This window comes from Aquila chrysaetos, chromosome Z (assembly GCF_900496995.4).
Source record: "Aquila chrysaetos chrysaetos chromosome Z, bAquChr1.4, whole genome shotgun sequence".
Lineage (NCBI taxonomy): Eukaryota > Metazoa > Chordata > Aves > Accipitriformes > Accipitridae > Aquila > Aquila chrysaetos.
Window position 1 is genome coordinate 62,918,695 of NC_044030.1, and position 144,179 is coordinate 63,062,873.

Below are 144,179 nucleotides of genomic sequence, written 5' to 3' on the forward strand. Positions count from 1 at the left end.
AAGCTCTAGTTTAGGAGAATCAGTGAGCCACCTTCTTCATGGCGGTGTTGACAAACTCTGTCAGTAATGGTGCTTGTAGGTATTTTTCATTAACTATGGTTGGAATGGGTTTGACTTACGTGTGGTGACTCTGATTTCTTTTAGCACTTCTCTGATGCCTGGCTCTGTTAATGTGCTGAAATCTGGAAGAAGGGGAAACATATTCTCTCATGTGCTGTCAGTGTGGTTGCTCCCACATGGAAAGGGCTTCTGCAGTCCCAGGGATGCCTGACACGTATCTGCCAGTCCCTGACATTGTGCAAAGCTGATTTCTGGAGAGACTGGGGAACACTGAGGGCTGACAAGTGGATGTAGAGATTGGGACAGTCTGGAGTGTGGGAAAGAATTTAGCTGCTGCAAAGGCAGAACCGAGACACCTCCCTGCCTTTGACACATCTGTGACGGAGAATTTGGGGAACATTTGGAGGATGTCTGAATCTGATATCTTTTCCATGCCTTCTGTTTCATTTTCCTTTTTCATGTTTAAACCTGATTTTTACTGCAGGAATGGTTTTGGACAGCTTGCACACCAGTGATAGCAGTCCTCGTTGCTATTTAGCTATAATTCCTTACCAGCTTTTAGGTGGTCCAAGGAGGGGGCAACAATCCCACAAGGTACACTTCAGCTGTGAAGCAATGAAGGGGTTTGTGGTAGGCTAAAGATGGAAGAGATTAACACACAGAAAAGATGCGTTACTCTGTTGAGTTTTAAGTTACAAAAGGAATAGTGCTATATCATAAAACTAATTTACATTCCTTCATTCACTCTCCCTGTAGTATAAAATGCCCTAAATGTCTCTGTGCTTGTCTTCTTGTTGGAAAGTATGTAAAGAGGAACAGCAAATGATTAAAAGAGCCCTGGTACACTAAATAAATACCCCTTCCCCCCCAAAAAAGAAAAAAATCTAATATACAATTGTTTTGTGATAAACCAAATTAATTCTTTAGTGCGATGTATTGATATGTGAGGTTCTTAGCTTATCTGCTGTTAGGAGATTTTATGCTGCCTGCCCCAACATTATGAATATGAATCCTTCCTGAGCACCCAGCGGAAGGTTGGCTACCTACTTGTTCAAGTAGTCACAGAAAAACAAGCTTTTGGGTTTGGCTGGATACTTAGGGTGCTTCAGTTTCCTATTCTTAGACTGAAAAGAGTCATACATAGACCCTGAGAGTTCAATAAAAACATAAAAGGTGTGTGGGGGACACAGACATTGTAAATGAGATTTGGATCTTCCTTAGGCTTGAGAGTATCCAAACGGAAAAGCTGAACAAGCACACTGATTGCAGTTAATGAGTTTGTGTTTCTCCTCATAAACACAGGCTTTAATACACCTTTCACTAAAGAATGGCTTTCACAGTAATGCCCCTCATCCTACTGTTCCTCTGCTTTGGTAGCAGAAGCTTCAGTCAGCTGAGGTAATGCACTAATTCATAGCTCATCTCTCTTTGGCCTGATCAAGCCTTCAGCATATGCACTAAAGCCTCCAAAACACAATTCCTCCCTTCTGCTTGGCCCAAATATAGTCCTTTCCCACATCAGCAGAAAGATTAGCTCAGTCTTCCTTTAGGAGACTTGCCTTTGGGCTGTTCATCCTGTGTCCTCTCTCCCTGCAACAGCACTTTGCTTCCTGCAATGCAGGTGAGTTAAAGGTCATGTATCTCAGTGACCCAGCGTAACCATTGCTGAATAACTTCCTCAATAATCAATATCTGCCAGTAAGGTGATGCCCCTGTTGCCTTGTGAACAATAAAAGATTTGTTCATTCAGTATCACATATTTTAGACAGAATACCTTATTTAAAATTAAGTCATTAATATGCAAGAATTCCATAATGAATTTCCATTCAGAAATAGTGTCCTTAGAAGACTTGTGGCCCCTAACCAGGGTACATGATAGCAAAGAAGAAAACCCAGACAACATCTTTGGTAGCAAAGAGGGTGACTGATCACAGATTTCAGTGGAAAGGTGGAGCAGCCTGCGTGTTATCAGGCTAAGCAATTCAAAGGTGAAATATCCATAACTGTGAGTTGGAGATTAGAGAATTACCCTGTTATTACAATGCCTCAGTAATTTTAAGAGGAGGAACAGTTTGATCAGGAGCTTCCAAGAAAAAATAAATTCACAGGCAAAACTTCTCTCTGAAGGACTACAGGTGGCTTGGACAGACAGGTGAGGGCTTGGCATACACTGTGAAGAGGAAAAGATGGCTCTTTCACACTGGATTTAGCAGAGACAGTGCTCTGTTTGAGCAGTGTTGGGGCGAGGAATGCAGTAATACAGATAACAGAGCGAATGAAGAAGTGGTCTGTAGACTGCTGTAGTCATGCGGTTTAGAAGAGCAACTTGAAAGGAATATGTAGGCAGGAGAGGCAGTTTCTGGAAGGAAATCCCAGGTTCAGGACGAGCATAGAAAGCATCAGAGAAAGAGGTAGCAAAGGCATGTTTCCCTTAGGACTGGCACAGCAAGCAGTGAGCAAGCAGAGAGGAACTGTGCAATAAGCTCTGGATAAAGGCCATTTTTGGCTCTGTCACTAGCCTCTGTGTGTGACGACAGCCAAACTATTTTACCTTTCCTGTGCTTTTTTCTCCTTCCCACTATGGAAATGTCTCTTGCTCCAGGTTTGCATGGTTCTAGCACAGAAAGCCTCAGGTTTTCTGGGTCTTTCAGGCACCATGGCAACAAAATATTACCTAATTGTAACAGAAATAATAGAAGGGAGGCAAGGTCCAAGTACAGGCCTGGAAAATGAAGGTAATAACACAGAGGGAAAAGACAAAATGTCCATAAACTTTACCAGGAAGGAGGAGCGCTCATTGGCTTTGAAATCTCTGGGTCTCCTTCCCTTTATCCATCCCTTTCCCTCTTGTCATTCCTCTTGTATTGTGCCTTCATTTTTATAGGTATCAGCCGACATCCAGCAGCTAAAATCTGCATGTGTCATTCCCAACTATAGCTTTCACATTGCTACAAACTGCCTCTCTAGCCCTGTTTCCATGGAAATGGAAGCTAGCAGCATGACAATAAAATAGGAGAAAATCATCAGAAGAGAGTAGTCTAATACCTTTATCTTACTTCTGCTTAGTAGTAGCAACAAGGCAAATGCTTTCCATCTAGAGCCATTTCCAGTGGTGGATCTCAAAGTGCTTTCGAAACATAACTGTAGTTAGCCTCAAAACATCCCCAAGATAAACAGTACTCCCATTTCATAATGAGCAAATAGACTTTTTAGACTTGAAGCTCCCTTCCCAGGTACGTACAGAGTCCTTGTTTCAGACTGGGCCTTTTAGGCACTGCATAGCAGTGTCACACAGCACGTGACATGACAGGACCATGCTAATGTGTTCAGGAATAGACCCCAGGGCTGCCCATCACATCCCTTTCCCCAAGAACAGTCTTCTTCCTAGGTGTAGAAGGAAGTAAAATGTCCTTTCCTGGCTTCCTGGGATTACAGATTCGAATTAAATACTAGCAAAAGTAACAAAAACTGAGAGTCTGGCTTTCATTCCCACTTCCATTCTCAGACAAAAATGAGATAGAGAATAGCAAAGCCTTTCAAGCACCTTTAAAAGAATTGCCTGTACCATATGTCTGACCTTCTCATTCCCATTTCCATGGAAACAGAGCAGAAAAAAAAATGCAGTAGAATGGGACAGAGGACAGTTACACAAGTGTATGTAATAGTTCTCACTAATAGACTCCAATTTCAGGTTGGGTGCATTTTAAGCAGGGAAATTTAAATCTGGAACATATATGAAGGTGGATCTCTCCCCTGTACAAATAATCTTCACCAGCTAGTCAGATCTCTCTTCATTCTTAGCATTCATATCACAATAAACTCTATTGCATTGGTTGATAGGTCTCTTCAGCTCAGTTGTTGGTTGCACCAAACTTTGCCTTGTAGTCCTATGGAACAGATGTATTAGAACAGGTACAAATGAACACTACAGTCTTAATACAAGTATCAGACAAATTGAAAATAAATCTGTCTGTCTATTTGTCTATCCATCCAGCTTTGGATTACCTGTGCACTTCTGTGTTTCCACTGGGCCAAGAACGTAGCACTGATTTCATATGCCAGCTGCCATACGGTTCTCTTCGCTTTATGGGGTGACACAAGCATTGTAATGAATGATATTATTCATTCTGGACAGTACCACAGCTTAATGGGAACACAACAGCATTTTTCCTGTGGGTATTTGTTTTACTTGCCTTCAATGAAAAGTTGTATGTGCATCAGCAAGTCCATGGGAGGCAGCAGGCTTGGGATGTAGGTTCCTGGAGCAGAAGGCTCCCAACTTCCTCCTTTCTTTGGCAGTGAGATGAGACAAAGTGGCGACAATGGGTTCACACACACTTGTTTATTTTGTGTCACTGACAGAAGCGATGACAGAAAATTTCAGAGCAATCTGTAACATACAGCTGGAATACTTTAAAGGGATCAAACAGACATTTGGAAAAAAGGAAGGAAAAGGTTTCCAGAGCTTTTTGCTGTCACCCTGGCATGGAGGTTGTCCTGCATGTGCATGAGGGGACACTTCTGCATGGATTGACTGTTGCAGAGGTCTGTCTGGGCTCAGAAGTTTGCCTGTGGGCATCATTTTGTGGGTTAAATCAGTCAGGAAACTTTCAATGACACCCTTCTAAATGAGGTGTATCCTCCAGGAAAGCATCTGGTCTTACAGAGAAGGAAGAGGGGGACACTGACTGTCAGGACTTTACCCAGTTAAACAGAGCTTGCTCTCAGGAAAGACCCTTTGAGCAAGAAGCCTGTGTGGCCTTAAACAAGAATTTTATACGATGCTGTAATTCTTCATTACAGCTGCTTCAGAGCTACTTTAGACTCTCCTCTGCCCTCACTGTGGACCATTCAGTCAGAAAATAGGCAAAAAATGCCCTGAGGCCAGTAGCAGCCAGCTACTGAAGGCTCTTGTTAAAATATCCGAAGGAGCTCAGAAAAGGAGACTGAGGGATTTCAATGTGGAAAGGGGAGTCGCTGAGGACAAGAGAGGGAGAGAGACTCTCAGGGAAAGAAGAGCCATTTAAAGGAGTCCTGCTGGCAGGAGGAGGACGAGGGAGCAAGTCATAGAGTATAATCAGTCTTGCAACATACTCATTGGGAAAATGCAAATAAAGAGTAAATGAGGGGGAATTGTGGTCTGCTTTATGGATATTCTGTAAGCAGACAAATAGGCTGACTTAATTGGATAAGTTATTAACCATGAATTATTCTTTCCACCTGGATGATTAGCAAGTATGTTTATTCTTGTAGCCCATTTTGTATTTCTTCACAGATCTTGAAGGTAAATGCAGAACTGGTTACTTAGGTAAGGCATTTTGATAAAGGAACAAGGTAAACTAGTCAACTTGCTTACAATGGCTTCCTGCCCAAGGGCACTTGACACAGATTACTTTACACAAAGAAATAATTCAGATGTGACTCTGAAACAATCACATGACTCACACTGAACCTTTATTAGAAACCTTGTTAATTGTTTACATCTACAATTAAAAAGTCTATACCTCATTTTGGCCTGAATAGAGCCAGTTCCATTCTCCTTGAACTTCACTCAGACAAGTCTGAGTTTAGACCATGTAAAGCAGATGTTCCTTTATCTGTAAAGCTAAGATGTTCTGGCAAGGTTGATCTGAACTATAGAGAGATGTTAAGTGATGGCGTCCTTCCACTCCAGCAAAGGAAAGCAGGAACTGTGTTACTGGCTAATTTATTTATCTTCAGATATTGCATGGAAAAAGAATTGCCGCCTTGGGAGAGCCCTGCCTTTCTGGTGCTAGGAAACAGTCAGGGCAAGGTTGGTCAGAAAAAAAGGTGCAGCATTAAAATTCAGCTCCTCTTTGAACTGTTTGGGAAAACCTTGCTTTCTGCCCCATCTACCTTTTCAGTAAAGTGAGATCACAGCAAATCTGACAGACTTTTTGCCTGTATGCCAGGGCACCCAGAGCAGTTTGCTTCTTTTAAGAAGCAAGTCTGCTCTTGGTCTGATTGCCATGGTCACTTGCCCCAGGCCTGCTAGACCTCCCTGTACCTCTGTGAGGGCACAGCTCACCCAGAAACACTTCTTAAGATCCAGATTGTGCTTCAGGCTCTCCACATGGCCTTGCAGCCTGCATAGCTCATGTTAGTCCTCCCTCCATTATCACACCTCTGCTCCGGTCCTGCAGGGAAGGGGTGTCCTGCAGTGGGTCCTGTGCTCCAGAGTGAGACTGCTCTTGGCTCACTAGGTCACACAGCATTTGTGCCTTGCAGACAGTTTTGGGAGCCAGGGACAGGTCCCTTTCTTAGAAGATTCTCAAACCTAAGCTCTGGCTTTCTTCTGTGACCTGAAATTAATACAACAAAATGGCAAAGAAGGCATACAGTGGAGCGAGGTATGGTAAATCTGAAGGTATTTTTGGTTTACTCTCTTTCAGAAGCCGTGTGGCTTGTTTACTGGAAATCCTTTGGGTCTTCTGAGGAAGGAGTCATCCACTTACAGAAACAGTCCTGCTCATCCCTGGGTTTCAGGAGCTGTTTTTAAACCTGTCTCTCTGTCAGCTCAAAGCAGCTCAGTTCTAGCTATCTCCTCCACACCACAGTGCCTCCAGATTGCTGTGGTGCAGTGTGGGGTGGTACTGCTGGGAGATGGCACCAGGGATGCCCTGGGTGCGCCCTGCTCATTGCTATCAGAAGCTATGAAGAATATGGGTGTGGGGCCATCCATCTCCTTAACGAGATATAACTGCAGCCTTCTTGCTTTGCCTTTACTGCTCATGAGGTTGGGAATGTAGCCTTGGAAATGCACTTCAATTTTGCAAATATTACCTTTTGCTTCCAAACATTCTTCAGGCATCTTATCAGCAATGCTGAACGGTTTTTGCATTGAGGTGAATTGCCAAAATAGCTATTCAGTTGGGTTGTAACTCAAAAGATCCGATGTCTGTTCAATGCTGTGCTATGGAGTTCATCTGCAGTAATAAGCAGATCCCTTCTTCTGGCTGTAATGTAGAGGGGTCAGCTAAGAGTGAAGTGGGGGGATTTAATTAGCTAATGTTTTGCTTGTTCAGATGCAGAAATTGTCATGGCCTCATAACATGTTAAGAAGGAAGGCAGCGAGTGAAAAACACTGATAAATTCTGCACAGTTTCAGCATAGAACTGGAGGGCAGAGAAAAGGAAGAAACAAGCTTCTAGAAAGTTCCAGCCAGTCCTGCAGCTACCTGGAGCCTCTGGAAATCTTTTAGCATTTATCAGGTCAGAGCGTTTATCAGGCTAATATATGAGTTTATACAAAAAAAAGGCAAGTGTGTGTGTATGTATTTATATATGTAGTTTTACAGTTATATAGTTGTAATTATAAATGTAGGTGTGCTGGTTTAGGCTACATATGGTTAATTTTTCTTAGTAGTAGCTAGTATGGGGCTATGTTTTGGATTTGTGCTGGAAACAGTGTTGATAATGCAGAGATGTTTTCATTATTGCTAAGCTGTGGTTACACAGAGCCGAGGCCTTTTCTGCTTCTTACCCCATCCCACCAGCGAGGAGGCTGGGGGGGGGCACGAGAAGTTGGGAGGGGACACAGCCGGGACAGCTGACCCCAACTCACCCAAAGGGATATTCCAGACCATATGACGTCAGACTCAGCATATACAGCTGGGGGAAGAAGAAGGAGGTGGGGGGGATGTTGGGAGTTATGGCATTTTTCTTCCCAAGTAACCGTTATGCATGATGGAGCCCTGCTTTCCTGGACATGGCTTTGCTTGTGCATGCAGCTTTTGCTTTACCTATTAAACTGTCTTTATCTCAACCCATGAGTTTTCTCACTTTTATCCTTCTCATTCTCTCCCCCATCCCACCAGGGGAGAGTGAGCGAGTGGCTGTGTGGTGCTTAGCTGCTGGCTGGGGTTAAACCACAACAGTAGGTTAGAGTTGCGCAGGTAGTTTAAAGTTATATAGTTTTTATATATAACTCTACACATACATAACTAAAAAATCATACACACTTACATGTATATATATTATTTTCTGGTTTAAAGAAAGAGTGAAGACCACTCCCAGTATAACAAGGCTCTCTCCTGAAAAAAAAAAAAAAAAAAAAAACACAAAATCAGCTCAAGTCTATCTCTCTGCCCTTCTAAATGTGGTAGAAATCAACCAATCTATTCAAAAGATATTGGAGACACAGCAGATCAACAACAACATAATCTTCATTGCCTTAGAAAACAAGCCCAAAAATCAAGCTTAGTATTTGGAAAGATTTCTATAGTTCTCACAATCTACCACTTGAATAAGCAGAAATAATTCTTTTGAAATGTCTTCACAGAAAGACTGTTTTATCAATTTGTTTACCTTTTTACACTCTAATTTTGCTGGATTATTTACTGTGTTTTTCAGACTTGCATCCCATTTTCTGCCCCTTTCTTTCTTCCTGTTGAAAACAACTTATAAAAGAGCCAGGCAAAAGTCTGCATAGCCTCAGACACAGGCTACTGATACCTTGGATCAGCTCCTCCGTACTTGGCAGCTTTATCTTGGTCTACAAGTAATTTTTAAATTAGGGTTGTCCACCTGGCTGGTCAGTGACTGTACCCATCCTATGAGCTGATTACGTCCAGCTCCCAACTGACTACAAGTGTTTCCTGGTGTGTTGATGCATGCCTGTGTCCTGAGTCCCTCAGCTGTTGTTGCATCTATATGTGTGTCCTCAGTCCCTGAGCCATTGTTGTGTCCAACTGACCGGACCATAGCATGTCCTCAAAATCAACATCCCAGTTTTGGAAGGACTGGCTGACACAGGATTCAGCTTTAAAAGAGCAACTCCTCAGTTGCCTTTCAGCCAATACCTCCCATTGCCCCGAAAATCCACAAAAGAGTCCTAGAGAGCTTGGGCACACAGAGGAACACTGAGAGAGGTTTGCAAACCATGAAGAAAGTGAGAAAAGGGCAAAACCACCAACTGGGTATGTTATCCACTGTTTAGTTTTGACCCAGAGTGTTTATTCCTTCTTACTAACTCTAATTACAGAAGTATTTTGCATTACTATCTATATGGGTTATGAAGCTTGCTTGTTCTGAAGAAGAATGTGGACACACTCCTTGTTGTCAGTGAGGAAGATTCTCCAAAGTCTTGCTCAGACTCTCTGCAAGAGGAATCAGAGCTGTTCCCTCAGCTTTCCTACTCCAGACTGCTAGCCAATCCTCTCCAAACATTTTCAGCAGTGGTCATAGGGCTGACAGCATTTTCTGGGAACATCCTCACTAAAGAGAATTCCAGTAATGTTACTTCTCCAATCTACAGAAGATTTTATGGGCAGGACTCTCACATGTGGCCAAAGATGCAGGACTGAACTCTTACAGACAGACTGCTTGTGATCTTCAGCTACTCTTGAGTATCATCCTGCCAGGGGCTCCAGCCTGACTCCAGTGGTATTACAGAAAATTGAAGGAATTCAGCACCATGTATATAGGGTGTGGCCCAAATAAAGTCTTCATTGCCTTTGGCAGCAGTTAATTTTGACTGCTTTCAGGGCTTGAAAGACACCCTTTAAATAGACTCTTAAAGATGATGCAACAGAGATTAGACAAACCAAGAAAGCTGGAAAACATTTTGCTTTGGAAGAATTTTATCATTTCAAATAGCCTCTCAAAAGTTTACATATTCATCAAACTGTATTTTTTCTCAGAATCCATCAGTTTTGTATAACATTTTTTGGGTGATCAGGGATTGAGAGTACTTATGGCCATTTTTGACAGGTTCCCATTTCTTGTGACATCTGAGCTGTGGGAACCAGTGCAAAAGCTTCCTTTAAGTTCCACGCAGACATGAGTTCCCTTCCTTCCTCTCTTTACTCCACTTCTGTGACCCCCATTATCAAACACAGTTTAATCTTCCAGGGCTTCATGCTCAGCAGCCACATTTCCAGGAACAGGATAAGTCTTTGCAGCCTCCTGACATGACCATTTACTAAACCTTGTGTGCTGGCACTGCTTATATTCTGGGAGATTGCGTACATGCTGTGCAGGCACTGGCTTTTGGTCACATCTATACCCTGTTGTAGCAGTCTTTGTGCTCCTTGCCCTGCCTGTTTCTCTCCCCTCTTACTCCTCCACTGGCCTGCCTCAATGCCAGTGACCATTGTCTAATGACATAAAACATAGCACTTTTAGAAATATTTACATAAAAGCACAATCTACTGTAGAACAGTATGGCCACTGGAAAGCCCAAGTACTTTACTTATTTTTCCTGTATCATATTTCTTTAGTTCTTTCTACTTTTTAAAAATTACTTTTTTAAGCTTATGGGGACTAAGGCTTTTCAATTCTGGTCTTGCATCTTGTTGATCATGGTGGACTGTGTTCAGTAATAACATAAGAAGTTATAGCAAGATGGCAATGGTTTTGGACGTGGTAGGACACAAGGAAGTTAAACTGCGCCAGCATGAAACAAGCGTCATGGTTTTTGAAGCTTACTGGTAGTCTCTTATCCAAGTCATAATTGATCAGAACCACCAGAATAAATGAATTATCAGATTTTGTGCACCTCTTAGTGCTTCAGTAGATGTCCTGTCAACTGCAGAAAATAAACTTTTGCCTGAAGGTATTCAGTTGCATAAATAACCTATTAACCCATCAGCATGTAGGCTGGTCTAAGGCAAAGTATCCATGTGACACTTCACTTCTGAGAGTATGTCTTTCTCCCATTCTTCTTGGCTGTACTACTAGTCCTGGATCTTACAACTTTTTTTTCATCCAGTCTCAAGGGGAAAAGCAAACAAGGATATTTTTGCATCTCTTCCATGCAATGCTGTGAATTACTTTGCTATAATCCTGTTTCTCCTTTGTACAAGAAACCAGCTGCTCTTATTCTGCTTGTGAGAATACATGAAGTTAGGAAAAAACCCAGTTATCTCCAGATCAGTTATGGCCTCTTCCATTATGTTCTCATGGAGTTAGAGTGTAGTTCAGCCTCCCTCTTCTTTAGCTAGGAGTCTTATGGGGAAAAAAATTCACCAAGAAAAACATTTTTTAAATTCTGCATGTCATTAGATGGATTTAGGTCCACAATGTGTCATAAAATGAAGAATATCAGATCAGGTTATATTGATAGAGAATGAGGAAGGGCAGGTAAGCATCATTTAGCTTAGTGAAACACCTTGAAAGATCTCAATCACTGGGTGGAGTAACACTCAATGGACTCAGCATGCTGCTGAAGGTTATTTTTTGCGGTGCAACCTTAGCCTAAATACACCCTCCCTGCTGCTGTAATCTGTATTGGTTGGCCACGGATTCTTCAAAGAAGATGAAACACTGTTCTCTCCTGAATTTCACATTTATTAAAAGATTTCATCTCCCCCTGTGTAATGTTTGCATCACAACACAAATCATCAGCTTGCTTTGACCCTGACACCATTTTATAGGCTTAATAATAATAAATCTATGTCCTGAAATAGTTTCTGCAGATTACAGCAATCAATCAAAATTCAGAGAGCCTTAAACCATTAATGTCATCAGCAATGATCCAGCACCCTGGGAATCCATCTAAATCAGCCATTATTACTGAAAATGCTCCTTAAGAGCCTTAAGATAAAGGTAGTATTTGGGAGCATAAATTGCAGTTCTATTTTTATAAGCCATTGAGGGATGATTTTCATAGCGATTTTTTTGTATCTGTTTTGAAGAAGACAAAGCCAGAACAATTCTTTCTTTTGCCTCATGCAGCTGTTTTCGTTATTGTGATACAAAAATAGAAGCCAATACATAGCAGATTGCTTTACTAGATTGAAACTGAAGTATTTGTTATGTAAGGTAGTCTCTGGATTCTTTGAAGGAAAAGGAAAGAGATGCCATCACAAGCCCTTAGTGCACTTCATGTTGAAACATTTCTAGCTCAAGGCAATGTTCCTACGAGAAGCCGTGCCCACCTTATTGGACTACAGATATCTACAGGTTTGGTAATTTCACACTCTGGAGTTCTGTGATGTGGAGAAACAATGCAAGAGTCCAGGACAAAGCAATTTCTTCACTGAGAGATACATCTACAACTCTTTGTCTTGGGATTTTCTGTAGCCATCCATTAGCAGAGTACCTGAAAGCCTATCAGGTAAAATCAATGGCAATAGTGAAATGTTGCAGAACTCAGATACTTTTTTCTTTTGTGGGTAAAACTCTGTTTACTTTCTGGTTTGTGTGTAGATTTTTTAAATTAGTTTTCTTTTACCTGTTTTAATTGCATTTGTATGTGATTTTTAAATTTTATTTCTTGCTTAGATGGTTGGGTTAAAGGATGTTAGTGAAACAGAAGGGCCACATGCTTTGGGGTAGGGTCTTTTGAAAGTGTCTAAACTATGTCCTGCTGATTATTGTGCCTAATGTGATCTGACAACTTGTTCCCACCCAGCTGTAAGTACATAACACATCTCAAACACATCAACGCTGAGAACAGCCATCATGTTATAAAGATCAGAGCTCCATCACTAGTGGGAATGGATTCAAGACACCATTGAAGACTAGATCTGGCTGCACAGGTTTGCTAGAAGCTAGCTGATCCCCCAACAGCCTAAAATTAAAGGACAGTGCTGAGGCAGTCCAGCAGTCCCCACCTTCAGCAATCAGTATCTCAGCAGAGATCCAGCCAGATACCTGTAAAACATGCCAGCAAACTCAAAGTCAGCGGAAAAATGTTTAAGTCATGTTGCTACAGATAGGAATGTAAATCAGGTAATCAGACTGTCCTTATCACAAGGCATCTCTGAAAAGGAAACAACCTTTTTTCCCCCCAATGGCTTAATTTATCCACAGGTGCATCTACTGTTATGTCATTCATGCCTTGTTTTTTCCCAAAAATAGAGCAAACATGAACTGCATGGATGATTTTGAATCTTAATACCTAAAAAAGAAAAGAACACAGACAAAACCCTGTCTCAGAAAGCATGTCGTGTGAGACTCATTGAAAAGCAGCTTAAATTTTGATCTAATTCAAAGGAAATCTATCTACAGACAGGTTTTCAGCCTCCCATTTCACACTGAAAAGTGGAATATGTAAGAGAACAATTTTCTGGTTCCCTACTTGTGAGAAGCACTCTAGTCTCACTTGGTGGCTCCCTGTTTTTGCAACTACTATAATTCCCTGATAAGAGGTTAGCTGCTGTTCTGCACTTGAAACATGACATTGGCATTGTTGTCTGATAAAGGTTCAAACCAAGCTTCAGGTCTCTAGGGAAAAAGATTTCCACAGCTGACTCATTCCCACTGAGAAATCTCTAAACTTTGCTCCCCATCACCACAGAGGTCTATAAAATTCTGATCCCACAAGAAGCATGCCAAGTTCCTTTACGTGAAGCTGGATTATAGCCTGCAGAGTCTATGCAGTAGAGAGAGACAGGTGTAAGGGGAAAACAAACAGGTATTGTTGTTTCTCATCTGTTCTGTGAGTTAATGGAAGAATAAACTATGAAAATCATAACCTAAGGAGCATGCAGCTAAATCACCTTCTCTTATTCTCCCCTTAACTTTGTATTTCCTAAAATGAAACACTTGACCTTTTACATCTTTTAAATTTGATAGCAGTATCTTTCAAAAAGAGACAGGCAATTGTGACCTCAACAATGTCAAATAATTTTATCTACCATTAGATGCCAGTCCTTCTCATTTAACTGATTTGCATTCGGGACTGCAGCTCTCCCTGAGATAGGTGGCTGTTAATGGTGCCTGCTGCTGTGGTTGGTGATGCAATGAGCTATAAATGCAAGCTTTTATTTTAGCTTTTACTATGCAAGTAAAACCAGTTACTGTAAAAGCTGTTTGGGAAAATGGGTGATGAAGGCCATCAATTGAATAATGTAGCCCATTCTATGTCTGAAACTTTTCTACAGAAATTACATTTAAAGACAGAGGGTGGGGACCAAAAAAGCCCCAATGCCAAGACTTTGGAGGTGGATAACTACTACTTTAATGGAGTAGAAGAAAAAGCAACAAAGTTTTTACTAGGTTATTTCTGAGGAAAGATTCCCAGATGTACTGAACAAAGCACTTGGCTAAAAAGGAAAAGCACATGAGAAGGAACCATGTAATTTCTTGGGGTTCATGAAATTCCCTAGTGTCATGATTCTGAGGCTGGTCTAGGTTCCATCTCATGGCTGCTAACCACACAGTAGGCAGGAGAAATGCAGATTTCTTTGGGTTCTTCCTCTTTTGCACCTCTGTGTGTCACACCTATCAGGGTGCATGGGTTGCTTCAGGCTCTCCTTTACAGCTCTAACAAATGGTTGTGAGATCAGTATGTAAAGTGGTATTACTGTGTAGAAATGAGCCATAACAGATCCCCAGACAATGATGAAACCCATGGACCTGGGCTGTAACAGAGCTCAGGGATGTGCCAGATAATGACCTAATCCTCAGTTGAGGATAAAACCAGATTCTGAGTTGCATTTTATCTTCAGCAGAACAAGCAAAGGTTAATGAAATACCTATATTCACCAAACAAGTTTGGAAAGGGTGAAATCCCTGGAAGCTCTTGGGAAGAACATCTGGACTCTGAACAGCAGATACTCTTGACACAGTATCCCTGCTCTCAAAGGAGTGTTATCTTATCCGAAAGATGTGCTAATTTGCACTGAGTTGTATTTCTATACAATCTAAACAGGAAGAGAGTATTTCAGAACTGGGACGTCTAGTGTGTGTGGACTCCCTGTACTTATGAACATTTAGTCTTTTGCTTAACTTTTGACCTTCCAGTTCTGACTGCCTGGTTCTGGAAATCTGAGGGTTTTGATCTGTGAACTCTCATCTTTCACCTAAACTGCAAATTGAGACATTGACATTAGCACAGCAAGGGAGAAAAAAGACCAGCAGGATCACCTGCATGCATGGTATGTTATATGGCAGACAGTCCTTCTGGTAAGTAACTCCATCCCAGAGATTTCTAATGCTCTCTTGGTTCTTTTGAGGAGCAGCCCCAATTCTGTCATATTGCACTCCAATACACTTTACACTGAAATTACACTCCAGTGAATTGTTGTATCAGCAATAGCGCATATACTACAGTACATAAATTAGGTGATAATCTCACAAATCTGCATCTGATTTTTACAAATACTTACATGTATTCAATAGAGAGTTCATTGCATTTAGTTAACTGTATGCATAAAATGTCTCGAAGAGCTGAACCTTAATTATTGAATGCATGTCATCCTGTTTTACATTCTCTTGGATTTATACCATAAAGAAGAAATCAGTGAAAAGCTCGCAATAGTGTGACCTTCCTGGAGATTAATGAAGACAAATTAGTATAGAAAGACCTGCCTTAAAAGTATATATGTTTTGCTAAATAAATCAACCATGATCTTTCTGAGTTTGGATTAGCTTAATCTTAGCAGATTTTGGTTTCCTAATTTCCAAGTTCCACATCCCAGAGGATTCAAAATCGTTCTGCTGGTCCAGGCAGCTCTGGGGGGTCGAAGTTCCACTAGTCCCAGCACCACTGAGAAGCTATGCCATAAAGTACCCCTTCCCTCCAAGTGCACAGGAGTCCTCCATCTAGTGAAGTTTAAGCAGCTCCTCAGGAACATCAAGTACCCCATGTAGGACCTATTAGAGATGTGAGGTCTTGAGGGATTTGAAATAAAGAGTAAAGTTCAGAAATGGCACTGTGGTACCCAACCATTATTCCTGCCTATGGGAGCTAGGCCCTTCAGATCTGCTACAGCCGCAAGATAAAGCAATCCAGCCCACAAGTTGGTAGGGTGTGTTGAAGGGAAAAATTAGAAAATGGGCAAAAAGACATAGAAAAATACTTCAAAACTTCTGGAGGCTTTTCTGCTCCTAATCTGAAAACCTAAATCTCTTCCTCAGTGACCTGGTTCTCCCAATACCTGGCTCAACCCTTCTCAGTATTTCCTCTGGATGAGGACCAGAGAGAAAAAGCAGTAGGTGAAGGCAGACTGGTGAAGTGGGAGAGAGCAGTACTTACACTTTTGGGTTTAGTGAGAGGATAACTTAAAAGACTTAATGCTTACTGCTTATTACTTCTGATATTTCTGAAGCTAAAGCTGGAAGGAAGGATTATTATTTTAATTACCATTCTTCTGAACATCTGAGAGGGGCATTTAACAATCTCCAAACTGTCCATGAGGAAGTGTTGGTTCTCCCTGGATTTTCAGGAGATTAGGCATGCTATCTGGTGTTTGATGTTCTATAGATCCAAGGGTGGAGGAAATTAAGTACAGCAATGAACAGTAGGATTACAGTTCTTTTCCAGAAAAAATAAATAAGGTCTTGCATTAAAAATTGTTAAAAGTATCTCTCAGTCTTTCAATCCTGTGTAGACATGTGCTGTCATTCTTATTGGGTTGAGGTGGAGTCTGGATGGGAGAAGAAAAAGCTGAGAGTACAAAACAGTGTTGTCTGCATGGTTGTAGAGTAATGGTCCATAGTTGGAAAATATTTTAAGCATTTAGACTTGATGTTGTGATGAGGATCTGTATAACCAAGGCCTAATGAGGCCTACAGAACAGATTGGTCATAACAGAGAAGCAACTTTCATCATCTCTTTTTTCAATCCACATTATTCTAGATATAATGGGAAGCAACCTCAAGGAGTTACAGCTCTGAAGTGTCTAATAAAATTTCTTAGTCATGGATTTTGAAATGTGAAGTTTTTCCTTCTTCAAGATGAAATGTCAAGTGGAAATGTTGTCTGTATTGTGGATGATGAATTCTGAGTGCAGTGAGGGAGCAGAGAGCTGACAACTATACAGTGGAGGGTTTCTGAAAACTAACTGTGGTTTTGAGTCACTAATTGTACAGCAAACCTGTGCTTGGCCTGACATTATGTGCAGCTACTAGCAGAGATGTAATAGAGATATATATCCCATTCAGTGTTTCCTCTGTTAGGGCTTGCCAACTGTTGTGTAATTCCCAGTGATGATCAATGTCTTTGAATCCCAAGAAGTCTAAAGGATCAGTAGGTGTTCAGCACCTCTCCTCTGTCAGGACTGTGCCAACAGGTTCATTGCAAATCTAGTCCCAGAGCAGTGCAGGTAGGGAAGTCCATATCTGCTGATGGGCAGAGGTTGAACGGACTATAATCCCCTGATCAGTGTCAGCCCAGGCAGGCTCAGGTGCAGTCCTGGGAAAATGCAGCAGTTTGGCTTCATGTAACAGAGAGCTGGACTTGGCTGGACAAGGAGTGCCTGACTGAAGTCCCATCCATCCACAGTGGTCCTGTGCATGTCAGCTACAGAACAGCAGTCTTTCATGCTTTCCTGCACTGCAGCACTACAAAGTGTGTTGTGCTTCTCTGGCTGTGTAAGGATATGGTTGAGTTCAGGACTAGAAACCTCACTGGGGAGAGCAAGTTGCTTTTGGACCACACCTATACCACAGCTGTGACAACATTCAGGATTTTACCTGCTTATTTTGCTGGGCAGAAAAAACAATCCACAGCATAAGTTTATCCTTTCATTTTAAACTCTTGTTCCTCCTTCCTCAGAGATCCTGTCTCAGTAAGCTAAAAAGCGTAATTTTTCACTCATGTTAGCTCAAGCAATGCAACTCATGCAGCTCAAAAACTATGTTATACTGCAGGGTAGTATGCTCAAAAACTTGTTAGCTGCCCATATTTGGCCTGGGGGGGAGTCTAGGCTACAAGGCATTGAGTAATACACCTTTGAACTTTGCTTTGCTCTTAACTTGATATAAATAAAACCAAGAAACCATATGGATATAATTGGATTCCAAAGAGGCACATCCATCACTGATAGGCATGCAGACAGTTATACATATACCTTCACTATCTAACTTCTCTAGCAGGTTTCCAGTTGCATTCACAACAGTGAAATGAAAGACCACACAAAAGCTACTGGATATCAGAGAGATACTACAATTTTTGCAAGTTGCAGCTGTGTACTGTACTGGGCTTTTCAACCACCTTGAGTTAACTTAGCTGCATGTTTTCTACTCCTAAAGAAGGATCAAAGGCACATGATCAAATATACCTTTTCTGTATCCCTGACTTGTGGTGAATGAGGTTATCTGACTGAATAGTCAAGCTAAATCAGCATGATAGTTCTGTTTTACTTGAATGAGTTTGTACAGGAAATATATCTCCCACTGTTCCTAATGCACATGGCAGCTCGATACAGGTAAATTTGTGCAGGGATTTATTTCCTGGCTGCTGATTTCAAACCCAGACTGAGAATCAAGCCTCAGATTTTCCAGGGATTCAGTTCAAGAAAGAGATGAGGGCATTGTGGATCATTACTGATTCAGACCCAGGGTATCTAAACACAGAGGTGAACTGTTGCTACTGCAAGCCCATCCCAAACATACAGCATGATACAGGTTTTCTGCCTCCCAAAGCCTTCTGGCAGATGATAATGTTTGCTGTTGCGGTGGCTCAGTTTCTGTTTAAGGTAAATGTTACTAAAACTAAGAAGAAGATTTCCTATTTCACACTGGAATAGCATCTCATGTGCACAGGGCAGTTCCTGTATCATGCCCTGCCAAGCACCCTCTCCCATGAGAGAGACTTTTCTGCACCAGCCCTTTGGGATCTATTACCCCTGCCGCACTCCTTATGCTTGTGCTTGCATGACTTCCTCCTCCATGCAGCCTCCATCACTAGCAAATCTTCTTGAATGCTTTCTTTGAAAATCTATCAAAAAAATATCCAGAGCACCCTCCTAGTCTTTCCTATTACTCATAGCTTTAAAATACCTAAGCAGGTTATTTTAAGCCACTCCTTCATCTAATTCCATGTCTCTAATCAAATTATCCTGCTGTTAGCTGTTCCCTCAGTAATCTTCAGAAAATTGTTTCTCAATTAGGTTGATTTGTAACAAAGTCTCCTCCACAAGCTCAACTCTGGGGCCAGAGGTCTTGGTCTGGTCCCTCCACCCTGACCTGGAGCTTTTAAAGTCTTGAATGTTTCCTCTTGGGGTTGCTTTGCCTGGATGTAGATAAGACAGGGTGATGCCACACTGCTGAACAGCTCCACAAGCAAAGTCTGCTTCAGGTGACTTCAAAGTCCAGTTGCAACAGTCCTTGGCTTCCTTCTATACTCCAGAAATCTCTGAAAAGGTATCAGCTGGGCCAAGGCAACCCACCAGATGGGATGCAGGTTTTTTGCCACATTAGTGGCAGGCAACAGTTTGTTTCTTTCATGAAACTAAATGAAATATAAAGATTACTGTTGTTTGGAGGGAGAAAACCCAAGGGGAAGGGAGACCAGTCTTCTGCACACTAGAATGGCTAATTGAGCTTCTGCCTCTGAGTCAGGTTAAGAATAAAAAAGCACCTTTTTCACAATGTAGTGGAGTACTCCCACCATGATGCTAATAGGTACTTGGAACAAGAATTTTTCAAGTGAGATATCTTGTTAGTGCTATTAAAGTAGATAAATAGTGTCTATTAGGATATATAAATAATTAAATGAATGTTGAAGTAGGATCTTGAACCTTGTTCTCCTATATCCCCCAGTGAGAGGTCTAGCCACTGGGACATCATTATCTGTCCTAATTGCCTATGCTTGCTCTGGGCCTGTGAATGTTTAATTATTTCTACAGAGAGGAGTAACTCCCACAAAAGAACTTGGTATTGATGGCGTCTGGTAGTGATATTGGTTTGCTGAACTTAGTGTGGGTTATAGTATCACAATGCTCTTTCAGAAGTGCAGTGTCCTTGGTCATTTCTCCCAGACGCTAAACGTGGAAACTTGGTGGTAACAGAGCCTGTGGAAATTGCTTCTGTTAACTTTCAGAGGTTTTTTCTTTTTTGTGTGTGTCTAATTTTTCACTTTTCATTTATTATGGATTGAATGTTCTCTCATGCCTTTCCTCCCCACCTTAAAGAAGCTTGTGGCAGAAAGCTAAGAGATAAGACTTTGCTGAAACAGAGAAAAAGAAGAAATGTGACCAATTGCAATGACAAGCTTGCACTGGGTAATTTAATACACACTCAAATGAATTCCTGCTTGCCTAACACACTGTATTAGTCAGTGTAGTAGTCAGATGGCCACAAGAAAAGACAAAACAAAATGAAAAAGAAAGTATCTGAGGAGGGAAGAACCCACCCATATTCCCAGGGAGGGATTAATAAATTTTTGGTACATGAATATTTTTGGCCACTTGTCTCAATTTCTCCCCAGAGCCATCTAGATCAAATAGGCAAGCTGATAGGAGTCATCATTGGGGTTCCCATGAACAGCCTGGTCTGATAGACAAAAAGCTTTTGCACAGCCTCTTGCCAATTAACTCCTATTCTCACACAAGGCCCAAAATGAAGTAAAATGGCTGCGAGGCTACTGGGCGAAACTGAGGAATCAAAGGATAGGACAAAGTTCATCAGACCTATGTTACACTGTCTCTCCTGACAGTGACAGAGCTTCATCTATTGCCTGGAATGAATTCCAGATGTTTCTTCATGTGCCACTGAAGAGAAGGAACTGGGATATTTGCCTTGAAAATTATTCAGAATGATATAGTTTGGTACCAGCATGACTCTTTATCTAAAAAGCTGGAGGGGAAAATTTGGGTTGTTACTGTCTTCATCTGAAAGAGTTTTTTTTTGTTTTCGTTTGGTTTTTGTATTTGCAGTGTTTGGAAATAGAAAGAGATTCGATTTTACTAGTAATTGTTCAAGTAATGGAGAATGACAAAAGATACAAATGGCAGGAGGGAATACAAATTTAGAAATGCATGAGATGGAAATGCGATGACTGACCTATGATAATTCAGGGATGAATGGGCTGAATCTGGCATGATCCTAAGGCTTTTGTTTTCCCTCCTTCCACTTCAAGAAAAAAACTTCCCGTTATGGCTAAACACTGGGTAATAATGCAAAAAATCCTAATTTTTCATCCTTTTGGGGGAGAGTTTTCCAGAATGGAAAGGAGGAGGAAGCCTTATTTGAGTGGCTGGAAATTAAAAAGACTAAATGATCAGGAAAATGTTTCTAACAAAGAGGATGTTATTTTCATGCTATATGAGTTCTGAATATATGGGCAGGCAATTACCCAATCTATTATAGGCCACTGCATATTGGATGGCAGCTACTGAACTCTTGGCTTCAACATGTTTGGATAGAGCAGTACCTTAATTCTTCCTCCCCTTTCTGTTAATGGGAAGAACAGCAGCTGGGAGGAACATTTGCTGTGGGCAGACTGCATTAAGGATCAAACATTTAAGCAGAACATTTCAACAGGGATGCAGAACCCATTTAGATTTCAGCTGTGAACATGTTCGATCTTGTTTAAAACTGAGCCTCTTAGAATGCCTCTGCAAAAGCTGAGAAATACTAGAAATTAAGCTTGCATTTACCTTTGAAGCAAAAGGTCATAAGAACACAGTAAGAATATCCCCTTATTTGTTTATGTTGACAAATATTTGGTGTCGTTTTAGTATGTGTAGCTATGGTACTGTACACCCCAGAGTTTGAAAGTAAGTCTCACATCCTTTTGTGGAGATGGAATTCTGACAGATTTTTCCAAAACTTTTATTAGATCAGTCATGAGCTCCTGGAGACTTTAAAAAAAAAAAAAAAAAAAGTAATATTCATGAGACACAAGTTTGAATCAAAATTCGGAAAAAAAGCCAAAGCAGAACACCACCCCACATTTCTGAATGCAGAAGTTTAAATAACTATGTAGAGCTGAACATTGCAGCTGAAGTTATAATGAGCCTAACCCTCAAATCCTTAACAAATTTGGAATCCAGGTCTGAATTATCTCAATAACTTTTTTCCAGATACTTGGTTAGTCCCCATATAATAGCTTCCTTGGTTTATCATTGCTTCAGTACTACCTGCAGTCTAAGGATTTTACTGCCTGGCAGTTGTAGCAGCATTTTTTTGTTCAGTAGTCCTGATGGATTTGACTGCCATGAATTTGTCTAATCACTCTTCAGTATTCTGTTTCCCACGTCAAAGAATTTCACAGTTCACCTATGTGTAATTTGTATTCATGTGTTTTAAATCAACCACCTGTTAAGTTCACCTGATGCCCCTGGACCTTGTGTTCTGAGAAGCAGTAACTAAATTTTCTGTTTGCCTTCTGTCTTTCAGAAGTGGTGGTACCTATCAAACCTCCTCATCAGCCTCTTCTCCAAACTAAGGCACCCTAATCTAGCTTATGTCCCCTCTCACTGAAGCTACTCCACACCTTCAACCATCTTTGTCATCCTACCTGGTACTTCTGCTAGTTTTTTTATCTGCTTTTCTAGATGAAGGAGACCACAACCATATGTGGTCTAAGACTTCTACTATCTTCGAAAGAGCTGAGTTGCTTACCTAGTTATGAACTGATCTTCTCTGGGTTGGGTATTATATAAGGGCTTTCTCAGAGATTCAGGTTTGATAAGGCAATGGACTGAGGTGTGAATTTCCACTGCCAACCTGAGAAAAAAAGGTAGGTATGGGACTTCTGACTGTGCTTATGGTGCAAGCCGGTGCTGTAACAGTGACAATTACTTACTGACTTGTCCTATATGCCTGTCTACACCCACACACAAAACCCTGAGCAGCTTTATACCTTGCACTTTTAGAAGAGGAAATGTACACCTCCCTTTGCCCTTACCACTAACGAAAAAGCCACTTCCTCCCCTCCCACTCCCAGCTATCTCCACAATAAAAGAGAGACAGAAAAAGTTGAACCTTCCTGATTCAGGTGACTGCCACAATAATATGTTTTCACCAGCCCCTGTGAATTTGCTCTCTTATCAATTGTTTGTCCCAACCTGAAAGTGACTGCTGATGACTAGGTAAGCCAAGCATCTGATCGGACTGTCAATTTGCCCTCTATCCCTCCCTCCCCCAGCTTATTTTTTAGGCAGGGAGGTGGACATGCAGAAGAATATTTAAAAAAGAAATCCCCCCTATGGGAATAATATTTAAACAAAGTTTATAGTTCATATTCAATGGACAGAGAGCTCAAGAAACTCGGGCATCTGTAAGAATATTTTCCATTGCAAATATCATTCAGGTACACTGGGTGCATGCAGTCAGGCACACAAGGGGAACAGGTTTCTATGACACTAGTACAAAAGCACTCTACAGGAACTTGTGGCACCAAAATTAAATCAGAGTGATAATTTACACTTTCTCACTTACAAATGCAGTATCATCAGTGTTAGATAAATTATTGAAAAAGTTATCAAATAAATTGCCTAGTGGATATGATCACCATTTTGCTGGTTGAACAGCATTTGAACACATGTTCCTCCAATACCCTCCAAAAGGGATTATTTGAGTGAAGTTTTAATGTGACCTTCTTCTATTGAACTTTCTTCAATGAATACCCTTGGTGTAATTCTATCACCCACTCAGGATTTTTGCAGTTTGATATTGCTCCCATGCCAAGGGTAGGAGAAAACTTTCTCCTTTACCAGACCATGCATGTCTTCAAGGCTAGGAGGCCTGACCAGTGACTTCTGTTCAGTTACATTTTAAAAAGTTGGCAAAGAAAGCAGAAACCATTTAAAAATATTTTAGCTTAGCAAGTAGGCAGGGCTAATCACTTTAATTTAACAGTAAAAATAGTAACCTAAATGGCAGCCAAATCTGCCTATAGGGAGTGAAGATAATTGTGGGGAGATTCTTGTGCTGGGATTAGATGGAGTCAGTGAACCTAAAGAGATTTTTGGCACACACCGCCCCATCATGTATATTTGTCCATTTCTAGTTCACATGAATTTGTGCTGGGATTGGAGTAGTCTTGAGTGAAGGGGTTTGAAATGAAGACCCAAGGGTCTTTTCTGAATTGGATCTTCCAATCAGTTAACAGTTCATTACGCTGTGGTACATTTTTAGAGCCATAAAAACTTCTAACACATTCATTGGCCTTTTTGTTACTGCTGTGTTCAAATGTTCATATTTCTAATCCAAAGACTAGGCAGTATTGAGCTTTTCAGTAAAAACAAGACAAACCAAAATTGAGGATCTAAAATACCTTTGATTTCTGAGTGGATAAAGTACAGCTATTAGAACACCAGTCCAGTCTGGTTTCTGTGTCATACTCAGATCTGGCTGGGTTTGGTTTCCTGTTCTGTTTTTAAGTTACATCTGTTCAAAGCAGAAAGTTTGTGATTTCTACAATTGCATGAGATGGTTTCTCATGGCAGAAAAACCTCCCAGACTTTGGTCCTTTAGAATCCAGACACAGACTCACATTGCAGACCAATTAGGCCTTGAAATGTGAGTATTGATCTAAAAGTAGTTCTGATCTAGATGTCACTTTTTGAGCTGTAATACTCAGTAAAGAACCAAGAAATCAAACTGCTTAGAGAAAAACACCACCATCTTTAGAGCTATACAACTACCTGTCTCAGCCTAAGCCTGCTTAGTCTTCAGGAAGCTTGAGGTTTCATGCATACACATGGAGCAACCACTGAAGCAGGGATGTGAATTCAGTCTTCCCTTGTCCTGGTGAGTACCATAATGACTGGGCACTAAAATCAGTTTTCTTTATCCTAATGAATATTTTTATTTATACGGAGTAAACCTACCAGTGGATTGAAGCTAACTCTTTAGTCTGGTGGGAGAAGTGTTCACCTAGGATGCCTAACCTCTGACTTCAGCCACTGCTGTCCAGAGACTCTCCTAGACCTCACATATGCTAAGTGACTGCTAGCATGGTCACTGTTGGCTAACAGGCTATATTAGATGGAAAATGGAGTCCTGCTTTTAATTTTGAACATTGAAAGATTCTTTTGAATCCATAAGCTTTGTGAGGGTTTCATATCAAACAAGTGAGTTTTTTTTAATGAGAATTGTCCTTGCAGAACTATTCTTGATCAAGTCTAGCATGCGCATGGTGAGCCTTACATTCCTAGTCTCTTCCAAGGTCCATGACTAGATTAATTTCTAGGAAAGGATGGAGAACGACAACACGTTGTCACTGAGTGGGCCATTAACCTAACACAGGAATGTAGCCTTGGATTATTAAATGAATCAGCACTAACAAATACATCAATAACTTTAAATTGATGAAGATGTTGGGCTGGAAAATTTTGCCCTTAATGATCTGCAGAGCACAATTAAACAGATAAGTTAATCTGGGGTTTTAGAAGACTATGTGAATAGAAAAGCTAGTCATTAACAGTCTTGTCATATTTCTCTGCCTTGACCCTTCCCCTTGCATTCAAGTAGGTGTCTCAGGAAATTGATCCACTGAAAATGGGTAGCTCAGGAAAATACTGGAAGAAAAGCTTTTTTACAGGCCTCATGGTCCCTCTCCCACAGTGGGAGCCAGTTCTCAAAGCTCCAGAGCCAGGTTTGCTTCAGAAGCTACAGAGGTGGAAGTGTAGAGAGACTTCAGATGTGAGGTATCTGCTGGCACTGATATCCACAGGTAGCCATTAGTTTTCTCATAGGGAGCATACAGTCAGCTATTTCAGCTTCAAGACTGTACAGAGTAGAGCTGACATTAAAAAAAAAAAGTCAGAAGAAACCAGCTGCCTAACTTGTGCTGATGCTTTTTGTGAGCTAAAAAGCTTTGATGACAGCTCAAAGTAGAAAACATATATGTTGAATTGGGCATGCATCTGTCGAGGCCTACATATGTATTACCAGATATGGAAGCACTTTCTTTGAGTTTCTGCTGTCAGGCATGTTCCTCAGGTGCATTCTGATTTCATATCAGGGCATAAGCTAGCTACCACCTTCTCTTGCAGCCCCATTGCCACAGAAAGCAACCCAGGTATGTGGGTGGGAGCAACTTTGGCCTGCTTCAGCTAGTTCCCCTGTCAGTGGCTGGAATACTAAGATTTGAGGACAGCCAAAAGGTCTTTGTTTTTTGACTGGAGGTGAATCCAGCAAATCTGATCTAGAAATCATAGATATGTACAATAAGGATGGGATGCAGTGATGGAGCTGTGGTAGACTCACTTTCGGAACTCCAGAGTGTCTTTTCTGGAAAACTCCTATAGCAGTCTGTTTCACTCATGCAGCGGGGTTACTTGTTTACTGAGTCATTGACATGGATTTCTCAGGCTTCTCAAGATGCTTTTCACCAATTTTATATCATTTTCAAGGGATAAATGAATTTTAAAAATGGGGGTAGTGTGGCATTTTGAAATGAAGACTATTCATTGACACAGCCTAGCTAAGAAGCTAAATACATTCTCAATTAGTCAGCTTGTCTTCAGACCCGAGGCCATGTTACTGGTTGTATTCAGCTAAGAAACGTCAGGTGAGCCCAGATGTGCCTGCAGGTATTGTAGTCACAGTGTCTGCAGCATAGACATGCTGAGGGAGCATGTGCATTCACATTGCTATAGATGTTCTGAAAATAAGGGAGGGAAACCTGTTCATTTAATTGCCACAGCTAACTACCTTCCCCAGTAAAAGGAGCTTTCTTGAACCATCTTAAGAGGATGTGCTCTTGTGTATGTGACACCAAAAGGAAGATTCTTGTGAAAAAAATTTCTTACGGAGACTTTAGTAGCCATCCCTTTCCCTTCCCTGCTGCTCCCATCCTCTGAAAATTGCTGTTTTGAGCCAGCATTACCCAGGAGCTGTCACACACAACTGGCCAGAAGAGTGCACACGCACCCAAGTGACTTGTGCTAACGGAAGACAACTTGGGTCCAGCCTCTGGCTGTACCGTGCTGGAAGCCCATGTGGCCCAGCCAGATAAGAGGCATTTTCTCCACTGGAGAACTATGGACGAGACCAGGCTCGTCTGCGCCTGCCAAGATTACAGTGGGAAATGGACAGACCATGACAAGATTTCAGTTTTAGTAACACTGTTATTGGTAATGAAGTTCAAGACATTTCAAAACATCAGCATCATTTAATTGTGTGTATTTTTACACTATTTGGCCTTTTTTCCTTAATCAGTTTGTCCTCTCATCCCCTCTGAAATACTCACAGCCCTGCAGAAGTGTGGTTGTGCACATTTGTTCACCTGCTAGGTCAGTCTGTCTTCACCTAGGAGCATTGTTCTTTTGTTCAGAAACCTACAGTGCCTACCACAAAGAGGTGCAATGCTGTGAATCCATTCTGAGGATCTTATTCACAATTCCTGAGGACTCCTGGTGCTCATGGGTTGTTAGACAGTACATGCCTTTCTTGTTTACATTGCCTGTTATCAGTAGAACAGCTGTTTGCATAACAGCTTCTCTTCTTTCATCTCACGTATCCTGAAGATTCTCCCCAAAATGTTGTTCCTGCCTTAGACCTGTCACTGCATCTGCTCTAGCCACTGAGGCTACGCAAGGCCAGATCTTCCATTTCACTGGACAGGGAAACTCCCCATGCAGTCTGCAGACCCTTCTCAGCAGAGTATGCTCCACTGAAAGGTTTGGTTTAACTGGGGTAGGTATGCATATACTTCTGTACCCCCAAAATATCATGGGGCCTGCCACCTTCTTGAATTTTTCATGTAGTAGATGCATGGGAATTTCATACAGCTGTCCTGCCCTGAGGTAGAGTGCAGTGGGACTGGGACGTAATTTGACTGAAGTCCTTCCTATCTCAGCTTTATTGTCACAATACCCCACCCTGTGTTCTTGGCTATGGATCAACTGGAAGGAAAGAAAGTCAAGTTCCCTAAGTTTCCTCTGGATAAGAAAGGAAATACAGATGTGGTGACTAACAAACTGATCTCACTTGGAAAAACCAGCGGCATCTTCTTCATACATGTCTTTTCAGCTGACCACATGGCTGGCAAGAGACCAAATTATCTCCCAAAAGACAGGTCCACAGCTTTCACGTAGGCAGGCCATTGGAAGGCACTGATAAGCCAGGCCTGAGACAGTGCCAGGGTTTGGCCTGGAGCAGGCAGAGAAACCGTCAGCATCCTGGCATTCCTGCTTATCTGCATTCCTCTGCTCGGAGTCCAGCATTACAGCTCCAAGGAGGATATGGCCCAGCATCTTTTTGAATGTGTCTGCCACCTTCACAATTATTATGAAAGACCCAAATTCTATAAAGCAGCTGAACTTCCAGCCCCAAATTAATTGTCCCTTATCATTATGCCTAAGAGCAGAAGATATTTCAGCTGGTACTGGAAAGATTAAAACTGAACTGCCTATCAGCAGGGAAGAGACTGAGTTCATCTGACCTTAGCCACCTTAAAGTTGCATGTCTAGCGTAAGCCATTTGCCTGGGCTCCCCCTTCAGTCCATGGAGTGATTCCAGAGCTGATTCACCACATCCTAAGAATAGTGCCTGAGGTAGGTGGGGTGAATCACCCTGGGGAATTGCCTGGCTCTCTCTCTGAAGAGAGCTTTGCCAGATGGCTTTGATGACAAGCCTTTCTTTTAGGTGCTTAAAATGAGATGAGATGAATCCCACCTCAAAATGTTCAACCTCACTATCTTTCTGAAACAGGGAAGAGCTGCAAATTGCATAAGCATATGAAGAGCCACTGTTTTTAAGTGGCAGCCTTTACCCAACAGAATAATAATCCTGCATGGGTTTCACAGGGAAGGTGGAAGGCGCCTGGAGCCCCAGCACAGTGCAGTCTGTGTCCCTGCCCAGAGAGTGTGGTGAGAGGTGCAAGGCTGTTCCCTTCACCTCTGCCCCCTGGTATGGCATGGCTGGCTCCAGCTCTGACAGCTGCTGGATTTGCATTCCTTTCGTATTTCCACTTCATGCTCTTTCAGGTCTCTACTCCCTTTCAGCCTCACAACATACAAGCTGCCAAGAGTTGCTATACCCACCTTTTAGATAGGTAAAGCTTACGCGTCATTGCCCTGAGTGCAGTGATAGGCCTGAGGGCACGTGAAAGGCAGCATCAGTATGAAGCACTGCCATGGGTGCTGGACAGGCAGGTGTGATGGATCACCTTGTCACACAAACCAGCCACATGATTCCCTGCAGGAAGGTCACCAAATGTTGACTCTTGATGTGTCTGTTTCACCTAACAACCTGTGGACAAATCTGCTGAATTACTTCCGGTAGTAGCAACACTAAAAAAAATGAAAAGGAGTAATCCAGCACCTTTCACAGAATGTTGTTTTACACCAAGCATAAACTGTGTGGAAAAATAAAGTAACCATATAGGAAACAAACATTTATAGAGGAAGAAATGCTCTCGGGTATGAATTAACTCTCGGGTATGAATTAATTTTCTTTCTTCTCGGGCTACAGTCTTCTAACAAGTTAGGAATACCGGGCACACAACAGTGAAATCATTATCTGAATTAACTACATTCATGTCCTGTTTGTTCAAAGACCTGAGGATGGCAAGCTTTAGATCCTTTTGTGTGCTACCCGTTAAGTTTTTCTCCTGTCAATATTTGCACATTTAAATCAGTGGCCTAAAAGCCTCCCTTTTCAGTATGCAAAGGTAATTTTTTCATAGAGGAAAGAATGGTACAACAACAGGTGTCCTTGCATTGCTGTTCTGGCAGGAAACATGGCCTGGTGCAGCCATGGATAAAAACCTGCTTTTTCAAAGAATTGTCAGAATGCTTCTTGTTATCTGATTGCTGTTCAGAGGTTAAAGTGCTGGTCCATGCAAAGATTATCCAAAGTTTGAATAGCGGCTGATCAACTGATGTCTGTTTACTCAGAAGGTCCCTACAGAGTTTCTATTTTTGGTAGTCTGTGTATTTGAGGACATAAGTCCTCAAAGGGATTAAAAAAACCCCCACCAGAACCATGTCCTCAGCAGCACTCCCACAGATCATGCTTTTTGTTGTTTCAGAGGCGATAGGAAAGGCCTAGTGCCTTTTGTACAGCCCACGTCTGACGGGAAGCATGTCTGACCCCGCTCCCCCACGTGCCGTCCTGCAGGGAAAGCAGAACTTTTAGAATGCTTATTTTTAGCCTTCTTTCCAGCCAGGGATGCTGGCAGGACCTCACTGTGTGCCATTTCCTCAATTTCCACCCTCTAAACGAGGGCCCCTGTGGGGTGTCAGGCCCCTGTGGGGTTTCATGACCCTGGGGCAAATGTTAGGTGTATCCTAAACATAACCATCTCAAAAGGGTCCCTGTGTGAACAAGAGGGGCTCTTCCCCGTGGCGTAAGGGAGGGCCGCCTCTGCGGGAGGCCATTACGGGCAGTGAGAGGCAGCCCAGGGCCTCAGCAGGGCTGTCCCACAGCCTGCCATTTTGTGCCTGGCTGCCCCCACCTGCAGCCATGAGAGTGCCTGTGTTTGTCCATGCAGAGCCGTCCACAGGCACCCAGTTGGGCCCTGCCTGCCCCTGCTGCGTGGCCTGTTTGCTTTATGAAGCCACCCTTCCTCCCTGGCCAGCTGATCAGTGCTGGCGTATAATTTACAGTGGGCCCAGTCTATTTGCTTAAGAAAGCCCCTCCCTGGGTGGCAGGGAAGCCCGGGTGCGCGGGGCTGGGGTGGGGTGTGATGCTGGAGGCTGGGGGGAAGAGACACCACCCGTCCCATCAGTGAAGCCCAGAAAAGGCAGCAGTGAGAAGTTTTAAAGTTTCCTCTTCCTTTTTGGCTTTGCAGCTCAGACAAAGGGATTTGTGTGAAGTTACTCGCACACGACTTTGCACAAGTCAAGCACCTTGGGGAGAAAAAACACCACGACGAGCATTCCCAAGCCTTTAAACGTATCTCACCCCCTTGTAGCTGCACAAAGACAGATTTAAGCAGTTTTTCATATTCCCTGTGAGAAATGACCATCAAGACTTAGCAAGAAAGCAGAGAGGGAATGTAGGGGTGTGTTTGTCTGCAGATAGCAAAAATAGAATGACATTTTTGCAAACGATTTTTCCAGTCTGCCAAGAGTGATTTCTATACAACATATGATACAGGCAAGAGGTCTGTAGATTTCTGCAGATTATGATCAGCCAGTCTTAATTTCTCTCAATAGCTGGTGATGGACAATGCGTGATTTATGACCTAGGTAACCTGATTTTTAGATGTTTAGCTCTATGGCTGCAGAAGCGTTTGTGTTGCTTAACGTCAGTTCAGGGAGCAGGAGTAAGATAAACTTGGTGTCTGTTGAAGAATCAGCTTACTCACTGAGAAAAACTGCAACCTATACGTTCACTGGAGATCTAGCCTCACTTTCTATTAAGCTGGCTAACAATATAATAGCCTTTAATCTAAGTTTCTTATAAGAACATCTAAGGGCCAGTGACAATGTTGTGATTATTAAAAATTATTTTAAGCCTGTGCTACCTGAGTACCCCGGTCAGGGAGTATTGTGTGACTAGTGCAAGCAAAATGTGGGCAGATTTTGGAATGGAAACCTTGGACAGAATGGGAATAGGAATCTCTTTCTGCTTCCAGAGTGGCTGGCTGACTTCTTTGGAGGACCTCTCCTGGGGCAAGATATGGATGGGCTCAAAGAAGTCAGATACCACATACCAATAACGAGGGGAAGAAAACAATGCTCAGAATTGGTCTTGCCCAATCACCTTCTTACTTAATCCCTCTTCTTCATTCTTACATTGGTTTTCACTATTAGATGCAGCCATGAAGCTGGTAGATGACTTCTAGCTACAAAGGCTGACAGGCTGGCTTCATGGAAACCAGTGACAAAACACACACTGATTTCAGAAGAACCAGAACTTCATCTGAGTGTAATAGGCAGATCACAGATCATGAATGTTGTGCTGTTTTCGCAGGAGTATGAGATGACCAGAACTGTCATTTTGGCACTGTTTGGCACAAGACTATTTTGGAGCTACTCAACTACTCCATTCAGTTCAATACATAGGATGGCTGTGAGTCAGCTGAAATTATTTTCTCCCTGGTTCCCTCTAATAATATGAGCATTTGGGTCTCATTTTCAAAGTAGGCCACATACAGATAGGAAGAGTTGGCCAAGGATGCTGGTAAATAAACATCTCGGTCCTTAGTGAAGCCTCAACAACTGAAATGCAGTTTCAAAACAACTTTTATTTTGCTTGAAGACTTATTACAATTTTTAAAGCAACTTAAAAACAAGACACAGCTCCATCAACTCTATAGCTTGAACAAAATTTCAAGGAGGCATGTTTTCACTGTTGCCTTGTAAAGGCAATTTACAACCCACTTTACCCTCCACCTCCTCAAAGACCATTTTAAAACAAAGTAATCTTAATGTTTTAAAGACATTTAACAGAACAGAGCTTTATTTTTAAAAACAAGAATAAAAAAAAATAGCAGCATCTTGGGCAGCTAATGCAATCTCATTAGGACAAGTGCAATGTAACGTTACCAACTCCCACAGTGCAGTTTAGTCTTCAACTGCAGTAAATACAACATGATTCTACATAAAAAATTGCATTTTGGAACCTTGTCCCATGGGAGGCATTGTGCTTTGAGCTGCCCATTTCTAAAGTGACCCTGAAAAAAAATAGTATCAGGATTCACTTTCCCAACTTAATACCATGCATAGCAAAAGCACTGTGTGAAAATTGGCAGAGGTTTTCCCCATTAGAAGCATCTGAATGTTTTCCCAAGCATTATTATTTCATTGCCAATTACAAGACAAAGCCATTTCTTCACTACAGAACAGTTGACACCAAATAGAAAATGTGAAGATTTGGTTTTACAGATTGCTTGACAAGATTTCTTAGATAACTGAACCATACAGACAAGCTTTTTTTTTTTTTTTTTTTTTTTTTTTTTTAAGAAAATATCCAACAACACAGAAACTCAGTTTTCTAACTGTATTTGGAAACATGCTGCACCCACAAAGGTCTAGTGTGCATGTGTGTGTGTCTTTAAACAAAGTTAATGATATCACTTACTGAATTCAGCAAAATGATCATGTTTGGTGAAAATGCACCTATACTGGGATCTATTCATACATAAACACAGCAAGTGTGCACGCATGTGCACAGATACATATCCCCAAATCTGCAAATTCAAATTTCAACTTAAGAAAATCAGAAACTCCTAATTTTGCTTGTGGGTTTTGGTTCTCTGTGTTACGTCTTGTACCTTTCAAAGGCCTTGTGAAAGTGCTGCTGCAGTGCAGCAAAACTCAAGGATTTAAAGTAAAACAAAATTTCCCCAAACCAAAGAAACGTAACAAAACAAAACCCACCCTTGAATTATATTAGATGGAAAAACTACATGTCAATAGAAATACAGAAAAGCACCGTGTTTCTTCAGTTATATCCACGTGCTTTTTTTCTGTGTATATTAGTCTGTTTGAGATCAAATCAAAACTGGAGTGAACAATATGGTACATTAAGGACAAACAACTCTGCAGTGAATAGGGCCTTTGGCAGGACTTAGCTCTGTGCATTAAGGAGGGAGGGAAATGCAGAGGCCACACAATACATAAGTACCAGTGAAAACCCACTCATGCCAATTTGAGGGCGTAAGTGATCCTTGCAGATTGCACAGACCCTGTGTAGGCAGAATATCCCCTTAAGAAGCCATAAGCACTAATCCTTACAATATAGTGCTTATTTCTCATTGTTGCTTGTGCAAGAAAAGCAAGTGTCAAATTTGCACACACACTATTTTTTTTCCTCTGCTACAGCCACAGATGAAGAGAAGTTGTACAGCATGACAGGAACAAATGATACTCCATCCTAGGCTGGGCATACTAAGGATATGGCCCACTAACATAGCAGAGGTTTTATTAATATGAGGAAAATTAGATCCAAATGCCTTAACTACGATAAAATTTCTTGACAAATGCTACGTGAAACATCAATTCAGATTACATATATTTTGCTTATAGAGAAAAAAATACAATTTTACTCTTAAAATACTTAACATTCAAAAATTAATATATGTCCAAAGAATATCTTGAATTGCTACAAGTGTTAAATTGTTGTATATTGAACTAATTTGTAACTTCAAGCACAGTAGTATAACTGGCATGCTAGAGTAGTTGTTGGTGCTTTTCATAGTAAAAACCAGTTATTAGTAAACCAAATTTACATGGTCCTACAGGCCTGAAAAGAGTGTGGAATGAGGAAGGGAAGGGATGAAGACTAAACTTCTATTCAGAAAAAGCATTCAGAGTAATTTTATAAGTGGTGACTACCTTGAAACACTAATGTTGGTTAAATCTTGTTTCCTGATATAAATTCTAGTAAGAAAATACATCTATAGGAAACCAAAGACAACCCACCAAAAAAAAAAAAAAGCACAAAATCAAAATAAAATCAAACGCCTTATAGCCTCAGAAATGAAGGAATAATGTAAAAATTAAAAGATAATATAAAAACTACTGGAGACTGGCAAATTTCTTATTATTTCTGATAGCTTAATAAGCACTGCATACTTTGAATTAAAACACATGTATCTCTAAAACAGAGCTATTATGAGAGAGCTCCATGGGTCTTACTCTTGATTGTGTGTATAGCTCTCTTCAATAGTAATGGGTCTTGCCTTTGCATCTTGGGGGAAGAATAAATTCATATGTTCACTTAGTCAAAACTTTTCCAAGATGTCTGTGAACTTCATTACTTTATCAGTTTGCAATGTATGAATTTCCTCAGTGGTAAGGACAATAAATAACCATTGCAAACCACCCACAGTGAATTGTCCCAGTATTCTTAGTAAGTTTGCTTTAATGGGATTCATGTGTTTGTTTCCTTTAACTAAACCATAATTCTGTAAGTCTCTGGTGCCTGAAATTATAGAAGTGTTCACTTTGATATTGCCTCAGCCTACAAACTCATGAAAATAAATCCAAAATGTTAAATATGATAGCCTAATCATTTTCAAAACAGACATTTTCCAGTCTTATTAGCTCTATGTTGTATCCAAACGTTCTCAGTAAAGGTGGGAGCTTTTTTTTCCCAATACTATTCCAAAAAACAAACCTAGGCAACAAATTAGAGAAACTTCCTTCATATGAAATGAAAATACTTTCACATGCTGACAAAAATTCTGCCACTGTAGGTCAAGAAGTCATTTATTTACTATGAAGAATGGATTCATTAGGAGATCCAAACTATCTACGGCAGTAGCCAAATTTCCCGGTTTTTCTGCAATCACTATCAGAGAAGGAAAAACAATTTTTCGTCTTCCAAATCCAAAGACAATCATGATAGAAGTTCAAAATGCTTCAAGAAGCAAACATTGTGTGGTACCGTATTCTAAAGATATCTCTGAAACAATATTGTTGGACTCAGTGATATTTTGTAATGTCCATATATTTTTAATTGAATAAAGCAGCTTTGAAGCTTATCAGGCACTGCCCAACAAAATATTTAGTCAAAAAAAAATTACGAACTTTTAAAATTTTGAGCTAGTAGCTCAATATTCTATAGAAAGAAAATTGTAAAATATTTCATAGTTTTAATTGTGAAGCCAACACTTGCTGGCTTCCTGTACATTTTAAAAAAACCCACAAACAACAAAATGAATAACAAAAAATAATAATCAGAAAAAATATTCTCAGGCAAAAGAAAGAAAGAAAAAAGAAGACAAGGAAACAAGAAAGAAAAACAAGCTTAACCTGTAGATATGCTTGAGAGAAGACTACAGCCTAAATAAAATTCAGTATTGCATAGCATGGTCTAAGAATTCAGCTTTCAGCAAACAGAAAAGGGAAAAGAGAAGCAGTTTGGTATTGATAAGTTTCCATCAATGATAGTTAGTCATCCAATACTATGTACATTATTATATACTGTATGCCATTGAAAGTCCTGTTTTCTTCAGTCTTAAATATATTCTTAAAACAGGATTTTTAAACGTCTAAACAAAACACTTCCTGGCACTTTGCTATTACAATTACTCTGAACAACATACTGTAACTGAAGTCCTTTTAAAGTGTCCCTTAGAAATGAAAGTGCCATTCTGCTACATATCATTCACCAGAAACCAAAAAATCCACAATGCTGTGTGTCTGGATCCACTGAGTGCAGCAACACCAAATCCAAGCCAGGTCGTGACCACGAAATTCCAATAACCAAATGACAAAGACATCTTATACCTTGTGTCTGGAGAATCCAATGTTCTAGCTGGTAAAGCTTGAGAAGTGGTCGTAAACAAGCACCATGGTTAAAGGCCTCTATGTCCCTGCAGGGAGATCAGGTTTGGATTTCTTTCTCTTGTGTTTTTCTTTTCTCAATTAAAAAAAAAAAAGCACTTCAGATTAGAAACATACGTTCACAGCTTAATACTGTGATCTCTGCCACTGCAGTTGTGAAGGAAAGCTCTAGTCCCATCTGAAGACAGATAGCTTTGATACTGCAGCTCAAATTCTTGAGTAAGGCTGAAAGGAGCCTTTTCTCTCCAGAGGCCTCAATGTTGTCAAATCCTTCCTTTAGAAAAAAACCAAACAACCCAGAGTATTAAGATCTTCATCGCCTCTGCTGTGCATATACCGGGTAGGCTAGTGTGACATTGAGAGAGTCATTGTGCTGCACAAGTGATGTGTGTTGATAATGTAGCACCAGTTCTTTGAGCGAGTTGTACAAGTTATATGGCTCTGCAAATCCATACCCAGTAGGTGTTTTGTTTATCACACAGTGCTTTACTTCTCCATCCACCCTAAAGAGGAAAAAAAACAACCAGTTTTTAGTTTGTCAGTACAGTAAAGTTAAGCTAGAAAATAAGGTATTGGCAATAAATCTTAAGATGCTAGTCACTACATAGAATTCCTGTCTTCTGTGGTGGGATAATGGTAAAAGCCTAGGTTAAACCCAAATTCCCAGATGTTGTGTTAGCTTAGGGAGGCAGAAGATAGGCAGGACGTAGCAGCTGCACAGAAAGGAGTGCATCCGTGTGAGGCTCATCTGTGGGAGTGGCAAAGGTTTGAGCTGTGTAGGAAATGGAGCAGCAATAAGGATGGCCTCAGGACTTGTTGGTCTGGTTCTAAGGTCCAGTGGGATCCATGCATATGCAAGTGTCTTGCTGCCCCTGGCTCAAGGTAGGTCCCTCAAATGTTGGTTACATCATTCACAAATTAGGGTACATACACAACAGAGCAGGCATAGCAGCCTTGTTTGCTGCTCTCTCGAACAAGGAATGTTCCATCTCGCTTTCCCCGCAGCAGATTTTCAGCTTGGCTTCTGTTGATATTTCCCACATTCCACGTTCTCTCATCATGATGGGGCAAGTCCTCATCATCTTCCACCATAGAGTATTGGCTGTTGAAATAGGACAAAATGTGTTTGTGAAACACATAGCAGAGCAAAATTCATGAATTAAGTAGTCCCCATTTCACATTACTTAAAAACAAGTAAGTCAGTGGTTAGTTAGTAGGATGCCTCCCTGGTAAAACTAGGGATTGTAAACCACGTAATACTGCACCATTCAAACCACTGAATAAAAATAAAATTAAAGTTCTGGTTCTTGTTTCTTTTAAAAACACTCATGTAAATCTGAAGAAGGATAAAAAAGGATGCTGTGCTATCTTTCAGAACCTGCTGTGAGCACTTCAGTACTGCTACCATTGCTCACTGTTTTGGTAAATGGCAAGCCCAATGAAATCAATACCCTCTGAGTCGGCTTCATTTCCAAAGATCAGAACACTTGGTCAGCAGTGAAAAATCATGCAATGTATCAACTACAGCTGCTGCTTGGGAAAGCTGTGAACAGTTGTACAGGTAGACAGGTTATTTATTTATAGGGGAGATGGCTCTGTGGAAAGGGTGGAATAGTAGAGTGCCTTCTCTCTCCCTATAACCAGATTATGAGAAGAGCATATAATATACGGCTTTCTCTATCCAAACAGCCACCAACTATAAAGCTGGTTCAGAGTTACAGAGAACCCTCTGAGCTAAAGCCCACCATGAAAGAAGATGTCTCTGGATCAGCTGTGTGGACACCACTTTGATATTCTGCAGTTCCAGAGCTCCTCACTCCCCCAGTAGCCTGCACTGGTGGGCCCTGCCTCTTCTGCTCAGCTTGCAATCAGTCTGTGTTTGGCTAATGCATTTATTCTCTCTGTAATAGGTTTTTAATCAGTTTTCCTTGGTCTAAGAAAACATGACTTCTCACTCATCCACATTCTCTTTCTGAAGATTCTCAAAGTAGTCTACAGAAGTCAGCAATCTCACACAGAACTCAATTTTTCAGAAAGAAGAAGCTTTCTTTTGTTTCAGATGACAGTCTCTCTAGTCCCTTATCCTATTGTACTCCTTTGTCCTGCATGATATTCAAATGCATTCAGCAATGGCTCTATTTTCAGTCAGAACCTAGAGAAAGCGATTCGCATTTTTCCTGCTGCTCATTATATTGGTTTTTTCTGCATTATAGCTTTAGAAAAAAAGTCATATTCTGAAAGTTTAATTTTTCAGCAGAAACCTGAGCACTTACCAGACTCACTGGCAAGGAGAATCACAGAGTGAGAGAAAAGGAAGATTTTCTTTAAACAGTTTCACTTACTATTTTGACGCTACACTAAAACCATGGTCTGGCATTATTCTTTGTCTACTGTTTAAGTGATGGGAGTACTACTGGAAACAGGTGCCTACATATTCTCCATCATACCATCTTTGAGCTGTGCTAAGGCTTAGTAAACAACATTGTTTTAAAATGTGTATGCCATTTTTATCCCCTGCTTCTACCAGTGCAGCCACAGCAGAGATGCACAATTTCCAGGATAACAGTATGAGACTCAATAAACCAAGCCACATTAAAATAGATGTGGGCAAGCCTAGAATGTAGATCCACTAAACAGTCATTGTCAGTCTGCTGCTTTTGCTGTATGTTCAGCCAGTCAGGCAGCGTAAAAGGCATGCACAAGAAACTACAAAGGCAGAAAATGTTGATATATTACTCAGACAACTTTGGTTTTCTATTTGTTCATTCTTCACTCTTACGACACTTTTGATATTATTTTGTGGCTTGCTTTTGTTTAAATTTGGTCTACATTCACACCACCCAGGTGCTTTTTGCTTTTTTCCCAGGAATGAAGTGAAATGTATTTATTAGCCAAGCCCCTCTCAGAACTTAGAGTAAACTCCATTGCTTGAAATGACAGAACACTAGCCTTCCACTTCCCAGAAAAATTAAACAGACCACAGAACCAGAGAAGGACCACTCTTCAGCATATACAATTTTATTATCTCCAATAGCAATGTGGTATACTGATGCGGGTGCCACTATACTAGATAGCACCATGGTACCAACATTTGAAATTTGGAAAAAGCCTGCCCATGCCTAAGAGACCTTATGAACAATTTATCCATCCATATGGCATCTCTATAAGATTCTAACACCTTATGATCTTCATTTTGCTGGTAAGAATAAAGACACAGGTTATATTCTGGTGCTTTGCTATAGTAACCTGATAATGCACTTAATGGAGCGTAGGGGGTGAGACAGAGTCCTTTCTAATACTTGCATTATGTAGGCTGCCATGTGTTAACAGTGTGCATTGTTACTGGAGACCTAGGCTTGGTATTTCCTCTGTGTGGTCCAGGAATTAAATATGCTTTATCTCACTTTTGTGTAAGATGATTTGAAATACCAGAAATATTTAAATCTTTTAATACTCACTCTTCTGTATTTTCATTTCCAAGCCATTCATTTAGCTTCTTTTGCCGAACACCTTTTTGAGTCAGCCACCTGAACAATAAATGCAAATAAAATTAATGTTTAGTCACAGAAGCTGGATACCAATAGAAAAAAAACCTTAAAATTTTTTTTGTTAATTCATAATGATACTCACATCAAGTACTGATCTCTTGTCTTCCTCAGCTGTATGAGGTCTGGCTTAATGCTGTTCATACGCTTGTCTATCTCTCTATACTCAGCTGCTTGCTTCTTTAAATCCTCTTCTAATCTACGCCTGCTGTCCACAATTTCACTTATTCGAGACTTCAGTTTTTCATAGTTGTGCATAATTCTGAATGGAATAATGTGGTAGGTTACACTCTGATGATGTGTTATTCATGATTTTCTAATCTGCTATTTAGCAGTGTAGATACTTAAGAGAACAGATTATTTCTCTAGATGTAGCTATACATTTTGCAAGTTCACATCTACCCCATTTGAGTCTTTTTTGCTTACAACTGAACAACTTTAAAATTGCCATCTTGCTTTAGTTTTAGGCAGATCTATACTTGGCATTTTTTCTTCTTTCAAAATAATACAATTTGAAATGCAAATACAAATACTGACCTTTGTATTTCTTTTTCATTTCCTTCCCGTTTAAATTTTTCAATGTATTCCTTACTGTATCTTTCTTGTGTCTGGCACTGCTCTTCAAATATTTTTATTGTTTCATTAAATGCTTCAATAGCTGTTCTTTTCATTTGAATTTCCTGAAAATAAAATAATTGTTATTACAGTTGTTATCAGACAGAGGGGATGACTTATTGGTTGTATCACAGAAACACTTCAGTATATTGTAAAAGAAGACTTCAATATTCCTTTACCAGAATGCATTCTGTCTGCAGAGCCTTATAACACAGAGAGAACAGCCCTGTGCAAAAGGCTACCGTGATGAGGCTTTCCATGCTGAGGTTTTCCAAGAAAGAAAAATTGCTAGAGAAAGAGCTAGCTACAATCTTTGTTTGGTGTAAGTAAGTTTTATTTGTGACCATTAGAGCCTTATGGCAACGCACTTTGCCCTTTGTATCAACTAATGTCCTTAAGAGGCACATCTGACTTTCTGAAATAAAAGTGTGAGATACTGGCCTGGACAGGTCTCAAGAGGTCATCTAGTCCATCCTCCTGCCCCTACATAGCTAGTCGATAGCCAAGTCTTTTAAGTCATTAATTGAAGTTGTCTGCACTTCTTCGCCTTTCTTCAATTATTTTCAGGCATATTTCCTGCTCATTTTAATAAGCAGTCTTGATTCTGGGTTTGTAAAACTGCACTAATTCACTGGCACTTCAAGACTTGGCTAATGACTGATTAAGTTGAAAGGACAGAGGCATCTTTTTGTTACTGCACTTTATCTACACATGCCATCTCTCTACCCTGGATAGATGAAACCAGACCCTTCAAAAACTAGCAACAAAAAACAGTGCTTCCCTGCAAACGTGCCTTGAAAGCCGTAACTCAGCTTGATGAGGTCAGTATGCAGAAGTATTGGTAAATCAAGATAGTTCTGTGCTGGCTTTGGATGCAGGTGTCAGACTTTGGCACAGGGTAGGTTGGGTTACGGGTGGTGACTGTTCAAATGTGAGTAAGCAATTCTACTATATGGAGCAAGCACATCAGGTATGTTTTCTCCTTTGGGCATCAGCAGTGGTGGCAGGGAGGAGAGGAAGATGGAGGAAGATGGCAGTATGAATTTACAATAATATTCTTCTAAATCTACAGAAGTCTTCCACTCTCCCTTTTGTTTCAAATCTAGCTCACCTGAGATGTTCTTGTGTAGTCTTCATAGAGTCTGTCATATTCTCGGCTTTTTTCTTGGAACTGGGTATTATATTCATGTAATTTCTTTCCCACTGCTTCAATGCTATCCTCTTTTACAACTTGATCCTGGAATGATGAGCAGAAGGAAAGATATTCCATAAAGAAACAAATTATATTGCACAGATTTTCAGGATAAAAGGGCTTAAAAATGCCTAGATAGTTACATAGTAAATGTGACTCCTCTTTCATCAATATGGATATATATTATAATATGCTACATGCATAATATGCAAATGAGAAGTTAATGACAAATAGCAATTTTGCATTGCAAGTGTTCAGCTTTATACTGATATATTTCATCTTTGATAAGTGGGATATTTATTAAAGTAAGTTTATTTCTTAATATGGTATCTGCAGTATTTAAAGTTTTAATTATTTATATGCAAACTGTGGAGTTGGTTTTAAACAAAAATATCCATTTTTATACCCACTTTATTTTTTCTAATATTAACAGAGCTGAAGTTCTTCATGATAAATGACTACCCAGTCTGCAGTAATTTCTCTGTATTTAAGTGAAACACAAAGAAAATAGACCAAATTACCTGCTGGTACTTAGATACTGGATACAGTAATTTTACATCCAGTTTAGGATTATACTGGGCTAGAGATTCATTCCGGTAGTGGTTTATTAGCTCGACCACAGAGTTGAAAGTTAATGGGTCAGAAAAGCCATATTTTCCATCTCGATGAAATATTTTGATTAATTTGTTATTTCCTCCTTTCCTGCAAATAAAGTTTGTTGAAAAGTTAGGCATACTTCAAGTACTATTTCCTAAAGAACACTGTATTTTAAATGCAGTATTGCATTTTACTGTCAAGTATTACAAACCTAGCATAACTAATCTTACCTTAGTGTAAGTGTGTAGTCCCCATGCATTTTGGTTGAAGCATCTCGTACCAAAAAGGTACCATCAGCAGTGTCTCGAAGCTTCTCGTTTACTTCTTCCCTAAAATGAAAGCAAAAGTAACCAATCATTTCAGCTACTTCTCACTCATTTATCCTCTTACCGTGCTCTAAATTCTTCTGTTTTAAAACAAGTGGTTTTAGAAGCCTTCTTGATCTCCATATTAATAAATACAGTTATTTAATAGCTTATTTAACATTGCTGGAGAACAACTGGAATATAAAACTGGTATATTCTATGTCCTCTCACGCTGGACAAAATTATATTTATGCAAAGGTCTTTCTGCTTGTTCATACAAGCCTGCACAATTGGAGTAGCCAGTGCTGGTCTAAAGTACCTATATATAGTACAGTTAAAAGTGTTGCTAATATATGGTACTTGTTAGTCTGGCTTCTTAACTATTGTGCCTACAGTTGAGGTTCTGGATGAAAGACAGGAAGAAAATACTTATTTCTTGGTGTTGTCCTTTCATGCTAGCATTTCATATAGCTGTCTTAAAGTAACAGAACAATTATTTCACATACTACATCCTAACTGACTGCCAGTAATATTGTAGTCATGTTTGGAATAAAAAAACGTAATACGTTTGTGTTGGAAAATATCCTAAAATGGTTCTTAGAACTGTAATTTTTCTATACTTAAGCATAATATATACACACAGAATAGCATAGCCATAAAGCCAAACATAAGAAATACATGTCTTGAGCTGATTTACCTTGAGATATCTCCCCAGTACCATTCAGCATCTTGTAATGACATGTTGTTATTCATGCCGTTGTTAGTTACAGTATTAGGTTTCGGTGGCTTAGGAGGCAGTGCTGCAGATGAAAGGGAAAAAAAAAAAGTTGATTATAACTGATTGGAAACCTGACCATATATTCCTTGAAATTACACATTATTACAGGAATGAGAAAAAAAAAAAAAAAAGAAAAGTTACAAAATAGAGTTTTCCATCACTAACAGTCTTTAAAAGACATCAGAGGAATCAAGATATTTTACTGAAAACAATATAATTCAACAAGAAAGATGTACATTTCAAAGAAGTATGTTACTCTTGCAATAATATATTTTAAGCAAAATCTAACACCATACTCATCTCCTCTCCCTGTGAAGAAAGCATTTGAGAAAAAAAAAATCTGAAGTTTGCTTTTACCTTCTTCCACTATCTTCAGGTGAATATAAATAACAAAACATAGAAAATTTCTTTTTTTTTCCTCCTATGTAATGATCTTAGAAGAACAGTGCTGCTTCCTCACCTAGAAGCTGAGTAATAAGAGATGCAAACCCACAGCAATACTGTGTATTTTAAGCAGAAGAATTGGGGTTTTGTGATCCTCAGCATTCTGTGCGATGATTTGCCAAAAAAACACTTTAAGAAACCCATCTGTGACCCAAATATCCCTTGTGTTAATCTTAGTATCCTACAGAATAAATAGTGTTCCAAATGCCAGGACTGATTAAAAACCACATCCCCCTTTTCTCAATGTCAAAGCTGTATATGTATACCAGCGGGTGCCGGAGAAGATACTGCAGCACTCCTGACTTAGTAGCAAGGGGGACTACATTGGAATCAGGATTAAAAATCAACCCAGCTCTTTTAGTTCTCCAGTAAGTACATCATTCCTTACAGACGTCCCTGTCCTATATATTATGATAGGCTACAAAATACAATGTTTTAAAGTCACAATGAATATCAAAATAGCATAATATTTTTATATGATATGAAAAAATGATGCGATATCAGGTATTCAATTACTATTGCTAGATTTTAAAATCTGTTTTTTCCTCAAACAATCCAAAACAATGATTTGCAATCACTGTTTCAGGCAAGAAAAGTGTTACTATAGCATCTCCTTTTAGTCACAGTGTGGAACAGATATAGCAAAAATAATAATAAAAGAAATACAAAATTTTTGATATAATAGCAGAACTAGAATGACATCTGACAGAATAAAATCAAAAAACAGGTAAATTCAGTAAAAATTCAGTTAAGTAAGCAGACAGGTATTTCTACAGGTTAAGATTCTAATTACTATAACCATGCACTAAACCACAATTTAATTCTAATTTATGAAAGAAAGGAAAAAGAACAACAATTTGTATCAATGTCAAAGTAAAGAAATCCTACATATCCACTAAGAATTTTTCAGCAGCTATTGTAAAGACCAAAATGAATTAAGTCTTCCATAATAAGACTGCAGTTTTACCTGGTGGATCCATTTCTATGTAAAACATCAAGTCTGTGCCACAATTTATATCTGTCTTAGGATATTCTATATCCAGTTCTTCCATATTCCAAACAGTATTGTACATTTGTATGAGTTTCACTGAGTAAGCTCAGATACAAGAAAAGAGTCAGGCTCTCTTTGTAATGGTGTCTTGGAATTCATTTTAAAACCTATAAGGGGCTGCACTGTAACCTATTACATCATAATCCTCAGCCAATCATGTCAAAATAATGTCACCAGACCACTCCTGTTTCATCATTTTGTTCTACATTAATCTTAAAACAATTTCAGTTTCAGAAAGAATCTACATTTAGCAGAACTGCAATATAAACCTGATATTGCAAACAAAAGGAGCGAGTGGGCTCTCCTCGCCGTGTTCGTGGCTCATTTTCCTGACTTTGCAGCATGGTACAGTCCAAACCTGGCAGGATGACAAAAGGCTGATATGCTGCAGCACGTAGCTCTTACACACAAGCGCACACAACACATGCACACTCACACACAGGGCAGCTCCCTTTAGAAGTAGGTCGGTCACATCTCAGTTGCATTCTCCTGTTTCGATGCCTGAAGTTTACCATTCAAAAAGCTTTAAAAGGCTTCTGGACCTACTGCACATACTAAAGATGCCGAATGGAAAAGAGCATGAGTGTGTGTGTGTGTGTGTGTGTATCCAATACACACTCATTTTACATATACATACACACACAGACTTATATATCTCCTCATAACGAAATATGGATGATAATTTTAAACTGTGCAGATTTCAATTATTTTAATGGACACACAGGTCTGATATACTTGATATTATTATATAAAATGCACTTACTGCAGAGGTGTCTTCCTTCCCTTATAATTTTATAATAAAATGCAATTCCAAACAATCTAGATTAACTCATTTTGAAATCTAAAACCCAAATATTGTAATCTTACATTCAGCAGACTTGCCTAAACCGTGGAAGAAAGTCAAAACTGAGCAAGATCTTGAAAAGTGATTTTGCTGAACATAAAAATCCAGTCTGTCAGGATACACAAAGATTTAGTCTGCCTTTTCACACTGTTTCTCTACCCTGTTCTCATTGAGATATTTATCAAGTTAATTGTTTTTAAAAGCAAGAGTCCCTTGTCAGTGTCTCATTCCTCACTTGACTTTATGTCATCAGTATCCTCCTACCATTTAGAAATATTCCTTCTTAACTCCCCCCCATCGCTGACTGTAACTCTCTCAGACCTCTTGGAAGAAACATGCACAGAATAGACTATTAATTCCAGAGCAGAATGCTATGTAAAGCAATGTGAGTGCTTTATACTTGCTATAATCTATGGGGGCAGAAAACCAGATACCAAAAATAACCACAACAAAGAGTAGCTGTAGCAACTATCTGTGCCTACATCGTAAGAAATCCTGGTGCGGCTGAAATGTGCTCTATCTCACAAACACTCATTAAAAAAATTAATACAATTTATATCCTTCCCAAATATTTCACACATACCTACCCCGGCTCTGTGCCCCTCAGCAGCTTACCCCTTTTAGACAAGTATTAACATACAAGAACATGTCTGGAGTACCAACAGCTACCAAAAAATGCATGCTAGTTTGCTTTATATGTTAACAAGCTTAAATTCATCCTGAAGTAGACTCTCCCCTCCCTGCTTAGGTAGACATGCTCCAAAGATTCCTACCATTTCCAAAATGAAATAGGATACTTAAAATTATCCCAGACACAAGTCCAAACACTGAACTTAGAGGTTTAGCCCACCTGCTACCCAAACAGTTGAGTTGCCAAGGTAATTATTTAAATTAAGTTATAAAGATTTCCTACAAAGACTACATTGCTGCATTTAGGTCTCATGTGGGTTCACTAAGATTTTTTATTCTGTTGAATAAAGGCTTTTAGGAAAAATTACTTCTCCAGGGCTTCACTAGTGGCCAAATTTTGGACTGCCTACACTTGTATAATCAGGTTAGTGCTCAGCTCAGACCAGCCTAGCTTGCAGGCAAGAAAAGACAGGAGGCAGACAGGCAATTCCCTGTTCCCTGTATAACCTGGGGAGGTACTGAGGTACTTGACTTTCATTCACGTATCTTAAGACCATGAAAGCTCTACCTGGTAATCAGTTATAGTACAATACTTCCACAAGGTGATGAAGAAAACACACACATAAATTCAAAATCACTTACTTTGTAAATTATGCATCGCAAATGCTTGCCCTTGTATTACAGCCTGAAAATACAATCCAGTAACTTGAAAAATTAATTGGTTTCCTCTTATAAAAATCTTGTTTAACCCCCCCCCAAAACTCCTTTTAGTAAGAAGCTTCTCTGAAGCAACGAAGAAAAAAAAAATTCTGAAAAAGAGATTGCTCTGCTTTCCAACCCATGTTCCATAAAAATCCCTAAAAGAGCTGTAACATGCAGTGAGAAAATCCAAGCCCCTTCTCTCTTCTTAACTGCTTAAAGCTCTGTGCTGTGCAGAAGGTATCCCCTTACTCTGGTTCATCATTAAAAAGTGAACCTGACTTTAGTACTGTGGAAAAAAAACCCAAACCACCACCCTTGGTAGCTTGCACGTCTCTCTCAGATAAAGATCTTAGTTTCATGATTAACTTGGGCAGGTTCAAATATTTGCTGAGCCAGGGATTTCAGGTGGGGGAGGGGGAACCAGATTCAAAGTAAAAGTTGTCATCAGCTAACAAGTGGCCAATGTAGGGCTAACTTTCTCATTTTAGCTAAGTAAATGAGAAGACCATTGTAAGAGGCCTTAAAATAGTCTCTGTCACTGGTTGCTGAGTGCAGTATTAAAGTCGAGAAAAGCACCATGAACAGCCAAATACAGGAAGTGGCTAACTAACTGACTGCAGAAAAAAAAAACAGAATCAAAATCTTCCTTGAAAAGAGCTGGATCTCTCAGAGAAGCCCTGTACAAGGAAAATAGCCTGCTTGCAAGCACAGCACTGCCTCCTACACACTCACACTGGATCGCAGTTACAGGTGCTGCTTCAAGACCCTTAGCATGATGCTGTGAGGCATTTTATCCATTTCCTATAAACTGAAAACAGTAGAAAAACCACCTGTCTGTATCCATGGTGTTTTCCAGTATGTCAGGATTGTTCAGTTCTTGGGCAGGCAGGCAGGAAAAGGGACTGTACAGAGAGGGAGCTGTTCAGGTCAAATGCATTTTCCTTGCCTTAGTGTTTGCTGGAGATCAGACTTGCTAAAGGAACAGAGCAGGAACTGAAGAGACTGCTCCCCTTTGCCTACAGAGGTCAACCTCTTTGCAAGCTATACTTCTACGCGGAAATAAATTCAAAGGGAAAGGAGAAGCAGACCACAAGATTTAGTTCAGAGAAAGAAGGGGATTAATATTTTCTTCCCACTTGTTGGAAACAGTGAGAACTCCTAGTAGCTCTGTTCCTTGAGATCTGCTTGTGCTCCTTACAGCAGTCAAATGGTATTGAAAAAGTTTTCATCTCCTGAACACTCCACCTACCAAAATCCTCCTATGCTATAAAACACCACTTGCACCTAATAATGAAATCCCAAATATCTGCAGTACATTTTTGATGTTTTACAGTTGATTGATTAGGTTCTACCTGTAACAATCCCTTGCTTTTCTAGTTTTAGCCTTTGCTTACTTGAATAATTGTCAGTTCTATATATAATTTAAAGCAGCACAGTCATAAAGGTACAGCCTACTTCAAATGGAGATGGTAATCTGTGTTTCTGAACTAATCCAACTTCTGGCAGTAACTGATATGCCTCCTATTTACTGTTAAAATTACAGAAGGGGTTGATAACACTTCTTGGTTTATAGGGCCACAATACAGAACCATATTCTCAAAGGAGAAAAGGCAACCCAAACCTTGTTCACTGAAGTGTTTATTATTTTAAAAAGCACAGATACCCACACAGAGGTAAAAGATAAGGCTTTGTTCCCAAGTCCAATTTTTTTTTTGCATTCCAGTGCGTTGTGCAAAAATGAGTACCTAATCATCCTGCAGAAGGGAATCAAGGGTCTTGTCAAAAAAAGATACTGGCACACACCTGCATTTGCACACAATTGCCTTATCTTAACTTTTATTTAAATTTAAATTTCAAAACCTTGAGTGGTGCCCATTGAATCTATACATTTGTATTTGCAGAAAGTCAGCAGCCTACTATCTTTTGCAGTCATACTCAGTGTTCTTCTATCTATGAAGCATTTTTTTTTCTAAAAAATGACGTATGAAGCAGGAAGAGAACTGATCAGGTTTGACAGGCTTGCATGTGTGTGTTACACATACTTACATACAAATACACACACATATCAATCTGTAAAAAATTCTAATGATGTCGTACATGTTGTTTCAGTTTTACCACATACTTTTGATTAGGTACTGAGAAACATAAAGCACAGACTACTGTCAAAACCAAAACCAAGAATACAGCATTCCTAAGTATGGTGATTAACAAAGCATTTTGCTCTCCGTTAAATCAGGTATAAAGCCTGAATTTTATTAGCTTAGAAGGGGAGCCCTCTGCCGGGTGATGCGCGGACGCGCAATATCGTTCCCGTGCAGCACCAGCTCTCCCCGGGACGGACTGCCTTCTGCATGCTCCAAACCACGCTCGGCGCTGCTGGCGGTCCAGCCATGCCCGTCACAGGATGTAGAAAAGTCCTGACAAGGGACAGCATTCCTACATGTTTGTTTGTGTCCCCAAGACACTACCGACAGGACTGTGGGCTGAGCCTGACCACTGCAGCAGTCCAGGGGAGCTTTGTGTCCAATTCCAAGAGGAACAGATGAGCCTTTACACTCCCCTGCGCTGGCTGTTAACGCTACCACACTTGCTAATATTTTGTGCAGCTAAAAGTGAAGTGTCTGCATCTTGGCAATACTGCCAGGACTCTCACCCCATCCCTAGCAAGTGGGCAGTTAAGTGTAAGGCAGTCTCACTACCTCGCTCGTTCTTCGCTATGACCCTGTGAGTACTAAGACCTACCTCTTCTTGCTTAAAACTGCACTATTTCACAGCTTGAGCCATCACTTGCAATGTTATTTACAAGCCTGGGAAACAGGAATAAACTGGGATAGGCAGTGGAGACGAAGCAGCTCAGCTTGAGCTAGTACACAGGCCATGGGAGGCTTCAGTTCATCCGTACAGGACGGCAGCTCCTTCCTGCCGCTGCAGTAGCTCTTGCTCTGCTCCTCACCAGCCCGTCTGCCAGCAATGACACCAGCTCCCCGTGTCCCCTCGCTCTCCCGCCACGTCCCCCTTCCTCTTTGCCTTCCACCAATAAGACACACCTTAATCTCACAAAGCCACTCCACGCTCTTAACACCCCCTGACCCTGAGAGGACCCCTATTTCCCTGAGCTCCCCCCAAAATCACCTCCCAACTCTCCCATTGCCCCAGCTTCCTCTGTACGACCCGCCTTCGCAGCTGCCCGCTCCAGACCAACTGTGCTGCCCCAAGCACCTGCTGGGCCCCATGGATGGCTCTGGGACCTGCATCCAGGGCAGGCCTCCTTCAGATGGGAAAGCCAGGAGCCTTTACAATCCCTGAAAATTAACTGAAAAAACCATCTGGTCTTCTATACCTAAAAATATAGCCTGTTTTTCAATATCTACCTCTAAAAGCACACACGCCTTCACACCTCTGTATGATGTATGACATTCTGTGAGACACAAGCAGCACTGTTAGCTATAAACTGTTGTAATTAAGATATTTTTTTCTAATACTACTGTTTTGAAGAGCATATTTAGAGACATGGGCTTTGTTTCTGATTGTAAAATCAGCATTACTCTTTAAATTAAAGCCTGTGTGGCTGTTCATCAAGTTGGGGTGTTAAAACAGGATGCTACATCGCCTAGCTTTCCCCCTAACACCATCTTTTGGCTCTCATACTGATAACCTCAAAGAACGAGACAGGAATCAGAAAATGGGTCTGATTACCAGTTATTCAAAACACCAACCATTTCTCCAATCTTAATTCTGCAACATTACTTTGTCTTCACCTACCACACACATAGGCACAACATGTATTTTAACTTTAGTACTTTAACTACTGTGGAGGGCTAAGCACTATTCTAATTCACAAACTAAAACGCATAGTTTGCTGTTGAACACTGTGACAGAGGAAAAAAAAATTCAGTCCAGAGTTGTTCTGTGACAAAAAAATCAAGTAACAACCTAGGAGTAACTCCTGGTTTTGAGTTACAGTGTGCAAAGCATCACACTAGCTATAAAATGACCAATTAAAGATGCCCAATTTAAGATACCAATTTTAAGATATATTAAGATATGAGGTCCAATTGCATACTTTCTATTGCTTTGAGGCAAGGATAATTAGTGGGTGATGCAATAAAAAAAACAACCCCACAGTTGTGCAAAGATCTCCTGCCTATTCAGATCTGTTATCTCCAACACTACGTTTAAGGTAGCCAGGTACTGTGTAAGATACCACTAAAACTTCATGCACAGCTCGTTTTAGACAGAATGTTTTCATCCAGGCTTAAGAATAACAGAAAGAAAAAACAAAGGAGGAAGCTATCACTCCAGCCTGTGAAAAAGAGAGGAAACCTGGCAGCATTGGCTTCCCTGTTACCGTTTAGTTGTCATTACATTATTTTCAACACTTAAGATTCTTTCTGCTTAAAACCTCTTGGCTTCTGCACTTTTAAAATTCTATTATAGACTGTAAGTCTCAGAACATTTATATGACAAGTAAGTTAACTTTTCTAGACATCTTCATTTTATTACAATGTCTCTAAACAATTTTTATGGAAACTCAAGCTACTACAAGCAATAATCTTGAAGATGATAATTCTGAAAAATACATCTTAGAGTCTTCCATGAGAACTATAAAAACAGAGCACTTCAGATGATCAGGTCACTGAATGATTTTGGTGTGGAAAACAGACTTGTGTCCTAATTCGGCAAACTTACATGACATACTGTTAGGACTCAACTTTTGAAAATTATTCAAGCGCTTTAGAGGCCTAAGAGCAGAGGCTAGCTAACCATAGACTACAAAGCTTGAAAATTTGTATCTGAGTTTTTTTCAGCATATTAATAGATGTGCAAATGTTGTACTAAAAACATTCCACTGCCCAGGATGGACTTTGAAATGCACAGGAAAGGAGTTCTATTTTTGTAACAGATCATATGAAAAATCCCAGGAGGACCCTCAAAATAAACTATTGCATTACAAAGTATTAATTAATGCAGAAGCAATATTAAAACCAAGCAGATGTTAGATTATGGTTATTAATGTAGTGTCAAACCCTATAAATGTGATGGATACAGCCACATTTTTTCAAGCACTCTAATGATACTCTCAAGATGACTAGACTCCTTGTCCTTATTAGTAGTTCTAACATCAACACCTTTCACTTTTATGCTTTCCTTACATGAAGCAACTCAGGACATTAGGCAACCAAGTGATCTCTCACTTTGAAACGTAAGAACCTCTCACTGGTGACCCTACCTTTGTAACCTCCTAGTCAGTGCCTCTAGCCATATAAATTTACATATGCCAAAGCATTAGCAAACATATAATTTAAAAAAATGCTATTAGCAAGCTCATCATTTAAAAAAATGCTATTAGCAAACTTTTTAGAATATTAAAGGATTCAATAATGTATTTTGCTTTTTAAGGCTTGTAACAGGTGGCAAAGGAAAGAATTCTTTAACAATTTAGCAATTATTTGCTGATTCTTAGTAATATAGGACAAACAGTCATAAAAGTTTGGACTCTTCTGGTTGTTACGAAGCATTAGGAAGAAAAATACACAGTGGTTCTGGAAATGCCTGCTTAACAATTTTGACAAAATGGAACAAAATCAAATAGGTATAAACTAGTTGAAAATAACATGTACATTAAATGTTATGGAATGGTTCCTAACTAACAGAGCTGACAAGGTTGGGAAAGCCTTCCAATCAAAGCAGTAGGAACAAAAATCTTAGCCATTTTAAATTAATCATCAGTAGTTCATGAAGGGGATTATACAGTAAGCCTAACTGAAATATGAGAAATAAGGCATTTTTCTGCTGCTGTTTTTCTGCTGCTGTGTTCTAACTCTTCAAATCTTAACCAGCCCTACAGAACCTACTGCCATGAACTCCACCTTGTACTTTGAATAGAGAGGTGGGAAAGCTACAGCCTGCCCAATGTTCTGTTCACCATTGCCCTATCCTTTGTTCAGATAGTCTCTGTTACTAAGCTGTAAAAGGAATTACTTTAAGCTAACAGCTAAAGTCTCCCTGCATTAATAGTTTCCTTTGCACATAGTTAGCCACTCTGCCTTGCTCCTACCAAATATTTGATTTAAAAATGGGGATTTTTGCATAAATTAGAGGTGGCTTTTACTGTTTGTTGACTAAATTAGATGCTAACTCACAGAACCAATACAAGTGTAATCTAACTTTCCTGAATGGGGTTTTAATATTTTCCGTGTTGTTTATTGATATCGATAAATAAATCTTTTGAGTCTCTGGATTAAAAAATACATATATGTAAATAAAGGGGGAAATCCTACTTTCTTCCGATGATCTCTATGGGGTATTGTAGTTCTAAGAAACTTTGCCTAGGACTAAAGTGAAAGTTAAATAAAATCTCCAGAATTTACACCGTGCCACCACCACCACTGTATGATATGCATTCTATTGGTTTACAGGTCTTAAAAATTCACGAATTCCTCTTTGCCGTTTACTGAAAAAGAAATGAAAGTCCTAAGGCTGTACAAACTATGAGTACTAAAATTATCTTAATGAAAAAGACCATTTCTTATAAAACAAATGTTGCACACCACTACAGAACATACAAACAACTTCTACTTAATTCTGTAAATCTGCACTTTTGCATGAAGTTTGATTAAAAAAGAGAAACAACGAGCATTTACTGTCTGTAAGTTGAATTTTAGTATTTAAGAAAACAATGGTATATAACCTTTAAAATTAAAAATAGTTTTTACCTGGTACAGGCTGTCTCTCATTCCATTCACTTGTGATTAAAACCTCTAGGATTTTTATGTGGTGTTCAGTATTATCAGAGCTGCAAGAGATGGATTAGGCAGTAAGAACTAAGAAAAATGCAAAAGTTTACATGAGATTTATTCAAAAAACATTGGAAAAATTTACAACAATGCCCTCCACATTAGAAGTAAGGTCAGAAAATTAATTCATTAAACTTACTTTTGTATATAACTAACCCATATTTAGAGTCCAAAATATAATAAAGCTGACCCGCATACCTTGCTATCTGGAATTTGAAAAGCAGAGGGCTGAAAATTTCAGCCAGAGACCTTGCATTCAGGAGATTTTTGCTGGAGGCTTTACAAACTCTGAGGAAATGTTTGAGCAAATACTGGAGCGTGAGCCAATACTGGGGAGGTATATTTGGAGACCTGATGAGTTTCTTCAGCAACTGACCATATTCCTCTGAGCTCTGCACTTCTGCAAGCAAACACATAAAAGGCTCTTGATATCAGCACAGGAACATTCAACAAGTAAAATGAAATTGTATATAACTCCCTTGGAAGCATCAATTTTACAGAAAAAAAAATTTCTGTCCTTCATTAGTGCTGTAAGACTTCTTTCTTCTTTTGACAAAAGTGAAATGCTCAGGGAAGAGTAAAAAACAAGTGTTTAAAAGTCAAATGGAAACAGATATGCATTTTGGTAAAAACCACAATGTGTTCAGAGTGTACTGGTAGAAGTCTGTCTTGTGTTTAGCGTCACACATGATTGGGTAATTCTGAGATGCACTAGATAAGTCTCACAGGTGCTGTTCTAACTTTGAAGGTTACCAGTAACAATATCCTGTCCTGAGATATATAACAGAATACTTGGCCCATGTGCTGAAAGCCTGTAAGCTGTACTTGTTCGAAATGACCGCTGTAGATGATGAATCTTACATTCATGTATTTCTCACTTCATAATCTGCAACTCCCAACGTACTGCAGAACACCATGACCTCTAATACATTTACTTTGTCAGCACTGATAAAAAGTTAAAAATTAGCTTTCTGCATACAGATAAGACCTTGATTCCCCCCCCCCCCCCCAGTTTTTCTATAGTCATTCTACTTACTAAAATGAAGAGAACTGTTATCCCTTATAGTTTCCATTAGGTTTACCTAAATAGGTAACTAAATAATGCATGTCTAGATATGAGTTGAAACAGCTTTCATTAAAAGTGGTGAAGGTATTATGTTTTCTGAGATGCTGCCAGGTTGTGCAGCATCTTCCCTGTTCTGTGGGTGACAGCTGGACCACCGGATATTCAGAAACATAATAAAAGCTTTTTTGTCTGACATTTGAAATAATGTGATAATCGTACCTTGAGGTACAGAAATGATGTCACTGTAAACAGCTGCTGGAATGATGGGATTTGGCAGGTCCAGGATATACCTCTTGAGAGCATCTGATAAGGTGGGCACATCATATGTCTCTAAATCCAATGAAGAGGCATCTAAAGGGAAAGAGCAACATACTTTTTAGACATTAGAAACAGGAAAAATATACAGGCTCATGATATTAGGGCTTTCTACCCAGCCAAAACTGTCAACTTCTATCTGGTTTACGGAGAACAACTTGTAAGAAAGAATGTAAGACACCAAGAAACATCTTGGAGATGTAGAACATACAGTGCTCAGCGCTATGCCCAGGCCTCTGGCATCTGATGAACCAAATGGCTTCCACACCTGTGTGTGGCTTTCCGTCATATACAGTGCAGGGCTGAATGCAGAATAATGGTAGTGACTTGCTGCATGTTGGCAATGTTATGGAACATCAGAATATTTTTAACAGGTCTCTGTTTTACCTGTAAATATTTTGTGTAAGAAGTAAGTATTAATCAAGGGTTTGTTTTCCCCAAAGGACAGCTTGCAGTATGAGCTCAATTCTTATCAGACACCAAAGGATTTGCATGAGAAAATTATGCATTATGAATGGCTCAAATGATAAAAAACTTGCAGTGTGGGTATGAATTCTACAAAAGCAGTTATGTGTCAGAGAATCCAACCACAAATTCATAAGAAATAGTTTTCATTAGTTTTGTTGCTCACAGGATGTTTTCTATTTCATAAGCCAAGTTAAATCCTGGTTCTTCCAGTGTTGACCCATTCTCTGAAGTATATCCCAAATTATTATAATGAATACATGAGTAGGAATAAGCTTGTGGTACTCTGCAACTCTTTGGGTGTAATGTCATAAACAGACCTGAACTCTTCCATCTGCCGAGCTGGCCAGATGCAAGTTAGCTTTGATTTTGGAGCTAGACAGCACCACGTTGAAGCTAACAGGCAGTTACCCAATTAATATGGAGAGCATTTTAACCATAAGCAGAACAGCACACTAATGCATTTTGCAACTTTGAGACCAAAGCCAACTTTGCTCTCTGAATTAGCACTCTGCTAATTCAAAGAGAGTAGGTGGAGGAGATGAGAGCTGTCTGCATCCATGTATCTGGACACCCACTGCACTGGCTCTGTCCTGGACAATTCTGATCCTATCTTAAAGAGAACTCAGAAAGATACACTGTTACTAAAGGGTAAAGTCCTGTTTTCTTTAATTCTTTAATTACATTTTAAATAAGAATACAGATAAACTACAAGTCCTTGATCTCAGGAGATAGATGAACCTTTCATAAAAGTAAACCTCAGTTTAGACACTTAAAAAAGGATTCAGACAAATTAAGCGATATATTAATATTGGTGCCACAGAAAATCTCGATTTATCTGAAATCTAATTACAATACCAAAAATATGACTTAGGCTGCTAGCACCACATGCATATCTCCTTTCTCTGCTTGCACTCATACTTCTTCACTCCCACCACAATCAGCAGAGGACAGGATGCTCTTTTGATTTGAAGGAACAGACAACTCACACTATCATCTCTTGTTCATTTTGTTAATATTTGCAATTACTAAAAATGAAGACAACAGCTTGAGTTTGCTTCCTTTGTCCTTTTGGCAACACAGCATGTACCCAGTTTCATTTTCTAGCCCTTGTATTTTCGTGCTGTTTTATTCAAGTGGAAGCTCACACCCCACATTGCACCCCAGCTTGCAGAAGCGTGGTCAAGCACTCCTGCTACAATAGCTCCTGATCTCTCATACTGCACTTGAGTGTTGCCATGCCAGTATATTCTCGCCTGAAGCAGAAATGAAGAATACCAAAAAGAGAAGGAAATATATTTCAGGAAACTTGAACGGATATGTGGTGTTAGTGGTGTAGCTGCTTTTTACTGTCCAAAACCTGAGAACCCAGTCTGCTGCAGCAACATTAATTCAATTCTCTCTTTCCCTTCCAGAATCATCTCTGTAGCAGGCAGGGAATGTGCAGCTATTGCCTTCCCACCTACTGGACCAAAAAAATGCACACACACAACAGTATGTAAATACATGGCCATTTGTTTACAAAATAACCTGCAGCCTTACAGGAATAGCATATCTTTATCTTGCATCTGAACATAACACCTTGTTTTTCTCTGTACAGGTAGACTATCAGTCCCTGAACAAGCAAGTGACCAAGAAATGATTAAAATAATTATTCTTGGAAAAAACCACACAGTGAAGCCATGAAAAAAAGACAACCTGTAAAAGTGAAAAATACGTTTCATATTAAGTGTAAAAGTTAGAAACCTTTTTTACTTATATTTGTCTTTTTAATATTATTCAGAACCAGCACATATATATATAAAAGGAGTAAGGGAGCAAAGAAAGGAGGAGCAGTCTGATCACAAAATCTGTCTAGTGCTTTAAGGAAGAGAACTGTACTTACCACATTCAAGAATTTGTCTTAATTCTGCTGAGCTGCTTGAGCCTTGTGTTCCATACAAAGTTGAGCACTCCAAACCTTCAAACCAAAATTGATGGGATACATTAATATTCCAGTGACTGTTGCCATGACACAACATACTTCTGTTTTCTTCAAGTAAGTACTTACAGTATAAATTAGCAACATTCTCCCACCACCACCCACCTACCAGACTACGGAGTGTGATTGCTTTTTAAGGCTGTAAAACACCTCTTTGTACATGCAAACTTCTGTGTCTGCAGAAAGAGCTGGCCAAGGAAGATCAGACACTCCAGCAGTTCCATGTATTCTGTACAGCTCTCCATGGGCTGACTGTAGAAGGCCAGGACTAGGAAACAGATTCACATACCCCAGGGAAGAAAACAGTTTGCAGGAGCAACATGGGAGCCAGATCTTCCTTTACACTCCACATGCCAGCTGGAAACACCAGGTCTTTCAGGTGGATAAGAAGTCAGCAATCTGAGTCAGGCCACCCCACAGGAATGGGACAGGGACATGACAAAAGTTCTGACACATCCTAATTAGCTTTAAAGATTTAACTGAGCCTTCTAAGTTACAAGCGTGCCTAACCTTTGGCACCCTATGCAGTCAACAGAGACAGAGAGCCCCTTCTATGGGACAAGTAACCCTTCAGTGACCTTTGACTATCCATACAGCCCATAACCTCAGAGTGTATGTAGGGTGAGTGTCACATCACTGGTGTGAGACAAAATGTCTGTATATGTCACATAACATGTCTGATAATCCACCTCAATAAAAGACACCAATACAGTGTTTTGATGAGAAAGATACTGTTTACAGCTTCCCTACTTTAGTGAAAATAGAGAAGACACAAGGAAAGAGACCACACCCACGGATGCAGAGCACCAACGATTTAATAGTATCAGCAGTGTTTCCTGGAAGCAGCAGTTGCTTATGCAAACTGTTGCTAAATACTGGTCCTTCTCATCGATATTAGTAATCTCCTACTCATTCAGGAAGGCTTATGCTCTCTTAAAGTGTCAGAGCAGTGTGTGAGAACCTATGTCCCCAAGGGCAGCAGCCTGAGTCTGATCAGAATACCACTCTTCCTTTCGCTCCCCAGCTGTAAGGCCACTGAATGAGCAGGACCCACTGAGCTGCTCCTTACCTCACCAGGACTATGAAGGTGACATCAGAGGAGGAGCCAGGAAGAGAGAAATAGGGCAAAAGAGGCCCTGGTAGAAGAAAGAGGCCCTAGTAGAAGAAAGGGGAAAGCCTCAGAAAGATGGAGCGACATCAGCACAGGAAAGCAGGAGAGAAAAAAAACCATAAAAATAACACTGGCTGGCTCAGCCAGTGAACTTTTGTCATGTCCCTGTCCCATACAGCAGCAATAAAGAATTGGCTCCTGAAGCATAAAAACAGTTCTTACAACTTTTTCATATTTTTTTTTCCCGCGCTTTGAGGCAAAACATTACTTGTTTGGCTGTGTATCCAATTCAATGTTATGATGGCGCTTCCATAGCCAACTTAAGGGGCTTATCAGTTAGAAAAAACAAAAAAATACCAAATCTTTCTCCTTTACCTTTCAGTAATACTTGTATTAGTTGAGTTATTAAATGTCATTTGAAGTAAGCTTTGGTTTTGCTCCTACAGTCCAAATGGGCTCTACTGAGCAGAAACAAATGCAACAAACCTTAAATGAGATTATTTCATATCTGTTAAGTAATGTGATGCATTAGCAGCTCTAGAATGGGGAGATGCCAGCTCTGGATCTGATTCTGCAGTCTTGGCTCATGTAAGAAACAAAAAACCTTGGTAGATCATTCTTCAGCCTACCTTTCTTTTCAATTGTCTCCACTATCTTGATAAGAATCGGTGGAGCAACATCAGGAGGTGCAAACTGTTCCGTAAGATCTGGAAGTGAAAAAGCTGCAAAAGAAAAAGAAGAAAAATAAGCCAAACTACAGGTGAATGTTTATGAAAGTCATGACACATAATGCAACCAGTTAATTTTTAAGTATGGAACAAACATCCCACTTGTCAAGCCTAAACAAGAACACTCCACAAGTAATCAGAAAGCTGAATAAAAATGATGACAATTGCATTTTTATAGCACTTTCTTTTAGGGACCTCAGTCAGCCCTAGAATCACTCTCCATATTGCCTAAGAAAAGAAAACACAATAAAAGGTTGCAGTCTGTGGATGGGCAGAAATACAATGCAAGGAAGAAGAGAAAAAAATCTTTTGGTCTGAAATATTTACATTCAGTGTGCACCAGATGAGGGAGCTAAACACATCACCATCTGGGAGCTGCTGATCCCCTGGGTAAAACAGACTTACAAAGGCCTGAAATAGCAGTAGAAACAAGTATTTCACACTCATACAAAAGTTCAATAACTTCTGTTTGCTTTCAATTTTCAAGCATAATACTATTAACATTACAGTTTTCTTGAAGCAAGAAATTTTTTTCTACAATGACTGGTTAAGAATAAACAGCAGTATAATCAGAAAGTGACATTTTGCAGATTCAAACCAACCTGCATATAGATTTTACACAAAGTCAGTTTTCACTCAATCCAGTTTCTTCACAGAGAGAACATACAGTATAAAGGAATGTTCCGGCTCTGTGATGTGAGGGATGATCTATCTCTAAACGCACTATTTTTGCCAAAAGAGCAAATCAAAAGTTTTAGAGTGGTCCTGTCTAACTCTGGGAAAGCAAGAACATTTACATAAAGATATTATTAAACTACTGCTAGAAACATCTGGCACAGTTTGATGGATTATGATTGACAAACAAAGCTTAATCACTGAAGTAAAGGTTGCCAGTTGCCTAAGCAATGGTGATCTCTACCCAATTAAACTCACCACGGACAAAAAGAGAGCAATTCTTAAACACACAAGCACATATGTGCCTGCATGCGTAAGTATACATACAGGCATGCACATGCACACACTGTATTTCTAGAAGACTGAAAATGAACAAAATTATGAGGCTAACTAAGTAGAAGAAGAGAAAGAAAAAAACCCCAAACAGCAAAATATGAATAGAGAGTTTTTAATGAAAAACCTTGAGGTAGCCAAAAAATTAAATATACCACAACTGAGAAAGAGAAAGCAGACAATTTTGGCTGAGAATTCACCCTATTTCGGAAGCAACAATAGTGTAACTATCTAAAAATTCAAACAATTTAAAAGTGGTAAGACAGCAAGGAAGGTACAGAAAAAGTTTGGAAGTGCAAAAACTGAGGAGAGAAATGAAAGACAATAAATAATAGTTGTTTATGAACTAGTAATGGAAGTGGAGCATACTGGACACTGAGACATGTCCCTTGCAAAAAGAAGCAAAGTGATGGTACAATAATGATGGAATACTTTCCAGTCCATTCATAACTGAGAAGGACATTAGAAAAACATCTGTTAGTCATAACAGTTTAACTTAGGAGGCTTAGAAAATGATAATTCAGGAGTCCCAAAAGAGTGGCCTAGGCAGATCTCTGGCCTGCTGATATTACTTTTTAATGACTTGTGGAAAATCAGAGCAACTCCTGGGGATCAAAAGAATTCTGATGCCTGATCTGCACTCTGAAAAGGCAAGTAAGATGACTACATGCTAGTTACATTATCAGTCCTGGGCAAATAAAGGAAAGCCTGATACTAGACTACTATGATAAAGCAATAAAAGACAGCACTGTAACTAAGGATTGTCTGCATAGCTTTTTAGAGGATAGGTTCTGTTAAAAACCACACTACTTCCTTGGTGGCAACTTACTTAGCTGAAAAATGCAAGTAAGTAGACGTAATAAACTCTAAAGTTTTGTCAAGTAGTTGACTTAGTCTAACACTGTGATTAAAAGCTAAACTCTAAGAAAGCATATGTTATATAGGTGTAGCTGACCAGCAGATCTCCAAGTAGCAGATGCAGAACAAGCTGCTCAGGGAAGGAATGGACTTTTCATCTCTTTACATCTTCAAACCATTTTCAGGTTCCATCTGGAACACCTCTTTTAGCTTAACATTGTATCTGCTTTATCAAACACAATTTGGGCTCAAATGGAAGATGCTGCACTCCAAGCAGCCTCTGCTGAGGCATGCTGAAATACAGACCATTTAATTTGTAATATGCAGATCAAATAGTTCCTTTTGACCCCAAACTGTGAATGTATCTTATGATGAGGGCAAAGCTATTGAAAGAATAAATGAAAGATCAGACCAGTCTCATATCAAAGGGTATGCTATGAAAATACTCAAATTATGAGATACTCATAGACTCACAGAATGCTAAGGGCAAAGAATGCATCCCTGACATGGCAGCAGAGGAAGAACAGGTTTCAAGAACAGCATTTACATATTTTTACTTATGAAAGTAACTTTTTGCTCCCTTAGGTAGCTAGTTACATTAAGTACCTTTCTTCCTCTTGCATAACAGCAATGAAATTGCATCACCTCTGAACAAAGATGCTCATCTCATAATTCCAGCTGGAGGCAGCATGCAGCAACAGTCACCAGTCTAAATTGAAGCTGAGGAAAGAAAGGAGACGAAGAAGGAGAAATAGAGACAGAGGACGGAAGTCAAACCTGACAGACATTTGAAACATTTCAGGTGACAGTTCGGCAGTTCAGGGATGGTCCATCCCGGCTACTGAGCAGCAGAGAGAACTATGCTTTCTTGCATTAACTAAACTGTGCCTTGAAATGATGACAAGGGATACACTCCAAATATCTATAAACAAGGTGTATTTAGAAAAATGATTCCACTTCCCACTAGATTTAGATTTTCTACATGATAGATCGAGTTCAAGCAAAGCAAAAAGGAGAACTAAATGTCAAGGGAAGGCTTCAGTTCATAGGGAGAAGCCCTTGCAGGGTGAAGAAAGACACTACAGAAAATGGTTTGTCTCCATGGGACATAAGGAATGGGGTGGATGTAGACCTTACTCAGATTACCTAAACACAGATTGCCTCTTCCTGCACCCTACCTGATGCTCCATGCTTTTCATCTACACTTTAAGCAGGATTAGCTCATAAACTAGTATCATACTCTGTTACTGAATCACTTTGTTGTACAGTATTCTTGGATCAATAATATTCCTAGTGAAAGTGAAAGGCTTTTGGAAGCTATGCATTTACCTTTATATTTATGCAAAATCTATAATATGTCTACAGAACATATGTATGTAAAGCAAATGTCACATTGGTTAAAATGAAAGATTTCCAACAGTCCTCTGCTACCCTAAAATAGGCAATTTGAAAAAAATATTAAAATTTTAGGAGTTCAGAGTATTTCTGATGTCTCTTCCTTCTTATATCCCATTCCTTTCCTCCAAACCTGGAAATTTCTATCTACCAAAGACATTGCTGAACTTTTAGATATGAAGAGAGCCTTTAAAATAATTACAATCTATTCCATAAATATATAAACTGTAAAATACTTGTGTATTTGACTGAAAACTCAGGATATTCACCTCTAATACTAGGCACACACTGGTGAGTAAAAGCTCTACAGCAAAAAGACACAACCACACACATACACACACACAATGGCAGGTACAAAACCTGCAGTTACCTTCAAGGCAGCAATGACAGAAGAACACATCTAAGTCACACAGTTATAGTGCTCAGCAACATTGAAAAAAACATTCACTTCATCAGCATGTAGGAGATGGTGCTAACAAATTAAAATCACTTAACCTCCCACCTGTTCTAGGATTTCCTCCTCATTCCACCATCTCCAATATAATAAACTCATAGCATTATACTGAGCTGTACTTTAAACTTCCCAACTTTTGCACAAAATAGAAAATTATGTTCATTTACAGGCGAAACGCCTCATGAAATACACATCTGTCACAAAAAAAAAGACTTAACAGTACTTATAGAACCACAGCCAGTTTTTAACATTTACACAGAAGACAGCCCAATTTAGGAACAGTCCTCTTCAATTTCAAAATGCTGAGAGGAAATGGCAGAGGCAAAGCTGAAGAAAACTACACCTAATTTTGTAAAAAACCAATCTGACTCCCAGAGCCAGAATACACGTTATCCTTAAAGAAGTCCTGATTCCAGATCAGGTGTTCCAGAAGAAAACTCAGCATGCATATTAAGATCTACAGAGGGAAAGGAAAACTTTTCAGATAGGTCAGTTTTAGTAAAAGAGAAGGGAACAAAAGCTCACATGTAACCTGCATTTAGTACCTGATTTCAAAAGTATCTTTTGCTTTGAAGCATGCTGTAGCACAGCACAGAGGTTTGGAGAACCAAATCCACTCTTAATAATTTGAGCAACTTTGTAGATCCCTTTGGTACAATCCAGTATCAGTTTTTCACTTAAAGCAATCATTTTCCCCCCAAATTCCTGTAATTTTTTAAAATTCTGCTGTCTCCAAAATATTAAGGTTCTGAAAAGCTGTCATACAGTTTTCGTGTCTTCTTTCTAGTCACAAGTCTGGCAGTGTGTCTCCAGATACTAAGGAAGCTTCTGATGACACGTGATAAAAGCTGGATTTTCCACTAGCTCTATTTTTACCTTGCACAGTGAGAACCAATGAGATGAACCACAAGCCAGGGTTTGCTCCAATTTGCAAACTCTTCCCTTTCCCTGAACAGGCAGGCCTGAACAGCTCTACGGCAATGGCAATGCGTGGGAGATGAGAGCATACCTTAGGTTCAAGAGTTGCCAACATAGCTACAAAGTGCAAGATGAAACCAGCACACAGCTGCACCTTTTGGAAGGGTTCTCAGTAAAAAGAGATACTTTAGAGTTAGTACCTGGCAATGACAAGTGGAAATTTAAAGCTGGAATTTGGCTTTAGAGGCTTCTGAGTCAAATCTTTCATTACTGCTACAAGAATGGAAATGAATATAAAAAAAAAAAAACAAACATAACTTAAAATGTAACAATACACACCATGGGAAGGAGTTTAACTTCTAAATATTTTACAGGAACTACATACTAACATTACTTGATTTAGCTCTCAGTCAAGATTACTCCATGCATGTTCCTCTTTTTTCAGAAATGGCATTTAAGTTTGTGCGTACAAACTGCATTGGATGACAACACAGCTCTATATAAAAGTCTAATATTTGAGAACTCAGGTCTTATGATCATAACTGACTTATGTGCATGCAGATACACACTTTATGAATCCAACAGTATCTACTAACATAGTGAATTATACATAGATTTACTCATATCCTTGTCTGAAAGTCATACAAGATGTCCAAACATGAATGGTGTGACCAGCACTGAAATTAACTATAATAAACATAAGCATATTAATTAATGCAGAAGAAGAAATGCAAAGGTAAGGGTCATTGTCAAGCAAGTTGTGATAAAGCCTCCAACAAGACCAGCCAGCAAACTATAAAGAAACAACGGCTGATTGAGCACCTAAAATACTTTTGCCAGTGGCACCATCAGTGGCATAATGCATGACAAGATGCGGACAATGGAGGGTTTTCCACAAAGTTCAACACCCATGCTTGCTGTTGAAAATTCTGGGACACGTGGGAGCTTGCTTTCTTGATTGAAATGCTGTTATTTCAGAAGTTAGATACTCTGCTAGGCATGGGAAGTGGAATTGAAAAAATGTTCCACTATTACAACCCATCTTGCTTGAAATAGAAGCTGAATTTCAATAAGGATCTGTAATGGCTGAATTTAATCACTTGTCAGTATACAATGTCAAATTCAAGTGAAGACGCATTGGAAATGAGAGCAGTTTGGCATTCCTGCACAGCCTTTAAGGCAGCGGTATGAACTGAGGCAGTCCTCTGTACTCCTGTGTGCTGACTGCTAGTGATGCCCAGACCAGAGACAGCAGTGCTTCAGGAGACTGCACTGAGAACACAGCAAAAGCCATGCCTGTGGAAACATGAGTTCAGATCCCATTAACACTGCAAAGCACCAGGAAGTGCCTCCGCACGGGTGATGATGGCCTGGCCCGATGCTTCTCACTCACGGCCCTGTGGTGGCAGCTGGTCCAGATGCAGAGCCTCAGCTGTCGCGGCCCCCTCAGTACCTGCTTTCATCAGCTGGGGAAGAAAGGCCATACAAGCCTCACAATCCATAAGAGAGTGAAATGACTCTTACTGACACAAACCTCCTAACTTTTAGTGAGAGGGCATTTTATGGTCCATTAAATGTTTCTTTATAGTCTTAAGAAGCAGCAAATTCCTGCAGAAACTTTCAGTACAACAGTTTGAAAGATTAAAGAAAACCCCAAACCCTAAACCCTATCGAGAGTTTCCATCAAGATTTGTGCTTTGGGTTCAATGCCAGACCAAGACAGAAAAAGATGAGTCTGGTATTACAAATAAATACCAGACAGAAATTCACTCTGAGATTTGAGGACCACAAGCTTGCCTTGGCATTTGTAATTTCAGAGAGCCTAATGGCATTTACCAAAAGAACAGGCAAATAGAGTGTTCAGAAATGCCCAACTGCTATTAGCAAAATGTTTTCACTGGGCAAGAATGAAAGGCAAGAAGGTGAGAGCAAAGACAAAGAAGATGATGTCACTGTGTGTGTCTCAGATAAATCAAGGACTGCAATAGATAGTAAATTCAGCTGCAACTGTTCAAAGAGAAAAATACCTCTTCCTAGGTCCTACTGACCTGAGATGATTTAGTTTGGCTATAGTTAAATTCTCCCAGACGCTGAAAGCATCACTGAAAATGGCAGGAGGAAGAGTTGTTCAGGGCTCAACCACCTTCTCCAGTACTGGTTTCATTAGAAAGATTTTAAAAGACAACACTATTCATGGAAAAATATGAAAGAGATTTAAGCTTCAGTGAATTTGACACAACATTACAAGTGGCTTAATAAGTCTGTCTACTATTACTTGTCTTTTATTTTTATCAGATGTCGTCAGTCAGGGAGACTGAGGACTCAGAATACCACAGAAGCCTTGGCAGCCAGAGGAGACTAGATCCGGGAGAAATGAAGAGAGGTAAAGACTATCCCAGCACTAGAAAAAGGAACGGTCTGGCCCACCAGCACTATCAGCCTTCAGGTTCACAAGAAGCCCATTTTTACGGAGGCAGAAAAATGTCTGCAAGTCAAGATTTACTGAGATATGAATGATCCCAGCACTATGAAAAGGCATAGGGAAATGATGCCTCCTGGTGACGTTACGTGACTGGAGTACAACCAAGAAGCCGGATGGAAATACTGCCAATTCCAAAATCCTTCAATACTATGCGGCCAGCACAGTCTACTTCTTTCATCAGTCAGTAGGTGTTGGGTATGAACTAGCAGACAAAGTGACAACTTCATTCAGATGTTCTCTGTTAATGGTACGCTGAAGATTTTAGCCACAGAAGGAAATACAGATCTGTACTGAAAAAATGGTTTATCGCATCAGCTGTCACTCCTCTTTTTCCTTCGTCTTTAATGGAGAAACACCTGAATAAAGCAGAACACCCTTCTAGGGCATCTCAGTGACAACATTTAACCCTCATGGATAAACAGTACTCTGTTAATATGCTTCTGGACTTCAAATAGCTTTTTAAAGCATCCATACTTCCGCTGTGATCCTACATCAGTAATACAGAGTGACAAGAACTTTTCTAGGGGAGTTATTCCAAAGGATGACGGCTGCAGGAGTTATCACCAGCGTGACCTTCTGAACTCCAGTCTGTCCCAGTGTACTGCCCAAAATACAAAGCCAGCATCTCCAGAACTCTCTGTGTGAGGTAAGTACTGACAACATCACCTGTAAGCTTGAAAAAGGGCATTTCAAACTGACTTTTGTAGAAAAATGTATACAACTTGTTATAATAGACGTGGCACTTAACAGAATAAGGCCAGGCAGTCATTTTTTCCAGGATGAATAGATGTCTATTATGATTGGGCCACTTACAGTCCAACCCACTGAATCTAGGAGGGTCGGAATAAAAACTGAATGTTACTTCATTTTATCCGGGCTACACACAATATGTCAAAAAAGACATAGTTACCTCTATAAACCAATGCTGTAACTGAGACAAGTCAAATACTTTGCCAAGACCCTTTCCAGGATTATCAGCACATATACGCAAGCAATGTCCAATTGATAAAATATCAAGTGCATGGTGATTATGCAGGAAGTTTGGGGGGCCAGGAGAACTAATTCCCCTCTTCATCCCCATTTATAAAGTTGCACCAGCTGCACTCTCAGGGCTAAGGAGAATAAGAGGCAACTATGGGAACAGAAGGGAAACAAGCCCAGGTGAATACAGATTAGCACAAGAAAATAATTTATAAACAATAGATGGCAGAACTAGACAGAACAAAGCTTTGATTCGATATAGAAAGTCATACTTTATAATGTACCAATTCTCCCAAAAGAAATCTGGAGTCTCTTTACCCTTCTCTGACACAAAAACGAATGACTGTCACAGAGCTGCTGCCTTAATTAACAAAGAATTCCTCTAAGACAAAACAAAATGAAAGTGTGGAGAGAAAGAAAGAAAAGATGACAGTGACTGGCTTGAGGAAAGTTTAGCTACACAAATAAGCAGAAAAATAAAACCACTCAGCAACATAGTGTAGAGTACTATATTCCTTTATATATAGTTTAATACTTTTAACAGTGGCTGCTAATCATCTTTCACACACATTAATTTAATGTTTCATAAAGCCCTATTTCTATCATCTGTTGAAAGGGAAGTGATACTGTCTGTACCAGGATGGAATTCTGTACATAATACTCTATCAGATTAAACCTCAGTAACTTTATGAATTATGAGCTGTCAGGCACTTTTCTGATCTGCTACAGAATATACTTCTTAGAAATAGGAGCTATAAATAAGATAACAGATGTTCTTTGTTGGCTTCAACTGAAGCACAGATAATTTTTTAAAAGCAGCCTGTAGTTAAGACTGTTGTAAAGACAGAATTCTGCTTCCCTCTGTGGGTGAGCTTTTGCAATACTCCTTTTCAAACTAGAACTGAATTTAGGATTTGAAATGGCTGCAATTATTTACAATTAATATTAACATAATTAGAGAAATGAGCAGCCCTGTTCTGAAGAAAAACTGCAAGGCTTATAAAAAAAAATACTGACTAAGTGCAACATTCTGGCACACAGTAGGCTGCGTTATAACGCCATAGATAACACATAAACTGTTTTGCAAAAGAACCCCCCCCCCCAAAACCCAAGGAAGAGATGGGAAAACCACCTGCTTATTCAACTGTTCTTTCAAAGAGCTATGACATAAGCAGAAACAATAAAATAAGAAATAAGCAAGGATGTAGTAAAAGATGCCTTTCTGCTTCTAAGTAGAGGAGGGCACTCAATAAGCTGAGGAGCACAGAGGGGACCCAGGACAGACAGTTGGAGTTGAACCCCAATTAGGCTGGCCCTGGGGCTTCAATACTGCCGGTCTCCAGGAGAGGTGCATCTCACCTCGTTCCCACAGTCTGGAGCACGGAGCATGGCTAGAGGCTTCCCACACTTTTCTTAGGGGTGGCAGACTGTTGTGTAGTTCCCTCTTACCCCTCACTCTCAGGGATCACCCCAAGCCCTGTGTGACATGCAGAAGCACAGCGGGTAGCAGCGTTCTCACAGTCCCTACGAGCATCACTTTAAATGGAAGAGCAGGTTAATGTCCCTAAATAGAACGAGCCAGGATGGTCCTCAGAGCATGATTCTGAGGACAGAGAAAGAGAGTATTTTAATAAGCCAACACCTACTTTTCATGTCTTGTTGATGTCTGCAGGTTCCCTGCCAGCAGTTCGCAGTCAGAGGGATATCAGCAGATGAGAGGTAAAATATGGTGTGGTTACCAAGTTACTGCATTGCCACAAGCAAGGAGATGATGACAGAGGTGACAGTAAGGGAGGGACAGGACACGGTCAACCAAGAAGCTGGACCAGGTGAAGTGCAAAACATTGCCTTTTTCATCAAGTAAGGGTTGTTGTACTTCCTCCTCCTCCTTCAGGATTGCTGCTCCAGGGCGGTGCAAGAATTTAAGTAATTCTACCCAATTCTCCTCAGAGATACTAACTGGCAATGAAAAACTTACTATTCCAGCTTCTGGCAGTGGTTTGACATGAAACCATACATGATATCAAAAAGGAAAATACATGACACTGAATATTCAAGCACAGTGTGGATAGCACAGGTGGAGGACAAGCAGCACATTCCACTGGTAGCTGTGTCTTGTGATCTACTTATCAGGTAGTGCAACCCAGTGCAACCCCTGCAGGGTTACTGTTGTCATTAAACATCCAGACTGCAGTAGTAGCACCTAGAAGGCCTTATCAGAATCAGAACAAACTTGTGATAGTTCTCTACAAACAAAATCTCCCTTACTGGTCTTAAGATGAACTAAGCCATCTCTTAGAATTGATGCCAGCTGTCTTCCCACAAACTCTACCTCATCTTTTCCAAGGGTATTAAAGCCATGATATTCTATTAACTTCTGCACTCTAGACTTCTTTTAAAAAAAAGCAACAGCGAAACTCTAGTAAAAGCATTATTCTAAAGAGACCATATGTTAGTTAATACATTTACATGGTGTTTTACTACAGTCACTCTACAAGGAATCAGCAGCAAAGCTCCCTCTGTCTCATGCCTGCTATACTACACAGACACATAAAACTACATTGAAAGAGCATCAAGACCACAAGGTCAAGCACTCAAAACTTAAGACAAAGAACTAAGGCTGCATGTGCAATTTCAGTTCTTCCTTTCATCTTTTTCAACATAATGACATAGCATTTTTCCAATAAAATTACCCTGCCCATTTCAGCACACGAGCATAGTGCTCTCAAGGGACAGAACCCAGCTGAAGAGCTGAGGTATTTATTACCTGGAGCAATATCCAGATTGTACAAGGACACATGGTCATCCAGTAGACTCATGTTCTCCTGTTTACTTTCCTCTTCAAACCTGAATTTTCTATCACCTCAACTCAACTTGGCTTCCCATGCAAGAGTACTTTGCTCCACAACTTGTTCTCGAGTTCTTCCTAGCAAGTGGGGAAGGAAATACATACTGGAAACCTTTGTCACATAAGAGAGAGACAGCTGCCTATCTTTTAAGGCAAGGAATACTGAGGTCCATCTCAAGAGGCACTTGAAAATTTTGGTTCTGGTAAGCCAGTGGTGAGACGATTTCAATGACCTCCATCAGGTAAAACTTCACAGACAGAGTGAGTTCCCGTGCTGGAACTGTTTTTACCTAGAAAGCAGTGACATGTATTTTCTTCTGAATAGTTTGGCACTAACCTACCAAGATTACTAACCTCAATTCCCTTTCCACATAACCATGGTGATGGTTAGTAATGGTGCTTCAGTAGTGTCTGCTCTTTGTAACCGAGATAGGACTGCTCGATGGATGTTCACTGTGAGATACTGGGGATGCTGCAACTCTATCCAGAATGACTTGACCCACCTGTAAAAGATCCCCATTCCTTACTGCAGTTTCCTTTTTTGGTACCATGAAGTTGTTTCTTATGCAAGGCCATTCCTGGTTTGTGATAATAACTCTGAGAAGCATATTTTAAAACATTCTCTTTTTATTCAATAATCATAATACATAAAAAGTCAGGACAGTATGAGTATGTTGTTTTGCTCTGAAAGAATACTTTGTTTTGCTGCCTTTTTGCTGTGGAGAAACTAATGAGGGAAAAATGCCAACAAATCCCCCTCAAACTATCTGCAGGCAAGCAGTCTAGAGGAAAAGAATAAGCTCTTCAGTACTGCAAGAAAAAAATAATGTGTATTATGGTGCTTGAGAAGTCACGTTGTTTAGATCTGGAAAATTTACATAAAAGCACTGACAGAACCTGCTGACAGATAAAAGCCAAAACAGCTCCTTTATCTTTTGGGAATTATGGGAAACATTTGTAAATACACAGAAAGTTAAAAATAATGACTGTATAGCAGTCACCCAGGAAAAAAAAGTAAACAATGGTAGCAGCAATGCAGCACCAGAAGGACTTTTTTATTCTGGAACTTAATATATTTCAAATCAAGCCTTTTTCCTCCTCTTAAAAAAAAAAAAAAAAAAAAAAAAAAAAGAGGAAAGAGCTTAGGGCTCTAGCTGTAGCAACAGAAATACAGCAATGCTGAAAGGCAATTTGATAAGAAAGTAAAACTGGGTTAATCCTTACAGCCATTAAACCATGGGCTGATCTGACATAGATACGGAAACAACAACATTATTAGGAAATTCCTGAACTGGATCTACAGAGAGTTAATCCCACCATCGTCTTTAATTTCAGATGAAGAAGAAAACTCTAAGTTTGTACGTAATAAGATTTTTTTGACCCATACCATACACCTGTCAATATTTCTCTGCATAGCAATGTCAGCGTTGATTTCTCATTCCAATATATTTCACACTATCAAGAAGCTACACAAAAAGGACATCATGGAATATGAAGTACATGTACTTAATGCATGAACTTAAAGACCTCTCTTCCATAAAGCACTGTTTGTTCACACTCCACTGCTGAAGTAACTTTAATTTAGATCTTAGCAGTTAAAGTGGTGAATGAATTTCACGGACCTTTACAAAGCAGCCACGGTCTCAACTGGCTGGCTAACTGCAACCGGACAAAGACCTTCATTTGTGTACTGTGTTGCAGAAATTCATATAGTGCAAAATCTGTTTATAGGAAGTGTAAAAAAAGAATTGAAAATAACAACAAATGTGGCACTAATGAAAAGCTAGCATGAAAAACTGGCTATGTTTTTACATCACTGTCTGCAAGCCAAAGATTAACTGAAGTCAGGGCAAGGAGGTATGGAACAGGATTTCAGTCTGCAGTGGGAGTATTCATTTACAGAGACTAAAAGCAAGAGGCAAAGCCTCTCTTTAAGAAAACCCAACCATAATTCTAAGCACTTGAACTGGGAGAAATCCTTTTGCAACCTTCATGCAACCCTACAGTGTTAAAGAGCTTCTTGGGGTCTAAAACAAAGAAAAACGTGTCCCTCTTGAAAACAAGCAGTGTGTTGTGAAGGAATGAGACTGAGCAGAAGAGGTTTAAATAACTGCAAAAAATATTTTGTAAGTGGTCTTGGAAAGCCTAAACAGCAGAGGGACTGTGCAAACTAAAAAACCATACACGTCTCGTTAAGAACTGACAACATGTTCCCTGTGATTTTTTACTCAGGCGGATCAAATGAAAGCTGCTCTTCCTGGGAAGAAGCCAGGGAGGCAGAAGCTCTTTTTATGTTCTCTACAAAGACTCAAGAGGTGAGCAAGAAGCACTCTGACCTGCTGCTTCCCCTCCTTGCCTCTGCCACCAGGCAGGTACCCTACACTGGCCTACTCCAGCACAGGGAAACATGCTGTGGACATTCTCCAACTTTCCTGTAGAAAATTCATGGGGAGCAGGATCAATGCTCACGTTGACTGCCTCTGAACTTAGGGGAGTAGAGTGTATAAATGAGCATGCCAAGAAATACTAATCTGTTGAATATTTAAGTGCTGCAAGTGTACAGAGCTTCAACAGGTCACATACACAAAACACCCCAACAGTTTTTCCACCATCCTGCTCCTGCCAAGAAAGTTAGCTAGTGTTCTAACCCATCCATATCTGAAAATATAATGGCACCATCTATCTATACATCTATCTCTATTTGCACATACGTACAAACAAAGCTTAAAGCTACAATCAATCAGCTGTTTCAGAATGTTGAATATAGGATGCAATAAAAGAGTAAAAATACAACCCTGACTTGCATAAGATGTGATCAAACATGTGAAAATGTCTTCCAGCTATGACTCACTAAGAAATGGGTGGACATTCGTGAGGCTGAAAGGCTGCTGGCTGGAAGGAATAAGACTTCTTCCACACTCGCCAGCAAGGACTGGGAATTGGCTGATATTCTGTCAAAGGGCCAGGTATATCCTGGTTGTTTTCCTGCTATCCTACTGGGAAAACAGAAAAAAAAAAGGAAGTCTTACATGTCTGTTTTTGTAATTGTGCTCCAGAGGAATCCCTTGCTCAACTTGCCAAAAGAAAGAACCATAATTACCTTTATTTGACCCTACTGGAAGGGAACACCTCTTTCTCCTTTCATTTTACCTTTTTAAAGGAATTTATTTATTTATTTATTTATTTAAATGTGGGCCATGCCAAGAAGGGAAAGGATGGCTCACTTGACTCCCAGATGGAGAACCCTTCCAAAAAACCAGTTCCCTATTGAGAAGAGAAGGAAAAGGAATGCATTAATTTTAAACTGACCTGATTTTTCTAACAGGCTTATGACTCCCTGTTTTTAAGCGTAGTTCACATGAACTGCCTGCTACATCAGAGCAAGCATCTTTCTACCTTGCTCTCCTTCTAATTTCACCCTTCCAAACTTGTGCATGAAGCTGGAAAAACTTGTATCCTAATTAGCTCAGCCATGGCATCTTCAAAGAACTTTACTGAGGCTTTTACAAGATAAAGCTCCTCAAAAATGGCAGATGCAGCAAACAGCTGGTATAACTCACCTAAGCTCTGCTATGCTACCACCAGGTACTTAATTCTTGCAGGACTCAGAATTGCTAAACAGGAGCCTGCTGCCTCCCAAAGGGTTCTAATATTTCATGGTAAATGTGCCACTAATAGCCTCTTTTAGAGAGATCAGTATGAGCAATCATCTAAATCTAGGTCTTGTTTTAAGGGAAATGCTTTTTGTTTGGTTGTGTTTGGTTTTTTTTAAATAGCATATTTATTGGTCTCTCAGGGGAGCCAGCCCTTCTGCTTCTCTTTTTCTTGTGTTTCACTGCCTCAGTCAGCTTTCCACATTTCAAACCTTGCTCTCAAACTGAGAAGTCTTAGGAAACAAAGCAAGTCAAGGTTATTCTAATGGCATTCAGCTAGGAATAAATAATGCAAAGGACCAAGTGAATATTCTAATCTGTACTGCCTGAGGTGCGAAGGGACCCAACTCAAGCAAGCAAGCAAGCAAGTGCAAGGCCACAGATGTAGACTTCTCTTGACTTCTCAAGACTCAACTTGATTGTCTGCTGCTTCCAAAACCTTACAGGATAGTTTAGTTCTAAAGTACTATGTATAAAGACTGGGTTGGTTTTTGTTTTGGTTTCTCCCCCTGCCCCGCCCCAATAGCCACAAATTACATATCACCAAATTACATCCAGAAATTTAACATATACTGGGAGTCAATACTGTAGTCTTGCATCAAGGTAATCAAGACTAAGAACAAAGTTTCAGAGCCTATTTTTTCAGAGCCTATCAGCGAGTCCACTTATGCCATGGTCTGACAGTGCTTTGTAAAGCTTCAAAGCAAGCTGCTGCTTTTTTTTTTTTTTTTAATCTGAGTCAGCAAAATAAGCATGGATTAAAGATTTCTAACAGGCTGCAAACGGGTGACCAAATCTTACTTAACATGACAGAAAACTCTATATTTTCCAGAACATTAAATTCATATTGAAATGAGAGAACTTCATGCTTTTACTTCTGCATGGCTATCAACTTAAGACCAACAGAACGAAGTGGAACCACATTTAAGTCTACTCTTTCCTGCTGGCTTTATAGCTTCCCCTTGCTTTCTGCACATTACACGTTCTCTCTCTTTCTCTCTCAGCATTTGGTCTCTTTCTCCTTCAGGCATTCTGTAATCCTGCCAGCCAAAGAGCTTTACTTTTAATAAGTAGATCTGCCACCTTAAACACCAGTCTCCTAAGGCAATCAAATAATGAAACACACATGTATGTACTTGCACGTAATCTGTCAAATGCCTCTCTAGCCCACTACAAATGATTTTTGCAATTCAGGATTTTCATAGGAGCATGCATTCATACACTCTTGGTTTTCAAAGATCAAATGCCATGGTTCTTCAGAGTCCTGTGTCTTGTTTGTACATACAAACCCAATGACCCTGCAAACTCCATATGAGTATCTAGAAGACACGAAATAGGAAAAACCTAAAAATACAAGGGTTGTCCAGACAACTTCATATAGAGTAGGCATATCCTTCAATTTCTCCGATGTGGCACAGGGGTCTGGTGCAAGACAGCACAGGTTCCTCGGTGGCAGAACACTCTTCTCATGATTCTAGTGTGTCTGGAAAGTTAATTTATAAGCATTCCAGGTGTCAGAATATTTTTCATACCTCCCCCATAACTCATCTATCATCCACACCAAAACCGCCTTGATTACCACTTTCTAAACTAGTATTTCCCAAAAGAGAAATGTAATGTATGATACTAGCAACAGAGTAATCCAGGAGAAAACTGTGACACTAGGATAAAGTTGCACTGCCACACACCTTGATTAAATAAGGTTGCAGTTTACAGCATGGCAGAATAAAGATGGTAGCAAAAGCAACTTTCAAGTAAGCAAGTTACTGATTTCTAATAGAAAACTAAAATCAAGTTTCAAGGACGGTAATTCACTATATTATGTGATCATTTGCAAAAATTCCTGCATTGTGAATCACAACTACAATACAGTGAAAAAAAGCAAAACTACTAGAGATGCACCATAAAAACCTAAAGCAAAAGGTACTTAAAACGTGCATGTCCCTGAAACGCATATTTCTATTGCAAGACATGCTTTATTTGTACAACAAAGTACTGAGAACTTGAAACGTTGAATTCTCAGAATCGGGAAACAAGTGAGACAACACTAAATTGTCACCACATCTGTTGAGTCTGTGCACTCACATTCTAATAATTCTTTTGCTTTTGATGCTTATATTTGGATTCCAGCTGGTGAAGCTGGATGACGCAGGCAGGGGTATGCCAGGAAGATTTGTTCTGCAAGGAATCATCCTGGTCACCCAGTACTCAGTAACTGAAGCCAGACATGGAGTGAGCAGATGGTACTCACCGCTTGTGACAAAGCCTTACGCTGTCAAACCTAATGCAGTTCTGGTTCCTGGTTTTGGTTCTCTCAATGAACATTTAAGTGTTAGAGTTAAGAGTTCTTTAAGAGTTCCATCCCCAGATTCAGCTTTTTGAGGTGTGTTTCCACATGAACTCCCTATTACAAAGAGATTAACCTTAAACTATCTTAAAACAGTAGTTACTTTTTAATTGTCTTTTTGATCTACCTCATTCCTCACAGGAATTATGATACCACATTTGCTCACAACAGTGTCCTGAAGACAACTTAGTATTTGTGAATATGAAGCATTATGAAGCTGTTATCAGCCACATCACTGGAAAGAGCAGAAGAGGCAATGAAGAAACCTGTTTCCAGTGAGGAGCCTGAAGGCTGTGAAGAAAAAGCTGGCCTAAGACCACAAACTAGACAACCAGAATGAAGCAGTTCTCATTCAGTGAAGACCTCAACAATGAACAAAGCAAGGATAAGCAGGAAAAGGGGTCAGGCAACTATGTAATTAAAAACTGTATCAGATGGCATATGCTAAGAGAGGGTGTAATTACATGTATAAACACAAGTTTTAGATGCATGGTTTTGCAATGTTCTCCTACTATAGTGTGTAATTCACTATATACATGCACATGCATCAACGTAATAAAACTCTATTTATTGTAAATATAATAATTTGTTACAATAACAATATACAATTAAAACTCGTCACCATATCATTTCCCCAATTATAAGAAACCCTCATTACCATCACACATGGAACATGCTTTAAATCTGTCTAGGAGTTATGAGCTCCATACAGGAATTGCCAAGTGAAACTCCATGCTGTGCATTAGCCCAGGACCTCAGAAGAGATGATTGTAACAGTATTTCCCTTCCACGTCTTCAAAATCCATGAAAGGACAGTCAGACACTGTTCTGTACATAAGTGTTTGTTGTGTAGTATTTCATATTACATGCAATCTGGTATACTGGAATCTCTTCAGAACAGAGCTAGCATTTGTGCTCCAAACCCTAAAAGCAATGGGAATTCTGCCTGAGAGAAGTGAGAATAAGAACTGTGGGATTTGTCCCAGTGCTGCTAAACCTTGACTATACATCTGATGCTGTTACTTCTGTAGTCAAAATGGGTTTTGCCACCAACTTAAGGGAAAGTAAAACAGCAGCCTGCTGCTTCTTGTATGAACAAGTCTTTTAAGTAAACAAAAAACTTCAACCATGTATAACATTTTCAAGAACATCAGTACTTTAAAATAATCTTATTTTTAGTTTGCATCCAAAGGGATTTTGAATAAAGTGTTTTAATACTCTGTTTAGAAGAGAGCAGCTCACATTAACAAGCATGGGCATGTTCCATCTAAACTACCAGACAATTTACCACAGTATTTGATTGACTGGCTATTTAGATCAAACAGACAATGAAAAGCAAAAAAACCCCCAACCATTCTCATCTTATTGGTGTGTTCTTACTGTGTCATAATAAAACCCTAGATATTTGTCTTAGAGGAAACATCTGGAGAAAAAGCATAACAGTTGGTAACCGTCTTCCCCTTTTTTGCTAAACTGTACATGCAACTCAAAGTCCCGCATCTTAAATCACTGGGGAAGGCACCCACAGCCCAAGTTTTAATATCGAAGATATAAGAGACTTTGAACTATCACTACGAGAGTAGTCCAAAGCAATGACTAGTATTACATAGATAAGTGCCAAAGGTTCCTTTAGCATTCAGAATTCTCCTAAAGGCCAGAATGCAGCTCAAAAGAAGTGAGACTTCATGCTAGTTGCTCTGTAGTAAACATTGTTAAACCAGTGATTTAATATAACCTCCAAAAAGTGTCCTGACAATAATATTGTGAAAATCTCTCATTTCACGTAGGGGGCTGCCACTTACACAGACTACCAGAAGTGTTTTGGAGTTGTCAACACTAAGTTTGACCCAAGAGGAAGTTAGAAAAACACGAAAGCAGTGGGGAATGCACGGTAATCTTTCAACCAACAGTAATAAATTATAAATACAGCAGAGCAAAGAGAATTCAAACATTCATCCCTCTGTGCCCTTGAGGACCCCTCACTGAGTGAACAGAGTTCCTTTATTTCCAGATATTTGAGACGAAGTTTTTGCTACTTGTTGTTCTGAATATGCATTCTTTAACACTTTCTCTATTGACCAGGCCAGACTGTGAGGACCACTACAAAACTCTTTATTCTCAGAACTGGCTTGCAGTGGAAGAAAAGGCCTCCCTAAATCTTTCTCTCCATAAGAAAATTGCTTATGTAGACTAATGACTAGCTACACCATTCTGGCTTAAGAACAATGGAGTAGATTTGGACTGGCAAGAATATATTCTAAATTATACTCAAACATCTGTACAATTTGACTCCAAAGTACCCAAAATAACTTGCTTCAAAATGTCAAGGGATGACATTTTCTGATGTTTCTCTCAAGGGAATGGCTATATTGTAAACAGTGCAGTAAATATCAAATGAAGAATGAAAGACGGTATTACAGTAAGAGGCACAAAGCCTGGTCAGCCAAGAGCATCCTGTTTCAGAGGAGCTCTCAAAGGGCATCGACCCATCACAGAAGACCCATGCATCAGCGGAGGTGGGAAGACCATGGGAGCAGATGACACCTTGCTGCACCCCATGGTGCCCTGGAGCCTCACAGCCTTTGCAGACCACTGCAGGGCAGATGCCCCTCAAGCACGTGCCAGTCAACTAGGAGGAAAGCAGGAAATGATGGAGGGCTTTGCTGTGGCCTCTGCGGCTCCTCACCTGTGCCAAGCAGCTGTGTCTCGGCAAGGAGACAATTCAGGGCTAAGTTCATAAACACAACAGACATTTTCACATCTCCATCCAAGCGCAGCACATGAAAAATTGCGAATTAGCAATAGAGGACTGGAATGTGTGGTCACAGGGTTGAACACCATGTGCAAGTAGGAAAAGGACTGCAAATCTTTGCCCTTAACTGCTTATTTCTGGAATGTTCCTGGATAGAAAGATAATGAAACCAGACACAGCTGTGCAGCCTTATCTGCCACTGTGCATAATTAGTGGTTTCTTTCATTAATTGCCTAATTTAAGCACTTTGGTCTACCTTCCAGCTTAGGAAGAGGGCTTTGAAATCAAAAGGTACCCTCACAAACTAAAAGCCTTCCCTTTGAGACAGACTACTGGAGAAGCTGTAACATGCTTTGAAACATGGGTCTGCAGCATTTCCATGTGAAAGTTTCTTCACCACAAATAATCCTCCATGCCTATCTGCTGCCTACTAATCTTGTCCAAGTGGGATGAGGAGATCTAGGAAGAAATTGGTGACAGGACAAAACTTTTTTCTCCTAACCCCAACAAATAAATTCTACTGTTATAACTGTAAACAAGACATACAAAACTGGTGCAGCCACGCCTCCTAGGAGGTACATTCCCTCCTCAGACTACGATCTCAGGTTGTGCTACTCTCCCTTCCTTCCCAGCTGGTGAGCAGGAGGCTACAGCACAGGACTGCTCAGATATGCCGCATCCAACAAATCTAATCCCCCACCAAAACAGGGGAGAAAGATTAAGGAGGAGACCACTTGCATTACACCAATCTGATGTGTTTTAAGTGAAATAGTTTGGCTTTTGGCCAGGATCTTTAGATTTTTAAGTGTGCATTGTTTTTTAGAAGAAAGCATCAAAACTTTAAAAGAAAGCACAGTTAACTTTGTCTGGTTTTCCAACACACAGAAACTCAATTAAAAAAAAAAGGCAAAGACACCACAGAGAAAAAACAGTCTCACCTACACCTTGCTTATTTACTGAAAAATACAATAGCTGCTCAAGAGCTTCTGGAAGCAGAGTGGACCAGAAGTAACTGCTCTTCCTGCCAACAGGTCTGCCTTCTGCAGCAGCATCCTCCCATCCCGGACATGAGTGATCTGCCAGCATGGATGGAAACTGGCATGTTCAGACCTGCCAAGGGTAGATCTCACTCCTTGCCCTTGACATCCACAATCTCTAGTGAAGAAACTATCTCAGGCATGAACATCTGGGAAATGCTCTAACACAGCAAATGATGCCAAGCGTATACAAACACATCCAGTGGATTATACAAGCAAATTTTCTGACAGCTAACTGAACTGTTAAAGACCTTTTTCACCATTCATGCCATAGTTTATATAATAGTTTTGAAATACAAGACAGTCTTTAAAGATATTTTTAAAGTGTAGCAACCATATGCAATTACACCTTTCCCTAGCTCAGGGCAGTAGTGTGTTTTTGAAACTCTGTCCTGAGGATTTTGATTATAGATTCTGATTACCTGAAAAGCTGTCAGATTAAATACTATTTTTAAATGCTGTTTTACGTGCAAACTTTTTGTAAAGGGGATCAATATGTGAAAATAAAGAATAGTGCTTGGGTGCTATTCTTGTGAACTGCTGCATGCAGCATTCATAAAAGACTGAATAAAAAGCAGTAAAGTTAGTACAGAAAGTTACACTTGCTAACCCTTTACCAAAAAACTTCAGGCAAAGTCCAAGGATGCAGGCATTTCTACAACAACATGAAGAAAATTTAATACATAACAAAAAAGCAAAAAAAAACAAAAAAATCTCTTCTATCTCTTCTAGTAATGAAATCACAAAATAGGATTGTATTTTAGACATATATTTTTCTGAAAGCATGAACAGAAGTTAGTAAGTATTAACCACAGTTATTACTTTTTTTTGTTAAAGCCAAAAATTCTCTTCAAATACTCCTAAGTACCTAAATTCTCACTAAAGTATTCTCAGGACTTAAAATCCTTCTCCAGTTAAAATAAATATTTCTTTAAAATCCTGTAATTCCCCTTGTCATTCTTAGCTATGAAAATAAAGCACTTCTTTGTATTCTAGCCTTCAGATTGATTTCATGCATGTTCATCATGGAAAGCAGCTTTGGAGCAAGACACAGATGTGAAAGAGTGCACAGCCAGCTGCAGTTACGCCACCTGTGTTCTTTCACACAAGAAAATCTGGATGCCTATATGGCATCACACAACTATTTAAGTGGGCACGGTTATTTGCTCAGGGTGCAGAATGATCCATTCTTGGCAAATACTTAGCACCATGTGTTGCTGAAACTCACAAACTGATGTTACCACATGTAAGCCTAAGTAAGAACTATTTGCTAACCAGTGGTTTTTTTCAGATGTTCCTGGATCACAGCTACAGGAACAGATCAAGATTATTCTGAGGGAGAAGAGCAGGCTACTTCACCTTTGCCTTGTTTTAAATCTGCCCCAGGAGCATTCATGTCAGCAGAAGGTATTAACAGGCTGAATCAATATTACATAATGCTAAAGAAAGGTAAGCAAAGTCACCAAACATAATGCACTGTTGTAACTATAGAAAGGCATATTAAAACCAATCTGATACAAAACAGACTAATATTTTTTATAGCATCAAAATAGGAACGTCTTATTCTTTCACTTTCTTAAAGCAAAATGTGTAACAAAAGGCAGGGTTTTTTTAGACCAATTGATACAGCTGGGGAAAAAAGATGCATTTCAGCCCCACAGGCCTTTTCAGGTCTGAAGTCATCTTCGAGGATCAAAAGGGGGTTCTGTGTGCCCCAAGTAATATATTTTTCCCAGAAATATCAATTGGTCAAATAAAATATTCTTTTCAAAAGCTCTCTCTCACTTTTATCCTGTGACGATTAAAACACAACATGGAAGATGCTAGTTTTGAAGCTCCTTCCTCCTCTACCAGCAGGTGGGGCCACGCATCAACCATGAACTTGCCCAGATCCATCCACTGTTAATGTGCAACTTGTACTAGTACTTGCAAGTGTATCCCTGGGCTTACAAACGCTTTTTTAGTTACTATTGTCCTGATTTTATCACCTTGAAAAAAATGCTCGCCTCACTTTAATGCATCTTGCAAAATCTTTGTTTTCATTAGCAATAAAGCAGGTGGCAAGAACTTTGTTTTCAGATGCATGCACTCATCTGGCAGCTAGAAATCTGCCTTGTACACCAAGAAACGTGACCACAAGTAGCTGGCGAGGCTCTCTGGCAGGAACCTGCCCCATTTCTCAGTGCAACTCAAAAGCAACTGACTTGTGAAGTTCATGACTGCAGGGCAGTTATGACAACTGCAGCAGGACCAAGGCTTATGCTCAAACCAGGCTTTTTACAATGAATTCAAGGACTCTGGCTTGGACAGCAAATACATTTACCAAATGAGATAGTGATTCATCACTTCACCCCATAATTTCCTTTTTCCATCTGCCTAAACCAGGAGAGATGATGACTGTTTTCTTCTGAATGGAGGCTTCAGGCTCACTGCATTCCAATCACTCTTATGTCCCCTAATTTACAAATGTAAATAATTTTTAGAAAAGCAATCACACTGCTGGCTTTATAGCAAAATTAAAGAAACAAATCCTACAGCATATTCAGTTCAAGCATGCACAAATGGTTTTATGCTCTCTATCAGTTTGGATATTTGTCAGACATTGCATAACTTGGTCTCTGAAAGGAAAGAGTTTCCAAATGTTCCGTGTCACTATCTTCATCTAATATGCTGATCTGTATCTGTTCTAAGAGAAAAGTGTAAAGAAAAGTGTGGGTTTTTTTTTAAAAAATAAATCTATGTTATAGTTTCATCACACAAAGGAAGAGCTTTGGATTATTTTTAGGCTCTAAACCAGCTGAAATGGTATGAAGTGTCAACATACACAACCCTTTTAAGTTACACAGGAAGCTGAAAGGAGGCTCCAAAACACCAAAACAGACAAATTATTCATAAGAAGTTCTGGTCTGCCCGTCTGCAATCTGACCTTCATTTCAAAGTGGGAATTTAACATTCCAAGTTAAATCTGAAAGTATTTCTGTCAATCAGTCAAAGCTTTATGCTCCAAAGTCTGCTTAAGATCAGCCTTCACAAACCAGGTAGAGAAACAATACTGTATGAAACAACTCTAAATGTACACAGCTGTATCAGATGAGCTAAATCAAAGTTCACAAAACTCAGCTGGAGTCTGTACATCCTATGCACTTTTCATTTTCAAAGAGTTGGGGCTAAGTGAGAGGAAACAGGCCTATGCAGCTCCAACGTAAAAAACAAAGCATTTCAAGAAAAAAAATAAAGTAAATTTTCACGTCGAATCTTTATTGCTTCACGTAAACAGATCTAGTGGAGGGCATAAAGATGACCCTGTGCTGGCTCTCCAGTGTTGCAAGTGCCTTGATCCCTCCAGCAGCAACCAGTTACCCTTGCCTGGCAGGAGAAGAAACCTGTGGAAAACGCAGGTTGCACCAGCGAGAGCCTCACAGCAGCAAGAGGAATTAAGTCTTCCTTGCCATAGCTCTGATCTGCACCAGGCCTGAAACTGAAAGGTGCTAGAGACTTCCTGGGTCTCTTGTACCCCCTTTACTTTCATACCTTTTCAGATGCAATTAAAAAAAAGCCCCACAAACTCAGACTAAATCTACTTTATTGACGAAGTTAAGGGGAACACAAGCAAAACGCAACAGTCCTAAAACTTCAGTCAAGGAGCCCCAGTTCTGGTCTTGACCAATGGTTCTAGAATTTTAAATGGGTCATGGATAAAATAAAAATCTGGGGAAAGATTTGACTTAAGTGTTGTAGTAAATAAATGAATGTTTTAATAGAACTTGAGACCACCAGCAGTTTTATTTGTTTTCAGGTTGGCTTTTAATATTTAAAAGGCTCTCCATTTATAAAGTAGGACTGTGATTGCATAAGACACAGGCCTGATGAGCAACTCTGCCCATGTTACTGGCCTCATTGACTACAAAGTCTGTTCAGATGTCTATGATTATTTGTGTATGAGTACTACAGCACTGTGAATACTGACAGCATTATGCCTAAATATTGCAAATTTGATCTAATACAAAACAATCTGGACATTGATGAGCAAGTGATCAAGCTTAACAAGGCCAGGAAAAAAAAAAACCATTCAGAATAAATAATTAAGTATTAAAGAGTACTGAAATTATTAGAAAGTCTTTTCTTAAAAAAAAAAAAAATCTATATATGTGGTAAGATTAAAAGAACTCATATGATTACATATATATATTCTTTAAAATCTCCAGTCAAGTTTCTAATATTCAACATATACACAACAGGGGTACATATAGAATTGACTCTTCACAGAATAAAAAAAAAGGTATACTGATTACAAACAACTGAGGTACATTTAAGAAGCCTCCTTCCAGTTTCCCATTAATTTGTCACTTTGATCCACAGCAGTTTCAAATCAAGTATTGAAAAATGTAAACTTGACTGTATATGGTCAACAAGTGTCATACCACGCATTAATTTGTTTGAAATACACTCTGGGGGTGTAGAGAGAAGTATCACCCTGGGAAGAATAAGAATCTTCTGGCCTGCTGCCCATTATGTTGGCTGCTGGACAATATTACTGTGCTATCCCCTGTACCAAATCTTATATACAAAAATAGCAAAGCCACCTGAAATTCAAATGTACATTGCTACATTATTCTTTATCTGAACTGTACTTCTGCCTGCACCTCTGGTTTCACCATACGTACCATTTTTGTATCATTCTGCTCATTTAAAAATTTCACCTTTTTTTTTTTTTTTTAATAATACTCTTTCAGTGCAACATTTCCCAAATTTGTTTCTAGGATTTAAAGTGCTCTCTGCCTTAGTTCTTTACAGTAAAAAGATCTGTAAAGAGACCACTTATTATTACTTTTCCCAATTTCTTTTAAGTAAACATACATTATTTTAAAATTAATTAAAGCTAACTCTTGAGCTATTTGCAGTTCAAATTTCAGTGTTTCCCCTAATTCTGTGCAGGGGGGTCTAATCCCTGATCCTATGGCATTAATGAAGGTACCTAGCCTTTTACATGAAGCTTAAAATCTTTAATTCAAAAGGAGTTATGGGAACTTAGACTACCTTTTTTTAATCAGAAAAATACAAGGCTGGATTGCAAGCTGATTCTTAAAACATTTTGAAACATGGCAGGATCATGTGTGCAGACTTTGAGATTAAGATTCCCAGTTAAATTAGCACATTTTCTTGTTTCAAATCCCCACAGTCCCAAGCTACTAAAAATAAACACATTGTATGTAAATAGTACTCTGTCTAGAGGCAATACACTTCAGTATAGGAGAGATCCAGTCACTAAGACTTGGGTCACTGTCTCATCCCAAGGAAGCAGAAAAGCCCACATTTAAGCAAAGCCCCCCAAATCTGCAGCAGAATTTCCCAGAGTAACTCCCAGCCCCTGAAACTCACATAAATGTCTGTTACAAACACAGTCCCAGGCAGGCTTCGAAACAGCAAGATTAACACCAGGACTTCCCAGCACAGTGCTGTGGCCAGCCCACAGTGTGGAGCTGTGAACAGGAGCATCAACTAAGCATGAGTCCAGAGACCAAGCAAGTTACAAAGCACTACTTCAACTTTAAAGCAATAAATGCACCAAAGCCTGCCAGGCCAGTTACTTCACTACAGCATGCACATGTAAAGAATGAGGTTCTCTTTCCACCCTCTGCCTCTCAAAATGACCCATCAGCATTGAGTTGTCTATCCAAAGAGTCATGTTTATTCTACAGTTACAGATGACAGAGACAACCACCTCTGCAGGTGGGTTAAGAAAAAAGACAATATCTGCTCAGCACATATTAATATCCAATAAAAGGAATGATCAAAGAAGTAAAAGCATTTTCTTTCAAAAGCAAATGCCTCATTTTCAGAATTAATCTAATGAGAAACCAGGAGGCTCTAATGACTAGAGGCTGAGTTTGAGGACTTAAGAAATACAGTGTAACCTAAAATGCCACTAGTAGAAGCTGATAAACTAATACCACAACTTTGCAAGTAATGATATAAACATTTATATGGAGGCAGAGGGTGATGATACTATTCAGGACTATGGTGTCATTGTGAGAATCAGGATCACATACTACAACTTGTATTTCCTACAGCTAGAAACACTGAGAATTTAAGAATTATTAGATGTTAAAGCAATATAAGCCATTCTAGACTTCTGAGAAGTGAAAGACCAATGTAAAAATCTTATCTTAAGATAGACTTGGCTTGTTGATATGCAAAACCCAAATATCTTTATATCAGCAGGTGAAGAAGACAAATCACTTGGAGGAAGGGTGTTGGGTTTTTTGTACCCTAAAGTTTTTGCAATTAAAAAAAGACTTTCTTCTGTTAACAGAAGAGTTGTGATCAAATTCTGAGTTCTGCCCAACATACTGTTGCAAATGTAGATTAGAAAGCAACTTATGTTTAAACTAGGAAATATCTTCCTTTGTTTATATAAGTGCTATTTTTTCTACAGCATGCCCTACCCCCAAAAAACGTTAAATCTGAACTTCTCTTTATCATTATTCCATTGTGCATTTTTAAATACCTGCTCTTACCTTTACTGCCACAGGTAAACCTCCATGACAAAGTACTCTTTTTTTTGGGTTTTTTTTTTTTTTCTTTGCTGTTAGCAAGAGACTTATGATAGGAACATACTGTTTATTTGGAATTCATACTGTCCGATTGACCAAGAAGTTTCTCAATAGTGAGTGTGATGAACCACAGAGGCAAATGCTTCCACCAGCTTCTTAGAAACCTAAAACAAATGCTACCCAGCTCATTCTCCATCTAAGTTTTGAGAGTTGTGAATTATAAGCATACTGTCCAACCTGTGAGATGTACCTCACAGTAAGTTATTGGTCTCTGTGGTGCCCGAGACAAAGCACATGAAATTACAAAGTGCGTGAGCTCAATATTATGAAGTAGAAAGAGTTCTTAATTGACTGAAATGAGCCATGCACTAAAAAAGCTGACCAGCAGGTGTTATAGACATAAACGTAGTAGACAACTCTATGAAACGAGAATATCTGAAAAACATGGGACACACACACGCCTTCTCAGAACAGTACTGACCTTGTTGCTCACCCTCTGCTTCAACTTTTGCAGGACTTGGTGCTACAGGAAGGGGTCGAGGAGGACGAGGCTTCGGAGTTGGGGGAGATATTTTTTTTCTTCCAATGTACTCTACGTAAGTTCCTGGGAAATCCCCCCTCTCCCCCGTGGTTTCATTAAAGCCATTTAACCAACCAATTTCCTCAGGCTTTGCTTCTTCCCCTTCACTGAATCCAAGTGCTAGTAAGGTACCTTTATTCACAGTTAATATATCTCCTAAGTGCAAGTCAATGTCTTCTTCTCGCTCTTTTTTGTAGTCATATAAAGCTCTGTACTGATATCCTTCGGCACTCATCTTGGCAAACAATTTAGCATTCAGAAGTGTTATTAAACAGTATCAAAACGCAATTGTCCAGTTATATTTTTATGTACAGAGAGATTCAAGATGTACTAAACAGGATAATAGAAATGTCAATAGCAATGTCTAAGTAATAAAATCCACCAGAGAATCAAAAAGCACCAGGATCTGTCATTTCACTGCTGATGCTTTTACTGATGTATTTATTGTGAGTCAATGATTGTTGCAGAAGTACGTGTTCCACTTCTATGTCTAGCAATATTCTTCCAATTAGTTCCTCTTCTGGGCTTGCTGGCACTTCTGGGTCTCCATACTCAAGTTCAGCTGATTCTTGTAGCCGGTCACACCTTCTTCAGATGTAATCACCACAGATAGCCCACGTACCTTAAATATTCTGCCACAGAACTCTGCACACATGCTCTTCCTGGAAAGAGAAGAGAAAACTGGTGAAATAATTTCAAATTCTCTTGGTGATTGTGAACTTGGGATTCCACTTATGATTTAAGCTTTCTGCAACCCTGGCAGAGGTTGCGTCCTACAAAAGAGCCCTAAATAACAATAAAATAAAGCAACCTCACAAAAAAATCTGCCGGGTAATGCTTGTGTTTTTATAAAGGGTGTCTGTCTAATTACTTTAAACAGATTTGTACCCCTGCAGTATGAGGCATGCTTCCCTCTCCGTGGCTTATGGCTACTGAAGTCTCAAAGTGAGAGGGCTAAGCCCTGCAGCTATCCCTGTAGTGCAATATCTAACCTGGCAGCGAGATTTTACATGTTATCTCCCTGAAGACACACGGCCACAACCCTTCCCCACAAGAGGTCTGCCAGGACACAGGAGGAGCTCACTGTAACTAGCGCTGACACTCACCACTGGGGTATTCAGTCTCCTGCTATTTATGCAGAGGGTGAGGATGGGCAACAATCCCCACCCCAAAGCCCATATTCCAAAAACCTGTTGGAGGGAGGGGTCTTTTCATAATCTGCAGGAGAACCAAAAAGTCCAAAATGCTTTTACTTGATGAGCACCATGTTTCTTTTTTCTTATAAAGAGGGGCTTCCCCACTCCCCCACCTTCCAGATGTTTTTTAATGTGTTTATGGTATAATACTAGGGAAACAATCAGCAACTGAAACAGGCACACCCAGACCACCTAAGCAGAACTAGCAGAAGGAAAGTATCAGGGTGTATGCTTCAATTATGCTAAAGGCAAGAGAATACAGGCCTGAACATCTGACTCAAGGTTGCCCAACCATAAAGTTAAAAGGAAAAATATGACTAAAAAAATCAATTTAGAAAACAGTAGCTTAAAGACATATAGAACAGTGAAAGTTTTCTAAACATTATTTCAACTGTTACTCATTTTCATCTACTTAAAACAAGCCCAATCATAATTTGAAACGCTACACTGGGAACCAAAAAGTGCTAACTACTCAAACTTGCATTGAAACTCCTAAACTACAGCTGAACAAAAGACCCAAGGGGGCCGTGTAATACCAGTAGGTAAAATATTGACTGCATACTATGTATTTAGTGTACAGAAAACTGATTTTTTTTTTTTTTTTGAGAAACAGTCCCTTTTACATTGTGAAAAAACACCAGTAGACAGGGCTGGAACAGGGAACCTCTGACAGCTCTTTTCCACACCATTTTCTTTAATGTCTCAGTCATCAAGTCCCTGGGACATGACTAACTGACAAGCTAAAAAGTATTTGTAAGAATATGTATGGGCTTCCTTTGCCAGTGAATGACCCTGATCCCTAATTTGCATGCGGCTCCTCTCCAGCCCATCAGGTCTAAATATAATTCCCTGCAGCTTATTGCACAATTTCTCTTGTAACAGAACACAGAGGAAAATCTTGTAAGTTCTCGAAGAACTTCCTTATCATCCCTTGCAACCAGTTTTTGCTGTAGAAAAGAATTATCTGAGGCTGAATTAGGCTTCTCATTTCAAAAAGCCTACACACAAGTATTTATTTTAACAACTTGCAAATCTATCCACGTGGATTAGGCATCCAGCTCCCACCAAAATTTTAATGAGAAATTTCTGCAGCCATTTCTGAAAAACAAATCATGCTGCTTAGCTCACCCTACTAAACATCACAGTTTGCAATTAATGTGAAGAGAGTTTCACTGGTATTTCATTTCGCCTCTTCTGCCAGAGGAACGCGTACAGATAAGAAAGAACTAGAGGAAAAAAAGGAAACAAGGATCTAAAGCACAAGTATCAATTAAATTGTACAGAAGCCTTTTCAAAAGCATGGGTTCCTCCCATTTCATATAGCAAGGGAACAAAATGTACTTATACACCTTAGATCTAAGTGTTGGAGCTAATCTAAATGTTTCCAATCAAAACCAACTATGCACAGCAAAACCTGCTAGAAAATTACCACTTTGACTACATTAAATATTCCGAAATATTTATTTTCTTTTTAAGAAAGGTTCAACAAGTGCTCTGCTACAACTACTCATTTCACTCCTACTGCCTACAGGCATTTTGGCAGTCAACGAAGTATGTCTTCTAAACACTGCATAATTTAACTGACTTGACCTGCTCCTCTGATCTTTTATTATCGAAGGTATCATAGCAACTTTATGGCCAGATATTTAAAATGAGCACTTGTGTCTCTTATGCTTGGTGTGACAATACAGAACTGGAAATGTTGTAATAACATAAAAACTGCTTATGACAGTTTTTTAAGTGTATTTTAAAAACGCAAAACCTGAATCAGATACGACAAAAGGTCCTATTTACTTGCATGTTAGAACAACTCAATGCAGTTACGGTTGCAAAGTTTCCCTAATCCAGTTTCCCTGGGGCTCAGAGCTGCAGTACCAGTTCATAGTCACTCCTCAGCGCTGCCCTCAGTACAGGGCCCCCAGCATCCTATCTCCTGACTGATCTACGGTTCATGTACCTGGAGACATTCCCATGGGTGAGCCATGCTGAATTTCTTGGATTTATGCCTTTTTCTATTCTCACTATCTGTCAGGTTTGGGGATGGAGAAAGACTCAGACTCCAAGAACTGTGCAGACAGCCTTAATGCAGGGACAGACACCGGTTCTCCACACCAGCCCGGTAACACTGCAGCATCTCCAAAGAGCCCTCTTGGACAGTTCTTTACTTACTTCTCTGTTAAGATCCCATATAAACAAATTCCCTTTACTCCAACTGAAGTTACATGGTTCCTACACTCAGACATTTTGACTCAAATTGGCTTAAGCTCATTAGTCTTAAAATAAATAGCTTGGAGACCATCTTAAGTAGAAGGAAAAAACCCAAACACTTTAGGCAAGAAACATTGTTACATTTGAGATGATGTATTACTGGATTTCCATTTGGCTGGTGGAATGGAAAAGGGGGAAGAAGTATTGTACAAGAATCAAACACTCATTTGTTTTTTATTTACTGTCTAAGAGCTTGATCCCAATGAAAGATTCCTGAGTTCAGGAAGAATCCTGGCCTTTCAGCAGAATGGTTTATATGCTGGGCATTTCAACAGTTACAAAATTTAAAGTTCAACAGAAAGATGTTAAGAGATTCTTGTAAATTTAAGTGGAAAAGGAAGGGGACATGAAAGCTTTCCCTCCACTGCCCTCTTCTCCCCCTACTAAAACTGATGTCTGGCTCCCACTCCACTGGTACCCAAGCATTTCCTCCCACACTGGCTAGCATTCCTTTAGTGACTGCGAATAAAAACTTCTGCTCCATGAATCCACGATACCACCAGCCCAACCAGAGGGGTGTGTGTGTGTTACTGATATGGTGCCCCTATACAAGACAGCAAAGATTCTCTTCACCTTTATATTAACACATTTAATAACTGTATCTCCTCATACTGACATCTCTCTCATATTTATTCCAAAAATCCCGAGGGAAACACAAACTTCCCTTCCACCTAACACAAACTTCCCTCGCCACTGCAATTACGAGCTTCGTCAACAGAAGAGCAGACAAACTTACTTAGGGAGGCACTGAAATAACGAGAACTGAAGTGTAAGCAGGGCATTTCCTCAGAGACTGACTCTTCTCCCCACTAGGTGTCTACACACCTGTAACTCAAACTGCAGTTATCTCTGAAGTACGATGCTGCTGCTCTCCAAATGGAGATGATGAAGGTAACCACCACATCGGACCACTATTTTCTGCAAGAAAGTGAGGTCCATGATATATCGTGAAGGACATGCATGCTTATAATACCTTTATACCACTTCTGATCTTTGAAAGAGTGATTTTGAGCCTGCGGAGATTCTACCGCCAAACAAGTTCAAATACATACACACGGAAGAAGTACATTAACTTCACTGTGGACACTGTAAAGCACGTGCCATTCCGAAACATGTCAGAGACTTTATAGGGGCTGCAAAACTATGGAAGAAGGCAGGGGAGCATCAAGACCACTTCAGAAAAAACATTAATACAGCAGTAATTTAAAAACCTAGGAAAGCAATACAAACTGAGCTTCCACCCTGTTAAGAGGCCGGCAAGTTAACCCCTCCGGGAGTCCTGCACCAACATGCACCCGGGCGGCGGTCCCCGCCGCAGAGCAGCCGCTCTCCACCGGCCGGAGCTCGGTCCCCGCGCTTCGGCCCCGCCCGGGGGGGCGCAGCGCAGCCCCTCCGCCGCCGGGTCAGGGCTGCGCGGAGACGGGGCTGCGCGGAGACGGCGCTCCCCGGCCCGCGGACGGCCGCGGAGCCGCCGGGACCGCCTTCGGCGGAGACCCGGCGACGGGCAGGCTCGACACCCCGCCGCCCGCTGCCGCCGGCGAGGGCCGCCTCGGCGCTTCCTACGGACGCCCCTTCCGCCGCCCCGGCGACGCCAGCCAGGCGGGGGCACCAGCCCGGTTCCCCACGCCGCACGGCGGGGCCGGGGCTCCCGGGCAGCCCCGCGGTCGCCGGGCCTCGCCGCCGGCACGGCGCGTCGCCCGCCCTGCCCGACGCGGAAGCGCCGGGCCGGGCCGCCCCCGGCCGAGAGGGGAGAAGCTCCGCCGCTCCCGGGGCTCGGCGCCGGCCGCAGCAGGCGGCCCGCCCGGGCCTGCCGCGCCGGAGGGCTCGGCGGCGCCACAGCCGGCCCCGGAAGGGGAAAAAAGTTGCACGGGGCGGCGGCGGTCCCGCTCGGCCTGTCACCCCGCAGGGGCGGCCGCACGGCCCCGCACCGCCCAGCCCCGCTCCCCTGCCCCAGCGGCCGCCCGCGGGGCAGCGCCAGGTGAGGCGGCCGCGCTCGCTTTACCTCAGCAGCGGCGTCGCCGCCGCCGCCGCCGTCTCCCTCCCGCCGCCTCGCAGCAGCAGCAGCCGCCGCCGCCGCCGCGTCGCCCCGCTCTCCGCCGCGAGTCCGTCCCGCCGCGCGTCCTCCCCGGCTCCAGTCCGCGCACCGCTGTCCCGGCCGCGCTCGCCGCCCCAATGCCTCAACGGCGCCGTGCCCGCCTCCGGCCCTGCCTCCGCCCCGCCCCCCGGCGCGTCCGCCAACCAGCGCCGCCACCACCCCCTCCCCGCCCCGCCCCGCCCGCTGACGGACGGCGGCCGAGGGGCGGTGCCCGCCGCCGCCCGCCGCCCGCCGCCCGCCCCCCGCCCCGGCCGCGGGCTCCCCACAGAGCGGCCCACGGGCCGGCAGCCGGCGGCGGTGTTGGGTTGCCGGCAGCTCCCGCTCGCGGCGAGGCGGGGGTCCGGGGTCGCGGCCCCCAGAGGCGGCGCCCGGCCGCGCCGGCGAGGCCCGGGCGCCCCCTCGGCCGCGGAAGGCCAGGCTAGGCCGGGGAGCGGCAGCGAGAGGAACACGTGCTTCTGCCTGGTTCCTCTTCGGGGATTTTTCTCCTCTTTTTTTTCTCCCCCCGCCCCCCCCGCCGAACCGACGTAATGTAGTACGCTGGTGGCCTGTGCCCTGAACGAAACAGCCGGCGCTGCTCCCGGTACCCGGGCCGTGGGTGTCCGGCGGCCGTCCCTCCCCAGGCTGCGTGGGGCACCAGCTCCGCGTCTGCTCGCCCAGGGGCGGCCTGGCAGCGGCCTGCCGCGGGCGACGAGCGGTGGGCCACGGTCCTCCCCTCGGCTCGGCTCTGCCCGGCCCCGCGCCGCGCCGAAAGCCCCGCAGCCCCGGCCTAGCCGGAGCTGCCTTGCAGCAGGCGCAGCCGAGTGGGCGGGGGTGGTAGGTGTCTGCAGCAGCAGAGCCCGTCGGTCGATAGCGTTAATTACCATCGCACGGTGCCCGAGTTCGCTAGGCTCCATGCAGCGCGGAATAAAGTGACATATTCCCTGCCCCAGGGAGTGCACAATCTCCAGTGGATCTGAAAACACGGGGGTGTGACAGAACACCACGGGGCTGCAGCAAGAAAGTCGTGCTGCTGAGGTACGTGCTGTGTTTGAACAGGTCTCTGTTTATCTTCACATACTAAATACGCGTACATATGTTACTGTGACTCAGTCATTGTAGGTGTCGCTGTGAAAGAGGAGAAAACGGTTTAAGCAAAGACATAACACATCCAGGCTGGCAGGGGATGAATGCAAGGGCAGCTGTGCAAGAAGCAAGGTTCATCGAGACCCGTTCTGTGAAAGCAAGTGCCAGGGGTCAACCTGATTAAAAGCAGCCAAGGAGATATCAAGTAAGAGATTATGTAGAACATAAAAAGCGTTTGTCATGGACAGAGTGCAAGGATCAGGCCTTGAAATACCCTGTGAGAAACTTTAGGACTGGTGAAGTAAGAGAGCCTGAAGTCTTATGATCGAAAGAAGAGTTATGTGTTGGTTGGAGGGGAGGGAAGAGTCCGCCTTGCTTTAATTTGGCAGTTGATCGTTCTGAAACGGGGAATTAGCTTATGGTCTGATCATGGACAATGGAGAAAAAAAGTGGAACAGTTTTACTCCAACAAGGTGTCATTAGTTTTTGCCAAGTGCAATAGGTCAGTGAGCGTGGTTTTGGAATCCTTAGACTTTTGGAGGTATTTTTCCTGAAAAATGTTCTAAACCAAGAGATCTGGTTGTACCGAGTATGGGGAAAAAGTGGATATCTCTTATCAGCTCTAATTTCTTTAAAAGATGCTCTTCCATGGCCTCTTATGCTTTGGAGAAGATTTTACTTTTTTCCCCACTGAGTCCCTAACTTTGCAAACTTCCAAGAAACACTAGAAGGATGTTTCCTGACGCCCATTAATCATTTCTGCATTTATTCATTAGGACTCCATTCTCTTCAGGACTGCAGATGAGAGAAGACAACAGCTCCTAAGGCCTCTGGAGTGACAGTGTGGATGTGACCCCACAGGGGTGTGACAGAACACTGCAAGGCTGCAGCCTTGGAGTTGCAGGATCCAGTCCCTGGAAAATGGTAAAAATGCCATCATCAGCCTGTATGGCAATCTAAACACACAGAATTACTTTTAAACTAAACACTCCTTTTGGAACAGACACTGGTGTTTGTACGTAAGCAAAACCATTGCTGCAATTGAAATACTACAACAAAGTGAAATTGTTGAGGGACATGGCAGCTCTTGTCTCATACATTTTTTTTGTGGGATTGAAAATGCAGGCAGAAGCAGAGTTAAGAAAGAATGTTCCATTTCTTCTGTCCAGACTGCTGTCTCTGGCATTTGCTGTTGCTGAGGGCAAAAACAGCATGGATTTTGAAGGGGATTAGACAGACTGGCTGGTTGGAATGCCAGTCCTGGGCACTGGCCTAACAATGGGTATTTAAGGGAAATAAAAACCTCTCAAGTAATGGGTCCCAACTGGTGAGACTAGACTTGTCCCACAGGTGAAATGCAGGACTAGAGTCAATGGCTGTGCTCCCTCCTGGCTTGCACGGTGCCCCTCACTGGAGGTGAAAGTGTCCAGGGCAGGGTCCAGGACTTCCTTCCCGCCTCCCCTCTGTAGTAGCTGACCATCTCGCTCTCTGCTTTCTTTAGCAGCTTACCTCCCTGAACTTGACATTTGAGTTCCCCTCGAGCACCTCACTTGCTGCTTTCTCTGTTGATCAAGGAGAAAAAGGGACCCAAAAGAGGGAAAGGCAGGGAGGCAATAGCAGCAGGTTGCTTTGTTGCACCGCTTGCTGGCTTTACTGTCATGCCTGTTGTGACTTCTGTCTCAAGGTCACTCCAGCTCCCTCACATCCCTTTCCCCACAGACCCCAGCATTATCCCAGTGTCTCCAGGTATAATTTCCTATGTCTAACCTTGGTAGGTGAAGGCTATGCATTAAGGTTTGCTCTAGGAATATTGAGAAGCAGTACTCTAGTGTAAAGCTTGATAAGGAGGTGGGTGCACAAGTTGAAAACCTGGGTTCCTTCTTCATTCAGCTGCTTTTCAGGAGGTGTTAAGGACTGCATAAAGCTTTCATATATAAAGCTTACAGCGGGCATAATGCATGTAGATATGTTTGATTAGGTCTAGATTTGTTGAGAAGGATATTCTTGACTAATTGAAAGGTTAAGTCATTGAGGCAACATGTAAACAGGTGGGATTTAAAGGCAACAGTCAATGGAAAGAAGAAAAGACGGAAAGGTGAAATATGGGTAGAGGGCAGGATTATCAAGGTACAAGCCAAACACCATTGTTCTTTCTAAGGAAGACAACTGTAGTCTCCACCTGTTGGGAGATCTCTTGAGCATTTCTGCCAGAGGCTGCTTAGGTGAATGCAATAAAAACGTGAGCAGGTCTTTTGTTCAGTACTAGTAGCAGTCAGGTGATTTGAGCCTTTGCATCGTACCGCTGGGTAAGCTTTCTTTGTTAAAGATCATGCAGCACTGGAGAGAATCTACCCTGGAAGTTCCATTTCCTCTGGCAGAAAAGTTCAGCTTGATCTTAGAAAGGAAATTTTAAAGTATGGAAACTGAGAGGAAGAAACGCACTCATCACAGGATCTGTAGGGAGAGCACAGTTCCCAGACCATCAAATCTCTTCCAGTACTCCGTTTTTCTTCTTTACTGGCACATTTTAAGCAGGGAGATTGCCTTCTGTTTCTTCTAAGATATCGAGGCAAATCCATTTGTACAGTAAGATAGCTGGATTAGTGGATTTTATCAGTACCAAATCTGATCTCCTGGGATAGCGTGGGCAAAGGTTGAGGAGACTGTGCAGGGGAGTTTTATTGGAATATACCTTAGGTGTGATGAATGGTAATGGCATATGTCATTTACTAAGTTCAGAACAAAGTTCTGTGATTCGTGACATAATGTCGTACAATCCTGCAGCAGTGGGATTTTCAGCCAGTAGATGTGAAGATTGAAGTTGGAAGAGAATCAATGCTTACATTCTTTCATACTCCCAAAGATGAAAATGAACTCGTACAGTGTAACTAGGGTGTTCTACTAGCACGCATTGCTAAATGACTCATGTAAAATTCTCAAAGGAGTGACCATAGTGGGGAGTCAGGAAAACAACAGGAAAAACTGTCCATAGTTATTGTAGACATGAACTAAATACAAAAGAAATAAAATGGATCACAAGAAGGACAAGCATCAAAGACTGAAGGGTGATGTTTTCCTGTCACAGCTAGGACAAAGAAAATATTGCTGTTCAAAAAAGTGGTTTTAAGTGTGTTTCAGAAGACAAAACAGTAGCATGAAAAGCAAATTCCTTCGCTGCTTAAAAGCATTTTAACATATAAAGGAAAAGAATGAGCTAAAAATAAGATATAGGAATCCAGGAAAGAAAGAAGCAAAGCTTGCTATCATATTAAGAATCAGAGAAGTAAGCCTGACAACCTTCATGTTAAAACTGGAAGGAAGCTGATTAGCAGCATGCCAGTCATGCTGGGCATCAAAGCGTGATTTGATTTTAATTTATTTCAGTTCTGTGGAAGGATAGAATGGCTTCTATCCGGCCAAAAACCTGACATCAGCAATAAATGTTGGTATCTCAGCTAATCAGACATATCTCCCTTTATAGATGTTTCCAGTCTATGATTCATTTCATGCTATGGTGGGCATCTAAGGCTTTTTTCCATTCTTTAAGATACAAGGCAACTGAGGAAGTGGTGGAATCTCCATCACTGGAGGTTTTTAGGTAGGCTAGTCAACCAGCTGCCTAGAGAGATACGGGTTGTCCTGCCTCAGCCAGAGAGATGGAATAGATGACCGCTGGAGGCCTTTTGTGGTTCTGTAAGTGCACGTATATATGAATTATCAGAAGAAGACACAAACTCTGAGAAATCATACTTTCTCTTAATTAAATTTTCCCATCAGAAGCAAAGGGGCCCAAAAATCACTCCCCTGCTCCCACCTGATATCTGAAAACCAGATGACTGTAGTTGTAAAAGCAGAGGGCCTTACCTCTGCAATATGGTCTGTTAGCAAGGAGTATCTCTAGTTTGCTTTGCAGCACATTTCTGAAACACAAAACTAGTGGAAAACAAGATTTCCGTGTGCAAATCACAGCCAGAAACTACTTTGTGTTCATAAAAGTCTTCAAAATATTACACTTAAAAAAACCCAAACTATTTTAACCATCTGAAAGTTGACTTTTTATGTAATTTTTTTCTTTAGTCTCGTAAATTTTACTAAATGTATGAAAATGTACATTTCGTCAAGAAATGTTTTAAAATCTGGAAGGATTTTTTTTTTTATCTACAGACTATTAAGACAAATAAATAGACAATATTTTTCCATGTCTGAAGCATAGTGTAATTGATAAAATAGTGCTATAAATATTGTATCTTCAAATGCAACATCTGTGTTTATCTTTCAACCATATAAAATTACATAAACATGGATTCTGCTTTTTATGAAATCTATGAGTAATTCCTCCTCTGCTCTTTCAGTGCTTGTACGCTAAGTGATAGAAAAGTCTAGGTTTGACAGCCGTGCAAGACTCATGTCTTCTGTGTAGCCAAGTGGTGCAGTGTGAACAGAAATCTTGGAAGTTTTCACGTGTGCTGTATCATTTGTGCACCGACATCTATGAGCACTGCCTGACCACCGGGAGTAATAAAACCCCCATGAGTAATAATGTATCTAAATTTCCAGGGCCTTCTGTAGATGTGTTTTCTACTGAGACTGTGTTCCTAAAGATGCCATTTGTAGGTTTTGGTATTGAGAGCTGATCACAGGGAATTCTGCATCCTGCAGTAGTGAGCTCGGTCTGAGAAGTAAATGCAGTTCCATTTAGGTTGAGACCATTTAGTCATTTCGTGTCAGTTTGCATAGAGTAAGAGTTGTCTAATTTCTTCCAATAACATCGAGGCACAATAGGTCACTTCTTACTACCAGTTGTCTGAGATATCCTGGATCCTTAAATCAATTATTCATAAGAGTCACTCATCACAGTAAGTGTCAATATGGGTACTTGATAGGTGGCACCTCCCCTTCTCTTGCAAAGTGCAAAAGATGTAAGACCAAGCCTTGGAAAGCTTGCCAATTTAGACGTGTTTTTGTAGAGCCTGTGAAATTCACTGCAATATGGGCATGAATAATCCAAATTCTGCCAGGCAGAAACATGTGCTGTTGCTCCTACATAAAATACATCTTGAGTGACATCTCTAACAATTACAGTACTAGGAAGCAAATACAAAATTAGGGCTCATCCTGTGAAGCTAGTAGGAGTTCAGGGCCAGAAGAAAAGTGTATTCAGTTTCCTTTTGCTGCCTGGCCTGGGATAGTAGTTCTTTTTTATTGCAGCAATAAATGAGTGAATCTTTGCTGTTTAATCTGATGGGCCAGAGCTATCATTTTTTAAACTTTGAGACAAATTTGCAATATGATTAATTAGCTGTATCATGGTATTCTGTTGCTAACTAACAGTGCAGCAACAGGGCTTCCACCCGTTCATTTTAAATATTATCACACATGACAGCTGTCATTCTCGCAAGCTCAAAATGATATATAGGTGCTGTGAGCTGCACCTTAGAAAGTCAGGCTTCCTTAAATCTCACTTAGCTGAGAAGGCTGAGAACATTTGCCCCTCACTTTTTCAAGGGGAAATCCATGGCAGCAAATTGCCTTTATTATTCTACTCCTCTTCCTTGGTAGGAACAGCAAGTGGAACTAACAGTGCCAGTTCCACCTTGCAGCTATAGGACAGGATGATTCATCGTGGGTCTCCTCAGTGCACATGTATACTAATACATATGCACATGTAATTGATCATTAACTGTGCCTGTCATCTGAGTAGGGTGTTTGTGTTGTTTGTGTCAACGTAGTTGCTATACTACAAGAAGATATGTCTTATCGTAAAAATGTTACAAAACTATTAAATGAATGTCAGTGTAAAACAAGCAATTATATGAGCAGTTAGTGTTTGGAACCTCTTTTTTGTTTACCTGATCTAACTTTGAAGCTAGCCCTGCTTGGAGCAAATTGGAAAGGCTGGACTAGATGGCCCTCAGAGGTCCTTTCCAACCTAAATTATTCTGTGAGTCTGTGATTCTATGAAATTTGAATTGCTTTTATTGTCATTTGGAATGTAGTAGAGTCAATATGTGACATTTCTAGAAGAATATTTATTTGGTTTGTGCTACTAGGACACCTTTTTAATAAGATGAAAAACAGGATTTGACAAAGGCATGTGAGCTAGTATATTTCAGTATAAACTGAATAGTTGTTTAGAAATTTCATCCTTTGCAAAAAATAAAAAATAGGGAAAAGAAGAATGTTATTTTGGGGAAAAAATGGAGGTAAAAATTCAAGGAGCTCATATCAAGACAAATACATTAAGAATTTGCTAAACTGAAAAACCCAACCAAAGAAGCCCTCTGTTACTAGCAGAACAAGAAAATGCTATCCTTGGTGTTCAGTTGTCATCTTCATACTATCAGCGAGCCTCAGAATAACAGAATAATTTAATGTTTTTACATGCAGCAAAAGCGGTAAAACCTCCTCCCATTCCGACTTTATCTGTTAAACCACAAAGAAAGGGGTGGTGGGGGAGAAAACCACAGTTTTAAAGTAGGGTTTTAGGGTCTGAGGAAAAGAGTGGAAATTCAACGATAAGGATGGTAGTTTCTGCCCATTAGCCACGAATTTGTGCATTATTATTGCACGTTGCATCTGAGAACAAGTATTCACTTTTGTATGACTTTGGAAATGAAATGCATTTTGGAAAAAGAGCATCTCCCAATCACCTTTACAAGAGAGGGAAATGGACTTAAAACAGAGCCATGTCGTCTCCAGCAGTATTAGTTACTGTGTAGGGGGTTGGGGTTTTTTTTGGATAGGCATAGGTTTGGAAGGCAAACAAAAATCAGGGGCTTGTGCAAAGATACCATGATACCCCTCATGAAAGTGAGCTATGCTGTCTGCAGCAAGGTTTGGTCTCTCACTGCCCTTGTTTGAGTGTGCCAGCTGTCTGAAGCAGAAACTATGTTATGAAGTGCAACTTGCTGCTGAAAAGAGGACCCTTGATGTGATGCAACTGTGGCTTATGGTAGGGTCACCAGCCTCTTAAGAGACAGGACTGCCCTCTGGCCTGTTTCCTGAAGCATCACTTTTTAAAGTAAAGGAATTTGGGGAACTTATAGTTCATCAGCTGTGTCATATCGTAAGTCAGATCTCAGAGGGATCTTGTGACAGCCTTGAAGATGTAAGAAATAGCTGAACTCAGTACAGAAATGGATTGAGACTGTAGCCAACATAAAACATCTTGAATGTGGCACAGAAAAAAATGGTCTGACTTTTGTGAGTCCTTCTAGAGACAAAGTCTTAAAAGAAGCAGAAGATGCTGATGGCTTGAGTATAGGAAAAAAACCCCGCAAAATGTATAGACTGTGGGAATAGAGTGATATGGTGAGGTGCACTGTAAGAAACACCATGGTTAATTGCAGGACAGAATTGCTGCTACAGCAAAACATTTTCTTGGAAGCTGATGAGAGGAAGTGCTATTAAAGCCGTGTGACATGTTCTGAAACTGTGGCTGTTCTTGTATGTGACTGAATTCAAAACTGCCAAGTGGCTGGACTGTGGGAAGCAAATCCCCCATCTCAGATTGCCCCACAGCACCTGAGGACTACTGTCTGTTTTTTTCTGGAAGGCCAGGAGGCAGAAAATGGTGGTCCAGGGAGGACCAGTATCCCTGCAAGGTTGGCTTCTGTCAGTGCTTGTGCAACACTCAGCACAGATGCCTTTAGATATTTAGATAATAAATCTAATTTAGATATTCATGACTAAAGTGTCACCCAGAGAAACTCCAAGTTTGATGAGCCTATGATGTGCCTTGCCCGAGTTATGTGCCTTAGTCTAGCCACAACTGATTCTCAGTTGCTTGTAGTAACAGCAAAATGGAAGAAGCTGAAGAGCAAAAATGTGGCTAATATAAGCCACGTGGAAGTTGAGTTATAGGGGCATGTGTGGTAGATTCACCTCTGAAAAAAGTTGTAAGCAGTTGTCCTTGGAGAGCATTTCTGCTTTCAGTAGACCGAGGCAGAGGCAGGTCTGGGTGAACAGTGTGTGTTGTGTTGCATGTGCTACCCCATGGTGCTACACTCAGGAGAGCTGGGGGAACACAGGGCCTGTTGAATTCACAGGCCAGTATCTCAGTTTTAAATCACTGAAAATTTTCCCTGTGTCTTTTTTTTTGTGTGTATGTGTGTGTGTGTGGTTGCTAATGGTCTACAAAATAATGCAGAGAATGCTTAAAATAGCATTTTGGTGATGGAGTAGTCAACTGAAAAAAAAAAACCTTATTCAAAAGAAAAGTCAAGGAGCTTATAATCTACAGACTTTCTTCACTGTGGACTGGGAGTCCTACCTTATTTCAACTTGGAGAGTATCATATATTCTGGGGTTTTAATAAAGCATTACAATTCTCTGTAAGGACTGTGATCATATAATAATACAAGCTTGATTTTCTTCCACTGCTTGTAGTGGGAACAGGGACAGCCTGGATGGATGCCTGATCTATGTATCTGGGTCCCATACAGTAATGTAACAGCTAAAATGGGAATTAAGTAACTCCAGTAAGACTGGTGAGCTTGTTTCCTGCACAGTGCTATATTTCACATCGTATCAGCCCTGCATGGAATCTTAGTGAGCCTTGGCAAGAAGAAGCTGAAGGGAGACAATTTTTGGAGGTACTCTGAAATAGATTTCACTTCCCATGCCAGTATTCATTCTGAAGCCCCAGTATTTCTTGAAGAATCTTCCCTCCCTCCCTGAAGACAGCAGGATATTCAGTGTGTTGCTCTGGCTGTCTCAGTCAAAGGAGACGTCCTTGATATAGCTTATGCTGGGTGATGAGGCTGGTGTGGTTATAGAAGAAGGAGAAAACTGCTCTTCTGTTACTATTTCCAAGTAAAAAGACAGATCCCTTCAGTAGTTTTGCTGCAGGGATGTCTTCACAGCAACAGATGTGATCCGTAGCTCTCAATTTTTGTTGGCTTATGCCCTGTGGATAGATGCATCAGTGGGATCCAAGCCCCAGCTGTACTTATCTTTGGAGCAGGCATTGCAACAAGAGGCCCACTCTGGGGAGCTGTGAGGTGAGAGGTAGGTAAAGGGCTTAGGTCAACCAGTGCCTCCCTCTGTGCTCAGTACTATTGCTGTGCTGTTTCTGTTGGAGACTTCATTCTCCCTGAAAACTGCTGTTGGGCTTGACTTGTGCACATGACCTTGATTCAGTGGTGCAGCGTGGTAGAGCAGGGAAGCACGGCAGCCCTCAGGGTTGTTGCTAGGAGTGGACAGTCAGGCTTAGGATCAAGCTGAGGACTTCCAGAATGAAAAGCCTGAGTCTCAGTGCTTTCCCTGCAGTTAGACTCCAGCTAGTGGCAGTAAATTCTGTTCCATAATGCATCAAGCAACACACAGATCCACTGGAGGACAGCAGTGCAAAGCTGAGACACCTGCTAGGAGTCTGCATAGCCTGGTTTGTGGCAGGTGAGATCACACTTTGCATATTAACTTTATCCTGCACCTGGTCTATAGCAGTAGAGTAAGTGTGCAACTTCTTCTTCCCATATGTGCCCATGGAACATAGGCCTGGGTTGGTAGGTCTACATCTTTGCCAATTCAACAATCCTGGCTTCTCATCAACCTTTGTTTATACTATAGTCTGAGCAGACAGTATGAAGTTCTGTGTTTGCAGTCTGTTCTGTCCAACTTACCTGGCCACAGCCTGTGTGCTGGAGCCTTCTCATCTGCAGAAGAGCTGGACAAGATTCTGGTGGGGCACTGTGATCAGTCACCAACTCTGTCCAATGGGAGCTTGATTCATGAGTAAGAAAGAAAAAAGAACATTCTCTGGGATGGCTTTGATGTTTGAATATAATTTTTAATTCATAGAACTGAAGCTTTAAGAGGCAGGTACAGCCCGCTGTCACACGCCAGAAAATTGCTGACTGATATTTTATTTGCACGTGTCCACTACCTTGCATGATAACTCTGGGTGAAATATATTCCACTGAATGTTCCTTATAATTTCAGGACCTACCCTACCCATCTGAAAAGAGATTTTACTCCTTAGAAAACCATTGTCATATCTAGTCCCACAAAGGAATCAAACCACTTTGTCCCACGTCCTTGTGTTGCGCCCTGTTGAAGCCTGCTTGTCAATCCTCACCTGAGGTGAACCAGCATGTATTTATTTATGCCACTGGGTTATTTATGTATCTGGGTTCATTGCTAGTAAAAGGGTGTAATGCAGACAGATCTGTTTAAAGGATTCCCTTTCTGGAATGTTATGAAGTTAAAGCGTTAAATATTCTTGTCATAATTATTCATCTTGTCAAAAGATAAGATTTCATTGGATTTTATCATTAGGTTACCACACAGGTTTCTTAAATAGTCACAAGTGCGTGTAACCATATTCCTGTATCTACCAATAAAAGTACTCTCCACTATAGGAGGGAACAAAATACAGTCTTAGTTATAAGTGATACATAACACAGAAATAGTGTCCTAAATACTTTGATCCATTTTTATACTACCATGTAGGAAAATTAAGTCTTCAGCAAATTTTTTTTGTATTAAGAGTTTTTCTATGAAGAATTATTCCTCAAATCTCCCTGCTAAGTGCTAATATTGTTCCTGGTAGTGTCCACTTTATACTTGAGTGCTAACATTTACAGTACATTTTCTCATTTGTTTTTAAGCCATGCTCAAACTAGCAATTAACTAAAATAGTTGCTTTTGAAAGTGGAGTATAAGAATAGTTAATAATTTATATTTTTCTGATTCCAGAGGGCAACATGTGAAAATGAATGACTAATTTGTTGTTGATATGGGAAGGAATTTTAATCTTTTATGAGAACATCTTGGCTGTGGGTATGCTTATCTCTTAGAAAGAGAGCTGGAATTCTTCAGTGGGTAGTGTATGAATATTATCTGAGGCAGCGTTGAAAGTAAAAATAATTGAGCAAGGAACTAGTAACAATTTCCTCTTCTGCATCTAAGATTTTTATCAGCCTCTTTCCAAGCAATTTGTTAGCCCATATGGAACTGAGTATTATTTCAGAACCATAACCATTCATTTATTAATTGAGCATTTATCTGCTTCTGTGATAGGATTCAAAAATCCGTTGTTACCAATAAATGAAGAGAGAAATTTGGCTCATTTTTAATAAATATTCCTAAAAAGGGGATTTCATGATCAATATAAGTGTTACTGCCACTTCAGTTAGGGTTTCAGAGGAGCCGGTTGTCTTGTTGCATTCTGGGGCCATTTCCCTTTGTCCTGCAGTTAGGTTCATGCTTCCATTAAAGATCAGCAGCATGGCTGTAAGTGCAGACCTGTTGACTGTAGGGGCAAATCAATGCTCTCTCCTCACCACTAGCACTCTCTGGTGCAATGCCCTAAGGATATTTTTATGCAGCCTCCCTTTTTATGGGTATAGCTGGTAGGCAGAAAAGAATAATGAAGCCGTGGTCAGCTCCAGCAGTCTCAGCTCTCTGTTTGCCAGGTGTGCAGCCCAGAACCACTCTCCCACATGTGTATTTCCGAGAAATAAGTAGAGCCTGTTGATACTAGATATACTACCTAACTCACCCCGTGAAACACAGCATACAGAAGGTAATTAATTTGAAGTACTGACCCTCATAGACTTTTGGTACTACTGTTGATGATATAGTGGTCAGCAAATAAATGCAGGGGACAGCAAAGAAATCTTCCTAGCAAAACCCAAGAAAGATGACATGACCTCCCCCTCACACACATGTACACACCCTCATGCAACCTGCATCACTTTAGCAGTCTGCAGTTTTCATGATCAGATTCTCCCCCTGTATGAGCCACTCTTTTGTTCAGACAAGGAGGTGAAATGACTAAATGTGCTGCTAAGCTCATGGACAGTATCAGCTGTCTAAGTGAAGTGTTCGTTATTGTCTTAGGCAGAAACAGTGACTTGAGACCTGTTGCTCAGCCCCTTTCTTTGGCACGTGCTCTAGCTGCTGCCTCCCTCTTCTTCTCTTTCACTGGTTACCACATCCTTAACACACTTATTTTACCTTATAATTCCTGCCCCAAGGAAAGGTTGCCTTTGTGCTTACGTAGCACCTAAGATTACAACACTTCAGTCCACACAAACCTTCTGAATGATATTGTAGTATAAACAAACAGTGGCTGCTACCTTAGCTAGCCACTGGACTAACTCCAGTAGCTGAGGCAGATTTCCTTTATTTTCATATTGTGCTTTCCTGGTATAGTGACAAATTCCAGACTTTGTAGATCCCCAGAGGTAGTGGTTCATGGAAAGACATTTCTTGGTCCTTCTCATTACAGTTGTATTCTTTTGTCCAGGTGGGGCAAGGGTCGGAATGGAGATGAGTGTGTTGGGAGCAAGAAAAGCAAAGGCAAAGTAAAGGAAAGGAAAAATAGGTTTAACATCGTTGTGTGACTCTAAGTTGCCTTGGAAGAACTTTTCCAGGGGTCTTGGGCTATTGCTTTTCCTAGTTTTGGCCTTCTCTTCTCATTTTATTTGAGGTAGCATGATCTCGTCAGCTTTCTATGACTGACTTCTTTGTTTTCTCTCTGGGAAACAATACAACTGGAAATTAAAACCATTGTAGAAAAACTATCAAATGTTAACGTTTGCAGTGACATAGATTTTTATTATTTCTTTGCTCATTTTTTGGAGGAAAGTCTGTTCTTCCTTTCTTCTTACAGTCTAACATCACTTCTTCCATAATTGCTTGGTTTTAGATTTAGTGCTTCTCTTAACTGATTTCATAGCATTTCCCTTCTCTTAACAGAAAAGCAGAAAAACATTCAATGCACTTTCAATTATGTTAGATTGTGGTGAAAGTGGGGATGGAAAGGGCCCATTATACTTCTAGTTCATGTTCTCCACACCAAAATTGTTCCATATAGCCTATTCTCAAATGCCTTGAGCAATAGCATTGTAAGTGGTTCTCCCAGTCTTCTATCTGGTGTAGCAATTCATGTTCCTGTAGAAATCACTAACAAAAACTTTTCTTGATATGTCACCCTAATTTAGCTCCACTTCATACAAGTCACATCCCTGTGTGCCTACATAGGCAACTTTCTCTTTTTGTTTTCAGGAGTCTTACTCCAATAACTTTCTGGAGTGAAGAGTCCAGTGCCAAATAATATGCATGAAGATCTACCAATTCAAGGAATCTAGGGTCCTAAGCAAACCTGAATTCAAATACCAGAAAATTGTGAGAGTGACAGCTTCAGCTGTGCTGGAATTATTAGGTGTTTGTAAGGTTTCACCAGAAGTATGGGAGAAGTGGTGTGCACCAACTCTTCTATGGGACAAATTCTTTTATTTTCTTGTAACAATATATGTTTTTAATTTCTGTCTCTTCTGTGTGTTTCCTTATAAGGACTCCAGAGATGGAGGATGACACTGAGACAGGGAGAGAAAAGTAGGGTACCAAAAAGTCGAGTTCTTTCATTAAATAGGCTATCTTGCCTCCTTCATTCCTCCCTATGTACACCATACTGATATTGTGCTGCTTCAAGCTGCTGAAAAGAATCTTCCTAGGAACTGGGGAGAGGAATTATTCTGCTTAATTTTCTTTCATTTCCCCCTAATAGTTTGGTGAGTGAATGGAGCAAAAAGCCCTAACTGTCCAGTTGTTTTTTTGTTTGTTTTCTTTCTTTTTGCACGCACCAGAAAAAGTGGCATCAGAGCATGTACAGTATGCAAGTTTTTTTGTGCTTGTATACTAACATAGACATACGAGTACATATACAAACATTGCTGCTGCCCTGTTGGTTTTACGCTGCAGAGTGGATGCTATTGTTGGCTACAGACTCAAAAGTCATCTGGGCTTGTAGTCTTCCAGCTTATGATTTCATCTTTGCAAATGCTGATTTTCAGAAGTCTGTTTATGTGCACTGTAAGCTGAAATGTTCAGTCTGAAATAGTTTCAGACATTAAACGCTAATCAAAACATTTTATGGCTGAATTATGCCTGCTTCCACTGTTTTAAAAATTCTGCTAGTGAAATCACATCATAGTATTTTAGATTAGATGCCTAACACTTGCTTGTTCATGCATTTCCTTTACCCAGACATGCCGCCATGTTCAGCGAGCAGGACTTAAGACTCTAAAATGCACACGTTATTTCTGGAAGAAATCAAACAAAATAACACCATTACTATTACCATTTCCATGAAAGGCGTAATGTTGGGGAATTCATTAGTTTAAGTCAGTTGCCACCTTTAATTTGGTAGCTACCTTTAAAGATCATGCAATTCCTTTAAATTATAGGATAAATGCTATTATACGATGGTACAGAATGGGGGTCAGTGATCTTTTGAATGTCTCAGTGGGCAAAATAAGTGACAGGAAACAGTTCTGCCCTCTTAGAGATTCATCCAAGTCCTGCTATAAGGACTGGAAAGACACCCATTGACTTCACTGGGAACTGGATGAGGCTCTAAACGTCAATAAAATCAAAGAAGTCTCACAGTGAATCGGCCTATCTGGCACACATTAAAAAAAACGATTGTAAATTTTGAAAATGAGTCTTCTTGCAACGTAGGCCAATTGGTCAGCTGCAAATTTGGCACAGCTATGAAGCATGTGTCCTGGGCAGTCTGCAGGAACATCATGTTCTTTTTCACTTCTGAGAGCTTTGGAGACTGAAAAAAAGGACTCAACCCAATGCTGAAGACTAAATGCTGAAATAATGGAGCTTACTACAGAAATCAACAAATACTTTAAAAAGGTAACACTTCTTTTGGAAGAAAAGAAATTAACAAATCCCCCCAAAGTTGAAACATTTTTAAAGCAAGTGTACTGCTTCATTGTGTGTCCTAGAAAAAAGAACAAAATTCAGAGAATTCTCTGGCAGAAGCTGATGGAATTTGACCTTTATATCAATGCACTGTAGAAATCAGGCAGAATTCCTGAAAAAAAAAACCAAAAAAACCCAAACACTAAGCATGTAATTTTCATCCTTTAACCATCTGCAAGGGAAGTGAAACTCATCCAAATTGAGGAGAAGCTACTGAGCCCTAGGCATCCAAACTGCTGTGCTGTTCTGTCTTCCAGTAGAAGTATGATTTTGCAGCACAGACTCTTAGTTGATGCTTTTAAAGCGTTGTGCAGTGCGTATGAACTCCAGAAAGAACATGTAGACCTTTAACTGCATACAAAGAACACAAGAGCAAAAATGGCAGTCGAATATTGTGGTTGATGTAATGTGCAAATAGAGCACAACACATGCACACTTAGGCTTGAAAGCAGCCACTGCAAAACTGGTTTTGATTGCCCTGATTTCCCACAAAGGAAGCTTCTCATGCTTAGAAAGCAGGAGTAATGTCATTAATGGCAATGAAGCTTCACCACAATAAAAGAAATGTGAGATTCAGTATCTGCACCATGCTGTTAAACCATAATCTCAAGAGACATCAAGTCCAGCGTTCTTACAGCTCAGCATTCTGCAATTACATAGCAAAAGATGCTTTGGAATTCCTTATTTTACGTCTTGGGAGGTAGACTGCACCAGTAAAACTATGTATCACGGTATATATGATTAGTAGCTAAGTATGCCCCTGACCTAGATAGCTGCTTCTCTCCTGTAATTGCACCTTTCCAAGGAAAGTGAATTCCTGAAGAGTATAGCTGCAGTTGTTAAAGGGACTTGAGAATTTGGTTTTCAAACAGAGATATTAAAAAGTCACTGTTAAAAACTGTAAAAAACAAGTCTCTGCAATTTTAAATCAGCATTTTAATTTGGGGGCTTTAGAACCCCAAAGTTTCATCTGCCTTTTGTTTTGCTTTTTACTTCCAGCCATTGCCTGTGATCTGGATTTCTCATCCTTCTCCTCTGCTTCCCTGCTGGCTCCAAGTGCCTTTGTGACTGTGTTCCACAGAGACCCAGCCTGGCAACTGCACAAAAATACATCAAAAGATTTTTTTAAGGGTAATTTTAAAACTCCCATTTTCACTAATTCAAGCTCTTTTTTCAGTGATAGAAATTGACCGCTAGTAGCTTAAACTGAGTCATGGATGCTAATGGTCCATTTCCACCTCTGTTTCTATGGAAATGGTTGTCAGCCTGGAGGGGAGGGGGGAATGATTTTAAACATAAACTTAATAAAATCTGTCACCTACCTGATGTCCTTTTTCACTAAAATCTGACTTAGAAAGGTTTCTGGTAACAAAACCAAAGCACTGCTAACTGGTTTCAGCTGCTAGTTGAGGACTGGGCACCAAAATGTGTTTTTCAAACATACACAAAAGAAAAATCCCAAGTCCACTGGCTTCTAGATCCTGCTTTGTCATTGTCTTGCATCCTGTGCTATAATTCACCATATCAGAATGTGCGCATAAAATGAGATGAAAGTAGAATGGGAGAATAAAGCATTACCAAAGTGGGATAAGATTGCTTCGTTCCTGCATTCAGTGTTCTTGTAAACAAAAATGCAAGATGTGAAGGAAAGGGTGGAGAAAAAATGGCAAATTTTAAATATCTCCTCCTAAAGGGAGCACAGAGATTTTTGGGCACCTTGGCTTTCCAGAGAGGTTTTGCAAGTAAAGTCTAATGCGACATTTCTTTCTGAAAGGTGTTGGCTTGCAGCAACATTCCCTTAGGCAGAGTAACTTTTTTTCCAATTCATGGATAAAATTCTGTTTGGCTCAACAAATAGCAGTATTTATGTAACTGAGAGCAAAATTTGTCCTAAATATATAGATAAAGTGTAAAAGGCGCTTCCCCCCCCCCCCCCCAGCAGAAGATTGAAACAATAGAAAACTGATTACGCTTTACTGAAAAAATCCCATCCATGTCTCTGATCTGTGTATACGTGTGCACACATGATCTCAGTCTCATATAAAATACTGAGGAAGGATAACATGGAATGAGTATTTACACAGATTAACACGACAAATAGAAGTCACTCTTCCACTTTTCTAATTAACTTTTCTGGCACAGTGTGCAGAGGAACACCTGTCCTGGCATGTGTGCTATTTCAACAGATTTTGGAAAATTGCCACACTGTTGTTTTCGTGACTCTTTGATGGGTTCTCCCATTGGCTATCACCTGTGTTTAGGTTATTTGATTCAGATGTAATCTAACATGCAGCATGCACATTTAATATCTGTAACTGGGCATACTGCAGAGTCTCAACAGGGTAGCCCCTGATGGATTTAGCATACTGAGCATTTTGCATAGTGCATGACCCATGGATTCCATATGTGGTTCTCATCACCTGACGTCCTGCCCTTCATGCCTCTGTCATTGCATACGTTGTCCACCCACTCCATTGATCAACTGGCAACACACTTCATTGCAAACAGAGCGCTGACCAGTTTGTACCTGGTTTGAGCAACTGATTTTATGTTGATCTTAATGCAAAGAAATGTTTTTGACAATTTGTCACAATAATTTTCTCTGAAAAAGACCTTTGCCCTGGAACAGTTCCCACCTGGAAGAATGATGCACCCTTATGTGGCAGGTTTGGATTTTCAGATTCACTGGAATGGACTGGAGAGAAAATTCTTTCCTTGATGGATTTTTTTAATGCTTTTGGAAGTGGGGTAAGAAAAAGAACCTTGATTTTTTTCCCCCCAAATGCTGCAGTGTTATCTGAGGTAATGTTTCTTTTCATAAGCTACAGTGCCCCAAGAGATCACACTTCTCTCGCTGGGCTGCTAGGATGTGTCACAAGAATCCCTGATCATAGTACCAGAGAGAAAACTGAAGTCCCAGGGCATGAACATGCTTAACATCTATCAGATCAATCAACTTTGGCAATGGTGAGAAAAAGAAGGATTCAGCTGAAAACCAACAGCATATTTAACATTATGTTGAAAAATTATATTAGTTGAAAAAACGGTTTTCTGTCGAAATGAAGTTTGGACAAAAAACCCCTCTCAACCAGTCATATCTGAAAGGCTAACACTCTGCTGATGGCAAAGTATTTGGTTGCTACTTTTGTACAGATGGCTGCATAACATTCACAGAAGGAATGATTCTAGGAGCCAGTTTTTCAAATGTCATCTTCTACATATGTAAGTGCAAATGGGTCCCTGCATATCACTTGTGCATGCAAATGATAGACCTAGCATTTGCACATCAAGCACAGATCAGCTTTGGGCATTATCATACAGATGGACAGATAAGGTGTGAATTACATTTTTTCAAAGAAAGGCAAACTACAAATCCCTTTAAAAAGGTGGTCTCTGGGTTCGTCTAGTCCCAGCAACACGGAGCTACTGAGGTAAACAGTTACTCGTTTTTGTGAAGAGAATTTTTTCATCATCTTGGTATGCTCTTATTATCCTGTTTTCCAAAGATCTGGTACCATTTGGTGAGGCCTTGCATTGCAGAAATTAAGACAGTTTTTTAAATTAATATCGGCATGGGTTGTCAATAATTACCCACTTACCTGTGCACAAAAATTGGCAGGAAGAAAATATGCTGGGTCCATATTAGGACACTGGATTATTTAAAAACATTTTGTGATATCCTTGTCTTTATTCTGTCATTATGTCATTAATGATGCATCTTTGGCTGGGAAGTTACCTTATTTGAGCTTCTGATTAAGTATAGTCACTGTGTGATATAAGGGGTTTTTTTTCAGTCTACTTACTTGTGAGAATAAATTTCTTACCAGAATAGCTAAGACTAAGAAGTCTGGGGTAGAGGCACTCAGCAAGTCTAAACTGGTTCCATTGACTTCTACACCAACTATTCAGTCATAGACTGAAAATAAATAGCTTCATTGAGACTCATAGTAATTTGGAATAGTGTTAAACTGCTAATAGGCTGCTATAAATAGATGTGCAACTACAAATGTGTTAGCTGGACATGCATCAGATAATACCACACTGAGTTTTATCACTGCTTCACTGAGTAGTAGAGAAGTAGTGAGGTTTCACTCTTACTTACTGGGAGTAGCAGCAGTTCTTCAAATAGTATCTCTTTAAATGCGTAACATGCAATAAATTCCCTTTTGCCTGACTGATTTTACTTAGTATTTATATTTCAATGGAAAATGTCACAAACCTTTTCTCTGTCTAAACACAACTCTTTCCATGCCTTCTTTCTGAATTTGATGAGAAAAGGGAGGCAGAACATACAATTTTAATTTTTATAGATATTTATTGTTAGCCTTGCTTCAATATTCTTGGTATTTTTTAAGGTACTCAGTTAATTGTGCCTTATTGGTTCACTTGCCAGCTATTTGACACCAATAATGTTAACACAGGTGAAATAAAGTTCATGGAAAGTATTGTATTTCCAAAAAACAGACTGCTTAGCAAGTTCTCTGCCAGTCCGGTCATATGACAAGGGGGCGCTTATCACGACACACTTGGTTTTCTAATTAGAGGTAAACCTTAAGTAAGAGGTGAGCTATCTGTTATAGTACTGCATTTTGGCTAGTGAGCCATAAACATGTTTGTTGGGCTTCAGATGTATAAACAATTAAGAACATACATAATCACCCATGAAGAAGAATAATTGAGTGCAACTTTTGTTTGGATTTTGTGGGAGCACAACTCAGATGAGTATTAGCTTTCTGATTAAAGGCAACACAGTTGTTTTTAGATCTTCGTGTGTGTCTAACTTAAAAAAGACAATGCCAGAGAAACGAGTTTCAGAAGTCTTGGTGCATTATTTTTTTTTTTGTATTGATGAAATTGTAGGGCTTAAACAATGTAGGGTGTGGAAGACACTGAAGGAAATCTACTTCTGAAGCCGAGGGAGAAGGATCAGAAGACCCAAAATAGTAGACAGTGAGTAAAGTTTTCCTAGAGTTAGTAACACGCCAACCAATGAAGCATGCTGCTATCAAGCTGGATGTAGCAATAGCTAACACAGCTGTTTGTCTTCTGAATGAAAGGGATTAAATGAATAAAATGAACATTTCCTTCCTGTCCTTCTCCCCACAAATAGATTCAGAAAAAAAGGCCTTGGGACTTTCTTCTTCCCCTTTGAACTTAAATCTTCAAGGCCTGCTTTTTCTGTTTTTCAATTTCTGTAGCCATCTGTATAGTAAATATCACATAATCTTTGCTCAGAAAAGCGCAAAGAAGTGGAGAAACTGAGCCTCATCTTTAGTAATGAATAATTTTGAGTGGGAAAGAAACGGACCAAAGAAGTACTGAGGGACAGTTAACGTTAAAACATGACCTTCATGTTTCACTACATAGTCATCTCCAAAGAGTGGAATTTGTAGTTGAGTGCATCTTGTAATTCAGTTTGTAGACAGCATCTGAGAAGAGCATTTCTTTCTACCATTCTCCCTAAAGTCTTATCCTACCATGCATTTTACTGAACACGGAAGACAAACATCTGCCATGAACAATGAAAGCATGTTTCTCCTGCTTCGAAGCAAAGTATTGGACTAGATAATCTCTTGAGATCCCTTTCTTATCTCATTTTCATTGATTGTATTGTTGCGGGCAACTTGCCAGTGATCATACAGTTTTCTTTGAATAATGGAAAAGCAAAATTACAATTAACTAAAATTAAAGTCCTATCTATTTTGGGTTCAGAAATTCACTAGTCAGAAAGTAAAATGCAGTTGGAAAGAAAATGGTCTCTGCTTGGATCAATATCACTCTATTGCCAACAAATTCATTCCTTGATGTGGAGATACAGTTTCTTCTTTCTCCAGTGCAAATCTTAGTTCAGGTCTCTTTTCCTCTCCGTTGCCAGTGATAGGTGATTGATGAATTGATATTTGACATATTTGCAGCTAAGTAAATTCAAGACCAGTTCATTCTATGACATGGAACTGTGCAGCAGATCTGAATTCTGTGCTGGGCATATAATTTCCAAGATAAGAGACTCATTTCAGTTTGTTTAGTCTACCTTTCACTTATGGAATATAGGCATCCTCTTGCAAAGTATCTACAAAAGATAGAACTGTATCCAAGTACTGACAGCTATTCAGAAGGGACAACAAACTAACGTGATTTCATCTTGGAAGTCGCCAAATACCAAGTTATTGTCAATCCTGCCAAATTTACTGGATGCTTAATACATGTGGTAGATACAAACCAGGCAGCATTCTGCAGGCAGACATACTCTTAGAGAGCAAAGGCTACCCCTCCTCTTTCCAGTGCTGTTGCTCCATTTGGCAGCTATAGGAACACTGAAGTCTCAGTGGCATTTCAATGTGCCTAGCCTCTCCACATACTGCTGAGTGCCAAGTTTCTTGTAGACAACTCTTGAAATGGCGGGTATCCTAGATCAATAGTTACCATCTAGATTTCTTGAATTCAAGTTCTTTGACTCACAGGTGGCTGTTAATGGCTTCAGGACAGTTTAGGAGTGAAACATTTGTGGTAAGGTATGGAAGAATGACAATCTGAGATAAATATGACATATGTCCTGAAGAAAGGTAGGTATGGGTCTATAGATTGTTATTTCAAACAGCAGTTACAACATCTTTGTCACCGCTCTTCAAATATGAAAAAGAAAATAATGCTGTAGCCTGAAAGTTTGATCTGAGCAAAATGAGCAGCAGTTATTTTTTCTTTGTTGGGTAAGGAATTCTACCATTCCACTCCTTGGACTGTGTACTGAGAAGTAAATGCAGGTATGGAAATTTTACAATTGCTCAGAGAGAAAGTCAGGCATGGAAATGTGGCAGAGGAGAGATTGTAGATAATTACTTTTTTCTTTTATATTTCCAATATGTCATGATTTGTCCTTGAATTGTTAGGTGGATTTCGGCATGGAGGTGAGAAAGGCAACTGCCAGAATGTTTAGGTTCTTACTGGGATCAGTCTCACTCCATACTAAGAGTGACCGCAAATGCCATTTCCTAAATTTTTAGCATTTATTTTTGCCACCTGACTTCTGCGATGTGTATCTCTCATATTCAGACCCTAGTTCTAACGATTGCATAGGCCTTCACCATTCTCTCATACATGTTTTGCTGCATTATGCCTCTAATTGCAAAGCAAACAGCTCTCTCCTGTACTTCACACTCTTTCCTCTTTCAAAGGATATCACCCTTCATTCCCTGGCATGACTTTATAGCCTCTATAGTCAGTCCCAAACCAGCAGTCTTCTTTATGCTTTTCTGTACTCCTGGACCTCTTTGGAACTTGTTCCTGGGAGTGGAATGCACACTAATAAAATTCCAGAGTATGTGTGGTTTTATAAATAAAATACTCTCATCTGAAATACTTAGAAGGATATTTGCAAACACTAACTGTAGGCATGCACAGATATATACCACTTACCATTGCTTTTTGACTTCTTTAAACAGTTGATCCACCCACTAGTTTACAGGAATAAGCCACTAGTGTAAAACTTTCTCTATTCACAACATGCATTGCTCTGCATTTTAGCAAACGCCATTTGGAATCCCATTGGTAGGTGCTCCTGGAGCCACATAGGTGAGAAAATTCCTACAGTAGGCTGCAACTTTTCCCAAAGAGTTTTACGAGCTTCTTTGGGGGAAAAGTCATATGTTACTTTCACTGCCCTATGTGCAGTTTTTGAAGTATTTTAGTAAAAGAGAGCTGAAGGAAATTCACATATCCAATCCCAATCAAACATCTTCACTAAAATCTACGCGGAGCTTCCGACAGTGGAGCAGAAACTGTCATTTAGGAACTCCTATATTCCTCATTTGCTAAGTGCTCTCCCACAACTACTTCAGCCATATAAGCCAGTTTATGGCTCTGGAAATGGAAAAAAATAGGTGAAACTGCAGATATAATGATCAGAGTGGTAACCAGATTTTTTTAATGCACTATAGGTTAGACAAAGAGAAAGCCTCTCTTTTTCTGATAGACGACAAGTTTTTTGTCTCAAATTTGTGCCAAGGCTGGGGTTTTTGTTTGGGTTTTTTTTGTCTGTTTGTTTTAAGTCAGCTTTTTAAAGTCAGAAATGTCAAATGATCGGTCTACTCAATTTGCTTTTCTAAACATGATCATAGATTCTACTATATCAGGTCTTTGTGATCCTGTCGCAGGGCATAGGTAAGGCAGAATGAAGCTGCTGGATGTGGGATGTACACGTGCTCCACTGCGTAGGTTGCATGCCAGGCAGGTTTCAGGGTGTACAGGAAGATGTAAATCCCATGCCTATTCACTCAGGCTTTCTGCACAGAGGGGTGGATTTTCATTAGAAGCAGATGTTTGCTCTAATCGGAATTGTTCAATGTACCTTATCACACCTTCAAAGAACATAGGGCCTTCCTTATGTCTCACCAAATCTCAGCTCCCACTACAGAGCCCTGTACAGCTCAGTCTACTGCTGACTGTATTTCTGCCTCAGATTTGCTACTGTATCTTAAGTGATACTTCACTGTTTAGATTTTTTTTCTCTGGCTTTGATCCCATCACCAGGAGTTTCCATTTTCAGTCTGTAGCAGAAGGCTGCCACAAAATACGTTCAGCTTTCAGGATACATAGAATGTGTGAATCCATTGAGCTTGTCAGGTGGAAGAATGGGGCTTAGATAGGTTTAAATAGATGCTATAAATACTACTCATAAAAAAGGCTGCTCCTATTTAAAAAGTTTGTTTGAAAAATGTCTATGCTTTACTGGCACTAAAAAATAAAATTAATGTAGAATGAGAATTTCAAAGCAAAGTGAACTATTGCCTGTTCCTTTCTGCAACAGGGCAACTGTAAGCTTATCCACTAAAGAATCATATGACAAGACAAGATGTACTAACCAACCAACTAGAAGGTGGCTTTTTATGTGCTGACTCTCTAATTGAGTTTGGAAACATCCCCAGTAAAAATATGATGGCCAGAGGCCAGAAGCACAGCTCATCAAGAGGAGTGGGAATCAGACTGTAGAAATAAGACAAAACACAAAAAATTTATTGTGGAGTGAATTCTTAAACCCCAAAGTGTTGCTTTTATCGCTGTGTTAATTTCAGTGTTATCACAATACTTCATTATAATTTGGATTTTTTTCCTAAATAGAAAATAGGATGCTTAATTCAAAATCCGGTTGTTACAGTAGAAAACTGCAGAAACACAATGAACTCCAAATGAAGTATTTTGCTTTTGTTGAATTGGCATGTTTTGGCTGAACATAAATCAGTGAGGAAGTTTCACATCTTCTGCAACAGCCACTGTACTAGTAATCATTTTTGTCTTATGTACCCTAAAAGACAGAAGGCACAAATGTGGCCTCCTCTTTAACATGTCGCCTTTTTTCTGGATCAGACTACTTGGAAGTGTTTGCATCACTGAATAGCAAGCTCCAAAAGCAGAACTTCTTTCACTTAATTTCATAAATTGATATCTACCTTAGCTGGAGTAACTTTTGAAAGTCAATCTGTCTAGACTTTTAAAAGGTCTTCCATCACTGAGCTATTACTGGTATCACTAACACAATAGCAAATTGATGCAGAAGGCAAGAAGTTCCCTCAACAATACCAAGCACTGGGCCTCCCAACTGCAATGATTTTTGTAGCAGTGTAGTTGCCCTGTGTAGCATCAACTATCAGAAGTAATTGCTTCCAGAATGGTTAAGCTGTTCTACAACAAATATCTCTTTGTAGTTCTGGGTGCTTCCAGTGTCTCAAACCCTGTTTGTAAAGGCAAGACAACTCCCATTATCTGCAAGGCGCAATACATTTATCATCCCTTTGCGAATTAATCGGAATGGTGGATAGAAAGTATATAATCTCCATTATTTGGAAAAAAGAATTGTCAATGAGAACCTGATTTGTTCATTTGTAGGTAGAGCTCATAAATGCAACCGCAGAAATTGGAGCTGGAGAATGGAGATTCAGGGTCCAGTCCCACCCACTGAAGTCATTGGCAGTTATCCCATTGCTGTGGAGAGAGTACGACTAGACACCATCTAGCAGCTTTGTGTTGTATTTAACTTTCCCAACTGATGAGTAACAATGAATGGCTTGAGTCCCTAGCTTAGTCAGTTCTGAGGTAATGTCCAAAATTAGCTTGATCTTTCTGCCTGTCCATAGGTGATTAAAGAACAGCTACATCAAATTGAGTCGCCATGAACAACTCCTTGGGGATTGAATCCACAGCACCTACATGGCTAAGTGGATGAATCTGGCTATACATCTTGACAGAAATCCCAGATTGCAGATACTTAAATAAATTACCGTCACCTCTATCATTGTGAAGTACTTACAGCTTAGGATATCTGGGCCTAAGTCATCTAAACTGGGAGTTGCAGCAAACTCCTCATATGTAAGGCACAAAGCCTATGCCAGATTTAAGTAGGTTATTTAAGCTTCTGTCCTTAGTACAGCTGACTTTAGTATTTTAACATCCTTCCCCTGCTCGAAATCAAAACAGACACCCTTTGTAACTTGCATGGAGATAATTGAATCTGTCTAGCAGCATGACTTACGAATTACTTTGTTGACACAGGGCAAATCCACATCACCTTCTTTGTCCCTGGACAGAGGCGATGCTAGTTAAGCATCAAACTACCTTTAAGGTCCAGTTATAAGGTCCCTAGCTAGTTTCCTTTTAAATACCACCTTTAGCCCAGTGCAGACATTAGCGTTTCTACATGTTTGGGGGGTTTTGTGCTGTAACTGTAAGTGGCTTGAGCTGAAGTGAGTATTTTTATTCTTTTTAATACTCAAAGCCAAAGTACTTTGAAACACTTTTAGATCTTCCACTAGAACCGTCAACCAAGGTTGCTCATTGCCTGAAAAAGAAGAGGGTCTTAAGTTTTCAAAGCATAAAGGTGTATTGACCAAAGAAGACCTAGTTTAAAGTTTCCTATTCATATTACTTTCACCTGCTTTTCTCACTATCTCGTATTAAAAAGATATTTTGGCAAATATAATTTACCCAACTTCTCTTCAAGAAACTTTCAGAAGTAGCTGATAGAAAGTATACTTGAAACTTTCAAATGCTTTGTTTTTTATGCTATGGCATTTTAAATTGATCTTAAATTATAAAATAAGACCAGCAACAAAATACATTTTGCTTATCATACTTCTAAGCCAACACAGCTCTTTCTAGTCCTACTTCCAAATAATTAACTCATTTTTATTTCTGTTGAAGAAGTTAATAAACCTTTAGTAACCCAGTACTGTCAGCTTCTCACCATTCCTTGTCTGCTCCATGTAGTTCTTAATGCAGAATTGCAGAAGCAGCATAAATGATGCATCACATCAGCCAGTCACAGCATTATAATTTTTTGGTGACTTATTAATACAATTCATCAGCAACACACATTCCTTAGCTTTGTTTTCTTTGTAGTAGCAGTAGTTAAATAGGATTTGGGGTGTTCTCTTGGTGAAAACCATTGGGATTTTTTCTGGGAAAGAAATACAACATTACTTCTTGATGTAAGTAAAAACTGGATTTTTAAAATGCTCTGAACAATGCAATGAAGTTTGTTAGCCATTAGAAATGCTTAGCATTCATTTTAGCAGGGAGCAGGATGACAATGTGAGAACTGTTCAGGCAGGAACGGATGGAATACAAAGTGTTCTTCTTCACTTCATGTTACACATAAATTATTAACATTCCTAAAAATTTCTCTCTCCCTCAGTCATCTCCTGTTAATGCAAGATGACTTATATTTTTTCTAATACTTTCCTTTTATACAGTCCACAGTAAGGGACTTTGCTGTCAAAATGGAGGGATTGTGCCAGCAGTTAATTGCAAGTACAATAAAGTTTCTTGCTTTGAAGAATGACCCACGTTCTCCAATCTATTCTATATTGCATAATGTTGATTCCAGTACACAACTCAGCACACAATTCAGGAAGTAAAAACCATGCCCTAATCCTGAACTTTCAGCTAAATCATAAGCTACCCTTTCCTGTTCCCTTCTCCTTCTCTCCAACCCCCCAAAAAACTGAAAGGGAATGGTATATTGCCATTTGTCTGTCATCAGCAGGCACTTGTGTTAAACACTGGTAGAATACGCATCATTACCCCTTGTCATCCTGTATGTGGATGAATGCTAACCTAGTATGGCTATCAGTTGCTTCAGTGACCCAAGTGACAGATCCATGTAGTTGAACAGAAGCCTGCTGTGGGGTAAGTCTTTCCAAGCTGGCAGCATACCCAGCAGTACGTGCAAAGCAGAGTGCAAAACCCATTTGATATTGCACAGTCAGTACTTTTGTCCTGAACTAGTAACTGTCTTCCTCACCTCAGGTCAGTGATTTGTTTAGTTCAGCACCTTACTTTACCTGGAATTTTCCTTACTGCTATTGAGCTGATAATGCGAATTACTTGCAGTATAGTTAAGCGGACAACTTGAGATGGGACTTAAAAACCTAGGAATCAGTCTCCATGTAATTCAAGTATATGAATTACACTAAGTTCCTTCATCAGGTATTTGGACATGTAGGATGAAAACCTCTACAGAAAGCTGGAACTCCAGCTGGCCTCAGGTGTATCCCCCAAAGCTAAGGCAATTCTGGGTTTAATCATTCCTCCTAAACTTCAGTTTGCTATTTGAGAGCATACTGCACAGAGCCTAGAGCAATACCCTCCTCCCCAAGATGTTTTGATGTTCTGCTGTGATCATGGTTCACACTGCACTGCTGCCCAGCATAGAAGGGAACTCCCTGCGTGCCAGCTATGATGATATCTAAGCAGCAACACTTCTCGTTTTGCGGGTTTCCTATCAACAGCCAGCAGTTGCCCACTGGCCTCAGAACACACCTCACTAGTACTCAGCCACATGTTTCCACGCGAATACTACTGCTTATCTCAGCTGGCAGCAACGGCAGCTGGTTTCCCAATCCAGCTGCAATCAAATGAGTTGTTGATCTGGTATTATAATCACAAATATGGCAGTTAATGGCAGATAGACCCTGCAGATGCTGCTGGTTTTTTGCTCCTTTGGTAGCTGTGCCATAGGGCAAGGTGATTTTTTTCCCCCAAACACTGTGAACCCCCTCATACAGCTCCATACTGCTTTCTGCATTTCCTGCTGCTTCCCCTGCCATCCACCTGCCCTCTGGATCATCCTTCTTCCCCTGCTTACCTTTGCTCTTGTTCCACACCAGTAAGAGTTATTCCTTGATCCTTTTCCTCAGCTGTCCTTGTTACTTGAAAGCTTCCTGTAGGATTGTATATATTTCTCTCAGTGTGTCCTCTAAGATGGAGTAATTAGTTCCCCAAACAATCTGATCTTTACATAAGAAGCCCTTAATGTCTTTGAAGTCAGACACAGAGATCAGGTTTTCTCACCTGACTAAAATTTGTCTTTCATTTTTGGTTTCACGTAAATCGTACGAGTCTTTCTCTACTACCCTGCTGTCCAGGATCACAGTATGCAGACAGACACCTATATTGTCTCTGCCATAGGCTGAGAGCTGGCAGCTGGGCCTCAGGCAATTCATGGTCCTTCCTAGTCTCCCAGAAAGATAATAAAAAATTTTTGTTCTTACTTTTCATCTTTCATCTACATCCTCCAGCTTGCTGTGTAGATAGGCTCTGATCTTGTTTCATGTGTCTGCAGAAGCACTTGCTGAGGACTCCAGGTGGCCACTGAAGCTTTTGCTGAAGTCTTTGTTTAGTGACAGTAAATTTAAAGCCAGAAGAACAGCCTAAGTTCCAAAGGGAGTGAGTAAGAAGGACCTGTATTTGTGGAGCTGGGTACAGGCTGTATATGTAAGACATTTTGTCTTTCATAAGGAGTTTGCACACTAGTTCTGCTGTAATTATTCTAGGCAGAACTGCAATAAAATCATAGTTCCAACAATACTATAATACATTTTACAGGAATAGTTGCAGAGTTTTTCTACAACTGCATCTATACTGACACAGTTGGGAACAATTTCTCATTCATGCCTCTCAGCCCTGTTTTAATCCCATGTCAAGGCAAGACACAGACTTTGATGGAGACAAATCCTTCCCTTCCCTTCCTTCTTCTGGTTCTTAGGACATACCTCAGGCAGGAGTTATGCTGTGCTCCTGGTAGATGCCAGCCTCTGGCTTTTATCAAGGTAAGTGTTCCCTTGTAATTTACTTGGTGGCATGATGTGGTTGAATGTCAAGCATGACATGCCTTTCCTCCAGCTGGATACAAAGCTAGCTGAAGCAGGCTTCCAAGATGCTGGATGTAATACAACCATCATGCTAAGGAGTTTATCAGGCTCCTGCTTGCAATGGTAGCATGATGTGACTTGCTACAGACCTGTGCTACACACTAGCTAAAAGCAAGTTGCTGCTAATTAATCAAATTCTTTCAGGGAATTACAGTCTCTGATCTTTATTTGCCTTACCTATGGTTCAGGCAGAATGCAGGTTCCTTCCTCTGCTCTTCTTAGGAAGCGTTTTCATCCATTCTCCTCTTAAGAAATCACTCCCAGAACTTAGCCTACACGCCAAGTTTAGTTAGAGTCCACGAGCACCTTCGGTCTTTGGGGAAAATAAACAGTCTGCTTCTTTGAAGAGCCACAGAATCTCCTCTGTGACAAACTAGTCTTGAATATATGATTGCCATACGCTACCTCCCGTATCTGTTTAATCATAACTATAAATATCTTAGTGTTCTCTTCCATCCAATTTGGAAAGAGTAAAATTGCAGAGTAATGATCCAAAACCTGTAACATCCCAAATATTTTCCTGTCTGTATGGATGAACAGTTCTCTGTGTTCTTTGCCACTGAGTTCTTAGAAAGCCACAGCAAGATAAGAATGCTTTTTAAACATATTTTGCATCTTGGAATCATATGAAACAAAAAAACCTGTAGAAACCCTTCATTACAATGTAAGATCAAACCCTACCCTTTGAATTTCACTAGGAGCTGCCTTCCCCTTTCTCTTCTTTGCTGCTGCAGGCTGCTTTCTAGGAGGCTAATGAGCCACAGGTGACTGTGACCTTTGCAAATTGACCTTTGCCTCTCCAGTCCATAGCCCTAAGACCTTTCACCCTGGTCACGCCCTTGCAATAGACCTTGCCACATGTAGTTAACTCATCAACCCTATGCCATATTTGAAATCCTGTTATTAGATAACAGCATTAAAAACAGCACCAACAGCAAATACTTTCAGCAAATGAACTGTAGATCACTTTTAATTAATATCTGTGCTCTTAAAGGCAAGAGTTTGATTGTTCACAGAGTAAGAACATGCAAGGGTTGCAAACACAGCTGAGAAATTAGTTAATGAGCTGTAATAATATATTGGTGGGAAGGGTTCCTGTTCCTTGTGCTGCACTAGACATTGTTGTGGAATTTTGTAATGTACTTCCTATATCACATACGGTAAACATAATGTGCTGGGAGAGAGCTGTATCTACTTTGGTCATCGTTTGTGCTTGACAGCTCTCAAGGTGACACCAAATTTTTCTTCTGATCTTATGGATTCCTGTGGAGCTGCTTCTCGGATGTTGATCTAAGACATGTGAGAAGAGTTTCTCTTGAAGTAGTATTGTCAGACAGCATATGGAGTTTAGACTAAATGTAGCTCAGCTTTACCCTATGGAATCAGATTCGTTAAGGGATTATCCAAAAACCTTAAGTATCTGAGTTGCAGGTGTTTGAGCTCTGGTGTGTACATGTTATGAATACATATGGCCAGCCAGCTTCCTTCACAGAGAGTGAAGGCTGACACATTTCTTGAGTGAAAGTACAATCTGTAGAATAACACATAGTCGTCAAAATATCTCCAGTTAATATTTTCAGAAAACAGAAGTGGTGTATGTGGTGCACCCTCTGAGGAAGCACATGTTTGAGCAAATCTTACTGCCTTTCAGAGGTCATCCATGACAAATGATAGGAGGTGTGCACATCTGGCCTTAAATATATTTCAGAGTAGGAAGGAGTTTCAACAAGAATAAGTTACATTTTCAGCTCAAAATATGTGTCACATGAAAAACTGTGTATCTGACAGCAATCTGTGTTTGGTGTTTCACAAGTATTCAGTATGAGGTGTGTTGGGAAATTTGACTCAAATGTGGTGAGATTGCTGACCTAAGGTGAGGATTACTAGGAAAGCCACATTAATGTGGGAAGATAGCACATACCATTGTCAGTCATTGACAACTTGTTGATAACCAGAAACAGTTCTTCAGGACTCCAAGAGGGCCTCAGCCTTTTTAGTAATGCTAGTCAGTTCAGAGCATGGTCCTACATAGCACAGTGCACAGTAGTCAGCTGAGAGCTATGTCTTCCCTAATTAGGTATCTCTGAATATTTTTTAGCATTGCTTGAACAAGATGTACATAAAACTAGCTGCTCTAACATACTACTGTGAGGTAAATGTTCCTTTCCGAGAATACAAAAACTTCTTCACAACAGGAAGGGAGGTTAGTACTTTCAAGAAGCGGCAGAATTAGTTTGAAAGATTAGTGAGGGAAAGAGCATTGGTTGGTAAAGACCAAGCAAACAGATGTGATATGAAGGACCCAGCTCGGAACTCAGGTTCAAATAGGAGCTGTGAGCTAAGGTGTGTGAGAGGTAACAGGATCTAATAGGCTGTCTACAATGAAAATTAATTCACCCCCAAAAAAATCAAGGGAATGTGAGATAAAAAGAAAAGGGAATAATGCCTGATTTTGTGTAACCAATTTTACTAGAACTGCACAGAAATTTCCAAATTTATCTTCTTTTTCTATTCAAAAATGTGAAATAAATAGCATGAAATCAGCTCACAGGAAAATACTGATCTGGGAATCTGGCGACAGACTAGGAACTTCTCCTACAAGGAGAGCTGCAAAAGTTGCCTACCAGACAGATTTCTATCAGAAGTTTGCCAGTTTGCTCAACTGTATGCTTGGCCCACCTATAATGCAGCCTCAGGTTCGTGACCTAAGTTTTAATAGATTGGCACCCCTGGAAGCGCCCATCCTGTGTGCTGCCCTAGAGATCATCAGCGCAGGGGTTTTCAGATTTGCTAAGTGCAGCTAAGTGGCACCTAAGAGCTATGGTTGCTTCTGTTATTCATAGAAGTTTGATTTGAAATATCTGAAATGGAATGCTTGCCATGATTTCAGAGTGAAATGTGGTGGGAATTTCCCCTTTCCAAAAAAGCTTTGACATTTCTGAAGACATTTTAGAACAACATGGAATATCTTTCTCTTCCAATTTTGCAATATCTAATGGAAAGGAAATTCTTACTTTCATCAGCTCTAGCAGTTTTATAACAGAATGGCCTATGCTCCCCCACTCACTTGCTTTAGCAACAAAGTGGAGCTGTATCAGAAGATAAACTTGTCAGGGTTAGCAATACAGGCCCTGCTCAACTTCACATAGCTTGCTTTGTGGTATTTTGTTTCCACTTTTCACTTTTTTTTTTTCTTAATATGCATTAGTCATGTCAGATTAAAAACCTTCTTCCTGAAAAGTGAATGCATAGCCACTGGCAAGCAATTAGCAAACACGAGAAAAGACAAAGGCACCAGAATGGGGAAAAGGTGAGTTATTCAGGGTGAATGTAGGCCAGGAAGAGGAGTTGATTTTGAAAGGATGCTGTGATGGTTTATCAAACTTAAACCTCCTATCCATTACGAGCTAGTACATTTTTTAAGTTCTAAGCACAACTTCCTTTCATAGCTTTGATTAAGCAAACCTAGAGGTTTGGGGTAAGGGGAGATTGAACCACTGAACTTTTCTGGATGGGAAGAGGAAAGGGGTAAATATTATTACCAAATTACTTATTAAAAAAACCCAACAAAACACAGAAGAGTCTCACAGATCTAAATACTGAACCTTTAAATAAAGAAACAAAACAAGTGAAATGCTAAGTAAACATAAATACAGCTGGAAGCGCCTCCCCTAAATACGTCATATAATCAGTCACATTATCCTATTTTGGCTAGGATAGCAGAAACCTTTGAAAACTATCGTAGTTCTCTGCGGTATAATCATACAATCCATGTCATAACATGCTGTGAGCTGATTACTCGTGAATGCATGAAGGTTCCTGCAACATTAATGCAAAGTTGTTTTTCTGTTTGTATGTCCACTGAGGATCTGAGAAGGTCCCTATAGTTTGAGCATCCTTCCGGTAGGCTGGACTTCTGACTTGACATGTCTGATACAATTATTACTCAGTGATATAAGAGAGTGCTAACAAAGATCATTCTTTGTTTCTGGGTTGCAATCTTAAGCAATTGATGTTCTGCAAGCAACAATGCGTTTTACTGCTGTAGAAAATGTAGATCACAGCAGCAGTGGCTTTTCATCCTCTCTGGCTGTAAAGAATGTTAGAACGGTGGTCTGAAGGTTGTAGGTCTAAAAGAAATCCTTCTTTTTCAAAGTAAAATGAAATCATAGGTCAACAATGAAATCAAGATCCTTTTGAGGTCAGCCTATCTTATGTCCTTTACATTCATGAGGGAAAGAGTAATCTCTTTTATTAACATTCAGGCTTTGCCAAACAGATTGTAAGAAATACAGATGTTGCAAGGGGCACTCACTCCAAAAGCTGTGCAATTACCTTCTACATCTGACTGGACCCCAATCTAGAAAAATGGTGTGGGACTAATTCATCCAATTTCCACTCATCCAAACATAAAGGGAAAGGCAGTGGAACATATATATCCTATGCATTGCTTTAGCCATGTATGTTTCTCATGAGGAATATGCAATGAAATTAAACTCATGGTCAAAAGAGAAAGCAAGGATATACTTCTGTCTCTGACCCACTCAAGGGTCTCTCTTAAAAGCTGTGAGAGTTTGTCCAAACAAGATGATTATCATTTCACAGTAAGAGGGTAATTCAGGTGTTCATCTCTTTCATATCATCATTGGTAATATTGGGAATTAAGGCATGAAGTTGTCAACAATATAAATGTTTGCAATCTTGGTTCTTTTCATGAACCTGAAACAAAATCAGTTTCACTGTCTAGGAAAATAGATTTGCTCTGTATTCCTTGTGTAAGAATTTTTATGTTCTGTGTCACTTAGTTACAACGCTGTAACAGGTCTGTGTTGCCCAGCTTTTTGATGGAGAATTGTACCAGTATTCTGTGATTCTGGGCTCTCAGTTGGAAGTAGAAGAAAAAAGTGGAGCTGTTTTCCAATCTTTTGTTGTTTTCTGCTTCAAGGAAAACAAATCCAGTGTCAGTGTACACAGGTGAAATAAGATTCACAGGCTAATAAATGCTTTTGTTTGCTGTTGTAGTCAGCCACTGAGCACTCCTGTAAGACAGTGCAAATATAGTCTCTGTGTCATATTATTGGCTTTCAAGGCACGAGTATAGGATTCCTCATAGTGTTAAAGCCTTTCACAGTAAATGTCTACACTATAAATTTTGATGTGCTTCCCAGCTGAATGGATGCTTTCAGTGGAGACAGACTGGCTGGAGCTAAAGCAGTTAGCTTTGATTTACCTCTTCTCTATTATTCAGTCCTATTGAGAATTTGGAGTAGTGATATCAAGGCATGTTGATTGGCTTCAGTTTATAGATTGAAATAAAGTGAGTGCTATTTAACCTCGGTCAATGCCATACAACCTTATAATGATATTAGTGGGATGAAGTAATGTGTAGATTTATAGGTCAGAGACAATGAAGCATGATGTTTGCAAATAAATGCATTGACAGATGAGTTTTCCCTACTAATCATTCAGTGTGTGTTTTTTGTGCAAGTCCTTGAGGGGTTTCCAGAATTAGAGAAATACTTGTGAAGAGTCTGTATCTGTGCCATTTCTTAAGCACCGTTTATATTTAGTCTGATTTGTAGTGGTTGGTTTGCATATGTTGGCCATATTCATGCAGTGCATCTCATCTGCTGCTTTTCCTAGAGCTAAAACAGTTCCTGCTCTCCAGCATTCCCAGGATATTCCTCCTTGCTACAGTTTGTTAGCTGCAGATGTACTGAGAGTGAGTTAGTTATTAGTGGGCCTAAAATGAGTAATGTAAAAGAAGTGATGCATTTTTTAAATCCTGTTCTGACACTTTAGGCTCCCTTATAGGTGTCTGGGTGCTTCTGATATTTCTTCTCAGATGAAACCGTAGATATTCACGGAGTCGAGTAATTTCTTCAATAGTTCTATCTAGCTTCCTAACTAAGAAGCAAAGTATGATTTCTCTTTCCTTCTGGAATCAACCAGTGATATCAGGGTTACTTTCCAGATAATTATTAATGAGATTGATTAACAGTTTTCAAGTCATTAATCTTGTGCAAAGCTTCTTTGTTTTGCTACAAATCATAGATGAATTTTACAGGGCTATCAATACTGACAGTTTTAAGTACTATGCAATAAATAGGGCAAGTACTGGTAGGAAAAAAAGTTGTATGTGCAACTGTCCTGAGAAAGATCAGTGGTCCTAAAATTGAGTAAGTCCTTGCCAGCAAGATTTCAGGGGGCAGTGTGTTAGCTATGTGTGAATCCTTAGGGGCCTTCTAAACGGGAATGCCTGTCAACTCTGGCAGCTATGAGTTATAGTCCTCCAAGCACATATTTGGTCCTCTGCATATTTGTCATGCAGTCTGGTGGCCCAAGGTTAAGCCAGAATTAGGATATTTATATCCTGAATATTATTGTCACCAACCCACACCAGAGTTAGACACAGTTAAGCCGTATTTGGCCATTGCATTAGACACTGTGCACTCGAGGGAAATTTCCAAAAAGAATAGGGAAGGGCTGAGCAGTATCAGCTGTTACCATGCAGCAAAGTGACAATTAAACATTCTGTGTCTATAAATCTGGTTAACGTCTATGTATGCAGAAATCTGACCAGCTCTCACTGAAGTATCTGTTCTTACTGTGCACCATGCCATGCTGTTCTTGCTCAGGCAAAACTGTCAGCAACTGAAGGTGGAGCACGATGCAGTGCTCTCAGGCCTTACTTTTTGCTCTTCATGTCCTAGAAATGAACTAATGTAAACAACGTGAAATATAGAATCCTTACGGCCTTTCATTAAAATAGAAGTCTATAAATGAATCTCAGTTTATCCTTTCTCATCTCTGTCAATATTCTCAGACCCACCCTTCCCATAGACTGACAAGAATGCTTAGCATTTCACTGCAGAGCTATATCAGTCTCCAGCTGAATTTGAAATAGTAGCAACCCTCAAGCCTCCAGGTCTTTCAGAGAGTACGAAAATCCAGAGAGTGTGCACAACACCAACCCCACAGACAGAGTGAAGCCGCAGCAGACAATTTGCCCTGTCTCACGTGTCTTGAAGGCTAACTTATTCAGATTCATACTTGTCTGTTTGTTCCAAGTGTGGAAGATAGATGTGAATAAGGACAAGTCTGCAGACAACTGGAAGTTTATGGAGAAGAACCAGATATAACTCACAGAGCTATTGGAAGGTTGAGGTTCCCATCCATTAGTTGTAATAGATGGGAATTCCCTTTTAAAAGACTAGTACTACAAGTTTTAGATGATTTGCTCTGATTGGCTGGCTCTGTATTTTGGATGCTATATGTAATGCTGGTTAGAATATTCTTAAGATGGTACCTAGGAAAAAAAAAAAAAGGTATAATTATGTCTTTTTTGTAAAGGATTCACGTGTGAAAAGCTGTGCAGCCAGGTTCCAGCATGCACCAGCCAGTCCAGGAGAGTGTTTGGAAAAGGTGAGGAGGAGAGAGAGTCCTCGCACATGCAGCTCCACAAATGTAAAACCAAGAGGTAGGCACCTGACCACATCCTTTGAAGTGGTTTCTGAACCAGATCAGCTTGAAAGAGCCTGGGAACAGCTTTCATCATCTATCTCCTTGGTGCCCTTCCTTGATTAGTGTCAATGAGCTTGAGAGTGAGAGCTGAAAAAGGCTTGCCTGTGCGCCACTCCTTGTTCTGTCCCTCAGGCAGGATTCAGAGAAATGCAGGCAGTGAATCTTCTTTATTTTTAAGTATTTTGCATGTGAGACTAATATAACCACCTGTCTGATTGGCTATATACAACACATAAAATATATGTGTGGTTGTGTTGCAACTGACATAATTTTGTATTGGCAAAGTGCCAGTACCCAGTATAATTTGAATATCCTGGACTATTAGTGCTTTGCAGTAGCTTGTCTTTGAGCAGACTAACTTTGCTGATATTTTTAAGTAGCTATTGCTACAATATTAAGTTTTAAATCTAAGATGGTCCTGTTCTACACAGTAGAGTAGATCTAAGTGATTGTAGTTTACCTAACATTTCTAGAATGAATGATAATTATTCAGGAAGGCAGTTGTTCTCATTTCTTGATGTGCCTCTGAATCACTTGAAATACATCTTGGAATTACCAAACCATGCTGCTGTAGAAAAAAAAAGCTAAACTATGACTCCCTCTTTATGGCCTTATATTGATAAAACATGCTCAGAGATTTGCATGCATTTTATCATATCACTGACCAATACAACAAAATACAACACATTCTCTCCTTGGTCAGTCTTGTCTTACGAGGGGTCTGGTTCTAAAATCCCTCCGTTACTGATTAGTCATAATTGGTTATAATTGGTCACTTACTACAGTTTCCCTCCATTTACACTAACACTGCAGTTCAGTAGCTTTAGATATAAAACCACAAATCTCACAGAAGTAGCTAGTTGGGAAATTCCCAATTCCATATTGGTCAAAGTACCCATTCATTCAAACCAAAATTGATAGAACTTCTTTTTAAAGAAATCTCCTGATTCACAAATTGGCCAAACCATCCCCTGTTGCCAGAATGAAGTTAAAAGAAAGTGGGTTTTGGTTTAGAATTGTTCTCCATTTCAAATTTTTTGTCAAATTTCAGTAAGAGGGGGGTGGGAGGATGAAACTAAACATAGCTGTCAGATGAGCAGACATAAATCAATACGAATTCAACTAAGCTAAGAAATGGGAGGAACTTCTCATATAGCAGGGATATAAACAATTTAAGGCTTCATACACCAAATTAATACTTCAAATACATGCTTAAAATCAGTGGGCTAACATGGCTCATGCTCTGTACTCTGACAGTCAGGGATAGAAAGAGCCCTTTCTGGCAGCTTCCACCACCAAGAATAATTTCCTGGAGATTCCAAGGATTTATCCTGGTGCATGTGAGCCTCTTGGAAGCCTATCATCCAGTATTTAGGATCCATCTCCATGTGATAAACTCCAACATTTTTCTTTTGCATTCCTTTGCTGCTGTTGTAGCAGTACTGTTGATTAGCTTTTCTGTTAGCAAGACTCGTAACTTTGGATTGTGTTGGACTACTCAGCTTGTTTCAGAGACTGCTTTCTTAAAGGGCATGCTTTCTAACCCCCGTAAGTAATACCTCTGTGTTAGTAGCTGAGGTCATCTATTCTAATGCCAAGTCAATTGTCCATATGCACTATAACCTTACTGGTATTAAGAGAAAAAGCCCAGCATTATATTGAGCCACTAAGTGCATAATTTCTAGCAGCCTTGCATCCACAGTAATGTCAGTGTGCTACTTAGTGGGTATATTTGCATACATGTCTTTCTAACTCTGGCACCACAAGTTTCAGGGACAGTTGTTACTGTACTTTCAAAAATCTACTCTAATTGACAGAACTCCCTCAAAATTGGTTAAAATATTCTCAAGTCAATGATAATTACACACCATCTTGACCGCTCTCACAGTTTAACACCTCTCTTAAGGAGCTAACAACTACATCAGAATCTCATCTTTCACTAAAAAAATACATACCTAAATAAATAACACTCCACAAACTGGCCATTGAGCAAAACATGAAAAAGGAACACTGCAGGTTCAAACACCTTTAGGTAAATAAACAGGCTGCAACATGTATTTTTATTTAAAATATCATTGTTTTTAAACCAACATCTTCAGCTTTTTGTGAACTAGATCTTTTTCTTTTTTCTTTTTTTTTTTTTTTTTTTTTGAACACTTGAGGCTGGCAAACATACCATGCTGTTCCATGGCAAGAAATTCTAAAGACATTCCAACTCTATAGTTTTATCACTGAAAAAATGTCATCCAGTACTAAGATTTACATGCCCATGTAATTTGCACATAAGCATGTTTCTAGAACTGTTAGCATTTTACTGCTTAAGATTCATTATCTTTGTTTTATATTTGGTGGAGAGACAGAAGCTGATGAGTACAGATGGATTTTGGTAAGCAAATGTATGGGGATACATATACTCACAACAGAAGATATCAGATGTACTTTAAAATAAGAGCAATTTTCATTTCCGAGACAAAGACAAAGAGTTTCAATACACAAATTTCAATTTCTGTTTACAAAATACATCTATGTTTGCAGCGTTCTTATATGCCTAATGCCGGGTACTGCCATTTTCTTTGGCATGGGATTTTTAGTTTAAAGTAAGATTAAAGAGCAATTCTGAAAATCAGGCCAATACTGCAGTCATTCTCCTTTGGCAAAGTGACTTCTCAGTGCTATGGTATTAAAAATACAATTGTAGAGGTTGTTCCTTGGTGTGGAAGAAGTAATACACCACATTTTCTCTGCATTACAGTTAAGAATTTTGCAAAACTTATACCCAAGGCAATTCTATGCAGTTATTATCAAGTCTCATGTCAATTATTAGAAAGAATAGGATAGGATGAATAATCAATGGTAAGGGCAAAAAATGGTTTTGTGAATTTACTTTAAGTTTTTACATTTAGAGAGCTAAACTTTAAGAGTCTTCTGAAATTCCTTAAATTCATTGTTAGTTTAAACTGGATGTTTTTCACAATATCATTTGTATTTTTCATGCTGACTCAGATGTAAAAAGATCCAAATGAATGATATGCAATTAGTAATACTGATGATGTGGTGTACAATAGACTTTTTATTGGCACAACTGTTCAGCATTTTCTGTGCATGGCAAAGCTACAGAGTACTTTTCAGAGCACTGTAACTCAGTCCAAGCTAAAACTTCTTAGCACCTCAAGCTATCGTGAGCACTGCAATGAAACGACTCCACATTTTGGGGAGAAAAATCATTTTTTGCCCAATGGAAATTCTTAGTACTTGGATTATGAAGAATTTGACCCTATAGTGGATCATAACAAAAAGATCAGCTGGAAATGACTTGTGAGGAGTAAGAGCTCAGTATGAAGTTGAGTAAAGAACAGCTATAAGCTGCCAAAGTGATGCAGTCAGAAAGAAGGGCAAACATGATACTAGCGTGTATTAGAAGTACTTCCAACAGAAATGGAGTACTGTTACAGTCAGAGTACCAAGAACGCATGAAACCTCTTTTATACAATTAAATTCAAACTTGGGTGTCATACTTGAGAAAGATTAGTTCAGACTATAATGACAGAGGAATGGAGGGAGAGAGGAGAGGAGAGGCCACAAGATAATAGAAGAACCTAATTTGCTTTATATCATAAAACACAAACTATGAAGTAAAACAATCATTTTCTAAAGCAGGGAGGAAGAAGAGTTATATATATATATATATATATAACAGCAGATTACACTGGCAGAACCACAAGTGTAGCCATGGCTCACAGCTGTTAAATTAAGGGGTCCTTTCATCCAGAACAGTGGAGCAAATCACCTAAGTAATCCTTAAACTGGTGATCACTACGGTGCATGTGGTAGTAGAAGTCTGGGCTTCAGCACTTAGGAGGTCAAATCCAGCATGTCCTGCTATGAAGACCAAACATGGAAACAAGAGCTGATTCAGATTTTTTTTCAGTGAAATCTGTTTCTTGTGGGAAATTCCAATTTATCAAACAAAAAATTTCCCAGTCTGGTTTGGCATTTCTTTTTACCCTGAAACTTTCAATTCTTTTTTTCCTTTCCCCTCAAGATTTCATTCTTCACCCTGTTTGGGGATAAGCATTTTCTTGTGAGAAAGGAAAACTCTTTCCTTTGGGCTTGGTTAGCAACCATACTTACACATTGCCTGACTGTACTGAGAGGTACTGATTTACACCTCTATTCCATTTGCTCTACAAGATCTTCATTCTACTTCCCAGTAAGTAGAGCACTTCTTTGCGTATCCTCTGTAATAGCAAATACACCTTTTCTGCTTCATTCTGACTGTAAACCAAAACATGGGGAAGAATCAGATGACACCAGATGTTACGGGGATTTGATCAGGGATGATAGGATATTTAATAATCAGCCTTCAAAAAATAACTAAAAGCAGAAGCACAGTAGCTGACAGAGCTAACAGGTTTAGAAATCTATCCAAAAAAAGAGTGAAAGAGGCAACATGCATAGAGACTTTCCTACATAAGGGAAGGCTGTCCCTCATTCAAGAAGGAATAGTACTGAAAGCACTACCACTAAAAGCCATTTTGGGGGATGCAAAAAGTGTGTTTTAGTTCAGGTGATCTGACTCTTTTTCCTTTCTCATTTGAAACCCCATTTTAATACATTTTAATCTGAAAGACTAAAGAACTCTTCCAACAGCGATAAATGGAATAGTGTACAGGATGGCTCCAATCCAGACTTTAGTAGTGCTGGACATGTGTGCTGTCCAAACATTTGGGCTGCCCTACAGCTGCTGATACTAGAAGCCCTGGATTTCTACATTTTTAACTCTAAGTCAGAGACTCTAGGTCCTGAAATTCCTGGTCCCAAGGAAGCTCCATGGCAAAGCTGTCCAACTGCCCTGCAGTGCCTGTCCCCAGGCACACGCTGGGTGATGGGCTTGGTACCCCATCCTTTTAACAGAACCCCAGGTCTTCAGAATCCAACTGGATGTGCTGGAAGGAGATTCTTTGAAAATCTGAATTATTTGAAGATCCTATCTATGAAATGTATCCGATCTATATTTCTATGAAATGTTTTGGGTTGGGACCTTTCCTGACAACAGTGTAATTCGTGAGATAGTTCTCCACCTGACTGGAGAATGGAAGGACATCAGGATGCCCTAATATACAGCCTAAAGTAATACCACATTACACAAACTATGTAACTCTGTAGTTTCCTTTGCCTTCCTTCCTTCCTTCCTTCCTTCCTTGTAGCCAGGCACCCACTGCCTCCATAAACACAGAATCCAAACAGATCTTCTTCTGCCCTCATCAGAACTCCAGCTTTTGCTTCGGTGTAAGAGCAAGATATTTTCACTTGCATTACTCAAATGAAGTTCACGGGGCAGTTCTGGTCTGAGGTTTGCAGCCCTTTCTGGCTTGTACAGATAACCTTAACATTGAAAACACGCTTAATTGTCCAGTTGAGTTCGAGCTAAAAAAACTGAAATAACAGCACCAATAGGTCTGTTATCCATCTTTCATGCTAAAACATTGTTACCTTTTAAACATCCATTAGAACAGGCAGCAACAGTTAGCTGAGCAGAAATGTGCAGTAAAATTAGACTGGGAGATGAGATACAATTGGAATTGCCTGCCCTTTTCTGTTTCCAGATTTGGATTAATTCTTGACTGTCTTCTGCAAACTGTTTCAAACCTCTGATCCAATTTTCTGTATTTTAGTTCACTGTCCCTGACTACTTGCCACCCCCTCTCCAATCCCACTTTAGCCTCCTCCTGAGCTTTCCATTTCCCTATCTGTAGCTTGGTGGCACTGTCAAAATAGGCAACAGTGAAACAGGAATGCTCCCTATGGCTCTCCCCTTGCCCATCCCTCCGTGTGCGCCGGCTGGACTTGTTACCATGTTGTGCCCACCCGGATCACAGCTGCACGCCGGTGTTTCCTCTCCCTGGCTGTCAGAAGTGTTGCAGGTGCAGCAGCAGGGCAGGCAGAGCGATGCCCAAAGGAGCAGCACAGCCGAAAGGCTTAGAACAGTTTTGAAAATAATCACCTTTTCTGTAGCCGAAATGACAGAGGTGGCAAGTGGCAGAAAAGAGGACGGGAAGAAGATATTGGTAGAGCTGGTTAAAAACTTTCTAACATTTTCTATGTCAGCTAGTCAAAATGAAGCTGCCAGGGAGAAAGGAGCTATTTCAGCAAGCCTTCTGATTTAAAAACTATCCTGAATTTTGAAATATATTGGAATTTACTAACACCATTCTCAAACATTTCAAACCCCCACAAATTTCAATTTACCCCTTAATTTTCATTTTTCCTTAACACTTTTAACTCGTTATTATAATAAATAATCACATTTAAAAGGCCACAATCAAGATGAAAGATTTCTAACATGCCTAAATGAAATGATACAGGTCATCTGGTCCAAATTATTTTTCCTCAGTGTATCAGTTTGTGATATTTTCCTACCCTTCCATTCTTTCTCCCATTTCAGCATGGGAAAAAAGCTGCAAAATCTCAAAAACTCTTATGGAATGGGAGGATAATTTTCCATTTAGATTTGGAGAGCTGATATAACATGAATAATATTGTTCTTTCCTCTTCTTTTAGTTTGCCTTTCCCTTAGTTTCTTTTCAGTCACATGAATAGGGCTAGAGCTGTCACAGCATGAAGCATGGGAGTTCACTGACTTGGACAGAAAGCATACATCTTCCTGCTATATGATGAGAATAACCTTTTAATGTTATTTCTCAACTAAATACCTGTGATTACAGCACATGAAAAGCTCTAAAAGTGTAAAAAGGAATTAAAATCTGGGAACACATCTAAATATAATGCTCTGTTCAGTTCCAGAATGGCAAATTTGAAATGGCATCTCACTACATCACTCGTGCTTTTTGTTATATCTGAGGTCTTTTCGTTAATGTAAATGGCTGCGCAGCTATTGAAACTGTTATTCACGAAACAAAAAATTAATTCACAATCTGAAAGAAGAGAAAGCCACTGCATTTTTCTCCTCTGACTAAACTGAAAGTTGTTATTGTATTTACAATATGCAGTATTCTGGAGAGAGAAGGAGGTTTGTGTGGGACTGGTCTCCCAGAAAGATCAAGCAGCAATGGCAACAACAACTTTGTTGTTTAGTGGTTTTCAGAGGCACATTCAAAGCCCTTACAGTAAGAGTACATAAAAAACTTTTAAAGAAACACAGTCAAATATTACAGTTAAAGCAGAAGTGAAAACATGGTTTAAAATAGACTAGGAAACACATCCAAAGAGACACTCTTCCAGGCTCTTGAATGATGCTAAAGAAGATACCTGCAAGTTACTGCTGAGAGTGGTCTTGACAATAAAGCAATCAAGCATTATAAGAGTAATTCTAAGAACCACTTTTAGAAACAATTTTTTTTCTAATTTTGCATAACACTAAGTACTTCTGTACAGTGCTAGAGCACAATATAATTGCTGATAAAATGTTCTTCCCAAAACTTGTAAGAATAGCCACATTGCCTACATTTACACTGCTAAATAAACAGAGTCCAGGAAGCAAACAAGACTGTTGGATTCCTGGTTGCTGAGACTGATTGATTACTAACTCTCTTCTTTGCTCTGTTTGAGCCACTCTGACTAGCCTTGTCCAAGATGAAGCTACTCTTTGTTCTAGGGACAGGTATCTTCAGGGACCATTCCCCCCAAACACGGGTGTAGGTGCTGCACCAGAGTTCACTCGCTCCACAGTACACAGTCCTCCAAAGCAATCCTGTCAGCCTTTACATCCCCTGATGTCCTTTCATACCTCCTTTCTACACCCTGAGGCATGCAGCCATTACCCCGAGTTTCAGTCTATAAAAATCCACTCTGGTATAGCACATTCTTCACTTTATTTCACACAGTCCCTGGCCCTCTTTCCAGAAACCTTGACATTGTTCCCTGAGCCTCTTGTGTTTAGTTGCACAGACATACCAGCTGGGTCAGGTGAAGGTCCACCCACACAGCCCAATATCCACCGGAACAATTGCACCCAACTTCTTTGGCTCAGAATATAGGAGCAGAAGTATAAGAACATGCAAACCGATCACAGAGCGATACTTCTCTTCTTATCAGGGATTTTCGGAGGTAGAGATTGTTTACTTCTGTTTAATAGCTTCTACAACATGAATACTTGTCTATAATTACGAGAAACTGAGCATGAACTTTGATTTGCCTAAATATGTGCAAATGATACTCCAGCCTTACTCCACAACCTTGCTGGAATGTGAAAAAAAATAAACTTTTAAAACAATAATATCTTATAATCAACTGCCTTTAATAGCTTATGAAAAATACTATAAGCTGTAAAAACTGTCATTGCTTACTTGCATGAAATGCTAACACTGGCAAGAGTACTTCAAGCAAGTTGAAGCCTGTTTATCATCTCTCTTGGCAATGCCTAAGTCAGGGCAATGTAGTAATCTGTTCTGGAGAAACGCTGTTCTTAGCATTACTTTTGGATGCAGATGAAGAAATTGAACTTATGGAAGCATTCTGTATTGATGAGTATAATCTTTGTCCAATCTAGCAATCTTAACAGGCAATGCCAATCAAAATCAATACATTTTTTATATGTAAGGGCAACAAGAATATATTACTGCAGTTCAGAAATAACAACAAAAAAATCCCTGTATTGTTTTAGTTTGTCTTTCACAATCATTTACCTGTTTCAGTCTGGGCAATGCTTTCTCTCCTTGTGGCACACCCAACCCAGGTAGCTTATGTGTATATTTCCCTATTTATAGCTCTGAAAACACACACTCTTAAGTATTCTATATGTTATTATAACTCAAACAGAAGTTGTGGGTGAACATTGAAATTATTGACTGTGACTCTACAAACTGTTATTGTGCTGAAGGTGTAACTATATGGCCATGATGGTCCCTTTTGGTTTTAAAATTCTTGACTAAGTGTGGATTACTAGCAGACTCTTCACTGGTGCATTTGAAGAAAAAAGGTGGATTCTGCACAGTTTTTGTAAGTGAAAACCAGCTAGCCTCAAAAGGTGAATTAAATCACCATTAAACCAAGATATAACCCTACAGAGTGGAGCCTTCCCACAGACCAGCTGCTGATTACAAAATCAGTTTGATGCTTTTTGGGAATGGTGCAAGAAATGGCTGAAGAGATTCCTTTGAACCACAGGAAGGGTTTTGTTTACATTATTTTCCCTTGCTGGATCCAGGTTTAGACTGGTTCTCATTTTATCTGCACCCTGTTCCCCACCTTCACATGAGTACACACAAAGCGGGGGCTTCAAAGCTGACAGCACTGGTCTAACTCTGTTCTCATTAAAAGCGTTGGCAAAACTCCCAGTGGCTTCAACAGCAACAGGATTAGGACAGCTGTGAGCGCTTTGAAAAACTCACCCAAGGCAATAAATCTAGCATTAATTCACAAAAAGGAAAGCAAACAAAAAAGGTATGAAGAGAGGGAAAAGAAGAATCATCGTTCAGTACTCAAAGTCCTTTAACAGAAAAAGGACTTTAATTATATATTGCTGTGTAGGGTCTCGGTGGCTGGACATGAGGGTTCGCATTGGATACTTACTTGTCTGCTTAAGCCTGTGCATGGGGGCCAAAAGAGTGAGGATCCTCTTCCTGGTCACCATGTGCAGAAACTGCTGGTAATGATGCTATTTACATGGTGCAAGAGCAAGGATAGCTCCAAGCTCACAGACCCGACTCACCTGCCAGCAGAGCTGGCCTGGCTGGGGCCAGCACGAGTTTCACCCTTTCCCATTGCGAAGCACAGGCTGCTCTGGCCTACAGTCTCCTGATGCACTTAGCTGTTGTGTTGTACATATCTGCATCCAGTTGTTCTCAGCTCACCTTGCACATCATCTCTTTTACCACTCTAATAATTACCTGTGCCTGTCTTTGAATTACTTCCATTATGCTGGTGATTTTCTGGCACAGAGATAAATTACATAGCCGTGAACTTTGCCCATAATGAGGAGCACAAGGAAAACCATTCAAATGGCACCTGACACTTCAGTCTCAGGTTATTTGCGTTTCATGTATGACTTGTTATCCTCCTCATTTTATTTCACGCACACCAAAGATATGGAATTATGAAGCCAAAACTGTAAAAATGTTGTTTGGTTCTTTTGTTTTTTTTTCACTAGAGACATGAAGCTTGGAGAAATGGGAAAATAATCACAATAGGAAAATAATTTGGGTTTGAAATCAGCAGGACTGGATTTTTGCCACTATTTGCATTGAATAGAACCTCCATCTGAACTTCTCTCTTTTCTTCCACCCCTCGTATCTCAGCAGCCTTTGCCAGCTTCTCCAGCTAGGCAAAGAGCAGTAGCTTCAAGTCTGCACTACCACGAAGTGAGTAATGCTCAAAGCATTATTGACAACACTCTTTCATGAAAAGGTGACTTTGGAAATTGTCCAGACCCTTCTCACCTCTCACAAATGGTCACAATTTCTCATCTTTCACAAAGTAATTTGCCTCTCACAAATGCTGACTTGGTGGCTGGCGTAGATAGGTGGTATTTCCCCCTTTGCTGTTCATGAACACTCTGCACTGCCCTGAAAAACTGAAAGGGCTTTGCATAGGCCCATGGCATGCCAGTGTCATTGTCCAAGGATTTGTCCTGATTTTCAGAGGAGAGCACTCGTATCTCCTGCTGCCATCTGACAGGAGAACAAGGATTTTATGTAACACAGATGTTAGTACATATCTTGCCTTAGGCACTTAATTGCCTGTGATTTTTATTTCAACTGATACTATTATGATAATCCCGACAAATTTTATTTAAAAATTCTTCCTTCTCCATTTATGTCATGAGGAGCTGGAGCCAGGGTTTGAAACAGTAAAATAGAAGTGGAAGATTCTGGCATTCCCTTTAAGCCACCAAGGCCTTCATATTTGCATTGCTGTAGATCAAAGCCAGATACTCCTTTTTGGCCTTGTATTAGCATCGTTCTTGCACAACTCATGACCATGAGTTCTATCTTTGTATATTTTCAACGTGAAAGCAGAACTACTGATGCATGATAAGCACAAACAAACAGAGAGAGTGTTTGGAAGAACGGTCACTTGAAAGCATACCCTTAATCTATCTGAAAATGACCTAGGAGTTTGACACACAAAAATTACAGCTGGTGTTTTTGCCAAAGAAATGCTCCTAACTAGACTTCTGTATCCAAAGCTGGGCAAATAATTGATTTGGGGGGCTCACTGGTAGATCTACAAGAATTCATTTTGCATTAACCCAGAATGAAGTGTTCAGCCAAATGAAAAGTAGGAAAAATAATAATTTTTGATTGAGAACAAGTCTGGGGTTTTGGAAGGGGTTACTTGTTTCCTTGTTCATTCTTTCATAAAACTGAAGTTGATTTCCAAATGCTTTGAACAAATTTTAAGACTTTTTTTTTTTTTTTCCCTCTTAAGCAGCTAACAAAAAATGGACATCATTGAATCATTGTTATTCTGGAAAAACATTTTGTCCAAAAGAGTTTTGCCCAGCTCTAGCTGTATATCAGATATCTTCACATGGCGCATCTCCACTTTTTTAATACACAGTGGGAATGTGCTGAAATACAAAACTTAGTGCAACTTCAGTAAAACTATGTAAAAGGGCAAGTCAGCACAGGAGACAAAAGGAACTATGATGCTCAGCTTTTAGTTAAAGCTATTAAGCTAGTGGATATCTGTGTTCACATCAACCTTATTAAACCATGCAGGACTGCATAATTTTTTTTTTCCCTTTCTTTTAGTACACCCTGGGATACTTCTGACACATCTGCTTCTCCATATGCTCAGAAGTCAATTGTGATCTGGGAGTGGGAAGAGGTAAATGTTGTTAGAATGTGAAATCACACATGATATAAAATAAATGCATTGTCATTTTTATATTTCCTTGGTATTCACAACTCATGATTTATATTAGTGACTCATTAAAAAAGTAAAAGAAAATCTTATTCCCTGAATAAGTGAGATGGCAGTTTGGATCAAATACGCATTTGAGTACCAATAAAGTTCAGTGCATACAGCAACCAACATATTCATAGATAATCTTTTCAATTGTTAATGTGTCCTTCAGCTTACTTTATACCTCTTTTCTGTCTACTTTACATTAATGTTCTAGCAGCCAAATTTGTACAGAGGAATACTCTTGAAAGTAGTGAATTTTAAATGGTTATTGAGAACATTCAGAGAGAGTAAATTTCAGATTCATAGTAATGAAAATCTGCACTGAAAATATGGTGCGTTATTTATTGTTGTTGTTGTTATTACTATTATTCCATTAATGAACACGACCTACATGTTAAACCAAAGCAGCCTGAGATTTTAATGGCAACTATCACACAAAGGTGCAAACAACAAATATCTATAGGCTATCAATGGCTATGAAAACAAAGAAGAATGGTGAAGAGAGAATGGATTTGGGGGAGTTTTTCTTTGTTCACAGACAATTCACAAGTGAAATATAAACATACAGTGGAGAAGTGCTGCGGTGTACTGGTCACTTTTATGGCAACCGATGCACATTCAATATGAGAACAGTGACAGACTAACTGGTAGTTATGAAAAGTGGTTCCTTAATTTGGAGGAATGCTAATGTCAATGAGAAGTTTTCCATTACCTTCACTGGTCTTTAGACAAGGCCTTAAGGTAGCAGCTGTAGCAGCTAGGACATTTAACTTTTACTGGCAGCCCTACTTTGAAATAGAGGCTCAAATCTAGCCATTGTCATGCTATGACTTGTTACAGGAGACATCAGAGCTGCTTTACTGCATTTCTGCTTTCTGTAGTCTTCAGTAAACCTCAGAGCATGCCAAAGAGTGGCATAAAATAGACTCTGCAAGTCTGATGCTGACAGTAGCCTGAAATAGCTGCAATACCCAGACCCTTGCTGGAAACCAACAGCACAGTGAGCTAATGAGCACAGAGGTGATATCTGAACAGTAGGATAAATGGTGTGGGCTGGAGTGGCTGTTGCAGCTGGGAGAGGGGACCGGTGAGTATCAGTAGAAAAGGCTGATGCGTCAGTACTCAGTTTGTTTAATGATCTGGGAAAAATGCACTGGTCTGAAAGGTGGGTGGAGATTATTGCGACTTCCACAGGTTTGGCTTTCCAAGGCACTGTTGATCACTTATTGGGGTATAGATGAGCATTTCTTTTGAAGAAATGGAAATTCCCGTTCAGAGATGTGAGTGAAATTAAATGTTATTTTCTGCTGTTGCATTTGGATTGTAAAAGGAAAAGGTATGAAAGCTTGGCAAAGACCGAGATGCTCTGGGCTTATTCCTCTGCCATCTCCCATGAGATCTGAAGCTGGCTTTTGGTTCTCCAGACACTCTAGAGTATGTCAATCCAGGAAAAACATATTTGAAAACTATCCTACATTCCTTTTCCAGAACTGAACTTGGTTTTCTGCTGAAGTGGTTTGAAGTAGGCTCTTAGCCAGCACATATCTCAGCCCTTTGCTGCTGAGCACGAAGCACATAATCAGAAACCCCTGAACTGAACCTAGATAGCATTCTATCGTGGGGCACTGGCAGATAAAAATGGGTGAGGTTGGAGTTTCCTGACTCCATATGAACAGCAAAAAAGTTGAAGTTTAGAGTTTTTGAGCTAAGGATGAAGTATGTGGACTAAAGAGCAAGACTGATATTGACAAATAGACCCCTGTTTTAATAATACCTTAAAAAAGCCTCAAACAATCCTAGAGGGCGGTGCCTTCCCTGCCATTGTGGAGTCCTCCCAGGAACATCCAGAAGAACAATGTGATCCCCATGTCCACACGTGTCCTGTACACTTTGATATCTTGCAGGAAACAGGAACTTTGCATAAACACCCAAAAAAGTAGTTGCAATGTACTAAGCCACTAAGTGAGCTCAGGTACCAGCAGAGCCACATCCCTTTGAGCACAGCCTATGTCCATACTTTAGGCTGTGATTCTGATTGAATGTCTGGAGAGGGTGTATGGGCTGCAGGATGTCCTAGAAATGCCCTTCACACTGTAGCATGGCTGTATCCCTTTGATCTTTCTTACATTTTTATGCACCTAGTTTGTATTTGCTAACTTCAGGCAAGATTTTGGCCTTGAAAATGCACATCATAATTTTCTCTGCAGTCAAAAGGAGTTCAGACACATATGCTGCAACTGATTTCAAAACAAAGTGTTCATTTCATAAAGTAATTGAATGACTACCTGGCACATATTTGAACTCTGGCTGAT

The 144,179-nt window shown here is 40.2% G+C and overlaps 1 protein-coding gene and 2 long non-coding RNA genes across 9 annotated transcripts; 2 read left to right on the top strand and 1 right to left on the bottom strand.

Moving 5' to 3' along the window:
* Window positions 1-31,825: 31,825 nt before the first annotated feature.
* On the bottom strand, window positions 31,826-92,518 carry PIK3R1 (phosphoinositide-3-kinase regulatory subunit 1). 6 transcript variants are annotated; one of them, XM_030005188.2, is made up of 16 exons: window positions 92,393-92,518; window positions 86,828-87,588; window positions 58,961-59,053; window positions 57,125-57,199; window positions 54,679-54,810; window positions 53,592-53,793; window positions 53,313-53,392; window positions 42,845-42,947; window positions 42,073-42,171; window positions 41,767-41,947; window positions 41,165-41,290; window positions 39,976-40,118; window positions 39,524-39,700; window positions 39,352-39,420; window positions 36,825-36,995; window positions 31,826-36,396 (listed from the first exon to the last, which is right to left on the bottom strand). In XM_030005188.2, the coding sequence occupies exons 2-16, from the start codon at window positions 87,159-87,161 to the stop codon at window positions 36,207-36,209; spliced, it is 2,175 nt and encodes a 724-aa protein (XP_029861048.1). In that variant the 5' UTR covers window positions 87,162-87,588; window positions 92,393-92,518; the 3' UTR covers window positions 31,826-36,206. The 6 variants fall into 6 exon arrangements, with proteins under 6 accessions (XP_029861048.1, XP_040977064.1, XP_029861051.1 ...); XM_041121130.1 differs by lacking the exon at window positions 92,393-92,518 and adding an exon at window positions 91,216-91,236; XM_030005191.1 differs by lacking the exons at window positions 86,828-87,588; window positions 92,393-92,518 and adding an exon at window positions 63,320-63,479.
* On the top strand, window positions 65,979-76,782 carry LOC115337136. Its single transcript, XR_003922036.2, has 4 exons — window positions 65,979-66,820; window positions 68,828-68,984; window positions 72,236-72,318; window positions 76,145-76,782. It is a non-coding gene; the product is annotated as an uncharacterized LOC115337136 (long non-coding RNA).
* A 261-nt stretch (window positions 92,519-92,779) lies between the features above and the next one.
* LOC115337135 lies at window positions 92,780-109,864 on the top strand. Of its 2 annotated transcripts, XR_003922035.1 has the most exons (4): window positions 92,780-93,499; window positions 94,324-94,471; window positions 106,562-106,724; window positions 109,271-109,864. It is a non-coding gene; the product is annotated as an uncharacterized LOC115337135 (long non-coding RNA). The 2 variants fall into 2 exon arrangements; XR_003922034.1 differs by lacking the exon at window positions 106,562-106,724.
* Window positions 109,865-144,179: the final 34,315 nt, after the last annotated feature.

Coding starts and splice junctions, on each gene's coding strand:
- PIK3R1 (XM_030005188.2), bottom strand. CDS start 87,161: ATGAGTGCCGAAGGATATCAGTACAGAGCTTTATATGACTACAAAAAA. Junction 40,119..41,164: donor ACTACACAAGAACATCTCAG/GTGAGCTAGATT, acceptor TTTTATTTTCAG/GAAATTCAAATGAAAAGAAC. Junction 39,421..39,523: donor ACAAGAGATCAGTACTTGAT/GTGAGTATCATT, acceptor TTTATTGTTCAG/GTGGCTGACTCAAAAAGGTG.